Source organism: Pristiophorus japonicus, chromosome 18, assembly GCF_044704955.1.
Source record: "Pristiophorus japonicus isolate sPriJap1 chromosome 18, sPriJap1.hap1, whole genome shotgun sequence".
Lineage (NCBI taxonomy): Eukaryota > Metazoa > Chordata > Chondrichthyes > Pristiophoridae > Pristiophorus > Pristiophorus japonicus.
In genome coordinates, this window is record NC_091994.1 from 27,636,549 (window position 1) to 27,773,348 (window position 136,800).

The 136,800-nt window shown below is 43.0% G+C and overlaps 4 protein-coding genes across 7 annotated transcripts; 2 read left to right on the forward strand and 2 right to left on the reverse strand.

Annotated features, from left to right (window-relative positions):
- Positions 1-7,973: 7,973 nt before the first annotated feature.
- Positions 7,974-24,501, reverse strand: LOC139229173 (MOB kinase activator 3B-like). 2 transcript variants are annotated; one of them, XM_070860829.1, is made up of 4 exons: positions 18,427-18,502; positions 14,023-14,470; positions 12,742-12,944; positions 7,974-9,167 (listed from the first exon to the last, which is right to left on the reverse strand). In XM_070860829.1, exons 1-4 carry the CDS (start codon positions 18,454-18,456, stop codon positions 9,138-9,140), a joined length of 711 nt encoding a protein of 236 aa, XP_070716930.1. In that variant the 5' UTR covers positions 18,457-18,502; the 3' UTR covers positions 7,974-9,137. The 2 variants fall into 2 exon arrangements, with proteins under 2 accessions (XP_070716930.1, XP_070716931.1); XM_070860830.1 differs by lacking the exon at positions 18,427-18,502 and adding an exon at positions 24,418-24,501 and having other exon boundaries at positions 7,977-9,167.
- A 19,087-nt stretch (positions 24,502-43,588) lies between these two features.
- fzr1a (fizzy/cell division cycle 20 related 1a) lies at positions 43,589-106,984 on the reverse strand. Of its 2 annotated transcripts, none has more exons than XM_070859810.1 (14): positions 106,748-106,984; positions 89,397-89,511; positions 81,055-81,180; positions 76,784-76,847; positions 74,237-74,364; positions 69,832-69,914; positions 67,849-68,032; positions 62,528-62,593; positions 60,002-60,104; positions 57,451-57,635; positions 55,302-55,535; positions 53,747-53,851; positions 49,518-49,610; positions 43,589-44,825 (listed from the first exon to the last, which is right to left on the reverse strand). In XM_070859810.1, the coding sequence occupies exons 2-14, from the start codon at positions 89,463-89,465 to the stop codon at positions 44,784-44,786; spliced, it is 1,482 nt and encodes a 493-aa protein (XP_070715911.1). In that variant the 5' UTR covers positions 89,466-89,511; positions 106,748-106,984; the 3' UTR covers positions 43,589-44,783. The 2 variants fall into 2 exon arrangements, with proteins under 2 accessions (XP_070715911.1, XP_070715910.1); XM_070859809.1 differs by lacking the exon at positions 106,748-106,984 and adding an exon at positions 106,555-106,736.
- LOC139228622 (uncharacterized) lies at positions 106,824-121,501 on the forward strand. Of its 2 annotated transcripts, XM_070859811.1 has the most exons (3): positions 106,824-107,217; positions 111,631-111,684; positions 120,227-121,501. In XM_070859811.1, the coding sequence occupies exons 1-3, from the start codon at positions 107,056-107,058 to the stop codon at positions 121,340-121,342; spliced, it is 1,332 nt and encodes a 443-aa protein (XP_070715912.1). In that variant the 5' UTR covers positions 106,824-107,055; the 3' UTR covers positions 121,343-121,501. The 2 variants fall into 2 exon arrangements, with proteins under 2 accessions (XP_070715912.1, XP_070715913.1); XM_070859812.1 differs by lacking the exon at positions 111,631-111,684 and having other exon boundaries at positions 106,827-107,217.
- Positions 121,502-125,203: 3,702 nt separating this feature from the next.
- dohh (deoxyhypusine hydroxylase/monooxygenase) lies at positions 125,204-135,012 on the forward strand. The gene is made up of 4 exons (XM_070860831.1): positions 125,204-125,492; positions 128,451-128,527; positions 131,728-131,962; positions 134,134-135,012. The coding sequence occupies exons 1-4, from the start codon at positions 125,219-125,221 to the stop codon at positions 134,445-134,447; spliced, it is 900 nt and encodes a 299-aa protein (XP_070716932.1). The 5' UTR covers positions 125,204-125,218; the 3' UTR covers positions 134,448-135,012.
- The last annotated feature ends 1,788 nt before the right edge of the window (positions 135,013-136,800 follow it).

Below are 136,800 nucleotides of genomic sequence, written 5' to 3' on the forward strand. Positions count from 1 at the left end.
TCACAGCCAATGAAGTACAGAAAGGTCCCACAAACAGCATAGAGCTAAATGACCAATAAACAAGTTATTTAAATGGAGAAAGATTGCAAAGTGCCGCAGTACAGCGGGACCTGTGGGTACTTGTGCATGAAACACAAAAGGATAGTATGCAGGTATAGCAAGTGATCAGGAAGGCCAATTGTATTTTGGCCTTAATTGCAAAGGGGAGTATAAAAGCAGGGAGGTCTTGCTACAGCTATACAAGGTATTGGTGAGGCCACACCTGGAATACTGCGTACAGTTTTGGTTTCCATATTTACGAAAGGATATACTTGCCTTGGAGGCAATTCAGAGAAGGTTTACTAGGTTGATTCCGGGATGACTTATGAGGAAAGGTTGAATAGGTTGGGCCTCTACTCATTGGAATTCAGAAGAATGAGAGGTGATCTTATCGAAACGTGTAAGATTATGAGGGGCTTGACAAGGTGGATGCAGAGAATGTTTCCACTGATGGGGGAGACTAGAACTAGAGGGCATGATCTTAGAATAAGGGGCCACCCATTTAAAACAGAGATGAGGAGAAATTTCTTCTCTGAGGATTGTAAATCTGTGGAATTCGCTACCTCAGAGAGCTGTGGAAGCTGGGACATTGAATAAATTTAAGACAGAAATAGAGAGTTTCTTAAACGATAAGTGGATAAGGGGTTATGGGGAGCAGGCGGGGAAGTGGAGCTGAGTCCATGATCAGATTAGTCATGATCTTATTGAATGGCGGAGCAGGCTTGAGGGGTAATATAGCCTACTCCTGTTCCTATTTCTTATGTTCTTATTTGTATTTTGTGGGGTTGGCTGAGGGATAAATGCTAGTCAGGACATCAGGAGAACTCGCTGCTCTTCTTTGAATAGTGCCATGGATTCTATGTTCAAGTTCAAGAGTGGGGCTTGCCCCCACAACCTTCTGACTGAGAGGCGAGAGTGATGCCACTGATCCAAGTTATACAAAGACTCCCAGACCTCTCAACTTCATCTGTAGTCACTCATCACCATTCATGGAATACAAATGTCACCCACTGTTCCTTCCTATATACAGTTGACCGCATTAATTTTCATCAGCCATTGTCTTCCATGATGAGAACTACAGAAGTATTCAATGTAAAAACCCCATTCGGGAACCTTCAATTTTCCATTTCTTACTATTCAAAGCACAACCTCATGTACCTTACCATTCTCCCCCTTATATTTTGGCATTGTGTGCCCATATCCATGGCTACTAAGTTCCAATGCAAAAAATAATAAGACCCAATTGTTAGACCAGTAGAAATGAACAGTATTGGCTTTCATCATTTACCTTGCTGTAACAGAGGGCTTTAGTCCGATGGCGGGGGTATAGACACACGATGCCATACACAGGGGATTGAGAGAGAACTGCACATCTAATGCCAACTGCACTGCTCTAATGTAAAAGTACCGTAAGAATACAAGGCAGGAGATGAATGGCTCCAGGTCAGACATACAGAAGTGGAAACTAAGTTAGTGGAGTTACATAGGAAATATGGTACATATTTATAATTTGAGAACCACTTACTGGGAAAACACTTGTGGAAACGATTAAACAAGAGTTAATATTATCCATCCAATGTATTTGTTTAATGAATAGGTTAATTGGAGCTCCCCTAGAGAGTCGTTGGTATATTCAGGTTCAATTTTCATCACAATTATTGCAGCACAAAATTTGCAATGCATGCCTTGGAGTGAGTCTAGACCGCGCCAGTATATCTTTGAACTGTTGAGGTTCCAAACTACTGTAATGGGGACGGCAACAACAACTTGTATTTATATAGCGCCTTGAACGTAGTGAAACGTCCTAAGGCGCTTCACAAGACTGTTGTGAGATAAATATTTGACAACGAGCCGCAGAAGTAGCAATTAGCACAGGTGACCAAAAGCTTGATCAAAAAGGTATGTTTTTAAGGAGCGTCTTGAAGGAGGAAAGAGAGGTAGAGAGGCAGAGAGGTTTAGGCAGGGAGTTCCAGAGCTTGGGGCCTAAGCAACAGAAGACACGGCCACCAATAGTTGAGCGATCATAATCAGGGATGCTCAAGAGGGAAAAATTAGAGGAGCGCAGACATCTCGGGGGCTGTGAGGCTGGAAGAGATTAGTGATGGGGAGGGGCGAGACCATGGAGTGATTTGAAAATAAGGATGTGAATTTTGAAATTGAGACGTTGCTTAATCGGAAGCCAATGTAGGTCAGCAAGCACAGGGTGATGGGTGAGCGGGATTTGGTGCAAGTTAGGAGACTGGAAGCTGAGTTTTGGATCATCTCTAGTTTACGTAGGGTAGAATGTGGGAGGCCAGCCAGGAGTGCAATAGAATTGTCAAGTCTAGAGGTAACAAAGGCATGGATGAGGGCTTCAGCAGCGGATGAGCTAAGGCAAGGGCCGAGACGGGCAATATTACGGAGGTGGAAATAGGTGGTCTTAGTTTTGCTGTAGATATGTGATCGAAAGCTTATTTCAGGGTCAAATATGACACCAAGGTTGCGATCAGTTAAGTTCAACCTCAGACAGAAGTTGGGGAAAGGGTTGGGGCAGTGGCTAGGGAATGGAGCTTGTGGCAGGGACTAAAAAAAATGGCTTTGGTCTTCCCAATATTCAACTGGAGAAAATTTCTGCTCATCCAGAACTCGGACAATCAGTCTGACAATTTAGAGGCCGTGGAGGGGTCGAGAGAAGTAGGAGTGAGGTAGAACTGGGTGTCATCAGTGTATATGTGGAAACTGATGCTGTGTTTTCGGATGACGTCGCCAAGGGGCAACATGTAAATGAGAAATAGAAGGGGGCCATGGATAGATCCTTGGGAGAAACCAGAGATAACAATGTAGGGGTGGGAAGAGAAGCCATTGCGGATGATTCTCTGGCTACGATTAGAGAGATAAGAATGAAACCAGGCAAGCGCAGTCCCAACCAGCTGGACGACGGTGGAAAGGCACTGGAGAAGGATAGTGCGGTCAACCGTGTCAAAGGCTGAAGACAAAGTCAAGAAGGACGAGGAGGGATAGTTTGCCGTTGTCAATCACAACGACTGAGTTGATTCAGTATAAAACAAGGTCCAAATTACATAAGAACATAAGAACTAGGAACTAGGCCATACGGCCCCTCGAGCCTGCTCTGCCATTCAATAAGAAATTGACTGCAATCTTCAAATAACCATCAGGTGCCAGTGATCTATCATAGTGTAGTCTGCCTGAAGCACGTATAAGGTGAAAAGTCCATTTAAACAAGGGGATGATTCTACATGCTAATAAATAAATGAGTGCATTTTATTATCCATTAAAATGAACTTCAATAATTCAGCAGTTGGTTCAGAGCCTTATATTAAATTTGCATATTTTTCTCCTTTATTTACAATAAGAACACAAGGATTAGGAGCAGGAGTAGACTATATGGCCCCGTGAGTCTGCTCTGCCATTCACCAAGACCATGGCAGAACTTCAACCTCAACTCCACTTTCCCACTCAATCCCCATATCCCTTGATTCCCCAAGCGTGCAAAAATCTTATCTATCTCAGCCTTGAATATACTCAATGATTCAGCATTCACAGCCCCTTGGGGTAGAGAATTCCAAAGATTCACAACCCTCTGAGCAAAGAAATTCCTCATCTCAGTTTTAAATAGCCGACCCCAAATTAACACTTCATCTACTGGTTTGAAACTATTGGGCCTAAAATACTTTCCAAAGCACAGAAGAGCTCCACTAATCCAAACTCCGCTAGCCCCCACCGATCAGTAATTACAAGAGGACAAAGTATTTACCGTGCTGTACTTGAATTTGTGTGAGCAGCTGAAATGGAAGAAAAGCGCAGCGCAGCAAAAATAAATGGCAGTAGAGAAAAATAATTACTGTCTGAAAAGTTCTGTTTAATACATGGAACAAATACTGCACGATGGACTGCTGGGCCGAGCTGTGTTCAGTTCCGACTGGTTCGGTTTAGCATAGTTCTGCTGTAACAGAACTAAGCAACATCTAGTGTTCCAGATGGTTAGAGCAGTGGGTTTGGCTGTTTGTAAAAAAAAATTTTAATCTAACGAAAGCAAGCCGGAAACAATAACTGTGAAGTTTTTTTTTAAGCAGTGTTTTTCTATTTTCTCCTCACTGTAAGGATACTTGCACAATGGTAGAGTTGGTGTGAAGAAGTCTTGTACAATAACTCAGGAGTTAGGGTCTGACTTAACTGTAGTGAAATGGGTTGTACTGTAAACGCAGCTCAGGTTTTTGAACACATTTCATCATGAGTCAAAGATGGCAGGCATCATGCTTTACGGCTTTTCTACCAGTGTTACTCCTTATCGGGTGCGGAAGGGGCGTATGAGAATGCTCACTCTCTATGGTAAGGGTCAGTCAGTACCTCTCTAAGGGTGGGGTGGGGAGGTAGAGACTGACCATGGTCTATAAACCCAATACACAGGATACATGCTGACCAGTTAGGTCTCCATTTTAATGGAAAGGCCTTGCATAAATTAACTCCTATTCCCAACTTTTTGTCTAATTTTGATTCTTACTGCCATGCCATGGCAGATATTATAACTGCAGACATTTCTCAAAGTATAACTATTAGAAATATTACGTGCAGCTCATTGATACAGATGTGGTTCAAATGATACAAACTGAATCAGCCATTTACACTTATGGCAATTTATCAGCTATCATCCCGGTGGATGGATCCACTGATGGATGCTCAAGGTGGGGCAGTGGCTCACCTTGGGGAGGAATAAACCAACATGCCACTTCTTGCCCTCCTGTGCCATGAACAAAAAAAAAGATATTCGAGTCACATAGAAGTCCACTGATTGTGAGTCAGCCCACCTTAAAAGGTAATGCACAAATTGTAGCCTTAACTACTAATACAAAACTACTCATGCAATACCTTCCCTTTTGTTCTTTCCTCCCCTTGCCCGCCCCTACACTTGCTTAAAAACCTGTTACATCTCTCAGTTCTGATGAAGGGTCGTCGACCTGAAACGTTAACTCTGTTTCTCTCTCCACAGATGCTGCCTGACTTGCTGAGTGTTTCCAGAATTTTCTGTTTTTATTGTAGCCTTAACTATTTGCTGTCAAAATAATGGTGAGGCTAAGGGCGCTCACCGTTATTTATGCGCAAATGATACAGCCACTGCAGGCGAGGAGCAGATGCGCAGTTAAATGCGAATATCCAAAAGTTGCTAAGCGAGCTGTGCCATTCCGCCATTAGCTTCATGAAAATGGAGCATCGCTGGCTGCCTGTTATATATGTGGACTTGTATTTACTCTGTACAGCCACCAGAGGGCTCATTCCCCGGAGTCCCAAGGGATCCCATAATCCCTTGGGAGCACAGGTATTTAAGAAGGCTTCACAGGTTGGAGGGGCACTTTGGAGATCTGTAATAAAAGACTACGGTCACACTTTACTTTGAGATCAGTGTTCAGTCTGACTCTTTCTCCATACACTACAGCCTCACCATGGACCTGCATCGAATCTGTATTGCCGCAGTAGATATGAAATAAACCCACCGCAGATATTTTGTTTTAGTAATTACAGACGTAAGTACCCTTTTAATGATGTGATAATTGGTAATTACTGCCAATCATCCTCTCTGGCACTGAAAATAAACTATTACAACTGTGGAGTCTCATTCCTTTAGATTTTGAATTTTTGGGGCGATTTAAAAAATATCACCTCTTAAATTTATTTTTCTTACTTTTCCCTTTTGTTTCTCTTAATCCAATTATAATTCCCTCTTTATGATTTGACATTGGATTCACCCTCTTTTTTCACCTTCCTTCAGCCCTCCTGCTGTTTATTTCCCAATCCTTAAATCTCATTGGTTGCCCTGTTCATTTAGGTCCCAGATGCCCCATTTCCCTCATTGTGCTGTTATTAGCTTGGGCTTACAATAACTTGGAGGGCAACATTTTTTGTAACTGAAAGATGCAGGGGCAAGTCTAGCTAAGAGCAGAGGCCGTAAGATGCCCTGCTACAGCAACTTCTGGCCCAATATTCATTCAATGCCAAACTCGAGCAGACACTCGGGCAAGAAGTATACAAAGCTGTTGTCCTCACCACCCTACCAAATGGATCGGAGTTGTGGATCTGCAGAGTGACCATTTCCACTTGGGCTGCTTACGACATATTGATGGCATCAAGTGGCAGAATAGGGTGTCCAACACTGCTGTCCTCCAGTTCTGCAATATAACTAGAATTGAGGTCCAATTGTGCAGGTCTGGGCATGTTGTTCGCATGCTAGGTTATAGAATTTCCAAAAGCTGTGTTGTACGGAGAGCTAATCCAGATAGGTCAGAGCTGGGCAGATGAAATGCTGTAGTCACTAAAGGCCACCATGAAATCTTCTATTAACCCAGACACCTGGGAAGACACAGCCACTGACAGACCACGACGTCACATTTGCCAGGTCAGTTTAAATGAATTTGAGGTGGCTTCCAAATATCTGGCATGCAAGGCAACTCCTCTATCTGCCTCACCTGACTTCCAATGGGCCAGGATTGGGCTTTCTCCCAACAGCGCACCAATAATAATCTGTTAACTTGATGGGAGACACTATCTGCAATTTATATAAATTGCAAATTGGGGGCTTGAACACGAAATGTGCCTAAATAAACCAAATATTTTGCAATCTTGTAAATATTATATGGGAAACCAGTCAGGTTGGTATTCTGGAAGGATGCAAATAGGCTGAAATAACTCCCTCATCTTCCAGCAGGCTTCGTGTGCCACCTTCTGGGAAAATGAGAAATTACAACACAATTCTGGATTACTGCCAGTGCATTCTTTTAGAGGAAAAGGAGCAAAACTACAAAGGGAACGGACAGGACCGCTGACAGAATCACAGAATGTGACAGCATTGAAACGGGCCATTTGGCCCATCGAGCCGATGCTAGTGTTTTTCTTCCCGAATCACCTAGTTCTGTCTCATTGCCCTGTTTGCTTCCATCGTAAGGAGTGACATTGTAAATACTACAGATGTTCCAACATTGACTAGTTGCATTTTCCGCTTGTTTGTGGATTTGCAAGCTCCCAGTTTGTGTTTTGTGCATTAGTTGGCCGACAGGGATGCAGTTAATGGAACCAAGGGACTGATTTTTAACTTCACCGCCCGATGGAAATGGGACAGTAGAGCAATAAACTGTGGCGTAGCACTTACTGTCTCATTCTCACTACCGCTCTTACCATGCTCCATTTAGTGGGAGTCTTGAATTGGATGGCCCCTATTAGCCCACGAAAACCAGGATCCTATGACATCAATATGACTTTGATGCAATTTTGAACTACCAATGGGTGGCGCATGTGTCGTGCAAGCTCTGCTGATTGGTACTTGGTGTAGAACAGCCAAACCAGTGGTTCTTAAAAGGATCATTGGAGGGTGCTCAACACCAAGTACCATTCATGCCCCTCCAGACCCCACAACCCAATGTCTGGCCCTCCTCCAAAATCACCTTCCCTCCCTCCTTTACTTACCTCTGCAGAGAAATTGCAGGCATCTCAACCTTGATTGGCAAGCTACTTTCAGCACTCATTTAGCACTGGCAGCTCATCCACTATATTTAAAATGTGCCCAATTCTGAAAATGCTTCAGGCCTCCGACCACTTCAATAAGACAGGCAGTGGACTCACTCTGCCCAATGGAAGCACATGAAGATTTACCCCAAGACCTAGTTGGCTGCTGGAACCAAAATAAGAATTGTTCTAAAGGGATACCAATGCAGAAATGGCTCAAGTGGTAGCAGATATTGTGCGTATTATATTACAGTTTTATTCGGAGAGGACGTGGCTCATTGGGAGTTGTCCCGGGCAATTATCACAAGGTTAATATCTGGTGAAAACCCAAAAATCATAACAGGTCCGGATAGCCTTCCTTATCCATGTCTATCTGATGATAAATGGCGTGGTAGACTCATCCCCACAAAAGAAATTAAGTCCGTTTTCCGAACTCACTTTACTTAAGAACCATAACAGCTTTGAGGCAACATGCAACAGTAAGAATTTGAGGGGAAAAAAGTTAAGATGTGAATGTTTTAATAACATTTCACATTAATCTTATAAGCAGAAACGCTCATCACAGAATTAAGTGCAAAGAAAATGATACAAATAATTCGGACAGCAAGAGATCAAAGTACATAATGTAACGTACAAAGCTAAATAGGTAAAATATAAGATACAAAATATAACAAATTTAAGAACTTCCTTACACCACAGATGTCCCCAGAAATTATGCAAAACTATACTGTTTTATAGCATTCATTAACACTAAACAAGAAATATAGTAAAAAACTATATTATTCATTTTTAAATATATTTTTTAAATCCACAAACTGCTTTTCTGTTCAGTTGGAACAGCCAAATAAACAAATATTCTATGTAGCATTTCAGGACTAAATTTGCAGGATTTATTGTCTGAGAGCTGGTGCTGTCGATAGCACTGAGAGACTGTACCATCACAATTAACTTCTTTAAAAAAATAACTTTTAGCATTTCTGATTTGAATCAATTGTTCAGGAAAACCAAAACAGTGAAATCTGAGAGAAATATTGCAATTTGTTTCTAAAAGGTTACTGGCACCAGCCAAACCTTCGGTCACATCAGCTATATTTACTGTGCAAGTAAACTAAATATATTGAACTATTCATTTTCTGAATTCATGGAAAGAACTTGCATTATCTTGCCTTATATAGTGCCTTATCATATCTCTCAAACATTCAAAAGCGCTTTTTCACATATAATGAACTGCATAAAATATCAATAAATCTTTATATCAAGCACAATATTTATCATAGAAAAGCTATAATTCTCTCCTTTTTGTGCACCAATATAGCAACAGAATCATGTAATTTAGAGTGGTTATGAAATTTAAACAATTAACTGGTCCCAGGTAGATTTTTCAGTACCGTATAGAATTTTCTGCAAACATTACAGCTCCCTGCGTCAACAGAAAATTCCACGTCAGGCATTTTTATCTTTCACATTTCAACATCAGCAAATAATTATTTTTGAAGGACGGAATTTTTTCTTTCTTTTCAAGTGGAATTGGTTCTTTTGGTAAGAGAACCATTTCAATAACAATGTAGATGAAACAGCTTCTTCTATAACTGGTCAGGAGATCCTTTTCAATGGCACATTCTCATGGTCATCTCCTTCTGTAAAAGAAGGAACAGACAAAAGAGTACATTAGTGGGTGATGATGTTCTTGAAAGATTTATGCACACTGCTGTTATATCAAATTTGAATAATTTGTTATTGGGAGGAGTTGAGACAAAGATTGCATCTTTTAAATGGAAAAGTAGCTAAAAGCAAAGGAAATTACAGGGCAACGGGGAGAGAGCAGAACAGTGGTATTCGTTTGGGACACATGGCCTATAAACATCTATGGTTCTTCTGTAAATTGAACACAGGATTTAGAAATTCTCATTTACTTGAGAACAGTATGAAATAGCTTTTCTGATTAAAACACTTTTGTGTTTCAAAAATACAAATCACAAGTCAATACACAAGCAAGAATTTCCAGAGGTTGTGTTGAAGTTAATGGGAAATACCAACAGTTACAGCAGGAAACATTCTATTTTTCTGTTTTGCCTGGAACTATCTTAAATAGGAACGGCACCAAATGCAGCCAAGCTCAGTATACTCAATAGGACAACTGCCTCAGTGGGCAAAACACCTGTTAAGAGGAAGTAGTAACAAAGAAGGAAGTAAATTCAATCAGAATATTTTCAGGTCTAGAATCTCTTCTTTTTTTTTAAAACCAAGATTGCAAGACTAAAGTGCAATTTTTTTTTTTTTTTTTACAACACTAGTAATTCCCAGTTCAAATATATCCTGTTAAAAGCCTACAATTACCTTCAGAACAATAAATCAAAATGTAACTGAACAGTTTTCATTAACGTTTCTTCTCTTCCCCCCACAAGCCAATCATACATTAACCAAGCCCTCAGGGGGACCTATATAGACTTTTAGAAGGTATGATGGTTTGGGCACTGCTAATGGCACTGTCCAATTTGCTGAAATGAGGTAGCATTTTGCAGAATATTAATACATGTCCTAGCCCTAGCAACTACCCAAGAACTAGCAAAACTTTCTCATGAGAGTTCATCCTATCCTGAAGTGAAACATTCAAACTCCAGATGTTTGACCTGGTAGTTTGGCTAACAAATTGTAACTGCACTCTAACTGGCTAATAGACTTGAACTCTCTGAGTTACAATCATGTTAACAATAATACTTGGGTCACATAAACACAAGTGTAAATATTTTAACAACCAGAAATGGTCTTGGTAATATGGCAAGATCACCAGAAAAATGTGCACTGTACTTCCTGGTTGTTAGGACTGTTGCTACAGAGGATCGGAACAGAATTACATAGGTACCAAGACTTTTGGACAGTGGAAACACGACGAATGCAGCTATAATCAACCAGGCCGCAAAAAAGGAAACAGCCTGATGCACTTTGTTTCTTCTGATGGCCAACAACTGGCACACAGAAAGGAAATGGTGATTATGTAAGGTGATAAGACAATAAGAGGCAGACATTAAGTAATTACATCAAAAAACATTTCACAAAGCTTTTAAAGAATTATTTTAGTTAACATATTTAGTGTTGAGTGACCATCCCACCGTTGGAATTTTAAGTAACAATTCTTTGATCATGTGGTATATGAAACATTCCCATTGAAAGCCAGGGATTAAATTCCAGCCATCAATTTACTGTGAAAAAATGTTACAATTAGATGACAAAATATTTGAAAATCTGCCATTTGGGATCTGGATGGAGAATTTAAGAGGTGCTTTCTGGAGTCAGTGCACTGACAGTTTTGGTTATCGAATGATCAAACTATCAGTTCTGTTCCTAATTCAGCTCCTGTAGAATTGTCATTTGCCATCACACATCAGTGGGACTGCTACTATAAAATACTATTAAATTGTGGCAAGGCACTTCTTTACCAGAAAGTATCATTTCTAAAGTGAAAGTATTAATGTAACTTTATGTTAACCCTCCCTTTCAGCATAATCTTAATTTTAAAAAATATTATTGGAGTTGATAATGTAATCGTTGAAGGCTTCACGTGTTGGATTCACATTTATTGAAGTATTATTCAAATCATTATGAGGCCCAATGAAAGACACAGAAAGACATGTATATTTAATCTGGTTGTATGTAACATCAACTTACTGCTTCAAAAACAAGCCTGTTTTTTTAATATATAAAGCGTGCTTACCCACACTCATTAGAGAAAGTAAACCCCTCAATAACTTTATACAAGTTCACCTATACTGAATAATGGAACTTGCTTCAGTAGCACCCAGAACATTAAATCAAAGAACTCATCTTTATTAGATTATAAGAAATATTTGTTTTGGTTTTAGAATGTTTAAAATCCAGTATGAGAAGTTTCCAGTATTCAGGACTCCATGCATACCATGGTTGAGATGCAGAGAGACAGGTAGCTGTTGCAGAAACCTTTGCACCTCCAACTGGTGGATCCACAGTCAGGTACGCTGTGCAGCAAGGTTGTGGTCAGGATGGTGCCAATGTACTCGCACATTTGAAGCCAATTTTTGCTGCTTGTTTATGAGGAGCTCCTCGTTCTTGCTGTCCACCTGTCTAATGATCAACTAGTGACTATTCACCCGAGGTAGGGTAAAGCAAGGTCTTGCTGGAGTTGATGTGGCTCCAAGATGAAAAGCCGGCAATGGAAGTTCAGAACGAAGTCAACCATAAGAACATAAGAAATAGGAGGAGTAGGGCATTTGGCCCCTTGAGCCTGCTCCGCCATTCAATGAGATCATGGCTGATCTTCTAGCTTAACTCCACTTTCCTGCACTATCCCCATATCCCTTAATATCTAAACATCTATTGATCTCTGTCTTGAATATACTCCATGACTCAGCTTCCACAGCCCTCTGGGGTAGAGAATTCCAAAGATTCACAAAGAGTGAAGAAAAGTCTCCTCATCTCAGTCTAGAATGGCTGACCCCTTGTTCTGAGACTGTGACCCCTGGTTCTAGACTCCCCAGCCAGGGGAAACATCTGCCCTGCATCTACCCTGTCAAGCCCTGTAAGAATTTTGTATGTTTCAATGAGATCACCTCTCATTCTTCTAAACTCCAGAGAATATAGTCTACTCAATCTATCCTCATTAGGACAATCCCCCCATCCTAGGAATCAGTCTGGTGAACCTTTGTTGCGCTCCCTCTATGGCAAGTATATCCTTTCTTAGGCAAGGAGACCAAAACTGTACACAATACTCCAGGTGTGGTCTCACCAGCGCCTTATATCATTGCAGTAAGACCCTTTGTGGTAGACTCAGTAATCCAACACCGGAACCACAGTATTCCATTGTTGATGACCGAGTAACCAGTCTGCCTCATTAATGAAACCTGAAAGGGGCAAACTAAAACTCTGCATGGCTACATGTCTCAGTAGATTCAACACCAGTTTACAGCAAACCTCTGCATGTGTAAAGATGAAAAAGGCATTTCCAAATTTACAAACATCAATTACTCAGAGTTCAATAATCCAACTTCAGCATCCTACCAGCCTCCATAATACGGTCCCATTTTCCACAGGCATCATTTTATTAGCTCCCTACAAACTGTATTACACTGCACTTAAAATTTTAAAAGAGTAGTTAATAGGCAAGACACCGCGTCGCTCTAAAGAAACTTAAATCTATCAAGCGAACCGTACTGTACATGTAGCTGTAAAGTTACATACCAGGGGTACTAATTCTTTGCTGTCTATAAGATTGAACTCCGTAACAAAGTAGTAATAATGTTTGTAACAAGTATTAACGTGTGCTTCTGCTCCCATAAAGCCGATTCGGTCAAAGTGGTGAATGTACACATGGACAAAAACACGGAAAAGGCGAGTAAGGATCTTCTTGCAAACTTGCTGGAAGTTCTTGGGAAAGGGGGTGCCTGGGAGAAAAGAAAAAACATTGAGTTTAATGTTCTCACTAGTACTGAATGGTGTCAACAGCCCAATATTTCTATGTAGTACAGACAGGAACTTTCCAATGTATTTGAAGTTCCTGGCATGGCTTATGTGCATTTGGTGAATAAAGATTTGAAGTAAAATATGCACTTTTCACAGAGTAAATCTACTTGAACTACTGTGAATCAGGTCAATCTACCCCCATGTATTGCATAAAATAGAACATAGAGTTCTGTCGGATTTTAGCCTCAGATTTGAGGAGGATTTTTTTCCCCCCCAAGCAGTAACAGCACTAACCCAACCTTGACAAAGTGCAGTGGAAATCTGGAACACACTCTCCCAAAAAGTTCCTCAGACTAGGTCAATTGAAAATTTCAACACTGAGATTGACAGATTTTTGTTCGGCAAGGGTATTAAGGGTATGGAACCAAGGTGAGTAAATGGAGATAAGTTATAGATCAGCCATGATCTAATTGAATGACCTCCTCATATTCCTATGTTGACGGTTGCTCAGAGCATTTTCTGTTTTGTGTCTAGAAATTAGTTTATGGTCTACATACTATTACTGTAGCAGAAACAGATTATATTCCAGTCTGACAAATACAAAGACAGAAGTAAACTGTACCAAACCGTCCACTCTCACAGAACAACCAATTTGCTCAAAGTTACCTCGGATTAAACAGAAGAGTGGAGCAACTCAGAGATCAATATTGAAATGTTGGCGGGTCAACCAACACCACTGAAAAGTAAAACTTCCTTTCATCAAATATTATTTAATCAATTCACACCAAGTGTGGCTACACTCCTGTGCAGATGGCCCTTCCACAACCCCATCATCAATTTATATTTGAATGGAATCACTGATTTTCACAAAGTAAAGTGATTGGGTCAATTGACATTGTCACTTAGAAAGTCTACACAAAAAAATTAAGCAATTTCTTATGGCCTGTTTCTACAGTTGTAGCTTAGTGAGATGTGCAGAATGACATTTTCTTAGAGAGATTTAACAAAGAACAAACATATAGCAAAATAAAACAACAGTGTTTGATTATTTCAACTCACCAACATTGGTTGGAAAGATGTTTTCATTGTTCACTTGGGTTTCAATCCAATCCATCAGGAGACTCAAGTACTGTGGTGCTGACAGTGCAGTAGGTTTTCTGTATTTATTCTCGTCTTGCCACCTGTATTCATACCGAGGTCCTCCTGACATTACAGGGCATGTGCCATTTGTGCAGAACTCTGATACAGTTCCGTAAATCAGGTTAATACGGTTGAAGAAATCCACCACATGGACAGCTACCCAGTCATTGAGATCCTCGTTTGAAGGGAGCTGCACGGCTAATTTCAAATCCAGACCAGCATTCAGCGATGCTTGTGCCCTCTTGTGCAAATCAAACCTCTGTGTGCCTGGCTCAAATTTGCGTTTGGGACGAAAAGTCTTGTCTTTATTAAACACCTGTTTCAAGGATACAGCCATAATACAACCTCTGTGATGGTTCGGGAATAGCTGCAAGAATGACAAGTATTCACAATTAATGGCCTGCACTCAAGGCAATTTACTTTGCTTACATGTGTTGTAAAGTCCCTTGCATTCAACAAGTCTTCAGTTCAGTGAAAAACATGGAAAACCAAACGAGTCATACTTTACTACTGTATCACCGTATAATTTTACTGTGTTATTTGCAAAACCTATCTATCCCAGTCAGAGACTTTTCAAGCATGCAGTTTTGTAGTATTCAACGTCAGTCTTCATTTTTGTAGCCCTTTTATGGGCCTATATAGAAGAATATAAAGATCACATTGAAGTACATTCCCCTCATTAGACACGTCTGTAATCATTTATCATTTACTTTACAATATTACTGCCGTTATATTAGTGACAGAACTGTTCCTAAATAAACCAAAGTACACAGATTATTATTTGTTTCATTTTCAACTTCTTAAATTGAGTAAGAGCAGACAAGTAGAATATTACATCTTCAAATGGAATTAAAGGGGATTTCCATTCCCTGCTGGTGCTTGCCATGCGATTTCCAACTTGCAGTGTAGCATTGCATGTTATGCATGTATGCAGGGCAGCTGACTTGAGAAGACAGGAAAAATGTTACTGTGCCCTCCTGTATGGTTCAGAGATGTGGACCTCAGTATCGCTGGAGAAATACCACCAACGATGTCTCCGCAAGATCCTGCAAATCCGCTGGGAGGACAGACGCACCAACGAATGTGTTCTCGATCAGGCCAACATTTCCAGCATCGAAGCACTGACCACACTCGACCAGCTCTGTTGGGCGGGCCACATTGTTCGCATACCCGACACAAGACTCCCAAAGCAAACGCTCTACTTGGAACTCCTACACGGCAAGCGAGCCCCAGGTGGGCAGAGGAAACGTTTCAAGGCCTCCTTGATTAAGTGCAATATCCCCACCGACACATGGGAGTTCCTGGCCAAAGACCGCCCTACATGGAGGAAGAGCATCCGTGAGGGTGCTGAGCACCTCGAGTCTCATTGCCGAGAGCATGCAGAAAACAAGAGCAGGCAGCGGAAGGAGCGTGCGGCAAACCAGACTCCCCACCCACCCTTTCCTTCAACCACTGTCTGTCCCACCTGTGACAGAGACTGTAATTCCCGTATTGGACTGTTCAGTCACCTGAGAACTCACTTTTAGAGTGGAAGCAAGTCTTCCTAGATTTCAAGGGACTGTCTATAATGATGGACTGTTTATTTTTCCTGTCTTTTCCCTCTTTCTCCCCATCTCTTCTGAATACACTGAGTCACACTGGTCTACAATTCAGCAAGCAAGTCATGCTGAATTTGTACAAGATGTTGGTTAGCCTACAGTTTTAGAGTATTGCGTGCAGTTTTGGGCACCCAATTATACCTATCCTGTGATCTATAGCTTGATTCTGGAAAAATGTTGGGTTAGTCAGAAAACAGATGTTTTGCTACATGCATCAAGGATTTTTCAAAACTTAATTACAAATACATTTAAAATGAAGAAATAAAACCAGCACTTTAGTCATATTCCCAAGGTAGGATACTCGTTTCTAGGCAATTTGGAATTCAAGTTTTATTGATTGGGGCGTATGTGTTGTAATAGGTTCCCTTCTTTTCGCTCCTAGATTTGCAATGCGTTGAAGTAATGTTGTTTGCACATGTAGGTTAAATACTGCATACCGATAGCTTCATAGTCTAACACTGTATCTTCATTTTATCTGGGATGAATCATGTACAGCAACTTTCCTCAGAGCAAAAACGTATTCCTTTCTTTTATGGAGATAAACATGGGCCAGCAATATACTGGTGCCAAACTGATTTCATACTAATTCTGAATCATTATCAGATTCCCTAGACTTAAATAACAGAAAGACAGACTTGGATTTATATTGTGCCTTTCACGGCCACCGTCTGTCTCAAAGCGCTTTACAGCCAATTAAGTACTTTTGAAGTGCAGTCACTGTTGTTTCTACATTACAACAATGACTACATTCCAAAAATACTTCATTGGCTGTAAAGTGCTTTGCGACGTCAGATGGTCGTGAAAGACGCTATATAAATGCAAGTCTTCCCTTCTTTAATGTGGGAAACGCGGCAACCAATTTGTGCACAGCAAGCTCCCACAAACATCAATGTGATAATGACCAGATAATTTGTTTTTGTTATGTTGATTGAAGGATAAATATTGGCCAAGATACCTGGATAACTCCCCTGCTCTTCTTCAAAATAGTGCCATGGGATCTTTTACATCCACCTGAGAGAGCAGGTGGTTTAACGTCTCATCGAAAGACGGCACTTCCAACAGTGCAGCGCGCCCTCAGCACTGCAGTGGAGTGTCAGCCTAGATTTTTGTGCTCAAGTCCCTGGAGTGGGACTTGAACCCACAACCTTCTGACTCAGAGTGAATGTGCTACCCACTGAGCCACTACTAATAGAGAGCAATCAAACCTCAAAAAAAGGTCAGCTCAAAATGTTAAGATTGAACACAGGGAAAATAATATTTATTTTAGCTAGTAGGTGGTAGTAAAGGGTATTCTCCAACGGACCAACAGATTGATTTCAATTACTGCCATAAACAAATGTCAATACAACAGCCTAGTTCAAAGATCAACCCAATTCTACCAACCCAATCCACCTGCGCCAATTTCTAAAACCATTGTAATTTGATTCAAATAAACTGCCCTCTTTTCCTCCTCTTCTCTACTCTAGTTCTGAGTGCATCATTGCCCCAATGGCTGATAGATGATCTGCTCCCAGACCTCAGTCAATCATGCTCTTCTCCTTGCCATAGAGACTCGTGCACTGATATTCCCTCTGCATCATTGTCAAGACCAAGAGATTAGCTCATGGGGAATGACAGACATGAACCTGCAATCTACCACTCCACAGAGTACAGTAGCGTGTTGGAGCGCCACCTTAAGAAGTGCATTATCGCATATTAAGAAGGTTTCTAAATAGTTATGCTGTACTATTTATAAAACTCTGTTACACAATAGGATATGAAAGTGCGGAAATAAAATGAAAAACATGAATGCTAGAAATTGGAAATAAAAATAAAATGCTTGACATCCACATGAAAAAAGAAACAGAATGAAATTTCCCATCTGAATATGGAGCTAACAGTCCCATATGAAAAGTGATGAGGAGTGGGAACCCTGGCTGATTCTTTCCCTCTTCCCCGCCGCATGACGCAGAAGCTGACTGTAGTGTCACCGAGACTGGCCAGGCTGAGATCAGTTACCTGAGCAGCGACTGGGTATCAGAGCCAGCACCATCCTGGTTTGCATACGGGAAAGTGCACTTAGTAACTACGCAACTGGGCACAGATACAATACAAATATACCCGCAATCACTATTCATCAACAGTTGAGGGCAAATGGAGGTGCTTTCAAATATACAGTTCCTCAAACTATAAAAATCTGCCCACTATTGGCATGTATATCCTCACTATTTCTGAACATTACCACTTAATATAATTACTATACACCTTAAGTACAGAGCTATAACAGTACATTAGCTATTCACTAATAACTATCGAATGTCCAAATATGTAAAAGCAACAATTTTAAAGGTCTATCTTCTGGCAGAACAACTGCAATAATTCTACTTGAACAAACATTCCTTTAATACAAAGATCTTTCTGAATGCTATTCCTTAAGCAACAATTTGATGGCATTTTTTGTGCCTTTTATTTTCAGTGTATTAATTAAAAAAAAATCTCCACTAAACTAAAAGCAAAGACTAGGGCGGCATGACTTCAAAGCTGAATTCCATTCCAAAGTTCTAATCAGTTATTTAAAAAACATGCCCTTATCTTAGATCCATACCAGGAACCAGCTTTTCCCCGGCTGCCAGTTCTGTTTTACTGGAATATCAAGAGTTTTTGGCCAACACCAAAGTACTGTGTTACAACTTTTTAAATCAGAGACAAATAGTATTCACAAATTAGAAATGACGCATCTACCTACCTTCCTACGCAGATCAATCACTTCCATCATTGCCAGAGTCTTTCAATCAATTTAATTTGAAAATACCTTCTTTATGCTTATTGTCTTCCCTTATGTTTGTAAATAAATATAAATTAAAAAGATCTAGCAAAACTGCTCATGCACTGTATAGCTGCTTTCGTTAATAGTGTGGTTTTCCTGAGTCCTCTATTTATATAGTTCGGATTTTCTCATCTAATTACACATGTAATGTACCGTGGAGAATAAAGGCATGGGGAAAACACATTATTCTGGGGATTTTGGGGAAATTCCCAGCAGGATCATTTCTGAGAAATGCTCAATTTTTTTTATTCACAGGTTTACACTACGCCCATTTTTTGTTGATGGTACAAAATCCCCAACCCAACCACCAAGAAGAAATACCATTCAAGTAACTGACCATTCAGATTTACTGAATCATTTTAAGAGTTGGGCTGCCCTAAAGAATGCTTAAATACTTATCTAAACAATCAATCATTTCATCTTGGTCTACTAGCAAAAATATCAAGAGTCTTGCTATATTGAGCCACCTGCTTTGTTGAATTACTGCTATGGGTTTTAGAGTCACATGTGGGTGACCACACCAGCTCGTGGAGATACCAAATCAATGGCCTCCCTCGGGGATCAGTTCTATCTAGCGCAACTCCTTTTTAATCTGTACATAAACGATCTAGCTGTGACTAGATCGTGGAAATCACACCCTAGAAACCATACTGACTAGTGATGCAAAACTTTTGCCGGAGTACTGCCTGAAATGGTGCCTTCAACCAAGCACCACAAAGACTGTGTGCTATGTTTTTCACTTACACAATGTGCCTCTCGTGATCTCATCCTAAACATAACTCACCCTGTTTACATGAGTGCTACCCTCCACAAAAACCCTCTACTGAAAACTGCTGAGAAAAAGTCATAACCTAATCACCAAACTTGACAGCTCTGTCTGGAGAGCAAAACCCTCCAATCTAGGCTCATATCCTTCATGCACTCTGCTATTCAGTTGCGGAATATTATGCTCCCCACACATGAAGATGGTGGATACTCAACTGCATGCTATTATGTGCCTTGTGTCAGACACATACTCCGCTCCGGTAATAGACAGTCCTCCCGGGGACAAATACAAACCATGTCCACTAATTAAAACTATCTGGTGGCCTACACACTTTGCATGCTGGTGATGACAATGCTCTAAAAGTGGCTGGAATGATATGCCGAGTCTGGATATGCTAAATAAATAATTATTGGAAATAAACACAGGCAGTGTATAGGGCACTCGTGTATAGGGATTTTCTTTAAAATACTGAGAAACTTTTCATGGTTAATAAAAGAACTAGGGATTCCCCACTCATTCCTAAAACATTAGACTGATTCGGTTTCACTTCACACCCAATGCAGCAAGTTTACAATCTCAGTATAACTACATCGACTGCACCAAACCGAGGTCAAGTACTTTCATCACCCATCAGCTGAGGGAGATAAAGAAAACTTGAAAGATAATTCTTAACCAGATGGTTTTCTTTTTATCTCTGTGGTTACAAAGTCATCATAGGCAGTCCCTTGAAATCGAGGAAGACTTGCTTTCACTCCAAAAGTGAGTTCTCAGGTGACTGAACAGTCCAATATGGGAATGACAGTCTCTGTCACAGGTGGGACAGTCACTGGAGGAAAGGGTGGGTGAGGAGTCTGGTTTGCCGCACGCTCCTTCCGCTGCGTGTGCTTGTTTTCTGCATGCTCTCGGCGACGAGACATACAAAGTAACATTAAGTGGATCAAAGGTGGATCTGTTGGGAGACTATTGTAGAAGGAAAAAAATAAAATCAAGGTGGATGGGGGGAGAACATGGCAGCATGTACTGACAGAAATTGCACCACTCCTCCAGTGCTGCAACATTTAAACTTGAGAATTTGGTCCAAACCCCCACTGCTAACTTTAAACCAGAGTTAGGCAATAGAAACAACGAACTTGCATTTATACAGCACTTTTCACTACAGGACATCCCAAAATGCTTTATATCCAATGAAGTACTTTTGGGAGTGTAGTCACTGTTGTAGATTAATCAGTGAATACAGGGACAGGATATGTAAAATCATCAGCGGGAGCAAGAACAGAAGTCAGGAGTGAGAGTTATCATTTTACTGTCAGTGCAAGATAAGCGAAGTAGATAAAAATGTGTTGAATGAATAAAGAACAAAGAAAAAATTTATTTGTACATGCCAACAGGATGAAGGCGTGAATCTTAGTGGATGAAGGCTCTTTTTATGTTGACCCTCATCTTATTCAGTTTTTTTGGGTGGAATGGGAGTGGGTATCTTATACATGGGCTGCCTTATACAGGGATCTATATGGTATAGATGGTCTCTAAATTGTCAGACTGTTTGTCCGACACCAGCAACAACAAAAGTACTGGATGAGCAGAAATTTTCTCCAATTATTGGGAAGACTGAAGCCTTGTCTTTGGTCTACCCACAAACTCCGCTCCCTAGCCACCAACTGCATTCCTCCCTCCAGCATCTGTCTGAGGCTGAACCAGACCCTTCGCAACCTTGTATCATATTTGATCCTGAAATGAGCTTCCGACCACATATCTGCAGCATAACTAAGACCGCCTATTTCCACCTCCGTAACATCACCCGGCTCTGTCCCTGCTTCAGCTCATCCGCTGCTCGAACCTTCATCCATGCCGTCGTTACCTCTAGACTTGACTATTCTAACGCACTCCTGGCTGGCCTCTCACATTCTACCCTACGTAAACTTGAGGTCATCCAAAACTTGGCTGCACATGCCATAACTTGCACCAAGTAACGATCACCTATCGTCCCTGTGCTTGCTGACCTATGTTGGCTCCCGGTTAAGCAATGCCTCGATTTTAAACTTCTCATCCAGGTTTTCAAATCGCTCAGTGTTCTCGCCCCTCCTTATCTCGGTAATTTTCTTCAGCCCCACAAACCCCCGAGATATCTGCACTCCTCTAATTCTACCCGCTTGATTTTAATTGCTCAACCATTGGTGGCCATGCATTCAGATGTCTAGGCCCCAAGCTCTGGAATTCCCTCCCTAAACCTCAGAATACCAAGTTGTTATTGTACATGAACTGGACTCGGTTGGACATGTTGGAGAGTTGAGTTAATAACGAACTGTAATAGCCATAATGAACTATAGTAACCGAGAGTGGTCAATGGTCCAAGAGGTTATCTGGGAAATACAAAGAAATATGATGAATAAAGGGGTTCTGTTTCACTCCACATTTCTGCTCATCAATTGGAATGCAAGGGCAGGCTGGCTAGAATGGACAGTGACCATAGGTGAGTAATGAAGAATTATAGTCCAAGGTATAGATGCTTTACAATAATAAGATGGTATGTATCTTATAAGGAGTTGACAGTGCAAAGATCTGTCTATGCATGAAATGCCAGTTTGTGGTAAACAACTGGTGTATAAAAATGGATGAAATTGCAGCGTTATGTGAGGTAACAGGAGCGAGAGAAATCTGAATTGCTGTCCTATGCATTGTAGGGACTGATCATCTGTGCTATTCAAATAAAGTCTGGTCCGTACACTTAAATGTCTCGTGCTTACTTAAAACGCATTGCTGTGAACCAGAGGGAAGGAGGTGGATTCCTAATTTGTCCTGTAGGTCATGGGTTAGAAGGACATGGATCACACACTAGCCTAAACAACTCAATACTGAGAAAAAATGAACTTTTGTACTGACCTGCAATTTGTCACAACATTTTGGTAAGACGGCACTGAAAATGTCACAAAGGTGGTCAATAATCCCTTACACACGTCACAGCATTTGAACACACTGGAAACCTCCCAATGTAAACAGCAGGTAATGTCATTTCCAAGTTTAAAAAGTATAAACAATACTTAAATGATACCAGGGAGTAAAGTAAAGAATAGAATTTAATGTCAGTGACCAAAACAAGTTTACAAACAATAATCATCTGATCCTCCCTTCAATTTCATTAATGTCTTGTACTCTTTATAAAATTAGTGTTATTACTTCAAAGTGGTTGATTGAGAGATTTCCCCCCGCCCCCGCCCCGAAAGGCAGTCACTCATGCTGAGGTATAGGCAACTCAAGAACTCTGGCATATTGACCAAGTGGACAATCTGGCCCATAATTTGCAGTCAGCGGCAAAGCTAAGGCGCTCGCTGCTGGCCCCGAAGAAAGCTTCCCACAAAGATCTCGCGCTCTCTATGGCAAGAAGTTTGGCTTTTTCAACATTCAGTTGAGATCAATGTAGATTAGTAGGAATTACATAGCGCAAACTGCTGTGACATCAACAAGCTGTCTATGCAGCCAATCACAATGTATAATTCTCACAGGCGGGAAACCCAGAAGTGAAGAAGTGCTTTTATTCTGACTTTTTATAAATGTTGGAGAGCAAAACAAAGATTGGGGCTCTCATAGGAAAAAGGTAAACCTGAAATAAATATGAACAAACTTTAAAAAATATATAAAATATATATATATTTTTCTTAAATTGTAATTTTTATTAAAATGGAGAAATTTGACACGCCACAAAATTAAAATTAGTTTTTCAGGGCCATAACATTTGGTTAGCAGTCAATACACTGTTAAAACCGCAGTTACACCTAATGCAACAAGCTCTAACTTTTAATGAGGTAGTTAACAGTGGAAAAGCCCAAGTTTTTGTAAATTTCACTGATTTTTCCTATTGCTGGCTATGGAAGGTCCACAACTCAGCCTGTGTCGGAGTACCGCATCTTCAGGATTTTGTTTCAAAGAGATAATAACTGATCGGTCGCTGTTATTATCCACCGCGTCCAATATGTTTGAGCCTAGATGGAAGATCTACATGACTGTGGGGAGGGGGAAATCACTACTAGTTCGAACACTGCCTTTACCCAACAGCCACACACAAATTTTCCAGCTAAAGTCAGTGGGTGGGATGACAATCTGGAGTGGGAACCCTAACTGCTTTTGCCCCCTTTCATGCCCAGGAACCCAGAAATCAACTGTGTGCCCCTCACCATCCACAGCTTTATAATAAATCTGCTGCTGTGATTTTGATTGTTATTTCGGCACTCTGATTCAGAAATTCTCATTAGTATCAGAATTCAATACTGATCCGAGTATTCAGGCCTCAATGACAATAAATTTATATGCTGTGCATTTGAAGCCAAGTAATCTTGCTTTGTTACAACCCTATACACCAGAACACAGAACCTGCAGACATGCAACAGTATATTATTTCTCTATAGCTATTTATGAACTTTACCACAGAAGCCGGGGACGGGAGGGCGGAAAGAGGGCTCAATGTATGTTTTCCTTACTACATTAAAGAAACATCTCTTCGGCTTCAGAAGGTTTAATATTTTAGGTCAAAGTCTGAATTTCCTCAGATTTACTTATCAGACTTGACTCCTTCCTCCTTTAACACGCAAGACAATGGTCATTATTTGTCTATATTTCCAATTATTCTACTTATTGCAATGGAGGCAGGTCTGCACTGCAGCTGGGCTTCGGTTATGCCTAATCCACCAGCTTATATTGTGGGCCTCGCTGGCCCAGAAGCGAGGGTGCCACACACTGAGCCACTGGCTGACACAGCTCGACATGGAACACTGGCCCTGACAGAATGAGCACAGGATACAGGCGGTCTCGTCAGCCGGCGGTGGGGTGGGGCCCTGCAAGAGCACGGAGCGGGCCCGTGAGTCCCTCACTAACGGCGGCACCCGCCATCCGTGAGATGCTCGAGTCGTTGAGCGAACGGCCCGCACCCCGCTGCCCCGGCGAACAGCCTGACGCCGCCCTCTGCGCAGCGCTGTCCGAGCTCCGAGCTCCGGCCTGCCCCTCCCGCCCAAACCACCAGTGGCGGCGCCGCCGCCCTCCGTTTTATACACACAGCCCTTCTCCCCGCTCGCTGGCTGCCGGCCGCTTAGACTTTGTTTACATGTAATTCTCCGCGGGCTCAGTGCCGGGCCGCCCCGCCGCTGATCACTTACCGCGGGCCCCCCGCCACACACAGACGCTTCAGCCGCTGCGCTGCGCTCACCCCCTGCCGCCGCCGCCGGCCCGGATTCGCTCCACTGCGCACGCGCATGCCGCCGGGAGCTGTCGTTCCCCGGAGACACCCCGCGTGCCAGCGCCTGTCAATCACCACACGCCTGGTACAGTGCATTGCAGAAGGCTACAGCACAGTAAACGGGATGTTTTTGGGGGCCATGGAGTCTACCGGTTTTATCTTTCACAAAGGCGGCGGTGGAATGCACGTTAGTGATTGCCTCGATTTCAAAATTCTCATCCTTATTTTCAAATCCCTCCATGGCCTCGCTCCTCTCTAATCTTCTCCAACCCCACAAACACCTCCACCCAGCTGGGCACCTCTAATTCTGCCGTCTTGAGCATCCCTGATTATAATCTCTCAACCATTGGTGGCCGTGCCTTTTGTTGCCTCAGCCCCTAGCTCTGGAACTCCCTGAGTAAACCTCGCCGTCTCTCTTTCCTCCTGGAAGACGCTCATTAAAACATACCTCTTTTTTGGTCACCTGTGCTAATTTCTACTTATGAGATTTTTAAAAATTGACACCGAGCCTCATAAGAACATAAATAGGAGCAGGAGTAGGCCATTTGGCCCCTTGAGCCTGCTCCGCCATTCAATAAGGTCATGGCTGATCTGATCTTGGCCTAACTCCACTGCCCTGCCTGCTCCCCATAACCCTTTTACTTCCTTATCGCTCAAAAAACTGTCCCTCTCCACCTTAAATATATTCAATGACCCAGCCTCCACAGCTCTCTGGGGCAGAGAATTCCATAGATTTACAACTCTCAGAAGAAATTTCTCATCTCAAAATGGGCAGCCCCTTATTCTAAGACGATGTCCCCTATGAGTGGAAATATCCTCTCTGCAGCCACCTTGTCGAGCCCCTTCATTATCTTATATGTTTCAATAAGATCACCTCTCATTCTTCTCAATTCCAATGTGTATAGGCCCAACCTACTCAACTTATCTTCAAAAGTCAACCCCCTCATCTCCGGAATCAACCGAGTGAACCTTCTCTGAACAGCCTCCAACGCAAGTATATCCTTCCTTAAATATGGAGACCAAAACTGTATGCAGTACTCCAGGTGTGGCCTCACCAATACCCTGTACAGTTGTAGCAGGATTTCCCTGCTTTTATACTCCATCCCCCTTGCAATAAAAGCCAACATTCCATTTGCCTTCCTGATTACTTGCTGTACCTGCATACTAACTTTTTGTACTTCATGCACAAGGACTCCCAGGTCCCTCTGTACTGCAGCACTTGGCAGTTTTTCTACATTTAAATTATAATTTGCATAATACTCTTGTGAAGCACCTTGGGCCGTTTCACTCCATTAAAGGCATTATATAAATATAAGTTGTTGAAATAGAGACCGTTTCAAAATTTACTAGAAAAAAAATTGCATTTATATAACACCTTTTTTGAAGGGTAGTCATTGTTGTAATGTAGGAAATAGATTGGATAAGTAATAAAAGGAAATGGGACCAGGGATTAGGACTACTAATCATGTGGAGGATAAACACTTGTTAGGTTTAATGGCTTGTTTTCTTGTAATTTTTATACAGGAGTCACCTATTCTAATTCCACTTTCCTGTTTGTTCTGCAAGCTCTTTAAATATTTAGCAGTGTGTATTTGCAACACCAAAGTTCTGATGCGACCCTTCGAGAATCATCATCATCATGGGCAGTCCCTCGAAATCAAGGAAGGCTTGCTTCCACTCTAAAAATTAGTTCTTAGGTGATTGAACAGTCCAATACAGGAATTACAGTCTCTGTTACAGGTGGGACAGTCGTTGAAGGAAAGGGTGGGTGGGACTGGTTTGCCGCGCTCTCCTTCCGCTGCCCGCGCTTGGTTTCTGCATGCACTCGACGAGACTCGAGGTGCTCAGCGCCCTCCTGGATGCACTTCCTCCACTTAGGGGTCGGTGGGGATGTTGCATTTTATCAAGGAGGCTTCAAGGGTGTCCTTGAAACGTTTCCTCTGCCCACCTTGGGCTCGCTTGCTGTGTAGTAGTCTTGCCGAGTAGAGCGCTTGCTTTGGAAGTCTTATGAACAATGCGAACAATGTGGGCCGCCCAGCGGAGCTGTTCGAGTGTGGTCAGTGCTTCGATGCTGGGGACTCCCAGAGTCACAGTGCGGATTTCGTCCTCTACAGAGTACAACGGACATGATTTTTACAGCGCGACAGCTGCAAGAAAAATGCAGGAAACAGCACCAACCCTTGTACATGGCCTTCTTTGACCTTACAAAAGCCTTCGACACAGTCAACTGTGAGGGACTGTGGAGCGTCCTCCTCTGTTTCGGCTGCCCTCAAAAGTTCGTCACCATCCTCCACCTGCTCCACGATGACATACAGGCCATGATCCTGACCAACGCATCCATTACAGACCCAATCCACATCCGGACTGGGGTCAAGCAGGGCTGCATCATCGCGCCAACCCTCTTCTCAATCTTTCTCGTTGCAATGCTCCACCTCACACTCAACAAACTCCCCACTGGAGTGGAACTAAACTACAGAACCAGTGGGAACCTGTTCAATCTTCGTCATCTCCAGGCCAGATCCAAGACCGTCCCTTCGAGAATAAGACACACCCAGCAGTTTGTCTGGAATGTGTAATTAGATCTTATCTGCCTGAGTAATCAAGTATTCTGCAATGTGTAATCTGATCCATTTATTTTGACTGGCAAGCTCCAGAATGTTCCGTATTGCTTTCAGAGAGCACACAGGGCTCACGCTCACGGGTTAGGGCCTTAATCTTTCTCTCCCCCACCCCGCAACAAGTTCTTGACCTTTGCCCTCCCCAGCAGGTTCCTGACCTCCCCTCACAATAAGCTCCTGACCTTCTCCCCCCATCCCCATAGATGGGGCATTGTGAATGGGTCACGGATTGTTAACAGGTTTATTGGCTATGAAGTGAACACTGAACAGTGTCATGACTTCCAGATTTCATCCAGTCCAATGAGGTCACTTGCCACATATGCGGCAGGCTTTCAGAGAAATCAACTTGGTCCGGGGGGGGGGGGGGCGGAGGGGGGAAGAGGGAGAATGTGGTGCAGGTGTAAAGGGGGTGGAATGGGATTGGAAGAACGTGAACCACGTCTAACAGAGGTGGGAGAACATGATCCATCTTACCACGCCCCATTTAGACCTGTATCCCATTTTTCACCCATCCCCACTGTTCTCTCCATGCTCATCCACACTGCCCCAAACCTCCTCTGCACCCCATCCCAAACTCCTCTCCTGCTTTGATTCTCCCCCCCAACCCCTCCCGATACCCTCTCTGGTTCCTCTCCCTCCCCCCCCACCCCACCTCAACCGATCCCCTGACCTTCTCCGCATGGAGACAAAGAAAGCGTGGCAATGCAGGCTGCAGCCGCAGCATTGTTGGGTACTGTGCATGTGCAACCAGATCGAGTGCACATGCGCAGTATCAAATGAACATGGAAAGGTTCAGTTTGGACTCACCACATTTTAACAACTGCTTCTTATGCAGTCCCTCGGAGTCGAGAATGACTTGTTTCCCACTAAAAATGTGAGTTTTCAGATGACTGATAATTCCGATGTGGGAACTATAGTCTCTTGTCACAGGTTGGACAGATGGTGGTTGAAGGGATGTTGGTTGAAGGGCTGGTTGGTTGGAGTGCTCAGGTTGTCGTGCACTCCTTCCGCTGTTAGCGCTTGGTCTCAGCTTGCTCCCGGCAAAGAGCCTCGAGGTGTTCGGCGCTTTCTCAGATTATTCTCTTCCATGTTGAGTGGCCTTAGGCCAGGGATTCCCAGGTGTTGGTGGGGATGTTGCACTTTTTCAAGGAGGCCTCGAGGGTGTCCTTGAAGCGTTTCCTCTGCCCACCTCGGGCTCGTTTGTCGTGTCGGAGCCCTGAGTAGAGCGCTCGTTTTAGAAGTCTTGTATTGGGCATGCAGACGATGTGGCCTGTCCGTCAGAGCTGATCAAGTGTTGTCAATGCTTCGATGCTGATGATGTTAGCCTGAGCGAGAACACCGACGTTGGTGCGCCTATCCTGCCAATGGATTTGCAGGATCTTGCGGAGGCAGAATAGATGGTACTTCTCCAGTGCTTTAATGTGCCTGCAGTATATCGTCCACGTCTTGAAGCATAGAGGAGGACAGGTATCATTACTGCTCTGTAGACCGTGAGCTTTGCGCCGGTTTTAAGGTTCTGGTCTTCAAAAACACTCATCCTTAGGCGACCAAAGGCTGCACTGGCACACTGAAGGTGGTGTTGGACCTCGTAATCTTTCCTTGTTGACAGTAGGCTCCCGAGGTATGGAAAATGGTCCACATTGTCCAAGGCCTCATCGTGGATTTTGATAATTGGGGGGCAGGTTGGTAGAGGACCTTTGTTTTACGGATGTTTATTGTAAGACTCATGCTTGCGTATACTACGGTGAATGTATTGACAATGGTTTGGAGTTCAGCCTCCAAGTGTGCACAGACGCAAGTTCATTGCATACTGTAATTCAATGACGGGGGAATGGGATGACCTTGGATCTGGTCTGGAGGCGACGGAAGTTAAACAGTTTCCCGTTTATTCTATAGATTAGCTCCAATCCAGCGGGGAGCTAACTGAGGGCGAGATGGAGCATTGCAGCAAGGAAGATCGAGAAGAGCATTGGTGCAATGACACAGCCTTGCTTCACTCCGGTCCGAAAATGAATTGGGTCTATTGTGGATCCATTGGTCAGGATCACAGCTTGCATGTCATCGTGAAGCAGGCGGAGGATGGTGACAAATTTTGGAGGAAAGCCGAATTTGAAGAGGACGCTCCATAATCCCTCACGGTGTTGAAGGCCTTTGTGAGGTCGAAGGCAGCCATGTACAGAGGTTGGTGGTGTTCCCTGCATTTCTCTTGAATTTGTCGCATGGTGAAGATCATATCCATTGTGCCCCTTAGTGGGCGGAATCTACATTGCAACTCTGGGAGGAGCTCTTCAGCCACAGGGAGAAGGCAGTTGAGGAAGATTCTTGCGATAACTTTCCCTGTCGCAGATAACAGGGAAACTCCTCTGTAATTACCGTAATCGGAGTGGTCCCCTTTTTTGACGATGGTCACAATTACGGCGTCTGAGATCCCCTGGCATGCTCTCCTTCCAAATAAGAGAGATGTTTTCGCGCTAATAGTGCTTCTCCACCATATTTTAGTGCTTCGGTGGGGAATCCATCTGCTCCCAAGGCCTTGTTGTTTTTCAGTTGTCAAATGGCCTTTTCAACCTTATGCCGAGCTGGGGTTGTACAGAGATGCTGGCGCGTAGCATGTTGTGGGATGGTGTCGAGTACACTCACGTCGAAGATAGAGTCTCGGTTACGGAGATCTTCGAAGCGCTCCTTCCAGCGGACACTGACTGCCTCTCTGTCCTTGATGAGTACTTCTCCGTTCTTGACCCGCAGTGGGGTAGGACCTAGGGTGCTTGGGCCGTAGGTGGTCTTGACTGCGCTGAAGAATCCAGGCACATTGTGGTTGTCGGCTAGTTGTTGGAAATTTTAACTACACAACGATACGAACTACCTACTTAATGTGGTGTCAAATCTGTACAAGTACGATCGTGAAAAGACATGTTTGCAATAAGTAATATGAAAATAGTTGATAAAATTATCAGGGATCAGCCATTACCATTGCGTGCATGTCCTTTCACTAGATCCGTTTGGGACCCCATGCAATTGCACCTTTTGCACGGTCCTAATGCCGCCCCTGAATTGTACATTCCAATCACCTACGTAAAGAATTTTTTTCTAACTTCCGCTTTATACAAATTGCTCATTGCCTTGTCACTCAGATAAAGATCATAAGAACATAACACAAGAACATAAGAAATAGGAGCAGGAGTAGGCCATTTGGCCCCTCGAGCCTCTGTCGCATCTGTTCTGACGCTGTTCCCTTCGATACTAGTGCTTCCCATATGTCTTCCTTTTTCCTCAACCGAGGATTTCCCTCTACTGTGGTTGACATGGCCCGTGACCATGTCCGTTCTATTTCCTGCACTTCGACTCTCACCCCTTCCCCCTCCCTCCCAGGACCGCAACAGGGTTTCCCTTGTCCTCAGCTTTCACCCCACCATCCTCTATGTTCAACGGATCATCCTCCACCATCAGCGTGATCCCATCACCAAACACATCTTCCCCATCCCTCCCAGCATTCCGAAGGGACTGCTCCCTCCGCGACACCCTGGTCCACTCCTCAATCACCTCCAGCCCCCCCATACCTTCCCATGGCACCTTCACATGCAAGCACAGGAGATGCAACACCTGCCCTTTTACCTCCTACCTTCCCAAGGCCCCAAGCACTCCTTCCAGGTGAAACTCAATTTACTTGTACTTCTTTCAATTTAGTATACTGTATTCGTTGTTTACAATGTGGTCTTCTCTACATTGGGAGTCCAAACGCAGATTGGGTGACTGCTTTACACCCGTTCAGTCTATAAGCGTGACCCCCGAGCTTCCAGTCGCCTGTCACTTTAATTCTCCGCTCCACTCCCACTCTGATCTCTCTGTCGGCTTCTTACACAGTTCCAATGAAGCTCAACGTAAGTTCGAGGAACAGCAGCTCATCTTTCGTTTAGGCACCTTACAACCTTCTGGACAACATTGAGTTAAACAATTTCAGACCGTAACCTTGCCCCTTTTTTCCCCGTTTTCTTTCTCTTTCCCATGGCAGCTGTTGATAATTATGCCATTTACACCCTATCTAGACTCATCTTTTGTTTCTTAACTTGTTCCATTACCATCTCCTTTGGCCTTGCACCATATTCCTTTTGTCTCCTAATCTCTTGTCTTTCACCCCATCACAAACCTTCCCTTCTTCCCCACCCTTACACTTGCTTAAAAACCAGTTACATCTCTAACTTTTTCCAGTTCTGCCAAAGGGTCATCGACCTGAAACATTAACTGTTTCTCTCTCCACAGATGCTGCCTGAACCCGCTGAGTATTTCCAGCATTTTCTGTTTTTATTTCAGATTTCCAGCATCCGCAGTATTTTGCTTTTGTATATTTTAAATCAAAGTAGTCAAACATGGCAACAGTGAAAAAATATTTTTAATTCACAATTCTGAAATATTTGTAAGATAACTTAAGTTCTGTTCTCCAAAAAAAAATTAACATACTGCAAAATTTGCAAATGGCATTTAAAACTGCAATTCTGGAACCATATTGATACATAAAATTATTAAATATTTTGATTGATTTTATGAGTTTGACGTTACATGTATAATCTGTTCTGATATTCAACTTTATGATCAGTGTCCATGAGCCACCAACCCTGCACAGCAAAAAAGGTTACTGTGAACATTACTAATCACTTCTGCACAAAGTTGTCTCAAATTCACCCATTAAGAAGCACACGTTCCAGTTTACCTGCACAATCAAGTACATGTTGCAGTTTGTAACTTAAATGATTTAGCATCCTTGAGACACAAATATATGCACACGTGACTGTTCTAGAATATGGCTGCCATTTGAGAAATACAAGTGGTTTGGAAGTTGTGGTATTATAAATACAGCAACAATTGTAAGGGGAATAGATAGACGTTTCTGCGGCCACAATCGAGACTCCAGGATGGTATGTTGCCTCCCTGGTGCAAGGGTCAAGGATGTCGCGGAGCGATTGCAGGACATTTTGAAGGGTGAAGGTGAACAGCCAGTTGTCGTGGTGCATATAGGTACCAACGATATAGGTAAAAAACGGGATGAGGTCCTACAAGCTGAATTTAGGGAGCTAGGAGCTAAATTAAAAAGTAGGACCTCAAAAGGTAGTAATCTCAGGATTGCTACCAATGCCACATGCTAGTCAGAGTAGGAATCGCAGGATAGCTCCAGATGAATATGTGGCTTGAGGAGTGATGCAGAAGGGAGGGATTCAAATTCTTGGGACATCAGAACCGGTTCTGGGGGAGGTGGGACCAGTTCAAACTGGACGGTCTGCACCTGGGCAGGATTGGAACCAATGTACTCGGGGGAGTGTTTGCTAATGCTGTTGGGGAGGGGTTAAACTAATATGGCAGGGGGATGGGAACCTATGCAGGGAGACAGAGGGAAGTAGAATGGGGGCAGAAGCAAAAGCTCGAGAGAAGTAAAAGTGGAGGGCAGAGAAACCCAAGACAAAAATCAAAATTCTAAAAGGGCAAAGTGTGTTATAAAGACAAGCCTGAAGGCTCTGTGTCTCAATGCGAGGAGTATTCGTAATAAGGTGGACAAATTAACTGCGCAGGCAGCAATTAATGAATATGATATAATTGGCATCACGGAGACATGGCTCCAGGGTGACCAAGGCTGGGAACTCAACATCCAGGGGTATTCAACATTCAGGAAGGATATACAGAAAGGAAAAGGAGGTGGGGTAGCGTTGTTGGTTAAAGAGAAAATTAATGCAATAGTAAGGAAGGACATTAGCCTGGATGATGTGGAATCTGCATGGGTGGAGCTGCGGAATACCAAAGGGCAGAAAACGCTAGTGGGAGTTGTGTACAGACCACCAAACAGTGGTAGTGAGGTTGGGGACAGCATCAAAACAAGAAATTAGGGATGCATGCAATAAAGGTACAGCAGTCATCATGGGCGACTTTAATCTACATATAGATTGGGCTAACCAAACTGGTAGCAATACGGTGGAGGAGGATTTCCTGGAGTGTATTAGGGATGGTTTTCTCGACCAATATGTCGAGGAACCAACTAGAGGGCTGGCCATCCTTGACTGGGTGATGTGTAATGAGAAAGTACTAGTTAGTAATCTTGTAATGCGAGGCCCCTTGGAGAAAAGTGACCATAATATGGTAGAATTCTTTATTAAGATGGAGAACGACTCAGTTAATTCAGAGACTAGGGTCCTGAACTTAAGGAAAGGTAACTTCGATGGTATGAGACGTGAATTGGCTAGAATAGACTAGCAAATGATACTTAAAGGGTTGACGGTGGATAGGCAATGGCAAACATTTAAAGATCACATGGATGAACTTCAACAATTGTACATCCCTGTCTGGAGTAAAAATAAAACGGGGAAGGTGGCTCAACCGTGGCTAACAAGGGAAATTAAGGATAGTGTTAAATCCAAGGAAGAGGCATATAAATTGGCCAGAAAAAGCAGCAAACCTGAGGACTGGGAGAAATTTAGAATTCAGCAGAGGACGACAAAGGGTTTACTTAGGAGGGGGGAAGATAGAGTATGAGAGGAAGCTTGCCGGGAACATAAAAACTGACTGCAAAAGCTTCCATTGATATGTTAAGAGAAAAAGATTAGTGAAGACAAACGTATGTCCCTTGCAGTCAGATTCAGGTGAATTTATAATGGGGAACAAAGAAATGGCAGAGCAAAGTTGAACAAATACTTTGGTTCTGTCTTCACGAAGGAAGACACAAATAACCTTCCGGAAGTACTAGGGGACCGAGGGTTTAGTGAGGAGGAGGAACTGAAAGACATCCTTATTAGGCGGGACATTGTGTTCAGGAAATTGATGGGATTGAAGGCCGATAAATCCCCGGGGCCTGATAGTCTGCATCCTAGAGTACTTAAGGAAGTGGCCCTAGAAATAGTGGATGCATTGGTGATCATTTTCCAACAGTCTATCGACTCTGGATCAGTTCCTATGGACTGGAGGGTAGCTAATGTAACAGGAGAGAGAAAGAAAACGGGTAATTATAGACCGGTTAGCCTGACATCAGTAGTGGGGAAAATGTTGGAATCAATTATTAAAAATGAAATAACAGCACATTTGGAAAGCAGTGACAGGATCAGTCCAAGTCAACATGGATTTATGAAAGGGAAATCATGCTTGACAAATCTTCTGGAATTTTTTGAGAATGTAACTAGTAGAGTGGACAAGGGAGAACCAGTGGATGTGGTGTATTTGGACTTTCAAAAGGCTTTTGACAAGGTCCCACACAAGAGATTGGTATGCAAAATTAAAGCACATGGTATTGGGGGTAAATACTGACGTGGATAAAGAACTGGTTGGCAGACAGGAAGCAGAGAGTCCAGATAAACGGGTCCTTTTCAGAATGGCAGACAGTGACTAATGGGGTGCCGCAGGGTTCAGTGCTGGGACCCCAGCTATTTACAATATACATTAATGATTTGGATGAAGGAATTGAGTGTAATATCTCCAAGTTTGCAGATGACACTAAACTGGGTGGCAGTGTGAGCTGTGAGGAGGACGCTAAGAGGCTGCAGGGCGAGTGGGCAAATACATGGCAGATGCAGTATAATGTGGATAAATGTGAGGTTATCCACTTTGGGGGCAAAAACACGAAGGCAGATTATTATCTGAATGGCGGCAGATTAGGAAAAGGGGAGGTGCAACGAGACCTGGGTTTCATGGTTCATCAGTCATTGAAAGTTGGCATGTAGGTACATCAGCCGGTTAAGGCAGCAAATGGCATGTTGGCCTTCATAACTAGGGTTTTTGAGTATCGGAGCAGGGAGCTCTTACTACAGTTGTACAGGGCCTTGGTGAGGCCTCACCTGGAATAATGTGTTCAGTTTTGGTCTCCTAATCTGAGGAAGGATGTTCTTGCTATTGAGGTAGTGCAGCGAAGGTTCATCAGGCTGATTCCCGGGATGGCTGGACTGACATACGAGGAGAGACTGGATCGACTGGCCTTTATTCACTGGAGTTTAGAAGGATGAGAGGGGATCTCATAGAAACATATAAAATTCTGACGGGACTGGACAGGTTGATGCAGGAAGAATGTTCCCGATGTTGGGGAAGTCCAGAACCAGGGGACACAGTCTAAGGATAAGGGGTAGGCCATTTAGGACTGGGACGAGGAAAAACTTCTTCACTCAGAGAGTTGTTAACCTGTGGAATTCACTACCGCAGAGAGTTGTTGATGCCAGTTTGTTAGATATATTCAAGAGGGAGTTAGATATGGCCCTTACGGCTAAAGGGATCAAGGGGTATGGAGAGAAAGCATGAAAGGGGTACTGAGGTGAATTATCAGCCATGATCCTATTGAATGGTGGTGCAGGCTTGAAGGGCCAAATGGCCTATTCCTGCACCTATTTTCTATGTTTCTATGTTTACTCACCTCCATCTGGTGGTGTCAGTTATTTGCTGAATTCACTCTGTAAAGGCAAAAACAATTTTCTTCACACTTACTCTTTAGTAAGATTTTAAATTCAGCTGAATTGTTCATCTTCAACTTTCCCCATCATTTAACCTCATGTTAATCTGTCCTCAGTGAAGCTTTAAATCCCTGTCTGGCACGCCAAGCTATTGACTTAGATTTGATCAAATTTGACCAATTGGGGGAAGGAAAGTCATCAATTTTAATTTGGAAGATCTTGAGAAATGAGAAAATTCAGTTCACTTAAAAAGTCAGAGCCTGTGCTGAGTATAGAAGATCTCTACAACAGAAGAAAATGGTTTGCACATTTGATTAGTTTGTTTTGTGCCAGTTGCTGGCTCCTAATTGTAGCTTTGAAAAAAAAACATGAGTGATTTGATGGATTGCCTGGTTGGTGGCTTGTGAATGCTAGTTTTTCATATCTATCTATATTTGAGGGAATCAGCATGTTTAAGATAGTAGTTATTAAAGGCATGAGTGGAATAGATATCTCATTGTGATGCATTGCAATGCATCCCCGTTAATGCATGCCATTGAGTCATTAGAAAGCACATTGCATGGTTTGTTAGCAGACATTTACTCAACTTTTAACTTGAACTACACTTGACCTGGCAGTACTCTATGAAGACAGGGTGCAAAATGTGGCTAAGTTTTACCTCCCCACTTCCCAAGCACTGGCATCCCTCACCTTAAATGAGAGAAACACAAAAAAACTTAGCCTTTCAAATTAAATAGAAAACATAGAAACATAGAAAATAGGTGCAGGAGTAGGCCATTCGGCCCTTCGAGCCTGCACCGCCATTCAATGAGTTCATGGCTGAACATGCAACCTCAGTACCCCATTCCTGCTTTCTTGCCATACCCCTTGATCCCCCTAGTAGTAAGGACTATATCTAACTCCTTTTTGAATATATTTAGTGAATTGGCCTCAACAACTTTGTGGTAGAGAATTCCACAGGTTCACCACTCTCTGGGTGAAGAAGTTTCTCCTCATCTCAGTCCTAAATGGCTTACCCCTTATCCTTAGACTGTGACCCCTGGTTCTGGACTTCCCCAACATTGGGAACATTCTTCCTGCATCTAACCTGTCTAAACCCGTCAGAATTATAAACGGTTTCTATGAGATCCCCTCTCATTCTTCTGAACTCCAGTGAATACAAGCCCAGTTGATCCAGTCTTTCTTGATATGTCAGTCCCGCCATCCCGGGAATCAGTCTGGTGAACCTTTGCTGCACTCCCTCAATAGCAAGAATGTCCTTCCTCAAGTTAGGAGACTAAAACTGTACACAATACTCCAGGTGTGGCCTCACCAAGGCCCTGTACAACTGTAGCAATACCTCCCTGCCCCTGTACTCAAATCCCCTCGCTATGAAGGCCAACATGCCATTTGCTTTCTTAACCGCTTGCTGTACCTGCATGCCAACCTTCAATGACTGATGTACCATGACATCCAGGTCTCGTTGCACCTCCCTTTTTCCTAATCTGTCACCATTCAGATAATAGTCTGTCTCTCTGTTTTTACCACCAAAGTGGATAACCTCACATTTATCCACATTATACTTCATCTGCCATGCATTTGCCCACTCACCTAACCTATCCAAGTCACTCTGCAGCCTCATAGCATCCTCCTCGCAGCTCACACTGCCACCCAACTTAGTGTCATCCGCAAATTTGGAGATACTACATTTAATCCCCTCGTCCAAATCATTAATGTACAATGTAAACAGCTGGGGCCCCAGCACAGAATCTTGCGGTACCCCACTAGTCACTGCCTGCCATTCTGAAAAGTCCCCATTTACTCCTACTCTTTGCTTCCTGTCTGACAACCAGTTCTCAATCCATGTCAGCACACTAACCCCTATCCCATGTGCTTTAACTTTGCACATTAATTTCTTGTGTGGGACCTTGTCGAAAGTCTTCTGAAAGTCCAAATATACCACATCAATGGTTCTCCCTTGTCCACTCTACTGGAAACATCCTCAAAAAATTCCAGAAAATTTGTCAAGCATGATTTCCCTTTCACAAATCCATGCTGACTTGGACCTATCATGTCACCTCTTTCCAAATGCGCTGCTATGACATCCTTAATAATTGATTCCATCATTTTACCCACTACTGATGTCAGGCTGACCAGTCTATAATTCCATTTTCTCTCTCCCTCCTTTTTTAAAAAGTGGGGTTACATTGGCTACCCTCCACTCGATAGGAACTGATTCAGAGTCTATGGAATGTTGGAAAATGACTGTCAATGCATCCGCTATTTCCAAGGCCACCTCCTTAAGTACTCTGGGATGCAGTCCATCAGGCCCTGGGGATTTATCGGCCTTCAATCCCATCAATTTCCCCAACACAATTTCCCGACTAATAAGGATTTCCCTCAGTTCCTCCTTCTTACTAGACCCTCTGACCCCTTTTATATCCGGAAGGTTGTTTGTGTCCTCCTTAGTGAATACCGAACCAAAGTACTTATTCAATTGGTCTGCCATTTCTTTGTTCCCCATTATGATTTCCCCTAATTCTGACTGCAGGGGATCTACGTTTGTCTTTACTAACCTTCTTCTCTTTACATATCTATAGAAATGGGTAAGTTAGTATAGTAAATAATAGAAATGTTCACTCTAGTGTCTAGTAATATTTTTTCTTGTACTAAAAGCAATTGTGTGTGTTGTATAGATGTATTATTTTGAGCATAAATTCTGAGATTCAATATGATAGTTACTTTGATTCACTGAACATCCTTGTGTAAAGCAGCTACGTACAGCCTCGATTCACAACACCGCAATTCTCTCTGTCCAATCGACTATTGTCCATGAGTAAACCCCACCTTTATGCTGATGCTCCATAGTACAGTTATTTTCCTCCCAAGTGTGTATAGATTTCTGATTTCATTAAAAAGTTCCTTACCCTTTTAAGATTCCTTGAGCTATGCTCCACTGTCCAGATGCAGAGGTGAATACATTAACTGCTTCCAAGAGCTGCACCATGGAATGGTACAACATGGATTCAACTTTCTTCCCACATTATAAATTGGTCATTTTATTGGCGGGGAAGGGAAAGAGAGGAAGCCTTTGAATGTAAGCATTGAAGCAGAGAAAGAAAAAAGAAATCAGTGGATACAGCACCTTGCAGATCTGCAAACGATTGGCCACAAAAACATTTGACACAGGAACAGGTAGCTAAATGGTAGGGGAGGGAAAAGACAGATTCAGTTTTCTTTAAAGTTAATATTGTTTCAATTCACAGCAATATTATTTAATGGAGCTAGAATCTGGTCCTCTTAGCTCAAAGTTGCTTAATTCAAATTATTAAATTTCTATTGCTATATTTATGAACATAAGAAATAGCAGGAGTAGGCCATATGGCCCCTTGAGCCTGCTCCGCCATTCACTAAGATCATGGCTGATCTTGAACATCAACTCCATTTTCCCTCTTTATCCCCATATCCCTTGATTCCCATAAATCAATTGATTGCAGTCTTGAATATACCCATCGACTACACATCCACAACCCTCTGGGGTAGAGAATTCCAAAGATTCACAACTCTGAAGAAATGTCTCCTCATTTCAGCCCTTGTCCTGAGGACTGTGAGCCCAAGTTCTAGACTCTCCAGCCAGGGGAACCAGCCTCAGCATTTACCCCATCAAGCCCTTTAAGAATTTTATACACTTCAATGAGATCACCTCCTATTCTTCTAAACTTGAGAATATAGGCCCATTTTACTCAATCTCTCCTCATAAGACAGCCATCTCATCCCAGGAGATTTAAAGTGCTTAATTCAATTTTCTTAAAATGAATTATTCAATCAAGAGTAGACTATATTATAATTCTAGTTGATACTCAAACACTATAGCTTTGATTTTCTGATCATTGTCATTTTGGCACTGGTGGTAACCCAATAATTTTAATCTGGTATTAAACAGCAGGCAGAAGCCTCAATTTTCCAATCCATCATATTAATAGTGCTTACACAAGGTACAGAAATTACTGCATGGTTTTTAGACCATCATAGCCAGTCCATCTAGATTTGAGGAAAAAAATATGTACGCTGTAATATACATTTGAAATAATCTACCAAGCAAGTTAAAAAAAAGTCAAAACTATAAAAGCTATTTAAAATACTATTAGACGCTAAGATGGAAGGAGTTAATGTGCTGGAGGGTAACTTGCTTGAGACAAATGGTCATTTTGCATTCCTACCTTTACTTATTTTTTTTTTGGAACAGCTAAATATTACTTAGCAGAATGACACACAATACTTATCATGGTCTGTGGGCAAGCACTTCCCAATCAGCCCAATTGCTGTCCAAAAGATCGCTAAGACTGGGAAGATTATTGTCGAGCAAAAAACATAGGCCTTGCACCCCCATTCTGGGTGAAAAAGTGTACTTTAGGGTCGAGTGGGCGGTTCGTAAACAAAATGAGCAAAAATTTTTAAAAATCAATAAAAATTTACCCCGAGGCTGTGGGTTGGGCCTAACACCAGAAAAATAATAGTAATTTTTCAAAAAACATCAATTAAAAAAAATCATAAAACATTCCCAAGATACTTTGGGCCCAAGTTTCGGCCTCAGTTGCTCCTGATTTTTTGGAGCAACTGGTGTAGAACGGAGAATCTTAGAAATTCAAAGTCTCGGCATTTAGTTTGTTCCAGTTCTAGTCAGTTAGAACAGTTTCACTTTGGAACAGAATTTTTTTTCAAAAGGGGGCATGTCCGGCCACTTACGCCTGTTTTCAAAGTTTAGGCAGTGAAAACTTACTCCAAACTAACTTAGAATGGAGTAAGTGAAGATTTTTGTAAGCTCGAAAAAACCTTGTCTACACTTTAGAAAATCAGGCGTAGGATACAAATCAGGCGTAGGGAATGGGGGGGAGGGGGTTTTAAAGGGAAGTTTACAAACATTAAACACTTCAGTTTTACAAATAAAGAGCCATCATCAATAATAAATGATAAAAACATCAATAAATCAACCAATAAACCAATCAAAAAAAATTAATAAGAAATAATTTTTTAAAAAAATCAATAAATAAAACATTTTCTACTTACCGACTGCAGCACCGGGAGCCCTCCAACAGCGTGCTGGGATGCCCCCTCCCAGTGTGTCTCTATCTCTCTGTTTGTCAGTGTCTGTGTTTCTGACAGCGAGGGGTGGAGGGGAGGGGGTTGAGAAGGGAGGGAGGGAGGGGGGGGTGAGAAGGGAGGGAGGGGAGGGGGGGTGAGAAAGGAGGGAGAAGAGGGGGTGAGAGAAGGGAGGGAGCGAGGGGAGGGGGAAGAGAAGGGAGGGAAGAGAGGGAGAGAGAGAGAAGGGAGAGAGAGAGAGAGAGAGAGAGAAAGGAGGCTGAACGGGCCGGGCCCAGACGGGCCCAAGACTTCGAGCTTAGACTTACCGGATTGACAGGTAGGTGGCGTCGGGACCGGGGTCCGGGAGCGCGGATCGGGGGGAGTGCGGGTCGGGGCGAAGGGGGTCGGTTGGTGGGGGTGGGTAGATCGGTCGGGGGGGCGGGGAGGAGATCGGTCGGGAGCGGAGGTCGGTCCGGGAGTGGGGGGAAGGTCGGGAGCGGGGGAAGCGGAGGTCGGATCGGGGGGTGCGGTCCGGTGGGGGGGGGGGGGGGTGGGAGCGGGAGTCAAGTCGGGTTGGGTCCGGAGGAAGCAGGAGCTGGGCGTGGGAGGAGCCTTATGCACACAGCCCCAGTGAGGCCCACTGTAGCGCGCATGTGCAGAGGTCCTGGCACTGTTTTCAGCGCAGGGACCTAGCTCCGCCCCCTGCAGCTCGTGCTGCGCCGCGCCGAGGGCCAGAGGACCAGCAGGGAGCCGGAGAATCTGGAAGTTTTTTTCAGGCGCACTTTGTGGCGCGAAAAACGGGTGTCCAGGTCGGGGCTGCACCGTTCTAGGCGCGGCCCGAAACTTGGGCCCATAAAAACGAAATCACCACAACACATTTTTAAAATAATTAGTAAAAAACCAGTTACTAACCTTTTTCTTGCAGAGGTACTCACCTACCGCCCAGCTCCGCTGATCCTCTTGGGCGTTTAAAAAAAAAAACTTACCTACGGGTCACCATTCAGCCAAATATCGCGCCAGGCACTTCAGGACGGTGTACACCGGCTGTCCGCTCCTCAGCGGTATCTTGAAACCAGCGGCATAACTCAGGTAAGGAAATTTTCGCTCACCTGATTGCCGCCCACAATGGCCAATGCTATTGGAAATTCCAGCCCATTGTATTATTGAGTATAGAACTCATTTTTGTTTTGTTTGTTGGCTATAGTTTCACATAAGTTCGTTTAAAAGGTAATATTGATGCTCCAAAAGTCACCATAGTAGCATTGTTACTTAGCCATATAGTCTGTATAGTACTTCGATAAGGATTACTTTGACATATTCCTCCAGGACAGCAGCTTTAAAATTGGATTATAGAGTCTCTCCTCTTTAAAAAAGGAAAATACAAAAGTTAATGAATACAAGTCTGAAGTTGATACTCCGATTAAAAGCCAGTGTTAAAAAAAAATCAAAGAATTAAGCCAATTTAAAAAAAAAATTGGCTTCACTGTATCCCTTTACAAGATGTGTATGGCAGCAACGGATCCAATTCAGGTGGTTTGTGCACAAGTTTCACCCAATGAACTTGATTCGAACCAACAGTATTTTCAGTGTCCCCCACTGTTTCATTTTGATTTTCCTTCCCTGACTGTGGGATGCATCTTGCCTCTGCTCTGCATAAACTCACTGTTCTGGGAACCTACCAACCCAGAGAGAGTGCTTTTGACTCTTTGCAAATGCTCTCACACTCTCTACATTACCACAATAATCTTTGTTTTAAAAAGAATCTGTAAGTGGACCAAATAATCATGTAGATGCACTGCTTTCACCCTCCAAATATTTATATAGAATCACTATTCAGAGCTTAATTCTTTCAAATAAAACACATCAATGAAAGGTCTTCTTTATGTTTAATGCCTCTTAGGTTTTGTTTTCAATAGCTGTATAACTTTTATCATAATGATATACTACTATCCAATGCGTTAAACATCTTTTTGTAACACCTCACAAATGAGTACATATATTTGAATACATAACTTGTTATAAACTCTTGGATATTCTGCACAGATATTAATTTGGCAAATAGTAAACAGGCAGATGTTGGGATTCTAGTTAGTCAGTACAGGCAGTATTAGAGCTGAAGCATTTATCATAAATAGCACCCAAACCCACTCAGTTCTCACACATTTACAGCAGTTTCATATACCTTTGGAAATGCAGCATGCCAGCTAAGCGACAGTATTCTTTATGATGAGACAACTATGACATGCATCACTGAAATCCTGTGATGTGACAATGGATACTTATTACCTACTTTAAGTAATCTCATTTTAAAACAGTATTTCTCATCTCCCCGAAAAGACTTCTATAATTTATAAAATGGGAACAAAACTTAACTAAAGTCATTGATCTGTCAATTTAAAATCACTGCACGATCACTAATACCAGGTAGCACATGCTCAAAATAAGGGAAATGACAATGACAAGGAAGGGAACATTATTCAGTTTTACATCCAGAAACAGCTCCAAGGATCCCGATGTCAGATGTTATGTAATGCTCCTCCTACATTGCCCCAACAAGGTGAAAATCCAAACTGAGAAACACTTCACCAACCTAACGTACCTCACCATCTATTCTGATCAACTGCAAGTGATTTTCAGAAGTTAAAAAAAAAATTATGGGCTACTTTAACCTGTGCAGTCAAGACCACTGGAAACAAAATCAATGCCCACACATTTAGACTTCTCAAATCAAAGGGAAGATTTTTATCCTGTCGAAGCTGGATTTGAATACAGGAGATAGACGCACTAGTTTCTATTACCCACTCTAACACCGAGACTCTTCTGATTTGGCCTTATTGTGACCTGATGTAAAGCAAGGAAAGCGACTGAAAGGTTTCTCTGCAGGATCCATGTAAATTTCTAGTTCATAATTGCTGCAAAGGTCCTGAATTATTGTAAAGGTCATGAATGATGAAGTATTATATAAATATTCTTGTGAAAGCAATCCACAATATGTAGTAGTAAATATATTTGGATTTTCCCAGTTTTAATTAGAACACGTGACTTGCAGAAATACTGTGCAATTCCAGTTTTGAAATGCACCAACAAATACTTGTACACCAGCAAACTTGCAGACTTGTCATGTCATGTTATCCTGGGTACAGATATTAGGCTTCACACAGTCATGTTGTGCAACATCATTTTTAACAGCTTTACTCACTTCCGTTGGGTGTCAGAAGGATCATTCACAAATGCAAACAACTTGAAAGGCATTCACTATTACAGAACACAAAGCAGTTTTACAGCTGAACAAAAGATCACAGATGGTATAAAATAACAGAAACAGGTGTACAAAAATTAACAGTCTTGGTAATGGTTGACACTAAAAGGTTAAAAAAATTCAAGTGCTTTTCCATCCATATTTGTACAGTTTGAGACAAAAGCATTTTCAACATTATAAGCAGCAAGACCTTTTAATCTCCCCAACAAATTTTGGGGATCATGCTTCATTGGACTTTTACATCTAGTATTAGAATTTTAGCCAATTCATAATTTTAATTAAAATAAGGTTACTATTTTGTGCAGTTCAACATGATGTTAACCTACAGGAGCCAGACATTTTAATAACAAAATACTTAATAGAAGTAATCTTCCTGCTTAATATTTTGAAAATCCTTGTAATACAGTTACAAAATATATATATATATAATATATATATGTTGGCACACAGGAAAGCCTAATATTCAGGTTTCTTATTAAACATTATGCTCATCTCCATAATCAAGCTTTGTTTAGCATTCTCACTGCATTTCTACAGAACTTTATATTCAATGTACATTTTCCTACACTAACAGAAAAATATTTACAGGTAGCACCAAATAAAATGTGCACATTTCTCTCAACATCTCCATTTTTATCAGACAGTGAAAAGTAGCTGGCTTTTTATATAAACTGTACAAGAAAATTAGAATATCAGCACTTAACTAGACCTTAATTCAAAACCTTTGGCAGTCTTTTCAAACAGTTCTTTGTAAACAAACATAATTGAAAACATACTTTAAAAATTCGAGCTGTTTGGAATGAGCAGCAAAATCCTTCAAAATGTCCTCTTTCTAAGATCCATCCAAATGAAAAAATCAGTACCAGCATGATGAAACAGTTTCTTGTATATTTATGGGAATGTTCTCATTTTCCCTTTTAACACACTACTTCCTCAATCATCATCGTATCCTTGTGAAGAGATTCAGCACAGATATGGATTCCTGTAAATCAATTCAAAAAAAGTTTCCATGTTCATAAAACAATTTTATTTTTTCAAAAAGTTTTATTTATCTCACATTTTATTTATTGGTGTTCCAACGGTTTGATATCCTGTATCCCAAAGATTAGTGTAAAGCATTGTACTATTTCAGAACAATGATCTTCCTTTACACACACACACAATTATTAAACATATGCAGACTCAGCATATAATTCCAGTAATTTTAGAGAATGGTCATCACCAGCATGCAAAACACCTAGCCAACCAGATAGGTTTAGTTACTCGGCATGACTCAACAACGTGAGACATGGTATGTATTTGTCCACAAGGCCATTTGCTGTAATGAAGACCCTATATAGGTGAAGATTTGAGGCACAGCTTCCTTTTCCAGTTTGAAAGCAGTTGAGAAGTGCCCAACTACGACGTGGCTTAGTTGAAGCCTGGTCGACTGTATCTAGTATCAGAGGTAAAATGGTGATTTTCATGCCAGCGAGTTGATCAAAGCAATCAGGAAAGGTTGACCATATTGGGTGTCTTGAAGAGGTGGATTAAATAAATGAGTGAATTGGTAATCCGAACAACAAAGATGTGGAGGAGCCATGTTGCAAAGGACTTGTGATCAGACTAGGGCACAATGTGCCAGACAAACCTTATAGTAGCATGCAGTTTAGTATCCACCAGTTTAGTGTGCAGGGAGCGAGCCCAAATGGGAGTGCAATATTAATCAACAGAAAACAAAATAAGAATTTTTTAAAAATAGACGGGCCACCTGGCATCGACCTCGTGGTCGGCTTAGGAAATGACAATGGCACACCCAGCCCAGTTGACCCTGCAAAGTCCTCCTCACTAACATCTGGGGACTTGCGCCAAAAATTAGGAGAGCTGTCCCACAGACTAGTCAAGTAACAGCCTGACAATCATACTCACAGAATCATACCTTTCAAGCAATGTCCCAGACTGCTCCATCACCATCCCTGGGTATGTCCTGTCCCACTGGCAGGACAGACCCACCAGAGGTGTTGACACAATGGAACAGTTGGGAGGGAGTGGGCCTGGGAGTCCTCAACATTGATTCTGGACCCCATAAAGTCATATGGCTTCAGTCAAGCATGGACAAGGAAACCTCCTGCTTATTGGCAACTCCCCTCAGTCCTCAGCTGATGAATCAGTCCATCACCAAGAGTGGCTCAGTAGCACCATTACTGACCGAGCCCTGAAGGACATAACTCTCAGACTGGGTCTGCAGCAGGTGGTGAGAGAACCAACATGAGGGGAAAAACCTACTTGACCATATCCTCACCAATCTACCCGTCACAGATGCATCTGTCCATGACAGTATTAGCAGCAGTGATCACCGTATAGTCTTTGTGGAGATGAAGTCCCGTCTTCACACTGAGGTCACCCTCCATTGTGTTGTATGGCACCACCACTGTGCTAAATGGGATAGATCCAGAACAGATCTAGCAGCTCAAAACTGGGCACTGAGGTGCTGTGGGCAGCAGCAGAATTGTATTCCGCCACAATCTGTAACCTAAGGGCCTGGTATATCCCTCACTCTACAATTAGCATCTAGCCAGGGGACCAATCCTAGTTCAATGAGGAGTGCAGAAAAGCATGCCAAGAGCAGCACCAGGCATACCTAAAAATGAGGTACCAACCTGGGGAAGCTGCAACACAGGACTACATGCATGCTAAACAAGCTGCATGGTATAGACATAGCTAAGCGATCCCACAACCAACTGATCAGATCAAAGCTCTACATCCAGTCGTGAACGGTGGTGGACAATTAAACAACTAATGGGAGGAGGAGGCTCCATGAATATCCCCATCCTCAATGACGGCGGAGCCCAGCACACGAGTGCAAAAGACAAGGCTGAAGCGTTTGCAACCATCTTCAGCCAGAAGTGCCAACTGGATGATCCATTGCGGCCTTCTCCCGAGGTTCCCACCATCACAGAAGCCAGTCTTCAGCCAATTCGATTCACTCCATGTGGTATCAAGAAACGGCTGAGTGCACTGGATACAGCAAAGGCTGTGGGCCCCGCCAACATCCTGGCTGTTGTTCTGAAGACTTGTGCTCCAGAACTAGCCACGCCTCTAGCTAAGCTGTTCCAGTATAGCTACAACACTGGCATTTACCGGACAATGTGGAAAACTGCCCAGGTATGTCCTGTCCATAAAAAGCAGGACAAATCCAATTCACCCAATTACCATCCCATCAGTCTACTGTCAATCATCAGCAAAGTGATGGAATGTGTTGTTGTCAGTGCTATCAAGTGGCTATTACTCACCAATAACCTGCTCACTGATGCTTAGTTTGGATTCCGCCAGGACCACTCGGCTCCAGACCTCGTTACAGTTTTGGTCCAAACATGGACAAAAGAGCTGAATTCCAGAGGTGAGGTGAGATGAGTGACTGCCCTTGACATTAAGGCAGCATTTGAGTATGGTATCAAGGAGCCCTAGTAAAATTGAAGTCAATGGAAATCAGGGGGAAAACTTTCCTAGTACAAAGTAAGATGGTTGTGGTTGCTGGAGGTCAATCATCTCAGCCCTAGGACATCACTGCAGGAGTTCTTCAAGGCAGTATCCTAGGCCCAACCATCTTCAGCTGCTTCATCAATGACCTTCCCCCACATAAGGTCAGAAGTGGGGATGTTCGCACAGTGTTCAGTTCCATTCACAACTCCTCAGATAATGAAGTAGTTCATGCTCGCATGTAGCAAGACCTGAACAATATTCAGGCTTAGGCTGATAAGCAGCAAGTAACAGTCGCGCCACAAAAGTGTCAGGCATTGACTGTCTCCAACAAGAGAGAATGTACATGACATTCAATGGCATTACCATCGCCGAATCCCCCACCATCAATGTCCTGGGGGTCACCATTGACCAGAAACTTAACTGGACCAGCCACATAAATACTGTGGCTAAAAGAGCAGGTCAGAGGCTGGGTATTGTGCAAGGAGTGTCTCACCTCCTGACTCCCCAAAGCCTTTCCACCGTTTACAAGGCACAAGTCAGAAATGTGATGGAATACTCTCCACTTGCCTGGATGAGTGCAGCTCCAACATTTAAGAAGCTCAACACCATCCAGGACAAAGCAGCTTGCTTGATTGGCACCCCATCCACCACCTTAAACATTCATTCCCTTCACCACCAGCGCACCATAGCTGCAGTGTATACCATCTACAAGATGCACTGCAGCAACTCGCCAAGGCTTCTTCAGCAGCATCACCCAAACCCGTGACCTCTAGCACCTAGAATCTATGCACTCGAGCATCCCTGATTATAATCGCTCAACCATTGGTGGACGTGCCTTCTGTTGCCTAGGTCCCAAGCGCAGTAACTCCCTGCATAAACCTCTCCGCAAAAAGTGGAGGCGTTTGCTCCCCAGGCAAAGCCAGCAAGTTTGATGGTTAGGTTATTTGAAGGTTTGACTTTCTCAGTAAGTTAGTGATTTGTTGAGGGAGACGCTCGAGCAAACAGGTGGAGCATCACGTTTTAGGAAGTTAACCATTTATGATAAGCTCACGAGAGGTGCTAGCATTATGCAAGTGAAAGACGGAGGACAGTTTTTGTAGTACAGGTACTTGGATGAAGGCGCCATTTCAGGCAGTACTCTGCCATAAGTTTCATATTATTGGTCACTGTGGTTTCCAGGGTGGAAAAAAAATCATTAGCTTGAGTAGCACTGACACATCATCGGCATAGATATCCATGATCTGGTTTCAATAGAACAATGCACTTTGTCCAGGCACACTGAACAAGGAGCCAAAAGCACAATGGATTGTGAATTTTAGAGCTTTGTAGAGTGCCATAAACATGTCTGTATTCCCCCTCGATTGGGTTATGTTATGTCATGGGATAGTAACAATTATTTGTTCAACGGTCGCTAAACAATGCACATTGGCTTTGAGGTTTCATCAAGGTTTCCTTGTACTTTTGATGAGTGCTTAGTTGAGACTGGCATGGATAAGTGATGGTTGATGCTGACTGTGTGGAAGGTCATCAAGATCGAGGAAGGTGCCATGCTGTTTAGGGTTGTGGATCAGGTTATGGTCATTATTCGACGCCGAAGTTTGTAACCGCCCACCATCTTTGTTGGATTGTGAGTAAACCAAGTCTGTGTGATGGCTATTAAGGTTCCCAATGTAGATAGCTGGGTGGAAAAAAAAAAGAGTAGGTTGTCCCTCTGGATTTCACTTGGTAGCTTATCGCAATATTGAAACCACCATGACATCACAATAATTAGTGGATAAGTAGCAGTTGCATCAAAGATGCTGTTCTGGACATTGGTATTCTATTCCCACCACAAACCAAAGCAGATGATCTTTGCTCGCCTCTGATAGTACTGCCGTACAACTGGCTGCTGATGGTTTGACACATTGGTGCATTATACACTGCTCCTTTTCAATTCCTCCTCTAATTCTGTGGGAAGTATTGCATCTCTGCTCCTTCCCAAAACTGGCTAGTGAATTAAAAGACCCACCATTAGGAGAACTGTAGGAGCAAACTATGTTCTACCATTCTGTACAGTAAATTCCTATGTTGCAATAAACCACCACAGACCAGCAACTCCTACACAGCATAATTCTATAATTAATCAAACGCAGGATCTATTGATTCTTTAACTAAAATCAAAGATTTTTGGTATAATCTTCATATCACTACAGCTACCCACAATATCATATACCTTAGTTGAACGAGTTTTACTAAAAACATTCCAGAATCGGAGTGTTTCATCTCCAGCTCCAGTAACTATGGCTTCTCCATCTGGTGACATTGCCTGCAGACAAAAAGAGAAGTTAGTATATTTCCATTATTATTTTTAAGAACAGTACATTTCTTTTGTAGCTTTAAAAAAAAACTGATTTCGACAAGATCTGCTTTTGCTAACCGCTTATTTTTTTCTCCTCCCCATACACCTTTCCTAACTAGGAAAGGGTTGATGGGAGACTCATTTAACCTATATTCTGTAGCCAGACAGTCCGCTGTCACCCTCCTATTCAAAATCTACATTCATATATATTTTTATGAAGCCCCTGTATTTCTTCAGGCTCTCAATATTGAGTCCTTAGTTGCGTAGGAGAGCAAAGTGCACAGGGTAGAGATGCATCCACAGCAGGCTACTGGGTAGTGGAGGAAAAGTTCCCTGGAGTTGGTTTCAGTGGAAATCTGCACAGTATTGCATGGTTCTGGAGGTAGAGCTACAACTGGAGATAGCTGTATTGATCTTGCTGGGAGAAATGAAATTTGCTCTAGGCATTTCTTAAAGAATTGTGGGGCTAATTTTTTCCCCCTATCTCTACCAAGTGTCTAGTGCCCTCTACTCGTCATATTGATCAACTAACTAACCAGTGAGATATGGCAGGGAGTACCCCGGTTATAATATTATGGCTTTGCATGGGCTGACGAGAGGAACTTAAAACAACTGTTTGAAACATACAACAGAGGTCTATCCTAGTTCTTGATTCATAGCGATACCTGGGTTTTCTGCTGGATGCTAACTGTAGTTTGGACACATTATTTAGGACTATGCTGAGAAGGCATGACTGGTCCTTTGATCTTTCTATTCTTTCTTAAGTGACAGCAACATCCCAATGCTGGTTAAACTTGTGGTGTAGATTGAGTGTTCAAACAGTTCTTCTTCACGGTTCAAAGTCTTGGGCATGCAATGGAACAATTTCCTTAAGTTCATGTTCAATATTCCAGGACAAAAAGGAATGAGGTAAATTTGTGGCAAAAAGAAGAACCTGTTATAGGGAGGGAGGGCTCCAGCCTACATTAATCTGCCACTACATACGCTGGAGAAGGAGCCAGTTTCATAGTAACCACGTCTCAATACCAAAGCCCCTCAACACGATGACCCAGGTTAAGTAGTTGGAGCAAAGTTGTAGGGTTGGTCCATTGATGTTCTAGACATCCAAGTCTACCATAAACTGCCCTGTGCATGTCTGTCTGTCATGCTGAAGGTATGTCTGGAATATTGCATGGAAACTAATTGACATCACTGAGTATAGAAAAAATTCACGAGATACAATTAGCAACAGACCTTTTGTCAACCATCGTCTAGAACAAACATTTTAACAACTACATTGAGGGCTGCTGATGTTTAATGTCAACATTAGCAACATATGGAGAGTAAAGCCATACAGTTATTCTGAAGGAGTCAACCAGCATGTAGCTTTTAACATTGGATGCATGTGTCATAGAAAAAAACATAGAAACATAGAAAATAGGTGCAGGAGAAGGCCATTCAGCCCTTCTAGCCTGCACCGCCATTCAATGAGTTCATGGCTGAACATGAAACTTCAGTACCCCCTTCCTGCTTTCACGCCATACCCCTTGATCCCTCGAGTAGTAAGGACTTCATCTAACTCCCTTTTGAATATATTTAGTGAATTGGCCTCAACTACTTTCTGTGGTAGAGAATTCCACAGGTTCACCACTCTCTGGGTGAAGAAGTTTCTCCTCATCTCGGTCCTAAATGGCTTACCCCTTATCCTTAGACTGTGACCCCTGGTTTTGGACTTCCCCAACATTGGGAACATTCTTCCTGCATCCAACCTGTCCATCCCGTCAGAATTTTAAACGTTTCTATGAGGTCCCCTCTCACTCTTCTGAACTCCAGTGAATACAAGCCCAGTTGATCCAGTCTTTCTTGATAGGTCAGTCCCACCATCCCGGGAATCAGTCTGGTGAATCTTCGCTGCACTCCCTCAATAGCAAGAACGTCCTTCCTCAAGTTAGGAGACCAAAACTGTACGCAATACTCCAGGTGTGGCCTGTACAGGCCCTGTACAACTGTAACAACACCTTCCTGCCCCTGTACTCAAATCCCCTCGCTATGAAGGCCAACATGCCATTTGCTTTCTTAACCGCCTGCTGTACCTGCATGCCAACCTTCAATGACTGATGTATCATGACACCCAGGTCTCGCTGCACCTTCCCCTTCCTAATCTGTCACCATTCAGATAATAGTCTGTCTCTGTTTTTACCACCAAAGTGGATAACCTCACATTTATCCACATTATACTTCATCTGCCACGCATTTGCCCACTCACCTAACCTATCCAAATCACTCTGCAGCCTCATAGCATCCTCCTCGCAGCTCACACTGCCACCCAACTTAGTGTCATCCGCAAATTTGGAGATACTACATTTAATCCCCTCATCTAAATCATTAATATACAATGTAAACAGCTGGGGCCCCAGCACAGAACCTTGCGGTACCCCACTAGTCACTGCCTGCCATTCTGAAAAGTACCCGTTTACTCCTACTCTTTGCTTCCTGTCTGACAACCAGTTCTCAATCCCATGTGCTTTAACTTTGCACATTAATCTCCTGTGCGGGACCTTGTCGAAAGCCTTCTGAAAGTCCAAATATACCACATCAACTGGTTCTCCTTTGTCCACTTTACTGGAAACATCCTCAAAAAATTCCAGAAAATTTGTCAAGCATGATCTCCCTTTCACAAATCCATGCTGACTTGGACCTATCATGTCACCATTTTCCAACTGCGCTGCTATGACATCCTTAATAATTGATTCCATCATTTTACCCACTACTGAGGTCAGGCTGACCGGTCTATAATTCCCTGCTTTCTCTCTCCCTCCTTTTTTAAAAAGTGGGGTTACATTGGCTACCCTCCACTCGATAGGAACTGATCCAGAGTCAATGGAATGTTGGAAAATGACTGTCAATGCATCCGCTATTTCCAAGGCCACCTCCTTAAGTACTCTGGGATGCAGTCCATCAGGCCCTGGGGATTTATCGGCCTTCAATCCCATCAATTTCCCCAACACAATTTCCCGACTAATAAAGATTTCCCTCAGTTCCTCCTCCTTACGAGACCCTCTGACCCCTTTTATATCCGGAAGGTTGTTTGTGTCCTCCTTAGTGAATACTAAACCAAAGTACTTGTTCAATTGGTCTGCCATTTCTTTGTTCCCCGTTATGACTTCCCCTGATTCTGACTGCAGGGGACCTACGTTTGTCTTTACTAACCTTTTTCTCTTTACATACCTATAGAAACTTTTGCAATCCGCCTTAATGTTCCCTGCAAGCTTCTTCTCGTACTCCATTTTCCCTGCCCTAATCAAACCCTTTGTCCTCCTCTGCTGAGTTCTAAATTTCTCCCAGTTTCCAGGTTCGCTGCTATTTCTGGCCAATTTGTATGCCACTTCCTTGGCTTTAATACTATCCCTGATTTCCCTAGATAGCCACGGTTGAGCCACCTTCCCTTTTTTATTTTTACGCCAGACAGGAATGTACAATTGTTGTAATTCATCCATGCGGTCTCTAAATGTCTGCCATTGCCCATCCACAGTCAACCCCTTAAGTATCATTTGCCAATCTATCTTAGCCAATTCACGCCTCATACCTTCAAAGTTACCCTTCTTTAAGTTCTGGACCATGGTCTCTGAATTAACTGTTTCATTCTCCATCCTAATGCAGAATTCCACCATATTATGGTCACTCTTCCCCAAGGGGCCTCGCACAATGAGATTGCTAATTAATCCCCTCTCATTACACAACACCCAGTCTAAGATGGCCTCCCCCCTAGTTGGTTCCTCGACATATTGGTCTAGAAAACCATCCCTTATGCACTCCAGGAAATCCTCCTCCACCGTATTGCTTCCAGTTTGGCTAGCCCAATCTATGTGCATATTAAAGTCACCCATGATAACTGCTGCACCTTTATTGCATGCACTCCTAATTTCCTGTTTGATGCCCTCCCCAACATCACTACTACTGTTTGGAGGTCTGTACACAACTCCCACTAACGTTTTTTGCCCTTTAGTGTTCTGCAGCTCTACCCATATAGATTCCACATCATCCATTTATTATAGAGCCAAAGAATGTTATAATTTTAATCCTTGCATTATACAAAATGAATGTAAAAATCATAAGTAACTCACCAAGTATAGCACTCTGTATGAATGTCCAGTCAATTTGGCTACTTGTGTTAATGATGGATACTTCCACACCAGGATTTGATTTTGTGAATATCCATGAGTACTTACCTATAAGTATTAAAAACATTATTTATTACTGTATTAGTAAAACAATGTACATAAAAACACAAAGGTGCCACATAAAATGTTTGAATGAAAAAAGCTCCAGTCATTATTACTGTAATACCATGACCCAGAAATCCCAGCCTCCCCGGGTCCATACGGACCCGGGAAGGCATCGCAAAAGCCGGTTTTCAGCGCACAATGCGCACGCACTGAAAACCAGCTTGACAGATCCTTTGCATCTCTGGAGCGAGGACATTTGCAAGAGCAAGATTGCAGTATTTACCTACATCTTGCCCAGAAAATGTCCTGAAAACTCTTGTGCCTGATAAAAGCAGGCGCATAGCCTACTTTTATAGGCATAAGAGTTTTAAAATACAAAAAAACATTTAAAAATGAAATTACAACAGCACATTTTATTGTTAAAAACCCTCCCCACTACAGTAAGTTTATTTTAGACCATAATTAAAAAAACTTTTAAAAAATTGGAATAAAAAAAAATAATACATAAATAACATTTAAATTAGTAAAAATGTGGTGTATTTTTTCTATCTTTTATTAGAGTTTTGGGGATGGGGGGGGGGGGGCTTCTCATTCATAATAATGGGAATAATTGGAACTCCCAACTTACGGAGTTCCCATTATTATGAATGAGAATATACTTTACCTTGATTGGCTGCCCAGAGCCATGTGACTGCAGTTCCAGCCCTGCAGACGTCCGAACGTGCACGCACTCCGATGCGAGCCAGTGGAGGCTTCAGGACTGGGAACTCATGTGGCCGCAGCAGGAACAGGTAGGTATGCATCTTTTTAAAGTTTTTCCTTCGATCGTCCGCGGAAAGCAGTCGACCGGGATTTCTGGGCCAGTATTACACAACAGCACTAATATTTTCCAACACTACATGTGTGAATTCTACATTGATTCTGTAGTTCAGTTATTACCCAATCCATACAAAATAAAGCCCTTTTCTCAACGGCCATAAAATCCACAGAACTTTCTTACCCATTATGGTCTCAGTGAATGGAAAGTTTTTCTAAGTACAACAGCCAATCGTGCATTCATGACAAGAACACAATGATTTACTGGCTAATAGAATGGTTTTTGACTTCTAATGAGCCAAGAAAACAATCTTATTAATACAATACTCAAAGAAAATGAAATTAAATTGCAGATGAATCTAGATTAAATGTAATTTTATTCCTTCTCTGAATGTGTGCATCGCTGGCAAGGCCGACATTAATTGCCATCCCTAGATTTGGCAAAATGCGTAGCTTGCTAGACAAGAGTGCTTGCAAGAGTGAGACTAGATTCACAGATAGCCCAGACTGAGTAAGGATGGCAGATTTCCTTCTCTAACAAACATTAATGAACATGTTGGGATTTTACGACAACCTAATTGTTTTACTTTTACCGATACCAGGTGCACTAAAAATAAGTTAAATACTTTGTACTTACTAGTTCATTTGCATGCTTGGACCAAGCAAGGTTGCACACCTGGGAACCTGTATCTATACACTGCAAAGGCTGAGAGGTAAGAGTATTCCAGAAACGGATGCAACGGTCAGCAGTTCCACCACCCGATGCAAGGAGACCATGCTGATGAGGAGACCAGGCAATGGCTTTCACTGCTGCAAGATGCTCCGTGTACTGCTGTACTGGCCCTGAACTGGAGTTGTTCCACACCAGAAGCTAAACAAAGATGATAAGTTATATGCAAAAGATTTAGCAATATGAAGTACAACCCATTTTGTCTTTAAACAATTTTTGATTACCAAGATTTAAGTGAAATGTCAAAATAAAACAGACATGCCAAAGTGAATTACGAATCATGTACAGTTTCATTTTTTTTCAGGAGGGGGAAGAGTTTTAGTTGAGCAGCACTAATACCAGCAGTTTATAGATCAGTGGACTGACTCCATTTCCTAAGCAGCATGGGACAGACAAGAAATGAAGCTCATCAAATCACTTCAGATTGGACCCCCATGAATAAGGGTGAAAAAAATTTGAGTTAACATAACTGAAGTAACTGACCCAGAGTTTAAGTACTGGAAGAACAATATACCTATATGGAGACTGTAATATCTGTTTTTCAATTATTCTGCTCATTCAACAAACCAGGTGGCTTGATTATTCCTGAAGGATGCCACACAGAAATACTACTTTTGTGTATGTGTGCACACACATCTGTATATACCTGTTTGCACAGCAAAGGTACAAGCCACTAGTTTAAAAAAAAATCTTAAATTCAATTTACAGAATGTTTTTGTTTGAAGTGAGGACATCAACTCCCTTTTATCTCAGTAAGCCCAGGTCACACTAACTATATTCGAGTGTGAACAAGCAGACAACTTGCGCCTAGCTCTCACCAATGCTGCTCAGAACCAGCTCTCCCTGTGAAAAATTCAGGGCTTATACCTCACAGCAGTGCAGTTGGGACGGGGAAGCAGTCGATGAAGGAACATTATGGGCACGAGTCCGCACCCCACCACTCTAAACCACGTACTGGCACTCTAATGCGCAGTTCCATCGCAGTTTACAGAATTTTTCTCCTTTGCCAATTTTGCTCCTTACCCTGAAGGTATTGACTACTTCCCAATGTACAGTTCTAATTGCCTTCCAGTACCTCAGTCAAGTGGCCATTATTCACACATGAGCTACAAAAATGAATGTTGTAGACTATTTCTCATTGGGAGGATCACATCCAAGGCTACTCCTGTTCAAGAGTGCTCTTTCCTGCAGGAATCACTTGATAGGGATAAGGAATGGGAACCCCCTCCCTAACAAAGAGACCTGGGTGTCATGGTACATCAGTCATTGAAGGTTGGCATGCAGGTGCAGCAGGCGGTTAAGAAAGCAAATGGCATGTTGGCCTTCATAGCAAGGGGATTTGAGTACAGGGGCAGGGAGGTGTTGCTACAGTTGTACAGGGCATTGGTGAGGCCACACCTGGAGTATTGTGTACAGTTTTGGTCTCCTAACCTGAGGAAGGACATTCTTGCTATTGAGGGAGTGCAGCGAAGGTTCACCAGACTGATTCCCGGGATGGCGGGACTGACCTATCAAGAAAGACTGGATCAACTGGGCTTGTATTCACTGGAGTTCAGAAGAATGAGAGGGGACCTCATAGAAACATATAAAATTCTGACGGGGTTAGACAGGTTAGATGCAGGAAGAATGTTCCCAATGTTGGGGAAGTCCAGAACCAGGGGTCACAGTCTAAGGATAAGGGGTAAGCCATTTAGGACCGAGATGCGGAGGAACTTCTTCACCCAGAGAGTGGTGAACCTGTGGAATTCTCTACCACAGAAAGTTGTTGAGGCCAATTCACTAAATATATTCAAAAAGGAGTTAGATGAGGTCCTTACTGCTAGGGGGATCAAGGGGTATGGCGAGAAAGCAGGAATGGGGTACTGAAGTTGAATGTTCAGCCATGAACTCATTGAATGGCGGTGCAGGCTAGAAGGGCCGAATGGCCTACTCCTGCACCTATTTTCTATGTTTCTATGTTTCTATGTAAAAGGACACTGTGCCCAACTGTAAAGCCCCCATGGCCACCACAGGTTAGATTAGCAAACTCAAAAGTTTTTTTTATAGATTTTATTACCTTGTTGTCATTTCCTCCAGAGGCCAGAAGCTGGTGATCCGTCGACCACTTCAAACCACAAACTTCCTGTCTGTGACCCTGAAGCCGTCGCTCGGATTGCAATGGCGGGGTGCGGATATCTCTCTGAAGAATAAGACGGTCTCTACTTCCTGATGACAGCTGATCAGCATTCCATGCGAGAGCCCCTAGAGCACAATCAACCTTACATGTAAACTGCTTGCAGTGCTGAAAATGTGGACAACTACTGACAACTTGGATCGATTTTATTTTAAAGAGAAAGCTGCTTCAATTTGAGTTGATTGGAAACCAATTAGTCTGCTGACAACAGTATAGCAGAAAGTATTCTTAGTCCAAAGTTATTCTTTCATTTCTGCCAACTATTAATCTTGCTTACAAGCATATGGAATAGCTTAGGCATCAGCAATTTCTTCAAAAGTCCACTTGTGTGTTAAATGTCTTCCCAATGGAAGGGAAACCGTTTCATGGAATATTTTAAGTCAGCTTTCTGAGACCTTAGACTTGCAGGTTTGAGATGATGTAAATATATTGATGGACTTTTTGAAGAGTGAAGTTGCAAAAAAGGTAGATATAGCAATGGCACTGGGACATCTAGCAATAGTTATTCTTGCTTTGCCTACCTGAATAAACTGTAAATAAAAGCAGACAGTCTAAGTGCTAAACTTTGATGGGGGGGGGGGAAGGTGGGGAAGAAATACTATTTGGGCCAAAGACCAGTATCTCAATATATAGAATTATTTTATCTATAAAAAGAGCTACATCCATACTATTCAATGTTTTGTTATGTAATAATATCACAATCATATGTAAACACATGATTGTAGAAAACTATAAAAATGTTACCCATTGATCCATATTAAGCGTGGACCAATCAGATCCTGATATTTAATTCCACAAAACAGCCACACTGGATTTTGTTTCTTATTTTTTTGAATTACTTTGCTTTCTCCAGGTACAGATTTGAGAAATTCCTGTATTATATTTTTTATGAGTTGAGAGACCTGTTAAATACTGTGCAATTTAAAAAAAAAAAATTCAGCTAGCTATAACTGAAAAGGAACCACTTTGCCTATTTCATGGAAGTGGCCAACACTCAACATTGACCAGATTCATGCTCAAATTCAGTGACAGATTATTCCTCTACTTTGTTGGTCTGTTCCCGTAAATGGTCAATGTTTTCTTGGTGGTTGGTGGTCTCTCTTTGAAATGCTGAGGTGTGCAAACTCTCAGACTGTGAGTAGTTTTCAAATTCATTCTCTCCAATAGCTGCCTCAAGGAATACATTGGAGTGCAAGATACCCAATATCTCTAACATGTGTGACATAAAAGACTTCTTTTGGTAGTAAGGCCTTGCCCTAAAAATACTCAACTTTAGTTCAGTTCACCACAAAACATGGGCATAGTGCCTTTTTAAAGAGGATCTTAAAAAAAGACGGAGAGTGAAGCGATTTAGGGAGAGCATCCCAGAGTGGTACCTGGGTAGCGGAAGATACAACTATCAACGGTAGGGTGAGAATACACAAGAAATCGAAGCCAGAGAAACAAACAGTTGAATTGGTGGCGGGGGGGTTGCTGTAGGACTGGTAGATGTTACAGAGAAAGGGAGAGCCGAGGACATAGAGAGATTTAAGACAGGGACAAAAATTATTAATTTGAAACCTTGGGAAACCGACGTAGATCAGCAAGGATAGGGGTGATAGGCAAGCGGAATTTGGTAGGATATGAGCAGCAGCCATTTGGACAAGCTAGAGTTTATGAAGGACGGAAGAGGGAAGGCCAACAAGGGGAGTATTGAAGTAATCTAGTCTAGAGGTGATAAAGACATGCATGAGGGTTTCACTGGTGGATGGGCTGAAGTAGGGGCGTAAGCAGTCTTTCTGATGGAAGGATGTGGGGTTGGAAACTCAACTTTGAGTTGAACAGGATGCCAAGAGTGCAAAAAGTCTGATTTAGCCCGAGACAGTGCCCAGGGAGTTAATGAAGGATCAGAATTTATGACAGGGTCTGAAGACAATGGCTTTTGTCTCATCAACATTTAATGGGAGGAATTTAAAACAAGGAAATGTTCAGATTAGGGCCATGGCAAATTATGGTATGCACAAGGGGGCACCGGAAACTGCTTTTCTGCCATGATCATGGATGAGGGGTCGGGGGGAAGGGGAGGAGAGTGGGAGTCTGAACTGAAACCTCCCTTAGTGTAGTGCTGAGGGAGTGCTACATTGCTACAGCAAGATGTTAGCGAGGGCATCACATTTATGCCAGTATCTTACCCTGAAAACAGCTGTCACTGACCTTTTGGGGGCTATGAAAATGCCAATATCCGAATATATAAATTGGATGGAAAATCAAATGCATTACTTAAAATGTTCTCTTTGTCTCCTTTCCTTCATATCCTTAATTGTAATGATTTATTTACATATGAGCAGATTTGTGCTCTACACTAGCAGATTTCAGAATTCTAGTTTAATAGATGCTCTTGGCAAATCAGAAGCTGTCAATAAAAAGTTCCATGAACTTGAATTCAAGAACTTACCAACTCTAGCGGAGTGACCTTCAAGTGTGGATAATTTCTTCCCTGCAGCTGCATCCCAAATCTGAACATATCCTTTGTGTGTTCCAACTGCTACCAAGTTTCCCTAGATTAAATAAAATAACGATGATTCCAAGAGCCTTTCAGTTGCTACCCATAATGGCTGAATATTAAAGCAATACATTATAAAACTTATTTTGCATAAAAAACAATTTGATACTTTGCAAAAATATGGCAATTAAAATTTCTGTGATATTTAATTGACTTTCAAAGTTCACTTTATAGCACATTACCCTGTAATGCCTCAGTATTTATTTAGGTTAAAAAAATTAAGTGAGATTAGCTACCTTGTATACACATCATGTTTGAAACTGAAACATCCTCATCAAACCACCAAGAGTAAATCATGAAGGCTCACCCTCAGTGGTATGGGATACAGAAATATTTGCTGTGAAAATATTTTATTTTTCTATTTTTGCAAGACAATGCTATACTCAGTAGATGTCGGAATGTTTGTTAACAGCAACTTGTCTCAGTGCTGCACATGTGACAATTTATTTTTATTAAGTTCTTGTAAATCAGGCCCTGAAACAACTAATAATATACTGAAAAGTAGCCAAGAATTTATTAAGCAATTTATCATGGATGTTCCATCATCTGCTGAGGGTAGTGCACAGTCCAGTTAGTACCCCATACATCTACTGCATGAAAACCACCTCCACTTTCTAAATTCAGTTTCCTCCCACCTATCTCAACAAAAAAGCTTGTTCACTAAAGTTTATAAAGAACAACCAAACTTGCATTTATATAGTGCCTTTCACAACATTAGGATGCCCCACAATGCTTCACAGTCAATTAAGTAATTTTAAAATGTAGCCATTGTTGCAATGTAGGGAAATATGGCAGATAAATATACAACAAGATCCTACAAACAGCAATGAGACAAATGGCCAGGTAATACATTTTAGTGAAATAGGGCTTAAAATTGCCCAGAAGTTGCTCCGTTTTTTTTGGAGCAACTTGATTTTTCTGGAGTATCTTAAAAATCCCCATTTTGCACATTCAATTTGCGCCAGTGTAAGCGAGTTAGTTAGGTTTTTTTTAAGTTTCGTTTTTTTTCCAAAAGGGGGCGTTACCAGCCACCTACGCCCATTTTGGCCATTTAGGCCACTTTGGACAGCTAATAGTTGCTCCAAACTAACTTAGGCCAACTTATGTGGCCGACTTGTGGCCGCACAGAAAATCCTTGCGGAGAGTTAAGAAATCAACGCAGGTAGGTACATCGGAGACCATTCTGCCAGAGTTAGGAGCGGGAAGGAAAGCGGAGAGGACCTTGCAAAGCACTAAACAAAGCACAACAAGTAGTAGACATTCAAGAAGACATAAAAAATAAAACTAAGTCCTACCTTCATATCAAAACTCTGCCCGGGAAGTCAGCGGGCCGGCCGGTGCAACAGAAGTAAGTCAGTCCTACCCTACCTTCATATTCAGCCTGGGAACAGCAATGCAGCAAGTCCAGATTCCAGTCCCAGGGAGCCCTATCTCAGTCCCAGCTCCAATCCCTTCCCAAAGAATCCTCTCTATCTGACCCCACTCCTGTTCCTACTCAGCTTATCTAAAGCTAGCTTTAGGATGTCTTGCCTGGCACTTTTTGTTTAAAGAAGTGAGGAATGTTGACGAAGCTTTCATTTGAAACACTTTTGTGGCATTGTTTTTCATATCTGACTCAACCTTCTGTTATGAAGAAAGCAGCCGGCTTCACAACCCTAACACTTGTAAACATCGGGATCAGCCTCAGTGCATTCCACAGTGGGCCTGGCCGGTACGTGAGACCACTCGGCCAGGGATACGGGCGGCGAGCATCGGGTCCCTCCCACACAAGCTGCAGGACGTGCTGGGGGGCGAGGACCTATTGTGCATGTGCGCACACTCCAATGCGCATGGGGAGAGCTACCGACACTGTTTTTCGCGCAGGGCTCTAGCTCCGCCTCCCCCAATTGACTGGCCAAGCCCCAGGAGAGGCAGAATCGGGGGACATTTTTTCGGCGCCGTTTTTAGCCCACAAAGTTGGCACATCACTGATGAGTGCACTGAAAAAAGGGGTGGGTCAACTTTGAGCCCATTGACTGAAGAATAAATTTTGGCCAGGACACCAGGAGAACTCACCTGCTCCTTTTTGAAAAGTGCCATTGGATCTTTTACAGAAACAGTGCAGGTAGAGCCTTGGTTTTACGTCTCATCAGAAAGATGACACCTCCAACAGTGCAGCATTTCCTCAGTACTGCACTGAAATGTTAACCTAGATTATGTGCTCTCTGAAGTGGACCTTGAATCCAAGACGTTCTGACTCCGAGGCAAGAGAGCTACTAAGGCTGACACATTTTCATTTTGTAAGTTACAAATACATACCAATTGCATTGAGCAAAAGAAACAAAAAATGTATCTTGCTTGCTGCAATGTATATGAAAGCAGTCTCTTTAAATAAAACTTATGCTTAACTCTATTTTTAGATCAATAAATAATATTTACTCTCTCTGACCAGCCGACCGACGTAACAGAATCTCCATCTATAGAAAGATCACAGAGTCTGGTCACCTAAAAGATAGAAAGTCAATGCTTAGAGGACATGCATTGAAAAAAATGTACACAAGTAGGACATCAACATTTTCTTCAAGCTGTGCCAAAAGCCAAAAGTGAATAAAAGAATGTAAACTATTTACTCCAGAAATTTTTCTTATAAAGTTGCCATTTTAGTACTGAACTTTCTAATGCCCAAAATAAAAGATTAAACAAAATGCTTTAATTATATATTTCACGATAACATTACATTAATGCATTTAATTGTCTTTGCGTCTTTAATACCTTCATTAAAGTTTATGCTTGAACATCTCTGCTTCTCACAAAAGCCGGAACTTTGGTCGGGTATTTATGCCCAAAATGGTGAGCCAAATCCAGATTGCGCATTCTGAGCATGTGCAGTGTACACAATTTCCCAGGATGCAGCAGTACCGTCAGCTGCACGGATGGCATATTTGTCCTTTAGCTTCTAGAAATTTCGGCTGCTATTTTTTGTTGCTCAAAATTATATGAAACTAGAGGTCACAGTTTGAAAGCTTTATTTCAGATAAAGTTTATATTGAGTTGTTTTTTTATATAAATGAAAAATTATGTTCGTTTTTTTTTTAAAAGAGGCTTTTTGTTTGTGTAAAAAAAACACCTGTTATTGCTCTTGCTTTTTGTGTTCTACAAACTTCAGCAAGTATATCGTTCCTCATTGTAATTCGTGTTCATTGTTCAAAAACAGCCTCTAATTGTCTCCTGAACGTCGCGTATTGTACTGACAATTATAACAGCCTCTAATTATCACTTGTTAGGTTCAGTTAGAAAATGTACATTTTTCAATTAAGGAGAATGAGTGAGTGGAGTGAGAGAGAGGTACAGCACCAAAATGGCCCTAACCAAGCCATAAACAACATGCTCCGAGACAGTGACAATGTTGCAATATCCTTTTTCGATTACTCTGCAGCCTTTGACAGTCTACCACAACATCCTCTTCCATCGCCTCTCTGTTCTCTAGCTCAGAAGGACTGCTCTCACTTAGTTCCACTCTTTCTTTTCCGATCGTAGCCAGAGCACCTTCAGCAATAATTGCTCTTTCTGCCCATGCATCATTATCTGTAGAATCCCCCAATGATCTATCCTTGGTCCCTTCCTCTTACTCAAATACTTGCTGTTCCTTGGCAACATCATCCAAACATGTAAGGAAATCAATTGTTACAAAGTTGAGCAATCTTGGGATATCTTTTTATGTGACAGTAAAAACTATATTTAACAACACAAGTAGCTCTGAAAATGAGTATCTGTTCTTGTGACTTATTCAATAGTTATTAATGCATTTTCTTGGAAACTAATATTTTGAAAGATTACTTAAGTGCCTAAAAGATGCTCCCTTGAATTTAGGAAAAGCCAGATGCAGTCCAATAAAGTTTACCACAAGAATTAAAATAATTCCTGATGTTGATTTGTGTGGCTGCAAATCAACTACACATACAACAGCCTTGATTTTGGAACATTAACTGTTCGCAGAATCCACTGGAGCACACTTGGTTATGTAAAAAGACCAACAATTTTGAGGTTTAGAAGACATTTATAAATTCAACTAAACAGCACTGTCATGCTTTAGGATCTCAAGGTGACCCCCACTGTTATACATCTTTTGGAAATATTCATTATACACCTACTTTTGGTTACTCAAACCCTATTTTGAAATACATGGCTGTGATAATGATGATGAAAAACAAGGACATATTATTTGGTTCACTCTCTGGACAGTTACAGTATATATTGACTGAAAAACAATCTCAATGAGTTGGTGGTTCATTAGTACACAGAAAACGGAATATCCTTAAACAGGAATAGATTACTACACTTCTCTCAAGAATCTCAAAACAACAACTTGCATTTATATTGTGACTTTAACGTAGTAAAACATCCCAAGGCGCTTCATAGGAGCAAAATCAGACAAATATTGACACCAAGCCAAGGACAACTTGGTCAGAGGTAGGTTTTAAGCAGCATCTTAAAAGAGGAGAGAGCATTGGAGAGGCAAATAGGTTTAACATAAGAACACATGAACATAAGAAATAGGAGCAGGAGTAGGCCATTTGCTCCCTCGAGCCTGCTCCGCCATTCAATAAGATCATGGCTGATCTGATCCTGGCTTCAACTCACTTCCCCGCCCACTCCCCATAACCCTCGACTCCCTTACCATTCAAAAATCTCCACCTTAAATATATTCAAAGACTGAGCCTCCACAGCTCTCTGAGGTAGAGAATTCCAAAGATTCACGACCCTCAGGAGAAGAAATTCCTCTTAATTTCTGTTTTATTCTGAAACTATGCCCCTTAGTTCTAGATTCCCCCATGAGGGGAAACATCCTCTCTGCATCTACCATGTCAATCCCCTTCAGAATCTTATATTTTTCAATAAGATCGTCTCTCATTCTTCTAAACGCCAATGAGTATAGGCCCAACCTGTTCAACCATTCTTCATATGACAACCCCTTCATCTCAGGAATCAACCTCGTGAATCTTCTCTGAACTGCCTCCAATGCAAGTATATCCTTCCTTAAATAAGGAAACCAAAACTGTACACAGTAGTCCAGGTGTGGTCTTACCAACGCCATGTACAGTTGGAGCAGGACTTCCCTACTTTTATACTCCATCCCCCTTGCAATAGAGGCCAACATTCCATTTGCCTTCCTGATGACTTGCTGTACCTGCATACTAACTTTTTGTGTTTCATGTACAAGACTCTCCAGATCCCACTATATTACAGTATTTTGTAATTGCACCCCATTTAAATAATAATTTGCTTTTTTAATTTTCCTACCAAAGTGGATAATCTCACATTTTACCACATTATAGTCCATTGCAAATTTTTGCCCCACTCACTGAGCCCATCTATATTGCTTTGTAGATTCTTTGCGTCCTCCTCACAACTTGCTTTCCCACCTATCTTTGTATCATCAGCAAATTTGGCTACATTACACGCGGTCCTTTCATCCAAGTCATTAATATAAATTATAAATAGTTGAAGCCCCAGCACTGATCCCTGTGACACCCCACTAGTTACAGTTTTCCAACCTGGGGAGGGAATTGCAGAGCTTAGGACCCAGGCAGCTGAAGGCACGGCTGCCAATGGTGGGGGCAAAGAAAGTGGGGGATGCACAAGAGGTCAGAGTTGGAGGAATGCAGAATTCTTCGAGGGTTGTAGAGCTGAAAGAGATTACGGAAATAGGGAAGGGTGAGGCCATGGAGGGATTTGAACACAAGGACCAGGAGACAATGTGGGCCAGCAAGCATAGGGGTGATGGGTACTTAATTGCTTTTCTGTTACATACATAGTGGGACTTACTTTATTAATGAATATGAAGCATCCTCCACGCACCTGAGTCCTGATCAATGCTCTAGAGAAGCCTTGTGATGGGCAAAAATCCTCAGAGACATTTTTGACACTGGTATGCATTAATGTCAAGTAATGCTGAATCACATGGCAAGTCTACTTTCACTGTGTAAACGCCCTCCACGTGTTAGTGGCAGTTTGTTTTGTATCACACATATAAAAGGTGAAGAATACCTTAGATTCAAAACAATGAATACAGCTCTACAAGATAATTTTACTTCATTCAGTATTCTCTACATTTCACTAAAGACTAACCCAATAGTACAGAAACCAGGTAATTCAGTCTTATTTTGCTAAAAATGTATTCACTGTTTTCGTGGGGTTTAAGTTTGGAAAAGGCTGTTCTTAGCAGTTCTGGTGAATAAATCCTAAATTAGCATACTGAGATCTGTTGGTATCTGCAGCTTGAGATTAATGGAAACATGGGTTTAAACTTTGCAGTTGGATCCTGCAACTCTATGGTGCACACCCAAGTGGTCCACAAAAAGCTGGAATATCTCTGCAATATGTTGTAAAATCGTAGATATAATAGAGCAGGCAGTTAGCAAATCATCATTCCATGTTTTTACACAGAAATGCATTGAATTAAAGGCGTTTTCATCATGTTCTTTGAAAAAAAATTGTGTTGCTCAAACACGACAGCAGTCACTACATGAAAACTACTTGAAAAACAGCTTAAAATAAACTAATTTTTAAAAAATAAGTTTTTCATAAAGTTCGGACTCAACTTCAGGAATTACTTCTTGGTTTTGGACTCGCCTCTTCAGGAATCCTTCGGCATTCCTAATATCTGGATTCATCCCAAGACCCAGTTCTCTTCTGCCTCCAGGACAAGCTTCCTTATCCTGTTTTCACATCATCAGCCTCAGGACCTACTCCTGTGCCTTGCCACTCCCTCCCAGCTTAGACACCACTCCCTCTCAAGATCCAGCTCTCTGTTTCTACTGGCAGCAGGGTCCCTCCTAGCTGTAGACCTTTTGACCGTAGGCCCAGGCTCCCTACTTCCTAGCAGCCTAGGTTTCGGCTCCCAGTTTCTCACTCCCAACCACATATGTGCAGTTTCTGTGCGCTTCAGCGGCTCTTCGATGTGCCGCTACTACTAGGAAGCTGTAGCTCTTGATCCAGCCCTGTGTAGACACATTCTGATCTCTGACTTTGACCTCCAGCTACCATGATATTGCATTGACCCCAGTGTTGCGCACACTGCTAGGGATTGAGCAATGGCCACCAGCAGTAGCATGGTTGAGGGAACAGTCCATTTCATGAATGTACATCACAAGCACAAAAAAACTTCCTAAAAGTGCCATTTTTCTTCTTAAAGTTTGAAACATTAACTTTCCTACAACAATTACAATATTAATGAGATGCTTCAATAATTATCCAAGAATTAAGTACTGAGTAGATCAAACTACCAATACAGTTTACCATAAATAGCCAACATTTGGGGCAGAAATTGTTGATCCTTTCCTAGAGAAAGATAAATTGCTACTTTGATGAATGTGGAAGACTTGTATGCAGCACGAGAACCTTGTGGTTACCAATAAGGAGGCATCATCCATCACATGATTTCTCTAGAACATTGATCAGGATCATTTTCAACTTCATGGGGTTGTGAAGGATGTTGAATTCAGAATGTTTGACTGTAGTAATCCCTGGTCAACATGATCTAAACTCAAAAAGTTTAATTTATTTAAAAATGATTTAGTTTTCCACAACTGACATCAGTTACTGATAAATATGCATTTAAGCTAAACCAAGGCAATAGCTAAAATGCTCGTCCAGTTGTGCGTGTGGGTGGGGGGGGGGGGGGGGGGGAAGGAGTGGCGGGGAGAGACAGAGACAGAGACAGGAACAGGGAGAGAAGAAACAGGAATATAAAAATTCACCTGGCTAGTACAAGCACTCCAAAGGTACACACAAGTGCCAAGTCCAACACTTAACACATTTAGGGAAGACCAGTCCACTAGGTTTAAATAAAAGTCATCTTGAAGTTCTGGTGCATCAAGAACTTTAAATGGAATCTTCGAGATTTTTCGAGTAGGCTTTCTTGGTGACCGCAATAATTTTTGGCTGTTCAAGAAAGAAATATCCAAAATTAAATGCTGAACAGAATAGCAGCATATACATTCTTTAAGTCTGATAATGGTTAATGTTCATGCCCGGTGCTACCATTGGATGCATTCTGCTCATTTTAGAAAAAGGGAGCATGATTTGCCACTTCATTGTTGGCATAATTTTCTTGTGACCATTCATAAATGGGTATTGAAAAATATTGAAATTAATCTTTGCTCAAAAATTTTTTTTTTTTTTAAATATTTAGAATATTAGTGATTTACACTACTTAAAAGTCTCAGATTAAACAAATGGAGGTGGGGCGCAAAATTAGACCTACTTTTGCCCATTTCTCAGGTGCAAAACGGGGGCAAAAGGACCTATTTCATGGGGCCATGTCCCATGCTTAAGGATGCCTGAAGTACATCAGACATCAAATTGACTCGGGCGATATTCAGGCATGCCGAGCAGCAGCCTATTTGTCAGACTCCTTGCATATGCTAGTGAGGGATCCAATGCCTGTTTAAGGCCCCCTAATCGAAGTTAGTCAGAAGCTGAACAATGCATGCGCTGGGCATGCTCCAAACAGTTTTTCGGGTCCTTCTGCGGCCTAATAAGCGGTCCTTACAGGGGAACGTTGGAGGCCACCAAGTTTTTCTTTTTCTTTTTTTTTTTTACTTACCTGTACTCACCCTTCTGGTTTGTCTCCCCACCCCCTCTCCCAGGACCTACCCAAGGCCCCGGTGCCAGTATCATACCAAGACCAATTTGAACCAGAGGAAATATCAGGAAAGAGCAGAAATGTTAAACTTAATCAATTATTTTGAACTCAAATTTAAATCCATTCACCTGTGCCATTAATTTTGAGACTACGTGGCTGTGGCCAGTGGTGTAAATCCAGGAAATTCACGATCACTATTGCCTTGACTGGAGGGCAAAGCTACGATAATCAATTTGGCACAGTTTCAGCTAGGTTATTGCCAGGGCAGCACAAAAGTCTCAGGAAATTATGGTACGGTGTGAATAATGGCATAACTTCTTTACACCATAATTTTCGGGACCTTGGAGTTGGAAAATGAACCCAATGTTATAGATGCACCATTCCAATGAGTAAGGAAATCTCTAGAAAATTCTGGACCATTGTCTCGGATTCAATTTTCTATTCTCAGCAACATATTCTACAAGGTTTACCTCAGGCCTCCTTCATGATGGAAATACCAGGATCTGGGTATCACATGACAGTTCCTGGGGCCAAGTTGGATTAGGTGGATTTCAAGGACCCATTTATGAAAGATCACAAAACTGTCCAGCAAATTAAACAAATTAGTGAATTGCTGGCTGAAGTCATCTAAAGGACTGCAGCATTCCAAGCTCCAGATTGAAGGAGATCCAACAAAGAGAATGGTAAAGAAAACTAGTCCAAACACACATATAGTTCAGATTCGGTACACAATTCTGCCATTTAATGTACTAATTTGCATTTGCTAATTTGAAGAATGAGTTTGGCAACTCCAAAAGAGATTAAAAATGAAGTGTCTACAACAAGAAAAATCCATTTGTCTACTGAATCTTGAGACTCTAGCATCCTAATTCCAATATATATCAAGCTACTGATATTAACCATCAGAAAATCTACTCATTTCCAGAAAAGTTGAAATATAAAAAAAAAACAAAATAAAGGAATTGTGCGTGAACTTTCAGTAACAGCATTTAATATTGTTTAGAGATAAATAATTTCAATACACAGGCTATTTGAAATATATTACTGAACAATTAGAATTCCCATTACAAAATAACATAATAAGCTAGATGCTTACCTTTTATTGCTAACAGGAGATAAGGAGTAAGGTGAAATGTCATTTCCATCATCAGGACTTGCACGCTTAGTGCTGAGGGAGTACTAGAAAATAAAATCAATACAAGATACCAATACTGATTAAAAAGACATTGGGCTAGTACCTCCACTTTTGTGCTTATTGCCCAAAAATGGGCGTTATTTCCGGTGTGGGCGGCAAAAAAAAGTTTTCAGATCGTCAGCTTCTCGCCCACTCAAAACACATAGTTTACATTTTTGAAAACGGGCGTTACCACGAGCGATATCAAATGGGTGGTAGCGTTAAATTTTTTTGACCTTCTGCCGTAAAGTGTGCCCGTCCTTAGCAACGGCATGGCAACGCTCGATTCCCGCGATTCAGGAGGTCAAGGGTCATCATGACATGCGCAGAAGAGGAGACCGAGAGAGGGGGAGCTCAGAGGCACTGAAAGCATTTGTGGCTGTGGTGTGCGCTTGTCTGGCTGTTGTGGGAGGCACGACGAAAATTCACCAGTAGCAAAAAGCCTACTAAGCACCAATAACATAGTTGGCACCGAGTTTCTGTCCAACAAATAAGAAATAACATGAAAGGGATGGAGGAGGCCCTAGGGCTGGTAGCCAGGAACACTGGTGGCAGAGGGCTCCCAGTGGTCCCTGAGCGCGGTACTCCACCCCTAGGTTCCGCACCACCCCTGCGAACGACAGATGAGAGCAAAGACCAAGATCCTGCTTCTGCATCAGAGAATGTTGCCCCCTCGGCACCCCCCGCTCCCGTACCCGTGCAACCACCGCAACCACTTCATCCCCCCCAATGAGGCACCACCTGAGGAGCTCCTCGGCCAGGCACCGTGGAGCGAGGATGGGAAGGGATAGAGGTGGGCAGAAGGAGAGGGGGGGGGGGGGTGGAAGGAAAGCGAGGTGTATGTGCGCAGGTGATGGCTGTGTTATATCTCCATCTGGGTGTATGCAATTTGTTGCAATGTATGGGGGCTGGGGACCACGCTCCTGCTTTGCCTTTGTATTCTGTGTTGGTGGACATGTTGAAAATGTGATTTTTGTCAATGGTGGAAAAAGTGGGGTGTGGGTGGGGGTTGGGTGTTATTGGCTGTGATACTTACGATTTTAGACCAATGTTTGTATTAAACTTTTGTTATTGAACATAACCTTGTTGCGCATTGTCTCAGATAGCAGGACCGTTTCATGGTAAGGAATCACCAGTGTGTAAGAGTTAAATACAACTTATCAATCAATGTAAACTTTAACTGGCACCAAGGTGATGGGCACCATTGATGTCTGAGCTGCACACACACAGCAGCGTGTCAGCATTGTCACTCACATCAGCGCTCTTTCAGGCAAATCTTTCAGATATCAGCTCCTCACGTAAGAGTGGGATTTAACAAATGCCAACCACACCGCTGGCATTTGTTCCGGTTAGTTGCACTCTTTGTGGCCGATTTTTTGAGCGAGCGATATTGTGGGCGAGGTGGTGAAATTGAAGATGGGCGATCTCCATGGCCGCTAGTTTGGGAAAATTTGCTCTTTACAACAAAAAACAGAGGGCGGGTGTTAATATTGAATCTCAGCGTTAATTCCGTGCGGAAAGTAACGCTGGCCGATATTATGGCCGTTGAATTTTCCCATTCTGCTGATTCCGCCCAAAATAAAAAGTGGGCGGGTGGTAAAATTTTTTCTCGGCATTAAGCCCATTGGGAAAATAATGTTTGACGATAAGTCTCCTAAAAAAGCCCTTCAGTTTCCATTTTGTGCCAAAATGGGCGCTATATGGGCATTATACGTCATTTCAGCGGTTAAATGGGCATTAAGTGGGGGTTAAGCATGCAAAAAAAGTGGAGGTTCTAGCCCATTAAAACAAGTAATTGAATTCTGCAGTGAAAACCTACTCGAGTTTAAAAAAAATTCCCGATGGGGAACATGAAAGTGGTTTAATGTAGTCCTTGGCCAGACCGAGAACAAAGCTCTTTAAGCAGATCTGGAGTTTCAATAAATACAGATGTTTCATTTTCAATGATGCAATACAGTTAACATTCATAGAATAATCAGTCCATAGAACCATAAATGTAATTGTAATGAATAATTCAAACATTTCAGAAAAAACACAAGGAAGCACAATATCGGAGAACAGCTCAAATGCCTGCCAAACCCACTTCTATAAACATGCATAATTTATCTTATCATGGACTTACCAATTTAATGCTCCATGAGAAAGTTTTGAATAAAATTGCTTTTTATAATACCACAGCATTACCAACAGCAATGCAAAGATACATGTACATTGCTGTCTCACACGGAATGAGTGCTTGGAGTCCTGGACAATGGCACAGAGGAGTATGCCAATTGTTTCATGTGCATGGGAGTGCCGGAGAAGGGCACCCAGAAATGGGGTGATAGATGAGTGAACTAGGAAACTAGCAAATGTAAAGCAATCAGTAACAAGCTGATGCTCTACATCCAACTGAACATTTTCCACACCCTGATCCAACGCCTTTAAAAAATGTAGCTGCTGCCTTTTACCTTTCAGCTAATTTCTTATCCATTCCCAGGTTTTATTCTCATTGGCTCCAACAAACCAAGACTATCCTTGCATTCATATAGCTCCTTTAATGCAGAAAAAAAGTCCCAAGGAGCTTCTGTGAAGCGTAATCAGACAAAAAATGGACACTGAGATGTTAGGAAAGGTGACTAAAATTTTCAACAGATGTGCTTTAAACAGGGTATGAAAAGGAGAAGAGGGAGATAGAGAAGTTAAGGGAGGGGATTCCATACTGTAGGCTCTAGATGGTTAAAGGCACGGCTGCAAATGATGGAAAAAGCGTGGGGGAATATACAAGAGGATAGAGTCAGATGAACGCAGAGTTCTCGAAGGGTTATAAGGCTAGAAGAGATTACAGAAATAGAGTGGGGCAAGGTCATGAAAGGATTTAAACACTAGGAAGCTAATTTTACATTTGAACTAGAAACCAATGTAGCTGAGCAAGCAGAAGGATGATGAATAATGGGGACTTGAAACAGGATAGGACACAGGCAGAGTTTTGGAAGAGCTTATGTTTATGGAGGCTGGTGCATTGGAGGCTGGCTAGGAGAGCATTGGAATAATCAAGTCTGGAGGTATGCATGATGGTTTGAGAAGCAGGCGAGCTAAAGTGGGGTTGGACCCAGGCAATGTTATGGAGATAGAAGTAGGCGGCCTTTGTAATGTAGAGTATATGAGCTCAGGGCTCTGCTTGGGGTAAAATAGTTCGTTGAGATTGCGAACAGTCTGGTTCAACCTGAAACAGTGGCTGGGCACATAAGAAATAGGAGCAGCAGGAGGCCCTCTGTCCCTTCATCCAAGTCATTAATATAGATTGTAAATAGTTGAGGCCCCAGCACCGATTCCTGCGGCACCCCATTAGTTACTGTTTGACAACTGGAAAATAACCCACTTATCCCAACTCTCTGTTTTCTATTAGTTAGTTAATCCTCTATCCATGCTAATATATTACCCCCAACCCCGTGAACTTTTATCTTGTACAGTAACCTTTTATGTTGCACCTTATCGAATGCCTTCTGGAAATCCAAATACACCACATCCACTGATACCCCCTTATCCACCTTGCTCGTTACATCCTCAAAGACTCCAGCAAATTTGTCAAACATGATTTCCCTTTCATAAAACCATGTTAACTCTGCATGATTGTATCATGTTTTTCTAAATATCCTGCTACTGGTTCCTTAATAATGGACTCCAGCATTTTCCCAATGACAGATGTTAGGCTAACTGATCTATAGTTTCCTGCTTTCTGTCTGCCTCCTTTTTTAAATAGGGGTGTTACATTTGCAGTTTTCCAATCTGCTGGGACCTTCCCAGAATCCAGGGAATTTTGGTAGATTACAACCAAATAATCCACTATCTCTGCAGCCATTTCTTTTAAGCTCCTAGGATGCAAGCCATCAGGTCCAGGGGTCTTGCCCACCTTTAGTCCCATTATTTTACCGAGTACAACTCGGGAAGTGGGATGGAATTAGTGGTGAAGGCCAAAGACATTGGCTTCAGTCTTCCCAATGAGGAAATTGTAGCTCATCCAGGACTAGATGGCGGACAAGCAGTCGAACACAGGACTGGATGGGCCGAGAGGTAGAGCTGGTTGTCATCAGTGTACATTATAGAACCCCATCCCATGTCTTCAGATGGTGTCACCAAGGGGCAGCATGTAGATGAGGAAGAGGAGGCCAAGGATAGAACCTTGGGAGACTCCAGAGATAACATCGCAGGGGCCGAAAGAGAAGCCATTGGGGAGAAGTTCTACCTATGATAGGATAGGTTAACAAGTAAAAGTGCTATTATAAAACAGCAGCAGTGCAGGCAAACAGACTACATTGTTCTGATTTGAGGAATGAGCAGTTCATACCTTAAATAAACTTTTTTTTTCAGGTGTTGAAGGCTGTAATCTTCTATCTTCTGTTTGAGGGTCCTGAACTTTTTCAATCCCTGCCCCAAGCAACTCATTTTTAAGTAATGCAGAATAAGCAAGTCCATCTGTCAAATAAAACAGGGCCAGGGGAAAAGTTAGAAATATCAAAATTTTTTAAAAAAGCTCAAGTAGGAATGCACAGTTTTTACTTACAGTACTTTGCTGAAGAGTTTGTTATAATACTTGTAGGACTTTTATCTTGCTGCATTTCACTGCATACAGGACTGAAAGAACTTTAAACTGAGAACAGGAAAGCTGACTGCTTTATCAACACGAAATGTAGTGTCTTTCAGTGCAGTAACGTTATTAGTTACAGCTGATTTGTTAACTGCCAGTGGGCATCACAGCAAAAGGCAGATGTTTTGTGTGATCAATTCACATGACTTGAAATTATATAGGGTTCAACTGAACGATACAGGCGAGTATTACAGTTCCTTCATCTGACACGACAGTTAAGCAAAGCTTCACCAGCTGTTTTCCAAACACAAAACAGTTTAATTTCTGCAACAAACAAGTTTACCCTTGATTTAGGAATCACGTACACAAGACATTAAAAATGACCACTGTTTAAATAAACCGATGATTTATGATCACAATATCATCATGAGACCTAGGCAACTGACAGTGTTGAAAAAGTGTATCTCCTGTGGCTTTGCTCAGTCAGGACAAAGCAAATTTCTCGGAGTACATTTTAACTTTCAAACCAAAATTTCATATTTAGCAGATTTCATTTTCAGGATTTCTTCATTTCTACATTTACTAAAAAAGGTTTTTAAATTGAGCACAGTGCACATTGTAGTGGTCATAACTTATAATATCCCTACTTACACCACCTATTGAGTACACATTTCAGTATTATGCAAAGCCTGATTTAGTTCAGTATAATTTCTCTACAATTCTGTGTGAATAGTTGAAGTGATGATCGTTAGTTTTGGTGAAAATTAGAGCATCTCAATATAATTTTTTGCATTTCACCTCCCTATGCTGCAAAGCAGTGTGTGCAGTGAAGGCATACAACACATGACAGGTTATGTACAACAAAATGGAGAATGATTTAAAAAAGTTAGATACAGGTACTAATGGATCTTCTGTGGCTTTGCCCAAAGAAATTCAAGACAAAGCACATTTCCATCAGAGTACATTAGTGATGCTGTTGGTATGAAGATCAGAAGGTCCATCTAGTGGTAGAAACATGAAGCTGAAGGCAGTGCAATACTCCCACAGTACTGTACTGGAATGTCAGTTTATATTATGAACTCGCATCCGTCTGACTCGTAGACGAGAGTACAACCTTTCAACTAATGCTGACACCTAACCATTTGTAGCCCCATCCCGCTACCATTTACTCACACACTTTTAAGTTTTTCCTTTTTCAAATACAGGTTGGATCTCTGTGGTCCGGCACACTCGGGACCTGACCGGTGCGGAAACAATGAATTTTCCGAACCACAGGAGATCAGTATATGACTGTACCAATACACCCTACATAAGCATACGCCTAGGCTAGGCTTACCTTCTCATTTAGGGGTAAATTTGAGCTAAATAATAGCACAGAACACAGAGCCAGTGCTGCCAGCTGGACGTAAACAAACTTTGCGGAAGCTCAGGAAACCGGGACGCTACACGCAAAGCGACAGTTCCGCAAACTAATGCCGAACCACGGATTTTTCCGGACCAGAGAGGTTCAACCTGTATGTATCCACTTTACCTTTTAAAATCCATTATGGTTTCTGCTTCTCCCAATGTTTCTTAATAACCCTCTGCATTAATTGTTTTCTAACTGCTCCCTTCTCTCTGATGAGCCTCTATTTTATTCAAATCCTAATTTTAAAGCATTACGCAGTTTAATATCTTATTCTTTGGCTATTACAAACATTGAAAAATAGCCAAGATTGAATGTTTTACAAAACTGTAAGTTAGGAGTTAAAAGCACACGTGTCTTTCATTTTTTTAATATTAAGTGGTTATAACCAACCATTTGGTAAACAATGGGACTCTTCAGATTTTCCCTCCCAAGTATTTGTGCATTTTGTTTCTGTTTTTTGCACTTTGTACACATTGTTGAAGTTGGTGAAGGAACAATGAAGGTAAAGTTGGATCATCGGTGCATTGCTGTGTTAATGTGGACTGTTACAGTGCTTAGTCCATCTGACTGTCCAGAATAGTGAGTGATGATCCCTTTGGGGTGGAGGGTGAAGAAGGAAACAGGAGGAATAGACAGAGGCAACCCTGCTACACGCTCATTCCTGTAATTATCTTAAAATGCATTATGTCTTCATTTCCAACCTCAACAGCGAAATAAATTAGTTCCCACACACTATTGTTTTACCTTTATGTTGCATTTTTTCTTCAAGTCTGGACATAATCTGCAAAACTACCTTTTCAGAAAGTGTAATGATTGTAAAACTTTAGTTTTAACTTTGGATTTAACAAATGAATGATTAATTAAAATAACGACAAAAACTATAAATGTATGTACTGAACCTTTGCCATTGTCAGAGGTTGCATCTTTTGCTTTTCTGTTTTGACTGGGTGATTTTTCATTTTCCTACAACAGAGAAAAAAAATCAGAATATATTTTCAGTTATTCAATGCTCAATTTTACGCAGGTCATTCATGCAACACCAACAACTTGTATTTATATAGCATCTTTCACGTAGTAAAACGTCCCAAGGCATTGCAAATCATTCAATCTTGGCTATTTTTCAATGTTTGTAATGGCTGAAAATATCAAGTATAAATTGTACTGCTTTAAGATTTGAATAAAACAACGCTTCATTACCAAAAGCATCTTAGAAATGGTCCCCAGATCTATTCATAAATGGTAATGTGCAGCATATGCTTGCAGATCAGTGTGGGGTTTTGCTGATTGCTTTTTTAAACTCAAATTTGCATAATCAATTAAGTGGTATCCATTTATTTTAACAGAAATAGGAAAGAATCTGGTAATTTCATTAATAAAATCACTGCTGACAAGATCCAAGCCACAATTTTTTATTAGGTGAGTTAATGGATAGATGGCAGACATTTTGCTAAAGCCCAATTCAATGAGGAGTGTAGAAGAGCATGCCAGAAGCAGCACCAGACATACTTAAAAATGAGGTGCCAACCTGGGGAAGCTGCAGCACAGGGCTACATGCATGCTAAAAAGCAGAAGCAGCATGTTATAGACAGGGCTAAGCGATCCCACAATCAACGGATCAGATCAAAGCTCTGCAGTCCTGCCACATTGAGTCGTGAATGGTGGTGGACCATGGTGGTGGTGACGGGAGGAGGAGGCTCCATGAATATTCTCATCCTCAATGATGGCGGAGCCCAGCACGTGAGTGCAAAAGTCAAGGCTGAAGCATTTGCAACCATCTTCAGCCAGAAGTGCCGAGTGGATGATCCATAACGGCCTCCTCCCGAGATCCCCACCATCACAGAAGCCAATCTTCAGCCAATTTGATTCTTTCCATGCGACATCAAGAAACGGCTGAGCACAATGAATACAGCAAAGGCATGGGTCTCAACAACATCCCAGCTGTCGTGCTGAAGACTTGTGCTCCAGAACTAGCCATGCCTCTAGCCAAACTGTTCTAGTACAGCTACAACACTAGCTGACAATGTGGAAAACTGCCCAGGTATGCCCTGTCCACAAAAAGCAGGACAAATCCAATCCGGCCAATTACAGCCCCACCAGTCTACTCTCAATCACCAGCATGGAAGGCGTCGTCGACAGTGCTATCAAGCGACACTTGCTCACCAATAACCTGCTCACTGATGCCTAGTTTGGGTTCTGCCAGGACAAATCGGCTCCAGTCCTCAATACAGCCTTGGTCCAAACATGGACAAAAGAGCTGAATTCTGGAGGTGAGGTGAGAGTGACTGTCCTTGACATCAAGACAGCATTTAACAGAGTGTAGCATCAAGGAGCCCTAGTAAAACTGAAGTCAATGGGAATCAGGGGTAAAACTCTCCACTGGCTGGAGTCATACCTAGCACAAAGGAAGATTATTGTGCTGGTTGGTGGTCAATCAACACAGCCCCAGGACATCGTTTCTCAAGTCAGTGTCCTCGACCAACCATCTTCAGCTGCTTCATCAATTACCATCCTTCCATCATAAGGTCAGAAGTGGGGATGTTTACTGATGACTGCACAGTGTTCAGTGCCATTCGCAACTTCTCAGATAATGAAGCAGTCCATGCCCGCATGCAGCAAGACCTGGACGATATTCAGGCTTGGGCTGATAAGTGGCAAGTAACATTCGCACCACGCAAGTGCCAGGCAATGACTATCTCCACACACAAGAGTCTAACCACCGCCCCTTGACATTCAACGGCATTACCATCACCGAATCCCCCACCATCACCATCCTGGGGGTCACCATTGACCAAAAACTTAACTGGGCCAACCACATCAATACTGTGGCTACAAGAACAGGTCAGAGGCTGGGTAGCCTGCATTGAGTGTCTCACCTCCTGACTCCCAAAGTATTTTCACCATCTACAAGGCACAAGTCGAGAGTATGATGGAATACTCTCCACTTGCTCCAACACTCAAGCAGCTCGACACCATCCAGGACAAAAGAGCCTGCTTGATCGGCAGCCTATCTACCACCGTGGCTGCAGTGTGTACCATCTACAAGATGCGCTGCAACAACTTGCCAAGGCTTTTTCGGCAGCATCTCCCAAACCCGCGACCTCTGCCACCTCGAAGGACAAGGGCAGCAGGCGCACGGGAACACTACCATCTCAAAATTTCCCTCCAAGTCACACACCATCCTGATTTGGAAGTATATCACTGTTCCTTCATCGTCGCTGAGTCAAAATCCTGGAACTCCCACTCTAACAGCACTATGGGAGTACCTTCACCACACGGACTGCCGCGGTTCAAGGCTGCGGCTCACCACCACTTTTTCAAGGGAAATTTGGGATGGGCAATAAATGCTGGCCTTGCCCACATCCCATGAACGAATAAAAAAAAAGTTCCATAGCAGCTCTGTAATTAGAGATCTAGAAGTTTCAGCTTCAGAGTTCCAGGATACTTTTCAAAAGGAAAGGCTGAGCCAACCAGCATTCTTCAAAGAAAATAAAAACACCCACAAGTCAGAGAACAATGGTGTCTTTCTACCTTTCTATCCAGTAACTCCTAGACCGAATACCACAGCTTGGTACACAAAAAAAATCTTAGCCAATGTGCAAGTTTACAGAGTGTCAAGTACATCGAACACAGACTTGACATCATTTTGTACTCTAATAGGATGGGATCTACTTGCAACAAGCTCTGGGCTATTAAAAATACTGCCACGTTTACTACTTAATAACTGCTAACATGCTGTCTGGTGAGATGAGTATTTTAGTGGTTTATTATACATCTATATATTTATATATAAATATTGCCTCCAACATGTATTTTGTACATCACGCTTTGCTACAAATGCAAAACAATCGCATGGAGAAAGCAGTCACTTAATGTCCAAAATTTACAAGCATTTTTCACACTGCACAGAAATTAAACTCTAATCGACCCAAGGACAATTTCTTTAACAATAATTATATTTTGTGGCCTTGAAAGGACAGCAGAATAATACATTATGCATTATATAGTGTACAAGTTTCTGTTCTTACTATGGGCAACACCATAGAAGATCTGCAGCATTATATAAAAAATCTCAATAAAACAAAGAATAAAAAGAAATTGTTGAAGCAAAAGTCCCACTAAGAATGAAAAGCTTCTGGAGCACAACAGCACCTCTGAGAAAATGTAGGCTAATAAGATTTCAGTATCACAAAAACCAAGTGGCCTATCTGCAGTTTGTGACACCCACTCATTCAGACAATTGTACACACAAATTACAATTGCACAGGACCTTTTACCTTATTCATAAACATTTAAGGCTCAAGATAATGTGACCGTAGAAGAACAATACTTTTAAACATGATTTTGGTCATCTCCTCCAAACTTTCCACTACTGCTCAGTGTCTCTATCTCCTCTGAAAGTTTTTCATAAAGGACTGCAGTTTTAAATTCTTGACGACTTCAAACAGAGAAAGATGCTAATCTTTGATAGTACAATGGCAGCCATTCGCTGGCAGACCTGTTGCAGCATTGGTCAAGCAACGCTCCCCCACCCCACTTATCTGAAGAGTTGATGGGAGGGGCCCCCACATATCTGGAATGATCTGTAGAGTAGATGGGAGGGGAAAGAGGAGAGAAAAAGGTGGCTCTGAATTGTGCTACACCAAAAGTACTTTCTTCCAGTCTACACACACTTCACCTGGTCAATCCCACCTCTATACATCTATCTCCCACTCACTATCTGGGAAATGAGATAAGATGGAGAACAAGGTAAATCTACAAATTGGTGGCAATTCACAACAAATTTAGTCAGCCTACCTACATTCAAAAGGCAATTCCAGGCACAACAGCAAGAGCGCTACTCACCTAAAAGGTATTTAACCAATATAATCTACTGAAAATCTGAAATTCCATTTGAACCCACAATAGAAATCCATGAGCAGCAGGCTAAGGATTAATAATGTAGTTACTTTACAGAATGTTGGTGGTAGAATAGCAATGGCAAGTAAGATATAACTAACTTTATCTGGATCCACAAATATTATGAGGGTTAACTTGAACAAGGAACCAAGGAAGAATGAAAGTACATTGAAGCCCATTAAAGTAAGCAAGGTCATTTTAATCTAGCTCTTAATGTACGAAGATTTATCCCCCAAAATGCCTACAATACTGAGTGCTTTCAACAATAACATACATTTATTCGGTGAAAGTTTATACTCCAGTTTGCTGCTGCCCTCGAAGGAATAAAGCGGTCTCCACTTTTACTTGGTGATGATACTGGTGAATTTGAAGGCGTTAATGTTCTTCTAACTTCGGATATCTGAACAAAATCCAGAAAGGGAGAATATTGTTAAATTAAAACAAAGGTTAATTAATACAAAATTTACTATAAAATTAGAGGGTAGCGTTATTAACTTATTCCACAGTAGCTTCAGATCTCCCAACATTACTTTGTTCTAGGTTTCTTGAGTTTCAGCTCATGTTAGAAAAGCTAGAAATAAAGACAAAGTCCTGGAAATACACAACAGGTCAACATTTGTTTAAAAGAAAACATAGGTTAACATTTCAGGTGTGTTCTAAGTAAACGGGTCCTATGCCCGAAACATTAACCCATGTGTTTTCCATCTTTACAAATGCTGACTGACTTTTAGAAACCCAGAGCTTTACTCAAAGTTATCCAGTATTTGTCTACATAAATCCAAATTGATCTTCTATGGGACAGATTTGGCAAGATATAATTAGAACACTGTTTATTTACAGACTCAGAAGAGTACAAAAGAACATAAGGAGCAGGTGTAGGCCGTAAAGCCCATCGAGCTTGCTCCGCCATTCAATATCATAGCTGATCTTCTACCTCAACTCCACTTTCCCGCTCGATCCCCCTATCCCTTGATTTCCCCATAGGTTGTAGTGGACAACCTTGCTATCTTATTCGACATCAATAATGTTTGGATAGCATCAGGGTGTCTCTTCCAGTCACTTTTGGGGGGGAATATTGCAGTGCTCCTTTTGCAGATGATATGGTGTTGCTGGCAGACTCACCTGGGGATATGGTTCACTCTGCTCAACACCTTGGGAAAAAAAGGGTTAGCAAGTGTGATATGATAGTGATGATGCCCCCTAACTGCAGTACAGGTTGAACCTCCCTTATCTAGCACCACCCCTCGTCCGGCACTATTCGCGGCCACCGGGTGGCGCATGCGCAGAACTCCGACATGGACAATGTGAAAAAATTAACGATAAACAAGGAAGTTATCAGCTTAAATATGCATAAATGGAGCTATTCAAAAACATCTTAAAAATAAAGAGCACAAGCAGGTTTTCTTTGGAGTTAATTGAATGAGTAGGAGCAGGAAGTAGTCAGGTAATTGCAGAGCTTATAATTAGAATATATATTATGGTGTATGGTTGGGTGTATCGCCTATCAAGTAAAGCTGAATCTCATGCAAAATGACATGTGTACTAAAACTAAGGATCAATTATAGTTTTTTCACTTTGAACGTCTTTGTTCTACCTGGCAGATGAAAAGGTTGTGGCGCAACAAATTGAACGAGGGAATGACTGGCATTCAAAAGATCTCTATGCCGCACTGCCTGCCAGCCCCAGCCAGCTAGGCCCGACAGAGACATCCCCGACCCCGCAATCCACCGCCCGCTCCCCCCACGATCTCCGCGCCGCACTGCCTGCCAGCCCCGACACAGACATCCTGACCCAGTGATCCACTGCCCACCCCCCCCCCCCCAACGATCTCTCCACCGCACCGCCCGCCAGTCCCCAGCCCACCTTCCCCCCCCCCAACCGAGGACCTATATATACAAATTTTGGATAACTTCAGAATTGCAAGGATGAAAATAGGTGGTGCCGAGTTGGGGGCTGGCAGGCAGCGCGGCACAGAGATCGTGGGCGGGGCGGCGTTGGATCGCGGGTTCGGGGACATCAGTATCGGGGCTGGCCAGCTGGGGCTGGAGGCTGAGAGGCAAAAGTGTTTATTTTCTCTTATTTATCAAGTATTTACAGTAAATAAACTGCCTATTCAATTGAGACAGCACAGAGATCGCGGGCGGGGAAGCGGTGGATTGCACGGTCGGGGACATCGGTATTGGGGCTGGCCGGCTGGGGCTGGTTGTCTAGCTTCTCTTAATAATTAGTAAAACAAAGCTTCTGTGAGATCCAAAAGTGTTTATTTTCCCTTATTTATCAAATATTTACAGTAAATAAACTGCATATTCAATTCAGACAGAAACAGCTACCTGAATACATTTGTGAGGACAAAATATTTAAAATGCCACGTTATTAAATGGTTGGGCCCGGCTTCAATCAGATAACAAATCAAAGACAAGGTACAGGTATTTCTCTTTTTATTGAAGGTTTTATGGTGGGTTTGAAATCAAAGTAAAATGGCTGGGGGTTGGCTGGAAGCTGTAAAAGTGGTTTGTATAATGTTGCTCCCGTTAGAACATGTGATCTCCACTCGTCCGGCAAAATTTCTTATCCGGCACAGGCCCGGTCCCGAGGGTGCCGGATAACGGAGGTTCAACCTGTATTACGATTTTGTAAAGCTCAATAAATGACCTCAAGATATTGATTGAAAGATACAATGGTTGTCTGTCCCAATATTGATTCATATTGGTATCTAGAGCTTAGATAGATGCCAACTGCTGCCTGGACACAGTCCTCTAGACCTCATTGAGAAGGAATGAAAGGCACTTTTGATCTTCCTCCAATGACAGCAAAATCCAAATGCGGGTTAAACGTTTAGCGTGCTAGAAGTGTCCAAACAGTTCTTCATGGTGCAGAACTGCTGGGCGTGCCATGGAGAGCTTCCTTCAAGCTATGTGTGAGATTCACAAGTTCATACGTACTAGATCGAAGACCAAACTAGGAGGTAGATTTATGGCAAAAAGGGAAAGCGGATTCCAGCCTGTACCAACTTATCACCGAGTACGGGCACCTGTCTGTCGACCCCTCATGAAGGAGGACAGGATTAAGCAGTTGACGAGCAAGTTTGGTACGCAGCATGGCCCTTGGATGTCCAAAATATTTCTTATGATGCAAGCCGTCAACTGATGATAAAAAATGTCTAGGCATAACAATTGCTAGAAGATATTACCTGGTGGCTGGGTATGAGAATAGGTTCCCATATATCCAGGGCTTGGTGCCTACCTTGATTGGGTTGTAAAAAGTAAGCCGTTTCTGCTAAGGTTCTGCACCTACAACTGGCGGAACCACCGTCCAACAGGACATGGCGTGTCCATACGGTAGTCAAGAGGATGGAGGCCATTCTGCCTGTTATGCCTGTCCAAGCTCTTTGAAAGAGCTGTGTAATTCAATCCCACACCCAGCTTTTCCCCTGCAGATTAGTCCTCTTCAAATACATGTCCAATTGTCATTTAAAAGTTCCTATGGAATCTGATTCCACCACTCTTTCAGGTAGTGCATTCCAGATCTGAACAATCCCAGCTTCTCCACATAACTGAACTCCCTCATCTCTGGTATCAATTTGGTAAACCACCTCAGTACCCTCTCCAGGGCCTTGACATCCTTCCTAAAAAGTGTGGTGCCCAGAACTGTACACAATACTCCAGCCAAGAACTAAACTTTGTAAAAGGTTCAGCATGACTTCCTTGTTTTTGTATTAAATGCCTCTATTTGCAGAGCTGAGTATCCTCTATGCTTTCTTAACCACCTTCTCAACTTGACCTGCCACCTTCAAAGATTTGTGAATATGCACCCCCAGGTCCCTCTGTTCTTGCACCCTGCTCAAAATAGTACCATTTAGATTACACTGCCTCTCCATGTTGCTTTGCCCAAAGTGCATCACTTCACACTTATCCACATTAAATTGGAAGTGCCACGTGTCTGCCCATTTCACCAGTCTGTCTATGTCCTTCTCAAGTATGCTACCATCATGCTCACTATTTACTACGTTGCCAAGTTTTGTATTGTCTGCAAACTTCATAAATGTACTCCCTATACCCAAGTCCAGGTCATTCGTATACAAGAAAAGCAATGGTCCTAATACCGACTCATGGGGGACCCGACGGCATACTCTAGTCAGAAAAACATCTGTTCCCCACTACTCTCTGCCTCCTATCCCTTAGTCAATTTTGTACCCAAGTTACAACCGTGCCATTCATACCATGTGCTTATATTTTCCAAACAAGTCTGATGAGGTACTTTATCAAATGCCTTTGTAAGTCCATATATACAGCATCTACTGCACTACCTTCATCAACTCTCTTACTTCATCAAAGAACTCAAGGTTACTCAGACATGATTTACCTTTAACAAATCCGGAGTACAAATACACAAATCACTAAAAGTTGCAACAAAAGTTAGCAAAGCCATAAAAAAAAGCAAGCCAAGCACTCGGGTTTATTTCTAGAGTAGGGATAAGTAGAGAAGTTATGCTAAACCGGTATCGAACTTTGGTTAGACCACATCTGCGTACAGTTCTGGTCACCATATTGTAAAAAGGATATAGAGGCACTGCAGAGGGTGCAGAGATTATTTACAAGAATGATACCACAAATGCGAGAGTATACATATCAGGAAAGGATGAACAGGCTGGGTCTCTTCTCTTGAAAAATGGCGGCTGAGGGGTGACACAATCGAGATCTTTAAAATAATGAAAGGTTTTGATAGGGTGGATAGAGAGAGAATGTTTCCACTTATGGGAAAGAGCAATATAAGATAGTCACCAAGAAATCCAAAAGGGAATTCAGAAGAAACTTCTTTATTCAGAGTGGTAAGAATATGGAACTCGCTACCACAGGGAGTGGTTGAAGCGAATAGTTTAGATGCATTTAAGAGGAGGCTAGACAAGTATGTGAAGGAGAAGGGAATAGAGGGTTGTGCTGTTAGATTTAGATGAGGAAAGACGAGAGGAGGCTCGAGTGGAACATAAATGCCAGCATGGACTGGTTGGGCCAAAAGGCCTGTTTCTGTGCCGTATATCCTATGTAATCCGTGCTGGCTGTCCCTTATTAACCCGTGCTTCTCCAAACGAGAAGTAATTTTGTCCCTGACAATGGTCTCCAGTAGTTTTCCCACCACGGACATAATCTCTGCACCCTCTGCAGTGCCTCTATATCCTTTTTACAATATGGTGACCAGAACTGTACACAGATGTGGTCTAACCAAAGTTCGATACCGGTTTAGCATAACTTCTCTACTTATCCCTACTCTAGAAATAAACCCGAGTGCTTGGCTTGCTTTTTTTTTATGGCTTTGCTAACTTTTGTTGCAACTTTTAGTGATTTGTGTATTTGTACTCCGGATTTGTTAAAGGTAAATCATGTCTGAGTAACCTTGAGTTCTTTGATGAAGTAAGAGAGTTGATGAAGGTAGTGCAGTTTCCCACCACGGACTAATTGGCCTGTATTTACCAGGTTTACCCCCTCTCTTTTTTTGAACATTTGCAAACCTCCATTTATCTTACACCACTGCCATATCCAAGGAGGATTGAAAGATTGTGGTCAAAGCTTCTGCTATCTCCATCCTAGCTTCCCTCAGCAACCAATGATGCATCCCACCTGGACTTGTTCACTTTCAGTGATACCAACCTAGTTAGCACTTCCTTTCCATCTATTTTTATCCTAATATCTCTACTCACCCCTCCTCTACTCTGACATTAACTTCATCCTCTTCTTTTGTGGAAACAGATGCAAGGTACTCAGTGATGCCCTTTGTCTCCACAAGATTTCAATTTTTGTCCTTAATAATCCCCATAATTCATTTAACTATCCTTTTAGTTTTTATATGTTTATATAAAAGACTTTTGGGTTCCCTTATATGTTACCTCCTAGTCTTTTCTCAGTCTCTTTTTGCCCTTCTTATATCTTGGGGGCAATGCACTTGCATATTTTATGCTGAGTTGTGCTGTTCCCTCATTCCATTCAGGAGCTCCTGGTATTGTCATCCACTTAATGAGGGCTAACTACTAACTAACCTCAGGGCCTGGTAATGGATGTTTGAAACCAGGTCAAACCCCTAGACAACCACAACTTGGGTAATCCAATATTTGAACCCAGGCAGGTCTCCAGTACATTACTGATGATTGGCTAGCCTGCCTAGGTCACTGATGGAACCTGAAGGCGTAGATCTATCACTGGTACTGGGATTCCTTGCACTTGGTTACAATTAACCCGGCAAGCCTAATGTGTAGAGTGATCCTAGGTAAACAAACAATGGGAAGCAGCTTTGGTGAGCTGCATGATTTAGCTGGTTAAACTCAAATAATACCCTTCCACACAACCTGCGCTTAGGTTTTCTGGATTTGGGCAGATGAAATGTGTCCCTCCAGAGTGTTTGTGTGCACATATCAGACAAGCTCTACCATGTGGATTTCTCAAGTTGGCTTAGATAGTCAAACACCATGGTGGGTTTCATGTGTATCAGACACCTGGCTAACCAAGCAAAAAAAATCACTTAGCCAAAAAACTGTTTTAACCAAAAATTGCCTTTAGCCATGAACTGTAAAAATCATAACATGGGCAGATTGAACTATGCTCAACTTCTGTTAATTCAAAGTCCGTGCTTTCCTGAAGAAAAAAAAAATCAGATTCTCCAGTAATTCAAATCAAGCATTTTAAATAACTTTTTTTGCTCAAAATCTTTTGAATTAATAAACATGAATTAAGAGTAGATTGCATCCTTAAAGTTATTTCTGGCGAAGCAGCTACATGGCCACACCCAGTTTGACTAAAGCAAAATGTATGAGGAAACGGTAAAGGAATGGGGCTAAGTGGATAACTCATTTGAGTGCCATCACACTCGCTGTGGGCCAAATGGCCTCCTTCTTTGGTGTAAAATTCTATGACTAATAGATGCAGGGACAATTTGGAATTACATTCTCAGATTTTTTTTCCCTCTCACCGAGGGGAGAGGCTACCTTAGCTAAGATTTTTAATTTAGGAGCCACACTCTACAAGTCTCATCCCTGTATTTAAAGAGTGCAATGTGGGGTTGTGGACCATAATGTGGAGTAGTAGACTACAGCTATGCTTCCAGCATTTGTGTTGGTCTCTGCTCATGGAAAATGGCACTATGCACTTGCTGGTTAAATTTGTGTTATTAAAAATGAAATTTTAAATGTTCCTAGGCAGTGAAATAGATAGCCATGCAATTTTATTAAAACTGATTTTGCACAGAACTGCTTTTATATCATTGCTGGTGTGAAAACAACGTGGCTTGAGACTATCCACTGGATACGGTCTCACACTTCTTACCTTAATAAGGGCTGTAGTGAGATTGTCAACCTGACTTCAGAGTTATATAGTGATCTCCATTTATTATGTACCTAGTTTTATTGCATGCTTGGCTATGACAAACAGATTGAATTTAATGCAACTTTATGATAATATCTATTTGCAATGATCAAAACCGTCCTCATTTAACAAGTAAAACCTACATCCAAGTTGCACACCCAAGATCCAAGTCACTGATCCTCTGCATATTCCAATCTCTTTTGCAGCTGTCCTATTTCTCAATGCCATGTAGAATTCCATGATGGAGCTCAGTCATATTCTAACCAAAGATGGAGTCCAGGGCTCCATCTCACTTGTGCCCTGCACATTACGGTTCCACAGTTTTCATTTTATAGATATATCAACAGCTCTTAGACAAGGTCTCCACAATGATTCTTAACTTTCATGAGAAATAGTCAAGTCAATTTGTTCAGTTTCCAAACCTCAAGAAGTCGTCCTGCGGTCAAGCTTTCCTTAGTCATTTCACCTCCAAAATTCCAGGTTTTAAGTTTTTTTAATACTTATTGCTATGTTCATGAAATGTATTAAGGTTATAACAGACTAATGCCAAAAATGCAGTGGCTTAACACTACACTCACTTACACTATGCTCCCCACACAAAGTAGTTCCTCCTACCTTTGATGAAAAACTTTGGACATCATTTGAAGATGCAATCAGCCTCACTTTGAACGAAAGTTAATTGTGGCAATATTGTGTACACCACACGTGGGGCTGACATTACTACTGGTTTTGTGTCAATACACATCCAAAAATACTTTCTACCTATGCAAAAAATGGTGAAGATCCATAGATAACAACCATTAATTCAACAGGGTCACTATGATTTTAGCAAAGTGAAATAGCAGACATGTGAAATTCTCATACTATGTAAACTTGAAATGTGAGAAACACTCAACAGTACAAGTATAAATGTTGTCCTGCAAAACTTGGGTTGTATATGGAGTCAGTATTTTGATTGGGAACATACATTTGGAGATTTTGGTAATGGAGCTGATATGGAAGAGGAAGCTGAGCTCCAGATCAAGCCAAACACCAAGATTTTGCACTTCCTGATTCAGTTTGCGATGACAGCCAAAGAGCTTGATGGACTGGAGGCCAGACGTTTGGAGGTGCTGTACTTCAGATTAGCCACAGTTTTGCTGACATTCAACTGGGCGGAATTTTGGCACACCCAGCGAGAGAGGCAGTGAAGCAGAAGAAACAAAAAAGGTGAATCAAAGCGGAATTTGAAACAGAGATACAACACCAATGAAAAGACAGCACTTACACAAGGGACTGTGTTTTCATTCTGAACATTAATTTGTCGTAAAAGTCGCCGTTCATAGTCTTGATCCATAGTTAGAGGAGTTGAACTTTATTGAAGTTTAATCAAGATGTCAGTTCTGAAACCAGGAAAGAAAGAAAAGTTTTACATCAGCAATCCAAGTGTAAACATTTAGCTATCCTGTGTAACCTCTGCACTAATAGTAGCCGTGATAAATACACAATACAACAAAACAATTCTCTAATTCGAACTCAAATAAATTACTATTGGATATTTTCAATCAGAATGTTCCGAGACACCGCACTTTTGGTACTGATAGCATTGAATGAGTTTTGGTATGAGTGTGAGAGAGAGAGAGGGGGTTCAGGTAATATAACTGAAGGTCACTCTCCAAGGTCCCAAACTGTGATGTGAACAGCCCCACAAAAAAAGTCGGAGGCGCAAGAGATGGTTTCCTCGACGTCTGTAAAGGTCGGTTTCGGGCAACAATGTGAAATGTTTGCTGGTTGTAGCATCTACCTCCTGCAATATGGGAAGAAATGACTTAAGGTAGGCTTCTGGTGTTGCCTGGTTTATATTTTGTAGGCATCTTCAGATGCAGTAATATAAACAGATATACACAGTATAAGAGTTTTCATGTAAAAAAATAATTAAAATCACATTACAGATACGAAAAGTCCAGTGAAGCATTTTCAAGGCTACAATTCAACCACTCAACATTCAGTTACACTATTTATATTTACACAATGAGCCATTTAATGAGATTATTATCTTGTACTAACACACAGACATTCCCAATGCTCTGCAGTTCATCATCATCATAGGCAGTCCCTCGAAATCGAGGAAGACTTGCTTCCACTCAAAGTGAATTCTTAGGTGACTGAACAGTCCAATACGGGAATTACAGGGGCCAAGTTTCGGCCTGAGTTGCTCCTGTTTTTTTGGAGCAACTGGTTTAGAATGGAGTATCTTAGAAATTGCAATTCTCGGCATTTAGATTGCTCCAGTTCTAGTCAGTTAGAACAGTTTCAGTTTGGAACAATTTTCTTTTTCCAAAAGGGGGCTTGTCCGGCCACTTACGCTCGTTTTGAAAGTTTAGGCAGTGAAAACATACTCCATTCTAAGTTAGTTTGGAGTAAGTGTAGATTTTTGTACGCTCAGAAAAACCTTGTCTACACTTAGAAAATCAGGCGTAGGTTACAAATCAGGCGTAGGGAATTGTGGGGGGGGGGGTTAAAGGGAAGTTTACAAACATTAAACACTTCAGTTTTACAAATAAAGAGCCATCATCAATAATAAATGCTAAATACATCAATAAATCAATCAAAAAAAAAAATTTTTTTTTTTAAAATCAATAAATAAAACATTTTCTACTTAACAACTGCAGCACCGGGAGTCCTCCAACAGCGTGCTGGGACGGCCCCCCCAGTGTGTCTCTGTCAGTGTCTCTATCTGTCTGTGTGTGTCTCTCTCACTCTCTGTCTGTCAGTGTCTGTGTTTCTGACAGCGAGGGGAGGGGGAGGGGGAGAAGGGGAGTGGGAGAAGAGGGGTGGGGGAGGAGGGGGAGAAGAGGGGTGGGGGAGAAGGAGGAGGAGAAGGGAGGAGAGAGGGGGAGGGGAAGGAGGGAAGGAAGGGGAGGGAGGGAGGGAGGGAGGGAGGGAGGGAGGGAGGGAAGGAAGGAAGGGAGAGGGAGGGAAGGAAGGAAGGGAGAGGGAGGGAAGGAAGGAAGGAAGGAAGGAGAGGGGAGGGAGGGAAGGAAGGAAGGAGAGGGGAGGGAGGGAAGGAAGGAAGGGAGAGGGAGGGAAGGAAGAAAGGAAGGAAGGAGAGGGGAGGGAGGGAAGGAAGGAAGGAAAGGGGAGGGAGGGAGGGAGGGAGGGAGGGAGGGAGGGAGGGAGGGAGGGAGGGAGGGAGGGAGGGAGGGAGGGAGGAAGGAAGGAAGGAAGGAAGGGAGAGGGGAGGGAGGGAAGGAAGGAAGGAGAGGGGAGGGAGGGAAGGAAGGAAGGGAGAGGGAGGGAAGGAAGGAAGGAAGGAAGGAAGGAGAGGGGAGGGAGGGAAGGAAGGAAGGAAAGGGGAGGGAGGGAGGGAGGGAGGGAGGGAGGGAGGGAGGGAGGGAGGGAGGGAGGGAGGGAGGGAAGGAAGGAAGGAAGGAAGGAAGGAAGGAAGGAAGGAGAGGGGAGGGAAGGAAGGAAGGAAGGAGAGGGGAGGGAAGGAAGGAAGGAGAGAAGGCGGCTGAACGGCTGGGCCCAAGATTTCGGGCTGGATACAGGTAGGTGGCGGCGGGTCTCGGGTCGCGGAGGGGGGGGGGGGAAAGGGGAGAAGAGTCGCGGAGGGGGGGTCGCGGAGGTCGGGGGGGGTGAGAGTCGCGGAGGTCGGGGCGGGGAGGTCGTGGTCGGGTCGCCGGGGCGGGGGGGAAAGAGCGAGAGTCAGATCGGGTCGGGTCCGGGGAGCAGGAGTCAAGTCAGGTCGGGTGGGAGGTGTGCCTTATCCACGCAGCCCCAGTGAAGCCATTCGGCCAGGGCTCGGGGCTGTGTGCTTCGGGCCCCTCCCACAGTTTTGGGCGCCTGGAGCTACTGCACATGCGCACCCACTGTAGCGCGCATGTGCAGAGGTCCCGGCACTGTTTTCAGCGCAGGGACCTGGCTCCGCCCCCCCCACAGCTCATGCTGCGCTGCGCCCAGCCCCAGAGGACCTGCAGAGAGCTGGAGAATAGGTGAGGTTTTTTTTTAGGCGCACTTTGTGGCGCGAAAAACGGGCGTCCAGGTCCGGACTGTGCCGTTTTAGGCGCGGCCCGAAACTTGGGCCCACAGTCTCTGTCACAGGTGGGGCAGACAGTCGTTGAAGGAAAGGGTGGGTGGGACTGGTTTGCCGCACGCTCCTTCCGCTGCCCGAGCTTGTTTTCTGCATGCACTCAACGCCCTCACGGATGCTCTTCCTCCACTTAGGGCGGTCTTTGGCCACGGACTCCCAGGTGTCGATGGGGATGTTGCATTTTATCAAGGAGGCTTTGAGGGTGTCCTTGAAACGTTTCCTCTGCCCACCTGGGGCTCGCTTGCCGTGTAGGAGTTCTGACTAGAGTGCTTGCTTTGGGAGTCTTGTGTCAGGCATGCGAACAATGTGGCCCGCCCAACGGAGCTGGTCGAGTGTGGTCAGTGCTTCGACGCTGGGGATGTTGGCCAGATCGAGGACGCTGACTGTCCTCCCAGGGGATTTGCAGGATCTTGCGGAGACGTTGTTGGTGGTAATTATCCAGCGATTTGAGGTGTCTGCTGTATATGGTCCACGTCTCTGAGCCATACAGGAGGGCAGGTATCACTACAGCCCTGTAGACCATGAGCTTGGTTTCAGATTTGAGGGCCTGATCTTCGAACACTCTCTTCCTCAGGCAGCGCTGCCGCACTGGAGGCGGTGTTGAACCTCGTCGTCGATGTCTGCCCTTGCTGATAATAGGCTCCCGAGGTATGGAAAGTGGTCCACGTTGTCCAGGGCCGCGCAAAGGACGTGTGACCCAAATAGCCAGGAGGAGCAGCAAGGAAACTAGGATGTGCGCTAAGTTGCCACAATGGGCTGAAAATTCCAGCCTCGCCGGGTACGTAATGGACCCAGCAAGGCCTCGCAAAAGCCGGTTTTCAGGCCGTGATGCGTTTGCGCCGAAAAGCGGCTTTTCCGACCTGTCAAGATTTCTCTTGACAGATCCTTTGCATCCCCGCAGAAAGGACAACCGCGGGGCAGAGATTGGGCTATTTGCCTAACTCACGCCCAGTGAATGTTCTTCAAACTTTTACGCTTGGTAAAAGATTTTTTTTTTTAAAACCAGCATAAGAATTTTAAAACATATAAAAATTAAATTTAAACACTTATTTTTATATTAAAAACCCTGTCCAGTTTATTTTTTTTAACACTATTCAAACACAAAAAATTCTCCCCAATTTTTTTTTCTAAGACATTTAATTTCAAATGATTTTAAATATGTGAGGTGTTTTATTTATTATGCTGTGTTTTGGTGTTTTACTTATTGATAGTACATTTTCAAGGGCTCAATTTTCCCCAGTTATCTGTGCCATATTTTTGGCGTGCGCCGTTTTTTTGGGGGGTAACTTTAAATCTCCCAAGTTTCCCCAAAGTTTCTGCGCCAGCGTAACTCAATTAGTTACGATTTTTTTAGGTTTGGATTTTTCTGTAACCTGATGTCTGTGCCAGCTTTTCAAATTTAGGCAACTTTGGCCAACTTACATTTTTCCTAGGATGGCATATGTGACCACTCCCAAAAAAAGATTGGAAAACTGCAAATGTAAAAACCCCTATTTAAAAAGGGAGGCAGACAAAAAGCAGGAAACTATAGACCAGTTAGCCTAGCATCTGTGGTTGGGAAAATGTTGGAATCCATTATTAAAGAAGCAGTATCAGGATATTTAGAAAAGCATAATTCGGTCATGCAGAGTTCAGCATGGATTTATGAAGGGTAAGTCATGTTTGACAAATTTGCAGAAATTCTTTGAGGATGTAACGAACAGGGTGGATAAAGGGGAAGCAGTGGATGTGGCATATTTGAACTTGCAGAAGGCATTTGACAAGGTGCCACATAAAAGGTACCCGCACAAGATAAAAGTTCATGGGGTTGGGATAATATATTAGCATGGATAGAGGATTGGCTAACTAACAAAAAACAGAGTGTCGGGATAAATGGTTCATTCTCGGTTTGGCAATCAGTAACCAGTGGGGTGCCGCAGGGATCAGTGCTGGGACCCCAACTATTTACAATCTATATTAACGACTTGGAAGAAGGGACCGGGTATAACATAGCCAAGTTTGCTGACGATAAAAAGATGATAGGAAAAGCAATGTGTGAGGAGGACACAAAAAATCTGCAAAAGGACATAGACAGGCTAAATGAGTGGATAAAAATTTGGCAGATAGAGTATAATGTTGGAAAGTGTGAGGTCATGCACTTTGGCAGAAAAAACCCAAAGCAAGTTATTATTTAAATGGAGAAAAATTGCAAAGTGCTGCAGTACAGTGGGACCTGGGGGTACTTGTGCATGAAACACAAAAGGTTAGTATGCAGGTACAGCAAGTGATCAGGAAGGCCAATGGAATCTTGGCGTTTATTGCAAAGGGGATGGAGTATAAAAGCAGGGAAGTCTTGCTACAGTTGTACAGGATATTGGTGAGGCCATACCTGGAATACTGCGTGCAGTTTTGGTTTCCATATTTACGAAAGGATATACTTGCTTTGGAGACAGTTCAGAGAAGGTTCACTAGGTTGATTCTGGAGACTTATGAGGAAAGGTTGAGTAGATTGGGCCTATACACATTGGAATTCAGAAGAATGAGAGGTGATCTTATCGAAACATATAAAATTATGAGGGGCTTGACAAGGTGGATGCAGAGAGGATGTATCCACTGATAGGGGAGACTAGAACTAGGGGGCATAATCTTATAATAAGGGGATGCCCATTTAAAACTGAGATGAGGAGGAATTTCTTCTCTGAGGGTTGCAAATCTGTGGAATTCGCGGCCTCAGCTGTGGACGCCGGGACGTTGAATAAATTTTAAGACAGAGATAGACAGCTTCTTAACCGATTAGGGATTAAGGGGTTATGGGGAGCGGGCAGGGAAGTGGACCCGAGTCCATGATCGGATCAGCCATGATTGTATTAAATGGCGGAGCAGGCTCGAAGGGCCGAATGGCCTACTCCTGCTCCTATTTCTTATGTTCTGGGCACTTAAGAAAAACCAGTGCACATTAAAAAAAAAAAAATCGGTGCCGAAAGACGCCAGTGTTTTTAGGCGAAATTTTGGAGGGAGTCAAGAAAACAAAGAGTATGCATCATGAAGCTTAATTTTTTCAAAGTCAAAAGAAGCCTGGGGGGTGAGCCAAGCCTCTGGGTCCGGGAACGGGTGCAATTCTATCGGCTGACCCTCGAGACAACGTTCGGTGGTGGCGTGGTACTTTGGAAAAAAGAAAAATCAAAAATTAAAGAATTGCATTAGATTTTGTTTCTTCATTGAATGCCTAGTTTCCCATTCTAAGCAAGCCTATTGCGCATGTGCAAACCAGGGTGTGGTCCATACTAGGTTGTACACCTTGGGTTGAAAGAGAGGAAAGAAGGTGTGAGTGATTTGTCCTGCTGGATGGACTTCTTGCAAAGCTACAATTAAATTATGAGGGCAATACTGACAATGTCATACCTCGTGCAAGCCTTCTGCATGATTGTGCTGTGGAGGAGAAGATTGATTAGACATCATCACCTGAGAAACCTCAGAGCACATTGGATGATGGGTAGGAGGCCTTACCCACATTGGGTATATCGAGACAGGCGTTCATACCTGCACCTGAGTGATGCAGAATGTGTGACAAGGCTGCGTTTCCGCAAAGAAGTTGTAACCGAGATCTGACAGTTAATAAAAGCAGACCTGCACCCCGGAAGTGTCAGGAGTATGCGCCATTTCTCAACATGCAATATCTGCATTTGGCAGGTGACTGCTGCACTATATGCCCGGAGGAATAACGACATAAAGTTCCCCATGACCACCCAGGCAATGAGTGACAGGGCTGCAGGCCTCTCCAGGATTGCTGGCTTCCCAAAGGTCATTGATTGAATGCACATCGCCTTCCAAGATGTACAGGAACAGAAAAGGCTTCCACCCCGTGAATGTGCAGCTCATCTGTGACAACATGCATCACATCATGGCTGCTTGTTGCGAGGTACCCTGGGAGCACCCATGATGTGTTCATCCTACGCGAGAGCGCTTTATCTGCCATGTTTCAGGAGCAGCTAGCAGGGCAGAGCTAGTTGCTGGGGGACAAAGGGTATGGCCTCACCACCTGGCTCATGACGCCCCTACGTGTGAACCGGACAGAAGCCGACCGAGAATACAAGATGTTGCACATTGCGACGCGCAGCATAAGAGAGAGGACCATTGGCATCTTGAAGCAGCGTTTCCGATGCCTGGACCATTCCAGAGGCTACTTGCAATACTCCCCTGAGATTGTCGGTCAGTTCACTGTTGTCTGCTGCATGCTGCACAACTTAGCCATCATGAGGCAGCAGCAGTTGGTAGTAGAAGACCCATCTGAGATGAGAGTGGCTGATGAGGAGGAAAAAGATGCAGATGATGAGGACGAGGAAGCCATGCAACTGCCTGAACCCGGAGCACGATGGCGGAGGAGGGCAGGCCGTCGTGCCCCTTTAACGACTGCTCGAGCCTTGCACCAGTAGCTCACCCGTGAACACTTTGCTGCCTGAAGGCTCAACGGTAACGATTCCAAATGGACCATGTTTACTGTTTGGACCTGTTCCGTAATGTTGTGTTGATGGAACAAATAATAGAAATTATTCTTCTTTAGTTCAAAAAGTTATGTTAATAACGGAACAAATAATATAAATGATTCAGTTATAATTTAAAATATATTTTATTCAAAAGTTTAACACTTGTTTGTACTTAACTTTAATAAAAATATTCTTGTATCAAACTTTGAAGTTTTCAGTTAAGATTACTTACAAACTTTTAAACTTGTAAATTTACATCACTTACAAAAAACTTTTAATTTGAGAACTGTTACAACAGTAACAAAGAAAGGCTGCACCCATATTTCCTCCACCTTATTCTAAGACCGCTCGCTGCGCTTGGTCTTGGTGACACCATCCCTGCCCACAGGCGGTGGCACAGCGTTTCTCGGTGTGGTACCAAGCTTATTCTTTTGAACATCTCGGGCAATGTGCACTTCTTTATGGGGGGGGGCAGCGTGGGCAGGCAGTAATGTGGAAGGCCCGGCTTGGGCCTGTTCAGAGGCTGATCTGGGGATTGGAGTGGGAGTGACAGTTGATTCTGTCAATGGGCGTGGGGCCTGGGCATCTTCCCTTATTACAGCAGCTACCTCCGACATTCCTCCCTCATGTGCCCAGACAGCGTCTGAACTACCTGCAACATTCCCTCCCTCATGTTCACCGACAGTGTATCAGCTACCTGCGACATTTCCTCCCTCATGTGTCCAGTGTTCCCATTTCTCGTGAGAGTGTTGTTACTCCTCCCGACAGTCCCGATACCTCATCACCCACCCCACTGATGGTGTCCAGGAGTGATCGCGTAAGGTCAATGCTCTCCCAACTCAGTGCCATCATCTGAACCACATCTGTTACATCCTGCAACTCAGGAGATCGCTGTCGAGCTCTCCTTCCCTTCCTCACCCTGGGTGTGGCTCGCTGCATCCCACTGGGACCCGCAGCCTCAGACTGTATGAGACCATGAAATGTCCCAACACTCGTACCACTCAGCAAAGGGGCTGGCACCTCAATGGGCAGCACCAGCACCTTCTCTAGAGTGAGTACAACAGCGGGGGCATCATCCTCATCCTCCCCCTGCCCCTCACCCCCATGCTCTTGGTATGGAAGGTGGGATTGGAAGATGTTGTCCTCGTCAGGTGCGTCCGCGTCTGAATCTTCCTCTGCATCGGCTTCAGCCTCATCATGGTTGGCCTCAAGTTCTGCAAAATATAACAGAACAATGGTTAGCAGCAGAGATGGGGGCAGGGTGGCATGAGTAGGCTCACACATCGCAGGCAGCAGGCTCATTTGAAGGACCATGATGAATGATAGCGCATTGCATTAACCGAAGCGTAACTGACAAGATATCCCCATGAACTGAAGCATGGCTAGCCCGTGCAGTACTTAACTTTTAGCAATACCAGAATGTGGAATGTTCAGGACTTATCCTCTCCCTCGAGTGTGGGCCCAGCTTGGTGGTTGCTTTTGTCCAGGCAGGACCCATCAAAGCAGTGACCCTATCTTCCAAGGGTGTCAGTGGGTGAAGATTTGCTGGGCCTCCTCCTGTTCAAGTTCTCTCTCCTTTGTTGTGTGCCACCTTCCTCTGCAAAGGTGAAAATATAACTTTTTTTTTAAAGAGAGGGTGTCTTTCTGCTGGGTGGGACATACAGATGGTCACATTTACAATTGCAATTCCAGTGAATAAGTGAAAATATTACTTACACTAACTACTTGACCAAGGTCCTGCCACTTCTTTTTGCATTGGCCTCCAGACCTCGGGGTGGTCACCATTGTACAATAATCTTCTGCAAGTTGGTGCAGCATTTCTTCATGACATCTGGCCTCAATTACAGTAACCAGTGCCTCCACTTCCTCGTGAGAAATTCTTGGTCCTTGAGCCGCGTTGCATATTGCAGCTCTGATTTTTTCCACTGAGAATTAAAGTTTTCACACAGCTCTCAAAACTGGCTCTTTAAAAATGGCCGAATGCAGACCGGGAGGTGTACTGGACATGCACACCCATAGCAGTCATTTAAATCAACATCATTTTTTTTTGCACATGCGCAGAATGTGGGGGGGGGCATCCTTCTTTTGGCACAGACATTAGGCTCCAACCCCCTAAGCTAAAGGACAGGCTGCGCGGTGCCAATTTAAAACATTAGAACGGGGAAACTTTCATGTTTTTTTTTGGAATAGCCGGAGCCAAAAAAAGTGTGTAACCCTTGAAATACGCCAAAAAAACAACATTGGGGAAAATTGAGTCCCATCAATGAGAATACTGCATAGTGATTGGTGTTCCAGGCCCTCGTGACTCCAACTTGGACTTGCGTACTTGAAAGGCATCTTCCCGTACGCTGCGCAGCGAATCTAGGCCTCCGACCTTAAGTTCCTCAGAGACCACCAGGTACTTCCGCAGATTTTTTCTGGGTCGGAGGCGTTCGTACGAAGCCTCTGACCGCAATTTCCCCACCATTGTCTTTTCACCCCAACCTGGGTTCAAATCTAACTCTGAACAATAGCATTACAATTTCTCTATCTCGGCTATCTGTAAAGGTCCGACATGAAATGAAATGGAGGTAACCTCATCAGGTTCTAGTGTGCATGGATTCACAACATGAAACAATCTAAATTTGGTAATCTGATTGAGTGAAAAGGTGCTATGGTATAGAGATAAATTTTCAGTGATGCAGTACTAAATGCTCTATTGAAATTGGGAAATTTGTTGGGAGAGTGGGGAGAGCTTAAAGCTCGATTTTCAGAATGGGTGCAAAAAAGGGAACTCTGTTTTGCTATTATGTACTGACACCACTCATTGTGATCATAATAGATTAGTAGACTCAGAACAACAACAGCATCATTCATTCACAATGTGTTATTTTGCTCTTCACAACTCAAAGTTCCTAAATTGATCTGAATAGAATAGCAACGTGAGCGCAAAGGACAGGCTGAAGCGTTTTCAACCATCTTCAGCCAGAAGTGCCGAATGGATGATCCATATCGGCCTCCGCTTGAGGTCCCCATCATCACAGAAGCCAGTCTTTAGCCAATTTGATTCACTCCACGTGATATCTAGAAATGACAGCGCAAAGCCTATGGGTCCCGACAACATCCCGGCTGTTAGCTGCGCCTTTAGCCAAGCTGTTCCAGTACAGCTACAACACAAAAAGCAGGACAAATCCAATCTGGAGAATTATCGCCCCATTACTCTCAATCATCAGCAAAGTGATGGAAGGTGACGTCGACAGTGCTATCAAGCGGCACTTGCTCACCAATAACCTGCTCACTGATGCCCAGTTTGGGTTCTGCCAAGACCACTCGGCTCCAGGCCTCTTTACAGCCTTGGTCCAAACATGGACAAAAGAGCTGAATATGCCAGAGGTGAGGCGAGCATGACTGCACTGGACATCAAGGCAGCATTTGACCAAATGTGGCATGAAGGAGCCAGAGTAAAACTGAAGTCAATGGTAAGCAGGGGGAAAAATCTCCACATACCTAGCACAAAGGAAGATAGTTGTGGTGGTTGGAGGTCAATCATCACAGCCCTAGGACATCACTGCAGGAGTTCCTCAGGGCAGTGTCTTAGGCCCAACCATCTTCAGCTGCTTTATCAATGACCTTCCCTCCATCATAAGGTCAGAAGTGGGGATGTTCGCTGCTGACTGTACAGTGATCAGTGCCATTCGCAACTCCTTAGATAATGAAGCAGTCCATGCCCGCATACAGCAAGTCTGGGATGACATTCAGGCTTGGGCAGATAAGCAGCAACTAACATTTGCACCACACCAACTGCCAGGCAATGACTATCTCCAACAAGCGAGAGGCAAACCTCCGCCCCTTGACACTCAACAGCATTATCATCGCTGAATCCCCCACCATCAACATCCTGGGGGTAAACTTAACTGGGCCAGCCACAAATACTGTGGCAACAAAAGCAGGTCAGAGACTGGATATTCTGTGGCGAGTGCCTCACCTCCTGACCCCCCAAAGTCTTTCCATCATCTACAAGGCACAAGTCAGGAGGGTGATGGAATATTCTGCACTTGCCTGGATGAGTGCAGCTCTAACAACACTCCATATGCTCGACACCATCCAGGGCAAAGCAGCCAGTTTGATTGGCACCCCATCCACCATCTTAAACATTCACTCCCTCCACCACCAGCATACCATGATTGCAGCGTGTACTGTCTACAAGATGCATTGCAGCAACTCGCCAAGGCTTCTTCAGCAGCACCTCCCAAACCTGCGACCTCCACCACATAGAACGACGATGGTAACAGACGCATGGGAACACCACCACCTTCACGTTCTCCTCCAGGTCACACACCATCCTGAATTGGAAGTATATCGCCGTTCCTTCATCATCGCTGGGTCAAAATCCTGGAACTCCCTCCCCAACAGTACTTTGGGAGTACCTTCACCACACGGATTGCAGCGGTTCAAGGCAGAGGCTCATCACCATGTTATCTTCTTAAGGGCAATAAATACTGGCCTCGCCAGTGAAACCCACATCCCATGAACTAATTTTTTTAATTCCCAACGTGAAGGGTGTCATATAAATACAAGTTCTTTCTTTTATTTAATCCAGAATTCTGCAGGTTAACTCTGACCCAGTTCCACTCTCTCCAAATGCCCCAATGAACTGATCCAGTTTTCAAATTCGTAACCAGCCTCACTATACCCTATTTGTGTCGACTTCTCCCGCTCCAAGTCTCAATCCATGTCCTCCATTCCTCTCTTCCTATAACTGTTTGTCCATGTCCTACCATCGGAGACCAATGTTTCAGCTTTTATGCCACTGTCGTCTTGAACCATCTTCCAAAAACACTATGGCTTGCTCTCTGTGTTAAAGACTCCCAAAAACGCACCTCTTCGTCCCTTTTAAAAAAGTGTTCTTATAAGTTTAATTTCATGAAAGTTGATCCATTTAACGTTGCATTGTTCTTCTCCTATGTTCTTAACAAATTCAAATGGATAGCAAGGTTTATCTCTCTTGTCAAATAAACCCAGTCAATCAGTACTACAATAGTAATCCCATCTATTCAGATAAGAAGTGAGACACAATTTGTAGTTTTGAGAAAAAGTGAAAGTAGCTTGCAATTTCTAAAAATTACAGATAAAATATTTTGTTGATGCATTTGGCAACATGGATGTTTGCATTGACAACTGAGATGTACTGAACTGTGACACAGAAAACACATCATTCGGAATACTTGGAAGGTAACAATAAGCTACTACAGCAAATGTATGGAGAAAATATTTCAATCTTGCACTGACTGAGATAGTATCTTCTATTTTTAGGATATATATTGCCGAGTTGGAGTATCATGTTTAAGTTCTTGGGAACATCAACTGTCTTGGCAGGTAAGATCAGTATTGCTGCACGTTAATGTTCAAACCAACAGATTAACAATTGCGATGTAATTATTACAACCTTGGAGCAATAATCAACAACTTCTTATAATTTCTACTGGTGTGAAAATTAAAGTAAGAGACTTACCTCATACAGTGAAGAAACAAATTGCCCTAAATTTATAGAACTGAAGGCGCATGGGGACTGTACCGATTGTTTAGTCCACTCATTAAGAAAGCGGCAAGTTTACTGTCATCAATGGGTCTGTTATAAACTAAGTGATAGAGATAAATTGCTATGATTAATCAACAACTCCATTATCGTTGTATTATGCAACCACCAGAATCGCAGAACGCAAGCTAAATGGCCTTATTTTGTCGAGCAATTCCTATGTTTCTATTTCAATAAAGTATAATGGGTGCAAAATATTGGTATTCTGAAAGACAGTTAACATTACAGTGCTGGATAAAAAGTTGCAAATTCTGAAACTCAATTTACAAATCAGATTTTGTCCTTCTAAACTAGAGTGGTGTTTGAAGATAGTTTTTTTGAGCTACATAACATTTAAGTTTGTTGAAAAGATACAGAAGATAGCAACCAGAATGATGGAGGGAATGGAATGCATGTAAATTGGGCATGTTCCTATTGGAAAAGAGAAGGCTAGGTGATATAATTGAGAGATTTAGATGTACAAAAAACAGAGATTTAGGTGTCCTAGTACAAGAAACACAGGGTTAGCTTGCAGATACAGCAATGTCATAGCAGTGCATTTGGAAAGGTGTGACATGATAGGTCCAAGTCAGCATGGATTTGTGAAAGGGAAATCATGCTTGACAAATCTTCTGGAATTTTTTGAGGATGTTTCCAGTAGAGTGGACAAGGGAGAACCAGTTGATGTGGTGTATTTTGACTTTCAGAAGGCTTTCAACAAGGTCCCACACAAGAGATTAATGTGCAAAGTTAAAGCACATGGGATTGGGTTAGTGTGTTGACATGGATTGAGAACTGGTTGTCAGACAGGAAGCAAAGAGTAGGAGTAAATGGGGACTTTTCAGAACGGCAGGCAGTGACTAGTGAGGTACCACAAGGTTCTGTGCTGGGGCCCCAGCTGTTTACACTGTCCATTAATGATTTAGACGAGGGAATTAAATGTAGTATCTCCAAATTTGCGGATGACACTAAGTTGGATGGCAGTGTAAGCTGCGAGGAGGATGCTATGAGGCTGCAGAGCGACTTGGATAGGTTAGGTGAGTGGGCAAATGCATGGCAGATGAAGTATAATGTGGATAAATGTGAGGTTATCCACTTTGGTGGTAAAAACAGAGAGACAGACTATTATCTGAATGGTGACAGATTAGGAAAAGGGGAGATGCAACGAGACCTGGGTGTCATGGTACATCAGTCATTGAAGGTTGACATGCAGGTACAGCAGGCGGTTAAGAAAGCAAATGGCATGTTGGCCTTCATAGCGAGGGGATTTGAGTACAGGGGCAGGGACGTGTTGCTACAGTTGTACAGGACCTTGGTGAGGCCACACTAGGAGTATTGTGTACAGTTTTGGTCTGCTAACCTGAGGAAGGACATTCTTGCTATTGAGGGAGTGCAGCGAAGGTTCACCAGACTGATTCCTGGGATGGCGGGACTGACCTATCAAGAAAGACTGGATCAACTGGGCTTGTATTCACTGGAGTTCAGAAGAATGAAAGGAGACCTCATAGAGACGTTTAAAATTCTGATGGGTTTAGACAGGTTAGATGCAGGAAGAATGTTCCCAATGTTGGGGAAGTCCAGAACCAGGGGACACAGTCTAAGGATAAGGGGTAAGCCATTTAGGACCGAGATGAGGAGAAACTTCTTCACCCAGAGAGTGGTGAACCTGTGGAATTCTCTACCACAGAAAGTTGTTGAGGCCAATTCACTAAATATATTCAAAAAGGAGTTAGATGAAGTCCTTACTACTAGGGGATCAAGGGGTATGGCAAGAAAGCAGGAATAGGGTACTGAAGTTGCATGTTCAGCCATGAACTCATTGAATGGCGGTGCAGGCTAGAAGGGCCAAATGGCCTACTCCTGCACCTATTTTCTATGTTTCTATGTAAACAATCAGGAAGGAAAATGGCATGATGGCCTTTATTGCTAGAGGGTTGGAGTACAAGAGTTTGTACAGGGCCTTGGTGAGACCATACCTGGAGTACTGTGCACAGTTTTGGTCTCCTTATCTAAGGAAGGATATACGTGCCTTGGAGGCGGTGCAGCAAAGGTTCACCAAAGTCTTGGGCCCGGCCTGTTCAGCCTCCCTCTCCTTTCTCTTCCTCCCCCCTCCCTCTCTCCCTCCCCTCCCTCTCTCCCTCCCCTCCTCTTCCACCCCCCTCCCTGTCAGAAACACAGACACTGACAGACAGAGAGATAGAGACACTGACAGAGACACACTGGGGGGGGGGGGGCGTCCCAGCACGCTGTTGGAGGACTCCCGGTGTTACCGTCGGCAAGTAGAAAATGTTTTATTTATTGATTTTTTAATTTTTAAAAATTTTTATTAATTTTTTTTGATTGATTTATTGATGTATTTAGCATTTATTATTGATGATGGCTCTTTATTTGTAAAACTGAAGTGTTTAATGTTTATAAACTTCCCTTTAAACCCCCCCCCCATTCCCAACGCCTGATTTGTAACCTACGCTTGATTTTCTAAGTGTAGACAAGGTTTTTCTGAGCGTACAAAAATCTACTCTTACTCCATTCTAAGTTAGTTTGGAGTATGTTTTCACTGCCTTAACTTTCAAAACGGGCGTAAGTGGCCGGACACGCCCCCTTTTGAAAAAAAAATCTGATCCAAACTGAAACTGTTCTAACTGACTAGAACTGGAGCAAACTAAATGCCGAGAATTGCAATTTCTAAGATACTCCATTCTAAGCCAGTTGCTCAAAAAAAACAGGAGCAACTCAGGCCGAAACTTGGCCCCTAACTTTTTGTGTTTCATGCACAAGGACCCCTACTTCTGCTCTTAATTCTTATGATCTTAGGATTGCTGTTATTAGTATTCTAAATCAACTAGATAATGTAGACCATGACAATCTATTTCACCTTGTCCAGAACAGTAAAACATGGTGTGCATTTGAAGGGGGGTATAAATTCTAAACTAATCTGCAGAAACAATACTTCAGTGAGCAAGTGGTTAATCCATGTAACAGGCTCCCTAGTGAGACAGTGGAAGCAGTTAGTATTAATTCATTAAAATGCAAATTAGATAGATTTCTTTCAGAAAATAACACTTTGTGATACAGTATATGAATAATTTGAGACATAACAAGTGTAACCTGCTTAGGAGGAAAAGATGACTTTAACCAATGTTTCCCAAAGCTGTCCAGCATTGGGGTTTTCCTCACATCATGCCTGCTCTAGACTAATCAAGAGATTGATTTCTATGATTATTCAACAACTCCACTATTGTTGTATCATGCGACTACCAGGATAGCAGAAGACAAACTAGAAGGACCTTGGTCTTTTCTCATCTAGCAATTGCCATGTTTCCAAACAAAAAGGGCTGATAGTTGCAGCAGTCACTTGTAGTGGCAGCAATTTGATGGCACATCTTCGGATTACCCACCATTAAAGTGCATTGGCTCGTTCCAAATGCTATCAGTATCAATCAACATACTGGTGACAACCAGTTTTCTACAGATAGAGAATCTTGTCTGTTAAATGGAGATAGGCATTAAATGAGTGTTGACCTACATTCTAAACGTTAATTCATTTGTTCTCTCCAGATGCTGGCGGATCTGCAGAGCGTTTCCAGCATTTTCTTTTCCGATCAGCATCTGAATTATGTTCATTAAATAAGGCCTCATTTGCCTGTTCAGGTGTTTAAAAAAAATCCCATGACATTAGAAGAACTGATGCATTCTCCTACAAAAGCAAAATACTGCGGATGCTGGAAATCCGAAATAAAAACAGAACATTTCCAGCATTTTCTGTGATGCATTCTCCTGCTGCCCTAACCAATATCACGGTAACCGAGTTAACTGGTCAGTTATCGCAGTACTGTTTGTGGGAAACTGCTGTGCGCAAATTGTGTATATAATAGTGACAGTATTTGAAAAGTAGTTATGTTGCTGTAGCTGTGAAGGGCGTTGGGACGTCATGAGCACTTGAACGATGCAACATAAATGCAAGTTACCTCGGTTACCTTTGAGAAACAACAAGCACGCAGAAACAACTCCCGCAATAGTACCGAACAATGCACTTTTATCTTTGCAGTGAAGTCACGCTATTCTCAATGAGAATAAAAACACAAGCACAATCCCAACGCGCTGCAGCTGGAAGACACTTTTCAAACGATTCAAAAAGGACCGAAAACAGTAGGTACTGAGGGAGCTTGAATCGGACTCCTTGACAGGACGAATTCCCCCCAGCACCTCAGCCCATGAAGAAACTCATTCAAACCAGTCCACTCTACGTGGGCACCGCGTTAGGAGAAATACCGAGGCACTGTGTGGGCATCAGCAGCATCCCCCTGCATGCCCACCACACTGACAATCACCATACCTGCGATGCCGGATTGGCCGCGGAGAGCTGTGCAATGGGAATTAAGGACGCGCCGTTACATACTGTCCAGGATTGCTCTTTTCACTGAGGTGCTGTTCGCACCCTCCTCTCAGACCTGAAACATTCACCACCCCCACCACACAATATGGCGGCCCGTCCTTCCGGTGCCGGGCTCGGCCGGGCCGACCGTTACCTTTGTGACGTCACGCAGATTCAAACCACTACAGGAAGTGCCTTGTTGTCATAGCGACGGAATCTCGCCCACCGCGCAGGGGCCTGGCCCCAGTCCCGGGCAACGCCATCACAATTCAATTCGATGTGGAAGCATAATTCAAATCTCCGATCCGACGGGCGCATTTTTTTTTCCTCACACACGGTAGCCTGGAATGTGGTGCGAGTTGCCGAAGGACGCACCGAGTGGGCGGGAGTTCCGGGCCAAGGGGGCGAGGGCGGCGCCGGGCCCCGAACACTTCCCGGGTTAGATCTCGCACTCAGGCTAACATGGCGGACGAGACGGTGGTGCCGCTGATGTTTTTGTTCCTCTTTCTGTTAATGAAACGCCGCGCCGAGTTTGAGAGCGCCAGCATCGAGAGGCGGAACGACGCGCAGAGGAGGCTGAGAATGAGGCAGTATTTCCAGCAGCGCCAGAGGAAGATGATCTTGGTAGGGAAGGAGAGCGAGAGAGAAAAAATGTGTGCAGCGACACAAAGGCGAAAACTTCTTCTGACTGCCGGCCTGGGTTGAGTGCTGGGCAAATGTTATAGCTCTAACCCTGGGGGCCCGAACGAACAAGAGAATAACCATTCAAAGCGGCCCCTCGGTAGTGCTGTTTTTCCAGCCTTAGCAGCCATAGCTGAAACTCAGCAGGAGTTTATAATCTCAGTCAGATCCGCAGTATCAGAATGAATGCTGTAAAGTGAGTGACTTTGGCGGGCAAATATATTTTCTTTTTTTCGATTTTCGCTATTTCAGGGAGGAAAGTCTCAAATTAAATATAACATTTTTTAAAAATACGAGGTTTGAAACACATTTAAACCTGTTTTTGAAATATTCCATAATTACGACTGGAATTGAGATGGGATTGTTGATTGCAATCAGTTTAGGAATTTTTTTTAGGCAGAGGGCTGTTTGCATACGCAATACTTTACCAGAAACAGTGCTGGAAGTAGAGACACCACAATAGTTTTTGAAAAGGAAATCGATAAATATTTGAAAGGACACAAATAAAATATATGGGGAGAAGATAGACGAATGGGACTAAGTGCAGAGCTCTTTGTGGCAGATTTTAGGGAGCTAAGAAATAGATTAAAAAGCAGAACCTCAAAGGTAATAATCTCAGTGCCACGAGCTAGTGAGTATAGAAATAGGAGGACAGAGCAGAACAGCTGCAGAGATGTTGTTGGTGGGAGGGCTTTGGATTCCTGGGACATTGGGACTAGTTCTGGAGGAAGTGGGACTTGTACAGGTCGGACAGGTTGCACCTCAACAGAGCCAGGACCAATATCCTCACTGGGGGTTTGCTGGTGCTGTTAGGTGCTGTTAAACTAATTTGGCAGGGGGATGGGCATCAGGATGTATTATTAGATGGGAAAAACAAAGTGCACAAAGGATTGGGAGAGAGAGATAGCACTGGAATAAGAAATAGTAAAATATTAGATGGGATCAGACTAACGGAATACAAGAAGGGTGTATTCTAAGATGGGTTTACAGTGCATGTGTGTAAACATACAAAATATGGTAAATAAGGTTGCTGATGTGATAACGGAGTACCTGGCTCAAAAAAGGGCAGGATTGGGTATTAAATGTTCCTGCATATAAGGTGTTCAGGAAAGATAGGGAATAAAGACAGGAGTTGGGGTGGCAGTATTGGTTAAGGAGAATGTTAGTGCTGGCGAGAGAGGATGTCCTGGAGGCGTCAAGAACAGAATCTATATGGTTAGAATTAAGAAATAATTGCCATTACACTACTAGATGTATCCTATAGGCCACCAACTAGTGGAAAGGATATAGAGGAGACAATTTTCAGTGAAATTGCAGAGAGGTGCAAGAACTATAGATATTGGGGAACTTCAACTATCCTAATATAGACTGGGATAGTAATTGTGTAAAGGGCATAGAGGGGGAAGAATTTCTGAAGTGTGTTCAGGTGAACTATCTTGATCAGTGCGTTTCCAGCCCAACGAGGAAGGAGGCATTGTTGGATCTGATTCTGGGGCATGATGTAGGGCAAGTGTCAGTAGGAGAATATTTAGGGAACTAAATATCATACGGTTTAGATTAGCTATGGAAAAGGACAGAGGACAATCTAGTGTAAAAATGCTTAATTGGAGGAAGGACAATTTCAGTGGGTTGAGAACAGATCTGGCCCCGGTAAATTGAAATCCAAGATTGGCAGGCAAAACTGTAATCAAACAATGGGCTACCTTTAACGAGGGGATGGTTGGAGAACAGTTGAGGTACATTCCCACGTGGGGGAAAGGTAGGTCAACCAAAGTCAGAGCTTCCTGGATGATGAAAGAGAGGCGAGAGTAAGGTGAAGCAGAAAAAGAGTGGGTATGACAGATGTCAGGTTGAGAATAAAGTGAGAATCAGGCTGAATATAGCAAGTTCAGAGTGAAAAAGAAAATAAGAGGGGCAAAGAGAGAGTATGAGAATAGATTGGCAGCGAACATAAAAAGGAATTCAATTCTATTGGCATATAAATAGTAAAGCGAGGTAGGACTGATTACGAACCAAAAAGGAGACCTACGCATGGAGGCAGAGGGCATGGCTGAGGTACTAAATGAGTACTTTGCATCTGTCTTTGTTAATTCGGATTCTTTTTCCCTCAATCTGTTTCAGCGAATACACTGACACACGAACACCAAAGCAGCTTATAACAAAGCAGTCTTTATTAATTGTTTCACCGGCCGGGACTTATCAGAACAAAGGAACGCTCTCCCTCAGAGTGCGCCCACTTCCCTCGGACAAGCCCTGTTACAATGTAGGAGCGCAACAGTTATACACTTTCAGTACGTAATACAATTGAGGGACATTCAGTTCACCCTATCCTTTGTGATCCCACCTTCCTTTTGTCCACTCATGAGTCGATACCTGGCCTTCCTTGCCCAATTAGGTACGGGCAAGTGGTTATAGCAACTGTTTTGCACAAAGAACTTTCTCACCCATTGCCTGTAAATGTTACAATTTTACTGGCGTGACTAGTAACTAAGACCTTGAGCAAGTCTGTTATTTGTGCTGATGTTGTAACATTTGCAGTCTGACATTCTTTTAGTTATCCTTCCATGATTCCTTTGTTCACTTCACTGTCTCTATTGCTTATACATTTTCACACATTCTCATTCCCCCCATTTATCATTCCATGATAACCCTGGTGACTATTCCAGGAGTATCGCATTCATCCGTTCGCACTCTCTTTCCTGATCCTCCTTGTCGAGTAGGTCTTTAGTTTGCTGGATCATAACTCGGGAGCCCATGGCCACAAGAGGGTTTGCTAACCTTGCCATCATGACTTTACAACAAAGGTTAAAGCAACCAATAAGCAACAGGTAATTATTACTACGATGAGAATAATTGCTCCATGCATTAGATACGATCCCCAGGATCCACCTAACAGCCAATCAAACCAGCCTACTCCTCCTGTAGGGGTGGATAACTTCTTTACCTCCCTTCTTATGTGATCAGCGAGATTGGTTATGTTTTCTGAATTATCGGGGATGTAAGTGCAACATTCAGATCCTATCAGGGCACATGTTCCGCCTTTCTCAGCTAACAGATAATTGAGGGCCATTCGGTTTTGTAATGCCACGGTCCGTATTGCTATCATTTCGGCCGTGATGCCCTCCAGAGCTTCAGCAGTATAGTTAGCTATCTGTTCCAATACCCTTTTTAGGTTCTGTACTTCATCCATGGTGCGTCCTATCCCGAATGGGAACATCATGACCCCAAAGAACCTTTTGGCGGGGGTGAGGGCTCGCCTGTGTCGGCTGGAGGCATGTGCTTCCGCCAGGGTACGTGTTTGCTGCACAAATGGAACCACATATCCCAAATAGCAGGACCCTGTCCATCGCCTAGGTAACCAGGGGTATGCCCTATGCCCACACACAAAATACATGCCGTTATACGCTGCCTTTTTATATATTGTGTTGGGGTTCCAAGACTGGGCCCACAGACCTCCACCTGTTTTATTCGGAAGGTGAGAGAAGATAGTGACTCGTGCACCTGTTGTGATGTTGAGGTTTAGTGGGCAATCGCTGTACCCTATGATATGTCCCTTTCTGCTGGTGTCATTTCGGGTTAAACATATGGTCCCGCTTGGCCTCCCGATCCCCGAGGTATTGGTCAGGACCAAGAATGGGGGTTCCTTTTTATGGTCATAGGGCGGTTGGTACCATCCCTGGAACGTTTGACTAATGGGGTAGCCAGCACTCTCCCACTCGGTGACGTCCCCGTGGTTGTCCACGCGGTAACGGTATGATGCTCCTCCTGCCCTCCGTGATCCCTCTCTTGACCCGCCTTTCATACAGTCTCAGTTAGGGTCAGTGCAACGGGGCGCAAAGGAATTCCCCCTTTGGAACGTATAGGCATATGTGAGCACACCCAGCAACTAGAAAAGTTCCCATTTCGCGCATAAACATAAGACATATATAGAAACGTGTTTACACGGAGTTCCTTTCGTTGTCTTGCCCCCTGTATGTTATAAGCCGCCAACGCCATTATACTAAAAAGAATCCACAACCCCATAGCTATGGGTTAAGTGGATATCATCCAACGTCCTCTGGGCCCGTCAGGTTCCAAGAGTCCCAAGGACCCGGTTTGTCCAACGGGGAATTGGAGGTACACAACCTTCAGCAGCTCGTCTTTGCTTGCCCGAATGTTCAACTTATTCAGCTATGGGATAGAGGAAGTCTGTAACATAAATATAGAGGATAGTTAAGGAGTGATAAGCTTGCAATGATGCAGGTGAACCCAGGCACTTCTCCCTTCAACCTTAGCTGCAGTGGGGGTAGTGAGTAACACCTGAAAAGGCTCCTCCCATCGTGGCTCTAATCCTTTTCGAATTCATTTCTTAATCAGGACATACTTCCCTGGTGCCACGAGGGACAATTCGGGCGAAACTGGGAGGTCGAGGTGAGCATCTCGAACTTGGTTGTGGGCTATTCGCAGAGCCTGAGTCAGGGAAAGAACATAGGTGGTCATTTCCTCAGTCATGTGGTGGAACTGGACAGTGGAGGGGACATTCTGATTCCATGGGGTCCTAAGGGGCCTACCATAAATGACCTCCGCGGGGGTCAGTCTAGCCTTGCCGGTGGGAGTAGTTCAGATCTGGAATAGGGCTATGGGAAGGAGTTTGAGCCAATTGAGTCCAGTTGATGCTACCAGTTTTGCAAGCTTGGTTTTAAGAGTTTGATTAGCACGTTCAACTAATCCCGCAGCTTGGGGTCGGTAGGCACAATGCAGCTGCTGGTTAATGTTCATCTGGGAACAGAATTTTTTGTTAACTTGGCCAATAAAGTGAGGGCCATTATCGGAACTCAGTCGAGCTGGGATACCATATCTAGGAACAATTTCCCTCATTAACACCTTAACAACAGTTTGAGCCTTATTGTCCAGGGTAGGGTAAGCTTCGATCCATTTGCTAAACACATATTTGTAACACTGAACTCTTTGCAACTCAATGTCGTCCAACTGCAAGGTCTCAAAGGGACCTTCTGGTAGAGGCGTCTTACCCCAATCACAGGGGACTCCCTTCCCTGGATTATGCTGCTGGCAAACAAGGCAGCGACTACTGATGTTCTGGGCCAGCGCCTGGAGTCTAGGGTGCCACCAAGTGGCCAAAAGCTTGTCACTTGTTGTCCTTGCTCCACAATAAGTAGCAAAGTGCATACATTCAATAACCCATAGGGCCAACTCTTCAGACATGCAAGTCTGTTCCGCGGGAGTGGTCCAGAGTTTAGAGACATTGTCATAAGTACATCCATAATCTTTCCACAACAGTTTATCTTTTTCAGGAGCGTCCTCCTGTGCTTTAATTACATCTTGGATGGTTGGCATTGGTTTTTCCCGAGGCTAACTTATCTTTTGCAAAGTTTTAGTCTGACTCATCTTTAATCCATGCATGTCGAGGTCACTCCGTGAAATCGGAGGTCAGGGTTAGGTTGGGTTTCTGGATTCCCCACCGTGGATGCATTGGCTCTTTTGCCACAGGTGATGGTGCTATGGCTGTGCACTGTATTATCTGTCTCTGTCTGGTCCCGTTTTTAAAAAATCTCTTTCAGCTTATTTATCTTAGCCTTTTAACTCTTGAGTTTGTTTTGTTTGAGTATCTATTTCTTTATTGTATCAGGCAAGTATTATTACATAAGCTAGTTCTATTTTATTCTGACTATCCCACCATTTCCTTTATCTGTCAGGTGAGTCTTTATTCTATTAAGAAATCCAAATTAATAATGTTCAGTATAAAACGGCTGTCACTGGAAAGGGTAAACTCCTTTACAGGTTTGTAAGAAGAGCTGATGTCATTGCGTGACTTCACGTAATCATCTGAAAAAAAAGTCTTTGTGCCTTCAAAACTTGCTTAGAAATTAGGAATCCGTTAAACAGCAGAAATCATTAGTAAAGCCGTCATAATAAAAGTCTTCTCATCAGGAAAGGCAGCATTTTAGATTAAACTCCAAAATTTTTTTTTTAACTTCTAATTCAAGTACTTGCCAAATAATTTTTTTTTAAAAAATTGATTTAAAACGAGACCACACATTTTTAATAGCTATTTGTTTACTGAAATTAAATTTCGTCATCAGCCTCGGTCAATGCAAAGCCAACCATTTGACTACGTAGTCTATCAATACCTTTCTCATTGTTTGCCTTCTCCTTAGAACAGTGGCTCCTGGTGAAAGATTAGGTAATGAGTCTGTAACATTGCCTCAAAGCTCATATTGTGACAATAACATTGAAATGTGACTTGCAACATGTGTGAGAAAAGGGTTTCAAACTGAGATAAGGGCTACCTGTAATATATTTGCTTCATGGGTTCTTTGCTTAAGAATTCATAGCAGCACATTGCTATTAAGAACGAGTTGGTTTATTAGCAAAAGGTTTAATACTACACATTACCAGTTCATCCACTAGGCTCACAACCACCTGCCTCATCGTGGATCCCCCGAACCCAACTGGCTGGGGTTTTATTGAGTCTTGTGAATATCACGTGACTGGCTAAGCCTCTCAACAAGATTGTTAATTCGTCCTTTATCATTACACATCACCCAGTCTAGGATGGCCAGCCATCTAGTTGGTTCCTCGACATATTGGTCTAGAAAACCATCCCTAATACACTCCAGGAAATCCTCCTCCACCGCATTGCTACCAGTTTGGTTAGCCCGATCAATATGTAGATTAAAGTAGCCCATGATAACTGCTGTACCTTTATTGCATACATCCCTAATTTCTTGTTAGAAACAAGCCTGAAGGCTCTGAGTCTCAATGCGAGGAGCATTCATAATAAGGGGGACGAATTAACTGCGCAGATAGCTGTTAACGAATATGATGTAATTGGGATTACGGAGACATGGCTCCAGGGTAACCAAGGCTGGGAATTCAACATCCAGGGGGATTCAATATTCAGGAAGGATAGACAGGAAGGAAGAGGAGGTGGGGTAGTGTTACTGGTTAAAGAGGATGTTAATGCAATAGTAAGGAAGGACATTAGCTTGGATGATGCGGAATCTATATGGGTAGAGCTGCGAAACACCAAAGGGCAGAAAACGTTATTGGGGGTAATGTATTGAGGTGGATAGAGAACTGGTTGGCAGACAGGATGCAAAGAGTGGGAATAAACCAGTCCTTTTCAGAATGGCAGGCAGTGACTAGTGGGGTACTGCAAGGTTCAGTGCTGGGACCCCAGCTATTTAAAATATACATTAATGATTTAGACGAAAGAATTGAATGTAATATCTCCAAGATTGCAGATGACACTAAGCTGGGTGGCTATGTGAGCTGTGAGGGGGATGCTAAGAGGCTGCAGGGTGACTTGGATAGATTAGGTGGATGAGAAACTGCAGATGCAGTATAATGTGGATAAATGTGACGTTATCCACTTTGGTGGCAAAAACAGGAAGACAGATTATTATCTGAATGGTGACAAATTAGTAAAAGGGGAGGTGCAACGAGACCTGGGTGTCATGGTACTATATCAGTCACTGAAGGTGGGCATGCAGGTACAGCAGGCAGTAAAGAAAGCAAATGGCATGCTGGCTTTCATAGCGAGAGGATTTGAGTATAGGAGCAGGGAGGTCTTACTGCAGTTGTGCAGGGCCTTGGTGAGACCACACCTTGAGTATTGTGTGCAGTTTTGTTCTCCTAATCTGAGGAAGGACGTGCTTGCGATTGAGGGAGTGCAGCGAAAGTTCACCAGACTAATTCCCGGGATGGCAGGACTGACATATGAAGAAAGACTGGATCGACTAGGGTTATACTCACTGGAATTTAGAAGAATGAGAGGGGTGAGAGGGGATCTCATAGAAGCATATAAAATTATGACAGGACTGGAAAGGTAAGATGCAGGATAAATGTTCCCGATGTTGGGAAGTCCATTAACATGGAGTCATAGTCCAAGGCTAAGGGGTAAGCCATATAGGACCGAAATGAGGAGAAACTTTTTCGCCCAGGGAATTGTGAACCTGTGGAATTCTCTACCACAGAAAGTTGTTGAGTCCATTTCGTTGGATATATTCAAGAGGGAGTTAGATGTGGGTAAGGAGGTCAGGGGGTATGGAGAGAAGGCGGGAGTGAGGTACTGAAGTTGCATGATCAGCCATGATCATATTGAATGGTAGTGCAGGCTCGAAGGGCTGAATGGCCTGCTCCTGCAACTAGTTTCTATGTTTCTATGTTTCTCAGAGGTCCCAGTGGAACTCTTGGTACGTTTCTCTTGCGCGCACTCTTTTTTAAGACGTCTACGGGTTTAACATGTCCTCCTTCTGTCAATGAGAGTCCTAATTTAGTGGCGTTTTCCTGCCAACTTGACAGAAGTGATGCATCTTTTCAAACTGCAGTGGAACTTTCTCATAATTTCTTTTTCACGGCAAATATTTTTTCAATTAAGCCAATATCTTTTTCACGGCAAATATCAGCTAGTATTTAATAAGTTATGTCCTTTTCCATCTCAGAACACTTTTTTTTCCTTTCAGCACCTATTTAGTACGTTACGTTTTTTTTTAAAGATCTCCTTTCTTCAAATTAGGTTTTGTATTTGTTTTCTTTCAAGGTTGCGTCTTTTTTTTCCGTCTTTTCCATAACTAGAGGGAAGTCTGGCATGTAGGCTGAGAGGGCTGCTTTTCGTTATCTCAATTGTTCCAGTTTCAAGGTCGTTACCATGTCTCTTAGAAACTGCTAAAGCTTGCTGTTTTTAACATTTTTCAAAAGTCCCTTTTACACCTTCGCAGATAGCTCGCCACTCGCCCAGGAGTTTGACCTGATCCCTGAAGGTATTTCTAGATTGTTTCCAAACCTTTTAGTTTTATATCTCCTATTTTCTTTTAGAGATCAGATTTAATATAATTTTTTTTTTAATCCACCTCAGTATTTTGCTGTGCCTTCTCTGAATATCTCAAAATCCCAATCCAAACTTTGTAATTTCAATCTTTATTTAAAACTTTTTTTTTAAAAGGCATTCTTTATCTCATTCCGAGACTAAATTTATGTCTTTCAATCCAATGTAATCAATCATTGCATGTTTTCTTTCGACAAGTAAGTGAGCGTGTCAAATAAATTCTTTTTTTTTAACCACCGGGACCATGTATTTTTTTATCTTTTACTCAACAAACCTATCCTTTGTGCATTTCCTAGCTCTGTAACTTATCATCCGAATATATCCACACCTGCGTTCCTAACTTAAAATGTAATTCAATAAGGTTCACACTTTTAAACTTCCCACAAACAGGACAACACTACGAAGGGTTAAAAAAACTTTCACTCTGTTTGAAAAAGTGGGTGGAGCTAAAACAAACCACAACTCCCCGGTTTCCCAAACAGGCTTTCATTCTGCAGTCAAAATCACACAAGCACTTCTCATTTAAAACAGACGTTCACAAAAGTCTCTCTTCTTTCCAATTAATTGTTTTGGCCGGCTCTATTTTTGGATCCATGATCTTTCAGGGAATTCGTAGTTTTATCTAAATTACCCATCCTCGCGTTGCCCCGCGGAGGATCAGGGTCCTAATTAGTCCCGATTGTCCCCGCGTTGCCCCGCGGTGGAATAAGTAATCTTATCCAGAGCCTAGGTGGACCAAGTGATATACAAGATCGACGCCGTACCTGGAATAAGTACAATTTTAAATTTACACAGTCCCGCGTCGCCCCGCGGCTTAATTTTACGTAATTCCCTAACCTCCGCGTCATCGTGCGGTTCGCGTCGCCGCGCGATTGTCTATCCCTCCGCATCGCCGTGCGGTTTTCCTGTTCGCATCGCCGCGCGATAAGCCTTACTTAATTTGTTCTAGGTTCCAGATTTCCCTATCCTAAGCCTTACTTAATTTGTTCTAGGTTCCAGATTTCCCTATCCTTCCGCGTCGCGATTTAAATCCAATCAGTGCCTAGACGGGCCAAGTGATATACAAGGTCGACGTCACACCTGACTTGGACACTTATTTCCTAAGTTTAGACGGTATTCGCCAGATTGACCTGGATCTCGTTCAGACACTACCTGAGAACCAGCGAGTGGCCAAACTTTCCTCAGACTTTTGGAACTGAAGGAAACTGAAGTGGTATTTTAAAGGGTACTCACTCCAGTGGCCACTTTCCTCCCGTCTCGTCCAAGGCTAGTCTGGCTCTTAATTCGCAAGTTTTCGGCAGTCGTCTGTTGAGATCCCACTTCTGACACCAAATGTTAATACGGATTCTTTTTCCCTCAATCTGTTTCAGCGAATACACTGACACACGAACACCAAAGCAGCTTATAACAAAGCAGTCTTTATTAATTGTTTCACCGGCCGGGACTTATCAGAACAAAGGAACGCTCTCCCTCAGAGTGCGCCCACTTCACTCGGACAAGCCCCATTACAATGTAGGGGCGCAACGGTTATACACTTTCAGTACGTAATACAATTGAGGGACATTCAGTTCACCCTATCCTTTGTGATCCCTCCTTCCTTTTGTCCACTCATGAGCCGATACCTGGCTTTCCTTGCCCAATTAGATACGGCCAAGTGGTTATAGCAACAGTTTTGCACAAAGAACTTTCTCACCCATTGCCTGTAAATGTTACAATTTTACTGGCGTGACTAGTAACTAAGACCTTGAGCAAGTCTGTTATTTGTGCTGATGTTGTAACATTTGCAGTCTGACATTCTTTTAGTTATCCTTCCGTGATTCCTTTGTTCACTTCACTGTCTCTATTGCTTATACATTTTCACACATTCTCATTTTCACCAAGGAAGAAGGTGCTGCCAAAGACATAGTGAAAGAGGAGGTAGTGGAGTTACTGGATGGGATAAAAATTGTTAGAGGAAAGGTACTAGGAAGGCTGGCTGCACTTAAAGTAGATAAGTCATGAGGACTAGATGGGATGCTGAACAAAGTTCAGGTGGAAATCGCGGAAGTACTGGCCCATAATCTTCCAATCCTCCTTAGATACAGGAATAGTGCCAGAGGACTGGAGAATTGCAAATGTTATACCCTTGTTCAAAAAAGCGTGTAAGGATAAACCCAGGCCAGTTAATTTAACCTCAGTAGTGGTGAAGCTTTTAGACATGATAATCGGGGACAAAATTAATCGTCATTTGGACAAGTGTGGATTAATTAAGGAAAGCTAGCATGGATTTGTTAAAGGCAAATCGTGTTTAACTAACTTGATTGAGTTTTTTGATGTAATAGAGAGAGGCTTGACAAGGGCAATGCAGTGGATATGGTGTACATGGATTTCCAAAAGGTGTTTGATAAAGTGCCACATAATAAGCTTGCCAGAAAAGTTGAAGCCCATAGAATAAAGGGGACAGTGGCAGCATGGATACAAAATTGGCTAAGTGACAGGAAACTGAATGGTGATGAACGGTTGTTTTTTGTACTAGAGTGGTGTTCCCCAGGGGTCAGTACTGGGAGCACTGCTTTTCTTGATATATATTAATGACTTTGACGTGGGTGTACAGGGCACAATTTCAAAATGTTCAGATGACCCAAAATTTGGAAGTATAGTGAACATGAGGAGGATAGTGATAGACTTCAAGAAGACATAGGCAGGCTGGTGAAATGGGCAGACATGAGACAGATGAAATTTAATGCAGAAAAATGCAAAGTGATATATTTTGGTAGGAAGAACAAGAAGAGGTAATATAAACTGAAGGATAGAATTCTAAAGGGGGTGCATGAACAGATAGACCTGCGGGTATATGTGCACAAATCATTGAAAGTAGCAGGGTAGGTTGAGAAAGTGGTTAAAAAGCATAGAGGATATTGGGCTTCATAAATAGAGGCATAGAGTACAAAAACAAGGAAGTTAAGATGAACCTGTATAAAGCACTGGTTTGTCCTCAGCTGGAGTATTGTGTCCAATTCTGGACACTGCACTATAGGAAGGATGTGAAGGCCTTAGAGAGGGTGTAGAAAACTTAGGAGAATGGTTCCAGGGATGAGGAACTTCAGTTACGTGGATAGATTAGAGAAGGTGTGGTTGTTCTCCTTGGAGCAAAGGAGATTTGATAGAGGTGTTCAGTATCTTGATGGATCTAGATAGAGAGAAACTGTTCCCATTGGAGGAAGGGTCGAGAACCAGAGGACACAGATTTAAGCTGATTGGCAAAAGCACCAAAGGTGACATGAGGGAAAACTTTTATTACGCAGCGAGTGGTTAGGATTTGGAATGCACTACCTGAAAGGGTGGTGGAGGCAGGCTCATGGCTTTCAAAAGGGAATTGGATAAGTACCTGAAGGGGGAAAAAAACGCTTGGCTACTGGAAATGGATGGGGAGTAGGACTCGCTGAAGCGCTGTTGCAGAGAGCCGGCACGGGCTCGACAGGCTGAATGGCTTTCTGTGCTGCAACCATTCTATGATTCAGAAGACTGGAATAGGTGTCATGGGCCAAATGCCCTCCCATGCTGCACAATTCCATCATTTTATCTCAAATACCTGCTATGCCCTACAGCTGTAGCATTTCTTCTTTAAGATTATTGAGAAACTGGATCAGTGATGTAGGGAGACTGAGTGGCACAGAGTAACTGGCTACTCTCATTTGGGATTGTGGTTTAAATTCATTCTCTACGCGCTGACTGTAAGGGTCCTATGTTAAATGAATCTTGGTTTAGTAGGGGTGCCCTTAAACTGGATTTAATTCAGTTATTTTTCTTTTTCTTTACCGTATTGTCAGGACAAATGGAGAGAACTTTGTGCTACAGTTAGCTGTACAACATGTGACCTGGAATTAATTGATTCTGGCATCGGGTGCCTGAAATGAATAAGTATTCAGTTTCTCTGCATCAGCATTCCCTCTTTTGAATACAGTCGTAGCAAAGATTTCCTTTTACATGTTATGGTACCAGTACACCTCAGGAAGCAGAAACTAGTTGTAGCAGCAAGCGGCCTTTGTAATATAACTTTTAAATAAATATCTCTCTTAAATCCTGCAGTATTACTGAATGTTTAAGGAGTACATTTGTAAAGGCATTCTTCTTTGATGTTTTCAGATGGTGATGGCACGTGGAGGTAGTAGGTGTAACTGTCGTACAAGGATCTGGTGTAAGCCGAGAAGCTCCGATTGGTGGGAACGTGTGGTTATGAAGGAATTTCAGCCAAATGATTGGCTGGAAAATTTCAGAATGTCTAAGGGAACATTTTTCCACATCTGTAATAAGCTGAAGCCCATGGTTTCTCGCCGAAATACTCACCTTCGTCCCGCACTGCCCCTGGAAAAGAGAGTCGCAGTGGCATTTTGGCGTCTTGCTACCAATGTAGAATATAGAACTATTAGTCATTTGTTTGGGATAGGCCGATCAACTGTGTGTAAATGTGTAAGAGAAGTATGTTATGCCATTGTGTCTCTCTTAAAGCCTCTGTATCTTAGGATGCCTTCTAATCAAGAATTTGAAATTATGGCTCAGACATTGGGTAGACGGTGGGATTTTCCCCAATGCGTTGGTGCTATTGATAGTTGCCATATACCCATCATTGCCCCTCCACAATATCACAAAGATTACTTAAATAAAAAGGGATGGCATTCAGTTGTGTTACAAGGTGTAGTTGACGACACTGGGAATTTCTGGGATGTCTGTACTGGATTTTCTGGGAGTTCTCTTGATACAAAAATTCTGAGGAATTCTGATCTATGGCGAACGGCGACCGAAGGAAGGTTGTTCCCTGACTGCTCGAAAAACATTATGGGAACACCAGTGAAATGCCTACTGATAGGCAGCTGCTCTTATCCATTACAGGAATGGCTCCTGAAGCCATACTCAGAAACAGGAAGACTATCACAGCATCAGCTTGTGTTTAACTACAGATTAAGCCAAGCTCACACTGTGATAGATGATGCATTTGGACGACTCAAAGCACGTTGGCAGTGTCTTCTCAAGAGGAATGACTGTAGCCTTGAACTGATTCCAACAATGATCACTGCCTGTTGCATTCTTCACAATGTCTGTGAAAAACATAATGATGGTTTTAATAACGAATGGCTGAGTGTTCTTGGGCAGGAGGAATTTCCTCAGCCGAACCAAATAGTGACAGATAGAAAGGTTGACAGTCAAGCTGAAGAAATTCGTCAGGTATTGTCTGCTTACTTTATGGGTCTGGAGGAAAGCTAGATGTTATCCTTTAAGTTTTAGGTTGTAATAGTAGCATTTATGGAAACTGTAAATAATGTATGATAATTTTTCAATATGGTTTTCATCACTATGACTAGGAATGCCTCGATATTGTATACTGATGCTATTTCAATAAAACACACATTGTCTCCTTTCTTATTGTGATAGTGGTAAAGCTTATTGCAATTGTTACTATACAAATGGCATCTTGCAATAATTCGGTTAAACTTGCAGCTGCTGAAAGCTGAATAGCAGCTGGCGATTCATGCTTAATGTTTTTTGTTTGTATTCTCTGTTTAAGCTAAATTTGATTTAACAGCTGTTGCAGTTGATTAGATGCAGCAGTGATTATTGGAAAAGGCCTTTTATCCAGAAACTTAAAGATTAGAAAATCAAAAGACAACAATAATGAATTCTGATGAGGATAAAATGGAAAATAAAAATAAAATGAAGAAACAGAAATGCATAAATAAACTACCAAAGAAAAACACACAAAGCATGGGTAAACTTAAAATGTTAGAATAAAAACTTTAAAAGCCACCATTAAAGACAAGTAGGGCAAAGAAAAACACACTAGAAAGGTAAGACAGCAAAAGTAGCCTAAAGGACCAATGGATGAAACAAAGTTGACAGGAAATAATTTATTGATTTGTTAAGGATAGAGGTGATTTCCAACTACAACTAGTGATGGAAGGTAAAATGCAAATTAACTATGCTTGTATACTCATTTGAGATCCAACACCGAAGAAGTAAATAAAAACTTGATGTGAGACAGTTCAGAAGAGTAACAGATGTTTCTTTGTGGAATTTGTTTTGGCTCCCTAAGCATTTCTTTTAAATGAAATGCGGAATAAGGTTAAAAAGCACAGAAAGGAGGATGAGATAAATTAAGATTGCAGGAGGACATTAATGAACAGTTAAGTGACATGCAGTTCAGTATGGAATTATTGAAATATAATAGAGTAACAGAAAGACCTCGATACATAGATGTTTGAAGGTCTGCATGCAGGTCGAAAAGGCCATAAAATGCAAATGGCTTCTGGATTTTATGTAGGGGCATTGAATATAAAAGCCAAGAAAGTGATGTTGGCTTTGTGATTGGACCAGAGCTGGAATATTACATATAATTCTGGGCATCCCATTATAGAAAGGAGCAACGGAAAGGGTACAGCAAAGTTTCGAATGATAAAAATGAAATTTAATAGTTATGAAAATAGGCTCAAAAATTGGGGCTTTTCCCCTGGATTATAGATTGAGGAATTTTAAGAGGTTTTCAAAATTCTGAAAGGCTTTGAGAGGGTATGTAGTGAAAGATTGTTTCCATTGGTTGGTAAATCCACAATAAAAGGCATAGACGCAGGATTATCATTAGAAGAATGGGGATGGGGGGGGGGGGGGGGGGGCGGAGATGCATGTATTCACTTGGAATTTTATTAGCGCATGGAACACTTTACCAAAGTAGCTGTTAAGGCAATAACAATATCACAATTTAAATGAAAATTGAATAAGAACTTGAAAATGTAGAAGGATATGGGGAAAGAGCAGGGGAATAGGATTAGAGTACACTGGTTCATTTGCAGAGCTAACCCTGGCAGAGACACAAGAGGCTAAATAGCTTAATTTTGTGCTCTAATTTCTATGATTCTATAAATAGTGGTTTAAGTAATACTATGCTTTGTGAGTGTTATTAACGTGTAGATTGTAGAAGAAAGGGAAGTGAGGTAGGTAACGAGTACTACAGTTTCGAAGTCCCGAGAAAGAATGAGTTAGACTTTTAAAAATTGTATTGAGTCTTGATTTCAATACTCAAGTGTGTACAGGGAGATGGAAAAGCATACAAGACAACATATATTCAGCTGAGATGCAATAAATGTCCATAGGGACAATGAGCATAGTAGCATCAATAAAACAGACTAAAAAGTTTGCAATAGAGATGAGGATCACCTATCAGGATGGCAAACTTTGCAGGAGTGCAACAGAAAGGGTGCCAATTCTTCATGTGTAAACCTAGATGAGTTTTGGCAGGCTAACATTACAGCTGTCTGATTTCATCATGGCATCTAAGTGTCCTTTCTCATCGGGGTCACTGTACAAAAGCCATGCTGATCTTTCTCTCCCTAATCCAGGAAAACTGAAGCCAATAGTAGCACCCTCACTGTTGCATTTACACCTTCATGTGGCAATATTACTCAGCAGTACCCATTTCTATCTGCCCACATAATAACTGATGTGAGTGGTTCAGCATTAGCTGAAACAGACTGCTGAAACATGGTGGCCTATTTAGCTCAAATGCCTCTTGCAAGTTGTAAATCTCTCACTGGGTGGTTTACTATAAATGTCCTAAAGTGTACTTTGTTTTTGTACAAATGTTAAGTCTCTAATAAATTGCTTTGGTCACCCTCAAAGCCTCCCTGATAAAAGTGCAACATCCCCGCTGACACCTGGGAGTCCCTAGCCAGGGACTGCCCTAAATGGAGGAAGTGCATCTGGGAGGGCGCTGAGCTCCTTGAGTCCCGTTGCCGAGAGCATGCAGAAATCAAGCGAGGACGGCGGAAAGAGTGTGCGGTAAACCAGTCCCACCCACCCCTTCCCTCAACGACTATCTGTGACAGAGACTAGTTCTCGTTTTGAACTGTACAGTCATTTAAAAACTCATGTTAAGAGTGGAAGCAAGTCTTCCTCGATTCTGAGGGACTGCCTATAATGATGATGATATAAATCTTGCTGTTTTGGTCTCCTTATTTAAAGAGGGATATACTTGCATTGGAGGCAGTTCAGAGAATGTTCACTAGGTTGATTCCTGAGATGAAGGGGTTGATTTATGAAGAAAGGTTGAGCCTATATTCATTGGAGTTTAGAAGAATGAGAGGTGATCTTATTGAAACATATAAGATACTGAGGGGGCTCGACAATGTAGATGCAGAGAGGATGTTTCCCCTCGTGGGAGAATCTAGAACTAGGGGGAATAGTTTAAGGATAAGGGGTCGCCCATTTAGAACTGAGATGAAGAGGAATTTCTTCTCGGGGTCGTAAATCTGTGGAATTCTCTGCCCCAGAGAGCTGTGGAGGCTGGGTCATTGAATATAAGGTAGAGATAGACAGATTTTTGAGCAATAAAGGAGTGAAGGGTTATGGGGAGCGGGCAGGGAAGTGAACCTGAACCCAAGATCAGATCAGCCATGATATTAAATGGCAGAGCAGGCTCGAGGGGCGAAATGGCCTACTCCTGCTCCTATTTCTTATGTTCTTATGTGTGAGGTTGCAGCCCCGCTGCCATTATTTGGAGGAGCTGCTCCTCAATTTCTGGCTGCACTTCAGTCCCACACTCCTGATCCTTGGGCACTCGGTGCGGAGGGGAGCGGGCAAGTCAGAGGGCCTCCTCGCGGGACTGCTCCTGGGCCTGGCCAAGGTGGCCATTGACAGGTCCAGGCAGCGGGCGGTCGAGGGGGCCATTCAGCCTGACTGCCTGTCTCTCTTGCGTGGCTACGTTTGCACCAGGGTATCCCTGGAGATGGAGCACGCGGTGTCCACGGGTACGCTGGAGGCCTTTCGCGAAAGATGGGCACCGCAGGGACTGGAGTGCATCATCACCCCCTGGCAACCAAATTTTAATTTGATTGGTAAGGCTTGCTGAAACATTTTTAGTTAGCTTGCAGTTTCTAGTTATGCCCCTTTTAACAAGGGGGCACTTGGTTTCATTGTATAATTCAAAAGAGTTGTAAATGCCTTAGAATGTGGTTGAACCCTCCCACACATATGATGGGTTGGTCCAACCCCCCCCCCCCCCCCAGTAAAACTACATGGATTGGGCCAATGGGCCCCGGAGGATTCTGGGTGATCAGTGTCATGTGGCTCCCAGAACGCGGCGGGAAGGAAATGTTTAACGGGATGGCGGTTGAGTCGATCGGGAGGACGCTGGCGGACGTGTCGAAGCCGCTGAAGGAGCGTTTCCGGGCGCTGTTTACCCTCCGCAACCTGGGCGGCTCGGCCGCCATCGACTGGATCTCCAGAGCGTTTGACGACGAGTCGGCGCTGCTGAAGCACGAACTGGCTTACTGCCTGGGGCAGATGCAGGACGAGCGCGCCATTCCCGTGCTGACCCAGGTGCTGCAGGACCGCGGCCAGGAGCCCATGGTCCGGCATGAAGCAGGTGAGGCGCCAGGGCCCTGACCCTGGCAACACCGCCAGGCGGCAAATCTGCTCTTTGAAATAGCAATCAACCACATTATAGATGGGCCGTTTTGGGCTTCCTTCCAACTACATTAAGAAAGCAAATGGCATGTTGGCCTTCATAACGAGGGGATTTGAGTACAGGGCCTTGGTGAGGCCACACCTGGAGTATTGTGTACAATTTTGGTCTCCTAACTTGAGGAAGGACATTCTTGCTATTGAGGGAGTGCAGCGAAGGTTCACCAGACTGATTCCCGGGATGGTGGGACTGACATATCAAGAAAGACTGGATCAACTGGGCTTGTATTCACTGGAGTTCAGAAGAATGAGAGGGGATCTCATAGAAATGTTTAAAATTCTGACGGGTTTAGACCGGTTAGATGCAGGAAGAATGTTCCCAATGTTGGGGAAGTCCAGAACCAGGGGTCAGTCTAAGGATAAGGGGTAAGCCATTTAGGACTGAGATGAGGAGAAACTTCTTCACCCAGAGAGTGGTGAACCTGTGGAATTCTCTACCACAGAAAGTTGTTGAGGTCAATTCACTAAATATATTCAAAAAGGAGTTGGATGTAGTCCTTATTACTAGGGGGATCAAGGGGTATGGCGAGAAAGCAGGAATAGGGTACTGAAGTTGCGTGTTCAGCCATGAACTCATTGAATGGCGGTGCAGGTTCGAAGGGCCGAATGGCCTACTCCTGCACCTATTTTCTATGTTTCTACATAACTATTGAAAATGAGGAAAAGGCGATTGGCATGTTGCAAGGGTCTGGAGTGCAGGGGCAAGGAAGTCTTACTTTCATTGCACAAGGCTTTGGTGAGACCACACCTGGGAGGTGATCTCATTGAAACATATAAGATTCTGAGGGAGATTGACTGGGTAGCTGCTGAGAGGCTGCTTTCCCTGCCTGGAGAGTCTAGAAGCAGGGAGCATGGTCTCAAGATAAGGGGCTGGCCATTTAGAATCATTGAATCATAAAACATTATGACTGAGGCTGAGATGAAAAGGAATTTCTCAGAGTTGTGAATCTTTGGAATTCTCTACCCCAAAGAGCTGTGGATGCTGAGTTGTTGAGTATATTCAAGACTGAGATCGATAGATTTTTGGGCACTAAGGGAATCAAGGGATATGGGGATAGGGCAGGAAAGTGGAGTTGAGGTCGAAGATCAGCCATGCTATTATTGAATAGCAGAGCAGATTCGAGGGGCCATATAGCCTATTCCTGCTCCTAATTCTTATGTTCTTTAGAGGTCAAATTCTGTTTGATCGCTCCTGTGCAGTGCCTTGGGATGTTTTACTACATTAAAGGCACTAACTAAATGCAAGTTGTTCCTACATTACAACAGTGAATATACTTGAAAAGTACTTCATTGGCTGTAAAGCACTTTGGGAATGGAATTGAAAGGTGCTATATAATCTTCTAGTGCGTGTAGTTACACTGTGTCTGGGGTTGACAGACCTGAGGTAGGGTGATTTTATTTCAGAATATATAAAGGGGTGGATCTGTTGTGAGCAAATATATGTTGTGACTCTGGTTCCTGTGCAACTATCTATCTATTCACCTGCGTCTGTATATGTACTGGTTACATTTTTAATGTTCAGAATCTCTTGGATTCTCAGTTACCATTAAAAATTCTGATTAAATGGACAATGTGGGGGACTTCATAGTTTACAACAGATAACATGAGAACTTCCCAAAGTGTTTTCCTGCCCACAAGGTACTTTTTAAAACATAGTCGCTGTTGTTGTAAAAAAGAAAGAAAGACTTGCATTTTATACAGCGCATGAAGCCGCATCAATTGCAAAATCTGGGCCAATGTGTTTGTTCAGATTGCTAAACATACAAATATATGAAAATGACAGACAAGTAAAGACGCATTAATCAATCTAGCCAGTCCCATATAATTGTAGTGCCTGGCGCATCACAATACAGACACTCCCCATCTGCCTGGAGCCATGTAATATCCAGGGAGAGGTGAAAAAACAGATACAAACTCTGAGCCAATTCGGAAAAACGCCTGGAAAATTCCTTTGATCCCTTAAGGTGCGCAAAACTAGTCTAGGAGATCGCATAGACCCTAATCTATATCGGATACCTCCTGCTTGTCATTATTTTATAAACCTCAATCAAATTACCACAGTCTACACTTGTCTAAAGTATACAGACCCACCTCTTTGAGCCTATCTGGGAAACTAAGGTGTTTCAAACTGAGAATTAATCTTGTGGCCCCCCTCTGCACATTTTTCAGAGTCTCAATATCCCCCACAATGTGAGGAGAACAAAACTGGACACACTATTCAAACTGAGACCTAACCAAGGTCTTGTACAAGGACAAAATGATTTGCTTTATTTTATAGTGAACTTTCCAATGATTACACCCAAGAACAATTGTTGCTTCAGCTATAGCTTCACAGCATTGGTCACGAACCTTTAGGAAAACATACACATCTATTTCTTTCACTATTTATTTGTTTTAATTCTGTTGCCTGTAGAGTGTAAATGTATTTGTTTTTTTATCTGTCCACGTGCATAACACTACTTTTCTAAGTTAACCAGCATTTGCCAAACATGGACCCATTTTTTTTAACACATCTAGATCTGCTTTCAATAGTTGAGCATCCTGTAAGTGTCAGCAGTACCTCAGTGGGTAGCACACTCTCGTCTGAGTCAGAAGGTTGTGGGTTCAAACCCCATTCCAGAGACTTGGGCATATAATCTAGGTTGACATTCCAATGCAGTACTGAGGGAATGCTGGGCTGTCAGAGGTGCCTGATAACTGGTCTCCAAGCAGATTCAGATCTTTTGACTACAATTTTCTGCCTGTGGTCATTCAGCCTATTCACTATCCACTGCAGCAGATAACCACTGAACATCCAAACTAATTTGTTTTTTCTGGGAACTATTTTCATTGAATTTTTTTTGTTATGCTGTTATTTCAGGTGAGGCATTGGGAGCTATCGGAAAACCAGAGGTCCTTGAAACATTGAGATATTACTCTCGTGATCCTGTGATAGAAGTAAGAATCTTTTACATCATATTACAGAGGCCTGTTTTAATTTTCAACAGATCATGCATTGCCAGCATGCATTGCTTTAAAAAGAATGAACTTTAAAATGTACACTATAATTTTCTTGTAAAAAAAATAGTAAGTCACTGACAGCTTTTTAGTTTGCGTTATTCATGCCTTCAATTTCACTGAGTGGATGGTAGATTAGTTTGCTCTTAATGTAAAGTAAAACTAATTAATTCTTCTGAAGCTAATAAAATCCAATAATGCCTCTTCTGTTTAGCTAGGTAGCAGTATAGTATATATTTAAATTGTTGTTTCCTCCCCCCCCCCCCCCCCCTCCCATGTGCAAATCATGGGCTTGGTCCCATTTATTACCACTCTCTGATGTGTGTAGATCAGAGTGACCAATCTTTCGAAGCTTAAAAGCTGGAAAAGAAACTTGTTTTTGGGAAAAAGCCACGAGAGTTTCAGCCCTTTTATGTTACAGCTTGGGAAGGTGACTTGGTTATTGGCTGGTTCAATTCATCCCCTAGCAAAGAAAGGGTACAGGAGATAAAGACCTGATTGCTATGAAATGGGTTTGGTGGTAGGAGTAGCTAATGGGTTTATGGATAGTTTGATGTAAAATGCCCTCTTGGTATATTATGTCCTCCCCTAGTATTGCAGCCAAGCCGCAGTTCTAGGTCATACATTTGTTGCAGAGTTTGGTGCTTTGTTGAGCCTCACAGCTTCAGAACTATTTTTTATAGAAAAGTAGTGCTGGAATAGTGATATTTATGTAACATAAGAACATAACAAATAGGAACAGGAATAGGCCATTCGGCCCCTTGAGCCTGCTCTGCCATTCAATATCATGGCTGATCTACCCGCAACTCCACTTTCCTGCACTATCCCCATATCCCTTGATTCCCTTAATATCCAAACATATATTGATCACGGTCTTGAATATACTCAACGACTGCGCCTCCACAGCCCTCTGGGGTAGAGATTTTTAAAGATTCGCCACCTTCTGAGTGAAGAAGTTTCTCCTCATCTCATTCCTAAATGGCCGACCCCTTATTCTGAGACTGTGACCCCTGGTTCTAGATTCTAGCCAGAGGAAACATCCTTCCTGCATTGACCCTGTCAAGCCCTGTAAGAATTTTGTATGTTTCAATGAGATCACGTCTCATTCTTCTTAACTCTAGAGAATATAGGCCGAGTCTACTCAATCTCTCCTCATAGGACAATCCCCCATCTCAGGAATCTGTCTGGTGAACCTTTGTTGTACTCCCTCCATCGGCAAGTATATCCTTCCTTGGGTAAGGAGGCCAAAACTGTACACAATACTCCAGGTGTGGTTTCACCAGGGCCCTATATAATTGCAATAAGACATCTTTACTCTTGTACTCAAATCGTCTTGTAATACAGGCCAACACACAATTTGCTTTCTTAATTGCTTGCTGTACCTGCATGTTAACTTAGTGATTTGTGTACAAGAACATCCATTTCCCTCAACACCAACATTTTCCAATCTCTCTCCATTTGAAAAGTACTCTGCTTTTCTACTTTTTCTACCAAAGTGGATAACTTCATATTTTTCCACATTATATTCCATTTGCCATGTTCCTACCCATTCACTTAGCCTGTCTATAATCCCCTTGAAGCCTCTTTGCATCTTCCTTACAACTTACATTCCCACCTCTCCTTTGTCTTCTCTTCGCCCACCACACACTATTACCGTTGTTGAACTTTCCTACCCAACGGGAACGATTTCACTTCTTAATGGGCTTCAAAAGTGTCATGCTGACCTGTTTGATCTGCCAGCAAGGACCTGATTTAACAGCTGTTGTCTTTTTGTTACTGGATCCCGATTGGGAGCTATTGATTCAAGTTTCTTACTGGTCAAGTTTACAGCAGTACACAATTGCGAAATGCATGTCCTGATCTGTGTTCAGTTGGATGATCTCAGCCAGGGCAACATGGAACACTGCCTCAGACTAAGGAGGAAAAATAAATTTAAGCCAGTGTTCCCACATCTGAATGCTATCCAGTGACCACAGTAAAGCACGAGATCTGAAACCACATTTTTGAATTGCTTGTGTTCAGTGCACATGTTTCAATTTCCAGAAGAATCTTCATGATGTATTTCAAATTCAGGTGCGTTTGCATCAGCTGGTCCAAATGAATGATGCAATTAGATCTCTAGAATTTGGGAAAGTTATCAGCTTTACACAGTCCTGCTTATTGATCTATCTATAGCAATGGCAGAACGTTTCTCTAATAGTAATGTGGCTTTCTAAATAAAAGTTCCAATACAAGGTTTCAAGAATTTCTTTCACAGAGCAGTCATCAGACACAGTAAGCAAAAGTACTGCTGGCTGAGGCTTGTGCTCAACATCACAAGACTTCACCAATGTAAGTTTTAAATACATAAGCAAGGAGGCAAAGATACATTTATATGTCATTGGTTAGACTATAGTTGGATTATTGTGTCTGCTTTGGTTGACCCATTATAGAAGGGGTATTCGAGCCATGGAAAAGCTGCAATTTAGATTTACAAGGACAATATCTGTCACAGACTGACAGCACATCATTCTGATGAGAGTCTAGTAAAAAACAAAGCTTTTTAGTATGTTCACTAAACAGAGAAGGTTAGATCTAATAGCAGCTGTAGGGCAGTGTGCTCACAATTCAACTGCCGAGATCCCATATCTGCATCGACAGGTGATGTTTGAGTTGGGTCTTGTGGTGCTGCTGGAATCTGAATCTATAGCTATGGATATGAGTGAGTATGAGAGCAAAGCCCTGTTTGTACTCATGTTGGTGGGGGGGGGGGGGGAGAAAGTAGAAATGGAGAGAGAGAGAACACAACGTATTCTCAAGTTGCTGTTTGTCAACAAAAAGTTGGTGATTTTTATGTTGGGGGGGGAAAAAGTACAAAATTGTGGTCTTCATCTTGGCAAACGAAGACGACCCCTTTAGGGCTGTTTTACTACCATTACAGAAAGTATCAGCCCCAGCAGTAATATACCCAATAGATCAACAAGGTGCTGGCCGAATCCAATAACTTATGGCAGTTTATTTTGATGGAATATAAAAAAGAAAGTGAAGACCACTGTTTTAGGGAGACTGGATAGTTTGAATTTATTTTTGATATCTCACAATCTGATTAAGTGGCTTGCCTACATTTCTTTTAAATGGTTAATTTATATTGCACTTTTTAGGTTGCTGAAACTTGCCAGCTGGCAGTTAAACGAATTGAATGGCTTCAGAACAGCAAAGACCAGAGTGAAAGCCAATACTCTTCAATTGATCCTGCACCCCCAGCTCTGGAGAAGGATATTAAAAAGTTGAGGGAAACTCTCCTGGATGAATCCTTGCCCTTATTCGACAGATATAGAGCAATGTTTGCCCTGCGGAATATTGGCAGTAAAGAAGCAGTCCTGGCTTTAGGAGATGGTACGTATTATCAAGTTTGTTTGGTCATATCATATCATTAATTACAGTTAGAATTTAGGGCTAGTATATCAAAGTGACATGGTGGATCATTTTCTTGCCTCTAAATCAGAATGTTGTGGGTTCAAGCCTCACTTTAGAAACCTGAGCACATAATCTAGGCTGACGTTCCAGTGCAGTACTGTGGGAGGGCTGCGCTGCTGGCGGTACCGTCTTTCGAATGAGACGTTAAACTGAGGCCTTGTCTGGCTTCTCGAAGACATAAAACATCCCATGGCACTATTCAACAACAAAAAAGCTGGGGAGTCCTCCCAGTGTCCTGGCCAACATTTATCACTCGACCAACATCCCCAAAACAAATTATTGTCATTTATTTCACACTGTTATTTGAACCTAGCTGTGCCCAGATTTGCTGCTATATTTCTGTACATTACAACAGTGACTACACTTCAAATGTATTTTATTGTCTGTGAAATGGTTTGGGATGTCCTGAGATTGTGAAAGGCGCTATGTAAATGCAATTTTTTCCTTGCTTCCTGTCAATATTTTTGCATACTATTTATTTTCTTACCCCATGTCTTACCCCATTATTTTATCAAAATCTTGGGAATAAGACATAAGATATGATGATTCAACTACTTATTGTAAACATTCCTATTGCTTTTGACAGTTTAGGCATCTTCTGATCAGTTCCAGGCCACTCTGATCTAAATATATAAGATTCCCTGTTGAGCTGCTCTAAGACGAGGCTATAGTTAGTGGAGCAGCTTTTTCCTACAATGGAGATCTAAGTGCAAAATAGCAGATCTCCATCAGGCTGGAATAATAACACTTTTACCAGACACAAATTGTGCAGATACTTTTATCAAAAAAATACCTATTTCCCCAAATGCCTATCCTCTTTAACAAAGTGCAGCATAGTTTAGGTCAGTTGATTTCATAAAATGGTTACAGCACTGAAGAAGGCCATTCGGCCCGTCGAGCCCGTGCCAACTCTCAGCTAGTCCCACTCCCCTGCCGTTTCCCCGTAACTCCGCAAATATTTTTCCTTCAGATTTTCCTTGGTTTAAGAATGTTTCACGATTTGAATATGAAGAATAAAATAGCAATATTTTAATCCATCATGGAGAAGTGGATGAATTAATATGCAGAAACTTTTAATCTGCAATGAGATAGTTGGAGGAGTAATGCGGATATGTATTAGTGGAACATTGGACTTGATCTTTTTATGTAAAAAATGGCAACGAAAAATTCAAACTGACACATATTACAGTATCTGAAGTCTAAATTGGGTTGCAACTTTTAAGGTGAACAGAGTAACGTTGTCCTGTATACCGCTGCCACATTAAAGTAGATGAAGCACCTCAACCAAATTACTAGCAGATGAAAATTAGGCCAATTTATAATCATTTAATATTAGAGCATTAGTTGTGTGTGTGAGGGGGGAGGAAATCTAGTATTCTTTCTCCCAAGCTACACTAACAGCTACTTAAGGAAGCAGGATTCTGGTAGGTTCGCTAGCATTCTGGTTTGAAACATTTTAATGTCAGTAGCTATAATCACATTTCAGGGTGCTGTTTACTGTTGCTTGCAGACAAAATATAGAAAACTTATCTGTTTGCATAGGCTTTAGAAAAATATGCCCACAGTGAAGCAGGAAATTGGCTTATTATTCATGCAGCACTATAGGCGACTTTCCAGGCTTAGATGTGCCAGGACTTCTAAATAGGATCTTAATATATAGGTTGTACCTCTCCATTCCGGGACTCTGGTCCGGCATCATTCCCGGCGGGGGGGTCGCAACCCGCGCTGTGTCCTGGGGCTGGCTGCTCCTCGTCTCCCCGCTGCCTCCAGTGTTCCCTCCTTGGTCGGGTCAGCGCGGAGAGGGAATGAGGAGCGCGGCGGCTGACTGAGGTGCTGAAGCTGGGCCTGAGAAATGCTGCACAGTAGGCTTCTGCACAGCGCATGCACAGAACGCGGCCGGGTCGTTGTCAGCAGTACCCGGTAAGTGTAGGATACTGCTGACAACGCTTGGGTCGGCATGACCTCCCGTGGTCTGGAAAATTCTCTGGTCCGGCACTGGTCAGGTCCCAAGGGTGCGGACTGGAGAGGTACAACTGTAATTTGATTTGCGTTTGGATGGTGAACTGTAACTTGTGCATTTTCCCCTCCAGGTTTACAGTGTAGCAGTGCCTTGTTTCGACACGAAATTGGCTATGTCTTTGGTCAGATGCAGCATGATGCCAGCATTCCACAACTAATAACAGCATTGAAAAAACTGGATGAAAGTCCTATGGTGCGTCATGAGTGTGCAGAAGCTTTAGGATCCATTGCCAAAGAGCCATGTATGCAAGTATTGAAAGAATACCTACATGATGGGGAACGCGTTGTGAAAGAGAGCTGTGAGGTGGCACTGGACATGCTTGAGTATGAAAACAGCCCAGAGTTTCAGTATGCAGATGGATTGAGTAAATTGCAAAAAAGCTGAGTCAGATAATTCAACATTGTCTTAACAGAACTTATCTTAAACTGCTGAAAGTCTGTTGAAAGTGAACGGGACTTGACGTTTTGAACACATAATTCCCAGAGGTCGTAACTTTCTCCAGTATCAAAGTTATGTATTTTCTGATGCCGTTCTTTCTGCAGAGTGTTTAATTCTAAATAATGTAGTAAAATCTGTAATGAAATAGCTGTACATCAAGCTTTATTTATCTTGTGCCTAACTTATTAATAATCCAAAATGCTTACACTGTATGAAATGCATGGTTCCGGATCAATCTTCTAAAAGGATTTTATTTGGATTTTGTTATGTTAACTTTAGAAGACTGTACATGTGAAGTCCAAAATCATACTTGCACCAGCAATTTTAGCAATGTTGCGTAAGCTGTCCGACCAATCTTGCAGGTGAACACATCAGACCTGCCAAGTGTTGTTCGATGGGAGCATATATCCTCCTTTGGTTTAAAACTGTATTCAAAACATTTTAGAATTCTTGTTGTTCCTGCTGATCAAGGAAATATTACAAATTATATTTATGATGTTGACAACTCTAACATGGATGTATAAACCTCTTTCTTTTATACTGGTCAGTTTCTGTAATATAGGGCCCAAGTTTCGGGCCACGCCTAGAACAGCGCAGCCCCGACCTGGACGCCCGTTTATCGCGCCACAAAGTGCGCCTAAAAAAAAATTCCAGATTCTCCAGCTCCCTGCAGGTCCTCTGGCCCTCGGCGCGGCGCAGCACGAGCTGTGGGGGGCGGAGCTAGGTCCCTGCACTGAAAACAGTAGCTCCAGGCGCCCAAAACTGTGGGAGGGGCCCGAAGCATGCAGACCCTAGCCCTGGCCGAATGGCCTCACTGGGGCTACATGCATAAGGCTGCCTCCCACGCCCAGCTCCTGCTTCCTCCTGACACGACCCCCGCCCCCGACCGTGACACCAACCTGACCTCCACCCCCGACATGAACCGTCTCCTTTCCTCCCCCCCCACCCCTCTCCCCCCCACCCCACCCTCTCCTTCTCCCCCCCCCCCACCCACCACCCTCTCCTTCTCCTTCCCCACCCCCCACCCTCTCCTTCCCCCCCCACCCTCTCCTTCTCCTTCCCCCCCCCCACCCCCACCCTCTCCTTCTCCTCCCCCCCACCCTCTCCTTCTCCTCCCCCCCACCCTCTCCTTCTCCTCCCCCCCACCCTCTCCTTCTCCTCCCCCCCACCCTCTCCTTCTCCTCCCCCCCACCCACTCCTTCTCCTCCCCCCCACCCTCTCCTTCTCCTCCCCCCCACCCTCTCCTTCTCCTCCCCCCCACCCTCTCCTTCTCCTCCCCCCCACCCTCTCCTTCTCCTCCCCCCCACCCTCTCCTTCTCCTCCTCCCCCCCCCTCCTTCTCCTCCCCCCCCCCACCCTCTCCTTCTCCTCCTCTCCCCCCCCACCCTCTCCTTCTCCTCCCCCCCCACCCTCTCCTTCTCCTCCTCCCCCCCCACCCTCTCCTTCTCCTCCCCCCCACCCTCTCCTTCTCCTCTCCCCCCCCACCCTCTCCTTCTCCTCTCCCCCCCCACCCTCTCCTTCTCCTCTCCCCCCCCCCACCCTCTCCTTCTCCTCTCCCCCCCCCCCACCCTCTCCTTCTCCTCTCCCCCCCCCCACCCTCTCCTTCTCCTCTCCCCCCCACCCTCTCCTTCTCCTCTCCCCCCCCACCCTCTCCTTCTCCTCTCCCCCCCCACCCTCTCCTTCTCCTCTCCCCCCCCCACCCTCTCCTTCTCCTCTCCCCCCCCCCACCCTCTCCTTCTCCTCTCCCCCCCCCACCCTCTCCTTCTCCTCCCCCCCCCACCCTCTCCTTCTCCTCTCCCCCCCCACCCTCTCCTTCTCCTCCCCCCCCCACCCTCTCCTTCTCCTCCCCCCCCCCACCCTCTCCTTCTCCTCCCCCCCCCCACCCTCTCCTTTCCCCCCCCCACCCTCTCCTTTCCCCCCCCACCCTCTCCTTCCCCCCCACCCTCTCCTTTCCCCCCCCCACCCTCTCCTTTCCCCCCCCCACCCTCTCCTTTCCCCCCCCCCCACCCTCTCCTTTCCCCCCCCCACCCTCTCCTTTCCCCCCCCCCACCCTCTCCTTTCCCCCCCCCCACCCTCTCCTTCCCCCCCCACCCTCTCCTTCCCCCCCCCACCCTCTCCTTCCCCCCCCCCACCCTCTCCTTCCCCCCCCCCCACCCTCTCCTTTCCCCCCCCCACCCTCTCCTTCCCCCCCCCCCACCCTCTCCTTCCCCCCCCCCCACCCTCTCCCTCTCCCCCCTCTTCCCCCCCCTCTTCCTTCCCCCCCCCTCTCCTTCTCCCCCCCCCCCCCACCCTCTCCTTCT

Bases quoted from the DNA above. Each gene is read 5' to 3' on its own strand.
- dohh (XM_070860831.1), top strand. From the start codon at position 125,219: ATGTTTAACGGGATGGCGGTTGAGTCGATCGGGAGGACGCTGGCGGAC. The intron at 125,493-128,450 runs GTGAGGCGCCAG...CTGTTATTTCAG, and splicing joins CATGGTCCGGCATGAAGCAG to GTGAGGCATTGGGAGCTATC. The intron at 128,528-131,727 runs GTAAGAATCTTT...TGCACTTTTTAG, and splicing joins CTCGTGATCCTGTGATAGAA to GTTGCTGAAACTTGCCAGCT.
- LOC139229173 (XM_070860829.1), bottom strand. From the start codon at position 18,456: ATGATGGAAGTGATTGATCTGCGTAGGAAG. The intron at 14,471-18,426 runs GTAGGTAGATGC...TCATTCTTGCAG, and splicing joins TGATTGATCTGCGTAGGAAG to CTATTCCCGAACCATCACAG. The intron at 9,168-12,741 runs GTATGTAACTTT...CTTCTTTTACAG, and splicing joins GCAAAGAATTAGTACCCCTG to AAGGAGATGACCATGAGAAT.
- LOC139228622 (XM_070859811.1), top strand. From the start codon at position 107,056: ATGGCGGACGAGACGGTGGTGCCGCTGATGTTTTTGTTCCTCTTTCTG. The intron at 107,218-111,630 runs GTAGGGAAGGAG...TTTCTTAATCAG, and splicing joins GCCAGAGGAAGATGATCTTG to GACATACTTCCCTGGTGCCA. The intron at 111,685-120,226 runs GTGAGCATCTCG...TGATGTTTTCAG, and splicing joins GGCGAAACTGGGAGGTCGAG to ATGGTGATGGCACGTGGAGG.
- fzr1a (XM_070859810.1), bottom strand. From the start codon at position 89,465: ATGGATCAAGACTATGAACGGCGACTTTTACGACAAATTAATGTTCAG. The intron at 57,636-60,001 runs GTAAGTTCTTGA...ATTGTGCTCTAG, and splicing joins AGGTCACTCCGCTAGAGTTG to GGGCTCTCGCATGGAATGCT. The intron at 44,826-49,517 runs GTATATGATATT...ATTGATTTACAG, and splicing joins GTAAAACTCGTTCAACTAAG to GAATCCATATCTGTGCTGAA.